The 113,916-nt window shown below is 50.2% G+C and overlaps 34 protein-coding genes across 34 annotated transcripts; 19 read left to right on the top strand and 15 right to left on the bottom strand.

Annotated features, from left to right (window-relative positions):
- Nucleotides 1-8,714: 8,714 nt before the first annotated feature.
- Nucleotides 8,715-10,187, bottom strand: E0L32_010352 (uncharacterized protein; the record flags this gene model as incomplete). The annotated part of the gene is made up of 3 exons (XM_031132960.1): nt 8,715-9,309; nt 9,432-9,959; nt 10,012-10,187. The coding sequence occupies 3 exons, from the start codon at nt 10,185-10,187 to the stop codon at nt 8,715-8,717; spliced, it is 1,299 nt and encodes a 432-aa protein (XP_030989732.1).
- Nucleotides 10,188-10,469: 282 nt separating this feature from the next.
- On the bottom strand, nt 10,470-11,555 carry E0L32_010351 (uncharacterized protein; the record flags this gene model as incomplete). The annotated part of the gene is made up of 4 exons (XM_031132959.1): nt 10,470-10,498; nt 10,541-11,007; nt 11,070-11,212; nt 11,265-11,555. 4 exons carry the CDS (start codon nt 11,553-11,555, stop codon nt 10,470-10,472), a joined length of 930 nt encoding a protein of 309 aa, XP_030989731.1.
- A 2,854-nt stretch (nt 11,556-14,409) lies between these two features.
- Nucleotides 14,410-16,357, top strand: E0L32_010350 (uncharacterized protein; the record flags this gene model as incomplete). The annotated part of the gene is made up of 6 exons (XM_031132958.1): nt 14,410-14,565; nt 14,629-14,699; nt 14,761-14,874; nt 14,926-15,020; nt 15,098-15,828; nt 15,875-16,357. 6 exons carry the CDS (start codon nt 14,410-14,412, stop codon nt 16,355-16,357), a joined length of 1,650 nt encoding a protein of 549 aa, XP_030989730.1.
- A 564-nt stretch (nt 16,358-16,921) lies between these two features.
- On the bottom strand, nt 16,922-21,359 carry E0L32_010349 (uncharacterized protein; the record flags this gene model as incomplete). The annotated part of the gene is made up of 3 exons (XM_031132957.1): nt 16,922-19,182; nt 19,317-19,458; nt 20,490-21,359. 3 exons carry the CDS (start codon nt 21,357-21,359, stop codon nt 16,922-16,924), a joined length of 3,273 nt encoding a protein of 1,090 aa, XP_030989729.1.
- Nucleotides 21,360-22,032: 673 nt separating this feature from the next.
- E0L32_010348 (uncharacterized protein) lies at nt 22,033-23,027 on the bottom strand (the record flags this gene model as incomplete). Its single annotated transcript, XM_031132956.1, has 3 exons — nt 22,033-22,357; nt 22,435-22,525; nt 22,595-23,027. 3 exons carry the CDS (start codon nt 23,025-23,027, stop codon nt 22,033-22,035), a joined length of 849 nt encoding a protein of 282 aa, XP_030989728.1.
- A 749-nt stretch (nt 23,028-23,776) lies between these two features.
- E0L32_010347 (uncharacterized protein) lies at nt 23,777-26,570 on the top strand (the record flags this gene model as incomplete). The annotated part of the gene is made up of 3 exons (XM_031132955.1): nt 23,777-23,951; nt 25,038-26,192; nt 26,266-26,570. The coding sequence occupies 3 exons, from the start codon at nt 23,777-23,779 to the stop codon at nt 26,568-26,570; spliced, it is 1,635 nt and encodes a 544-aa protein (XP_030989727.1).
- A 1,831-nt stretch (nt 26,571-28,401) lies between these two features.
- Nucleotides 28,402-30,312, top strand: E0L32_010346 (uncharacterized protein; the record flags this gene model as incomplete). The annotated part of the gene is made up of 1 exon (XM_031132954.1): nt 28,402-30,312. The coding sequence occupies one exon, from the start codon at nt 28,402-28,404 to the stop codon at nt 30,310-30,312; it is 1,911 nt and encodes a 636-aa protein (XP_030989726.1).
- A 1,044-nt stretch (nt 30,313-31,356) lies between these two features.
- On the top strand, nt 31,357-32,768 carry E0L32_010345 (uncharacterized protein; the record flags this gene model as incomplete). The annotated part of the gene is made up of 4 exons (XM_031132953.1): nt 31,357-32,051; nt 32,110-32,221; nt 32,296-32,382; nt 32,466-32,768. The coding sequence occupies 4 exons, from the start codon at nt 31,357-31,359 to the stop codon at nt 32,766-32,768; spliced, it is 1,197 nt and encodes a 398-aa protein (XP_030989725.1).
- Nucleotides 32,769-38,634: 5,866 nt separating this feature from the next.
- Nucleotides 38,635-41,747, top strand: E0L32_010344 (uncharacterized protein; the record flags this gene model as incomplete). Its single annotated transcript, XM_031132952.1, has 3 exons — nt 38,635-38,933; nt 39,726-39,878; nt 40,157-41,747. 3 exons carry the CDS (start codon nt 38,635-38,637, stop codon nt 41,745-41,747), a joined length of 2,043 nt encoding a protein of 680 aa, XP_030989724.1.
- Nucleotides 41,748-42,831: 1,084 nt separating this feature from the next.
- Nucleotides 42,832-43,803, bottom strand: E0L32_010343 (uncharacterized protein; the record flags this gene model as incomplete). The annotated part of the gene is made up of 2 exons (XM_031132950.1): nt 42,832-43,130; nt 43,413-43,803. The coding sequence occupies 2 exons, from the start codon at nt 43,801-43,803 to the stop codon at nt 42,832-42,834; spliced, it is 690 nt and encodes a 229-aa protein (XP_030989723.1).
- Nucleotides 43,804-44,349: 546 nt separating this feature from the next.
- Nucleotides 44,350-46,473, bottom strand: E0L32_010342 (uncharacterized protein; the record flags this gene model as incomplete). The annotated part of the gene is made up of 2 exons (XM_031132949.1): nt 44,350-46,356; nt 46,465-46,473. 2 exons carry the CDS (start codon nt 46,471-46,473, stop codon nt 44,350-44,352), a joined length of 2,016 nt encoding a protein of 671 aa, XP_030989722.1.
- Nucleotides 46,474-48,416: 1,943 nt separating this feature from the next.
- On the top strand, nt 48,417-50,093 carry E0L32_010341 (uncharacterized protein; the record flags this gene model as incomplete). The annotated part of the gene is made up of 1 exon (XM_031132948.1): nt 48,417-50,093. One exon carries the CDS (start codon nt 48,417-48,419, stop codon nt 50,091-50,093), a length of 1,677 nt encoding a protein of 558 aa, XP_030989721.1.
- Nucleotides 50,094-51,051: 958 nt separating this feature from the next.
- E0L32_010340 (uncharacterized protein) lies at nt 51,052-52,377 on the top strand (the record flags this gene model as incomplete). Its single annotated transcript, XM_031132947.1, has 1 exon — nt 51,052-52,377. The coding sequence occupies one exon, from the start codon at nt 51,052-51,054 to the stop codon at nt 52,375-52,377; it is 1,326 nt and encodes a 441-aa protein (XP_030989720.1).
- A 180-nt stretch (nt 52,378-52,557) lies between these two features.
- E0L32_010339 (uncharacterized protein) lies at nt 52,558-53,028 on the bottom strand (the record flags this gene model as incomplete). The annotated part of the gene is made up of 1 exon (XM_031132946.1): nt 52,558-53,028. The coding sequence occupies one exon, from the start codon at nt 53,026-53,028 to the stop codon at nt 52,558-52,560; it is 471 nt and encodes a 156-aa protein (XP_030989719.1).
- Nucleotides 53,029-53,607: 579 nt separating this feature from the next.
- On the top strand, nt 53,608-54,171 carry E0L32_010338 (uncharacterized protein; the record flags this gene model as incomplete). The annotated part of the gene is made up of 3 exons (XM_031132945.1): nt 53,608-53,793; nt 53,861-54,008; nt 54,077-54,171. 3 exons carry the CDS (start codon nt 53,608-53,610, stop codon nt 54,169-54,171), a joined length of 429 nt encoding a protein of 142 aa, XP_030989718.1.
- A 1,334-nt stretch (nt 54,172-55,505) lies between these two features.
- E0L32_010337 (uncharacterized protein) lies at nt 55,506-55,907 on the top strand (the record flags this gene model as incomplete). Its single annotated transcript, XM_031132944.1, has 1 exon — nt 55,506-55,907. The coding sequence occupies one exon, from the start codon at nt 55,506-55,508 to the stop codon at nt 55,905-55,907; it is 402 nt and encodes a 133-aa protein (XP_030989717.1).
- A 409-nt stretch (nt 55,908-56,316) lies between these two features.
- Nucleotides 56,317-58,482, bottom strand: E0L32_010336 (uncharacterized protein; the record flags this gene model as incomplete). Its single annotated transcript, XM_031132943.1, has 4 exons — nt 56,317-57,838; nt 57,902-57,993; nt 58,080-58,291; nt 58,368-58,482. The coding sequence occupies 4 exons, from the start codon at nt 58,480-58,482 to the stop codon at nt 56,317-56,319; spliced, it is 1,941 nt and encodes a 646-aa protein (XP_030989716.1).
- A 790-nt stretch (nt 58,483-59,272) lies between these two features.
- On the bottom strand, nt 59,273-61,468 carry E0L32_010335 (uncharacterized protein; the record flags this gene model as incomplete). The annotated part of the gene is made up of 5 exons (XM_031132942.1): nt 59,273-60,322; nt 60,398-60,526; nt 60,764-60,853; nt 60,915-61,127; nt 61,214-61,468. 5 exons carry the CDS (start codon nt 61,466-61,468, stop codon nt 59,273-59,275), a joined length of 1,737 nt encoding a protein of 578 aa, XP_030989715.1.
- Nucleotides 61,469-61,932: 464 nt separating this feature from the next.
- On the top strand, nt 61,933-62,325 carry E0L32_010334 (uncharacterized protein; the record flags this gene model as incomplete). Its single annotated transcript, XM_031132941.1, has 1 exon — nt 61,933-62,325. The coding sequence occupies one exon, from the start codon at nt 61,933-61,935 to the stop codon at nt 62,323-62,325; it is 393 nt and encodes a 130-aa protein (XP_030989714.1).
- A 1,407-nt stretch (nt 62,326-63,732) lies between these two features.
- On the top strand, nt 63,733-64,575 carry E0L32_010333 (uncharacterized protein; the record flags this gene model as incomplete). The annotated part of the gene is made up of 1 exon (XM_031132939.1): nt 63,733-64,575. One exon carries the CDS (start codon nt 63,733-63,735, stop codon nt 64,573-64,575), a length of 843 nt encoding a protein of 280 aa, XP_030989713.1.
- Nucleotides 64,576-67,424: 2,849 nt separating this feature from the next.
- On the top strand, nt 67,425-67,742 carry E0L32_010332 (uncharacterized protein; the record flags this gene model as incomplete). The annotated part of the gene is made up of 1 exon (XM_031132938.1): nt 67,425-67,742. One exon carries the CDS (start codon nt 67,425-67,427, stop codon nt 67,740-67,742), a length of 318 nt encoding a protein of 105 aa, XP_030989712.1.
- A 2,419-nt stretch (nt 67,743-70,161) lies between these two features.
- On the top strand, nt 70,162-72,205 carry E0L32_010331 (uncharacterized protein; the record flags this gene model as incomplete). The annotated part of the gene is made up of 5 exons (XM_031132937.1): nt 70,162-70,726; nt 70,784-70,906; nt 70,977-71,238; nt 71,295-71,448; nt 71,576-72,205. 5 exons carry the CDS (start codon nt 70,162-70,164, stop codon nt 72,203-72,205), a joined length of 1,734 nt encoding a protein of 577 aa, XP_030989711.1.
- Nucleotides 72,206-74,559: 2,354 nt separating this feature from the next.
- Nucleotides 74,560-77,861, top strand: E0L32_010330 (uncharacterized protein; the record flags this gene model as incomplete). The annotated part of the gene is made up of 5 exons (XM_031132936.1): nt 74,560-75,653; nt 75,716-75,883; nt 75,954-76,137; nt 76,200-77,423; nt 77,514-77,861. The coding sequence occupies 5 exons, from the start codon at nt 74,560-74,562 to the stop codon at nt 77,859-77,861; spliced, it is 3,018 nt and encodes a 1,005-aa protein (XP_030989710.1).
- An 827-nt stretch (nt 77,862-78,688) lies between these two features.
- Nucleotides 78,689-79,952, top strand: E0L32_010329 (uncharacterized protein; the record flags this gene model as incomplete). The annotated part of the gene is made up of 2 exons (XM_031132935.1): nt 78,689-78,971; nt 79,042-79,952. The coding sequence occupies 2 exons, from the start codon at nt 78,689-78,691 to the stop codon at nt 79,950-79,952; spliced, it is 1,194 nt and encodes a 397-aa protein (XP_030989709.1).
- Nucleotides 79,953-79,981: 29 nt separating this feature from the next.
- On the bottom strand, nt 79,982-81,459 carry E0L32_010328 (uncharacterized protein; the record flags this gene model as incomplete). The annotated part of the gene is made up of 2 exons (XM_031132934.1): nt 79,982-81,212; nt 81,275-81,459. 2 exons carry the CDS (start codon nt 81,457-81,459, stop codon nt 79,982-79,984), a joined length of 1,416 nt encoding a protein of 471 aa, XP_030989708.1.
- Nucleotides 81,460-81,948: 489 nt separating this feature from the next.
- E0L32_010327 (uncharacterized protein) lies at nt 81,949-83,115 on the top strand (the record flags this gene model as incomplete). Its single annotated transcript, XM_031132933.1, has 2 exons — nt 81,949-82,719; nt 82,780-83,115. 2 exons carry the CDS (start codon nt 81,949-81,951, stop codon nt 83,113-83,115), a joined length of 1,107 nt encoding a protein of 368 aa, XP_030989707.1.
- Nucleotides 83,116-83,298: 183 nt separating this feature from the next.
- On the bottom strand, nt 83,299-83,748 carry E0L32_010326 (uncharacterized protein; the record flags this gene model as incomplete). The annotated part of the gene is made up of 1 exon (XM_031132932.1): nt 83,299-83,748. The coding sequence occupies one exon, from the start codon at nt 83,746-83,748 to the stop codon at nt 83,299-83,301; it is 450 nt and encodes a 149-aa protein (XP_030989706.1).
- A 2,967-nt stretch (nt 83,749-86,715) lies between these two features.
- E0L32_010325 (uncharacterized protein) lies at nt 86,716-88,984 on the top strand (the record flags this gene model as incomplete). The annotated part of the gene is made up of 2 exons (XM_031132931.1): nt 86,716-86,791; nt 86,847-88,984. 2 exons carry the CDS (start codon nt 86,716-86,718, stop codon nt 88,982-88,984), a joined length of 2,214 nt encoding a protein of 737 aa, XP_030989705.1.
- Nucleotides 88,985-90,877: 1,893 nt separating this feature from the next.
- E0L32_010324 (uncharacterized protein) lies at nt 90,878-94,434 on the bottom strand (the record flags this gene model as incomplete). Its single annotated transcript, XM_031132930.1, has 5 exons — nt 90,878-91,980; nt 92,047-92,609; nt 92,673-93,823; nt 93,881-94,257; nt 94,305-94,434. The coding sequence occupies 5 exons, from the start codon at nt 94,432-94,434 to the stop codon at nt 90,878-90,880; spliced, it is 3,324 nt and encodes a 1,107-aa protein (XP_030989704.1).
- An 863-nt stretch (nt 94,435-95,297) lies between these two features.
- Nucleotides 95,298-95,678, bottom strand: E0L32_010323 (uncharacterized protein; the record flags this gene model as incomplete). The annotated part of the gene is made up of 1 exon (XM_031132928.1): nt 95,298-95,678. One exon carries the CDS (start codon nt 95,676-95,678, stop codon nt 95,298-95,300), a length of 381 nt encoding a protein of 126 aa, XP_030989703.1.
- A 1,700-nt stretch (nt 95,679-97,378) lies between these two features.
- Nucleotides 97,379-98,672, top strand: E0L32_010322 (uncharacterized protein; the record flags this gene model as incomplete). Its single annotated transcript, XM_031132927.1, has 2 exons — nt 97,379-97,466; nt 97,522-98,672. 2 exons carry the CDS (start codon nt 97,379-97,381, stop codon nt 98,670-98,672), a joined length of 1,239 nt encoding a protein of 412 aa, XP_030989702.1.
- A 961-nt stretch (nt 98,673-99,633) lies between these two features.
- E0L32_010321 (uncharacterized protein) lies at nt 99,634-100,880 on the bottom strand (the record flags this gene model as incomplete). The annotated part of the gene is made up of 4 exons (XM_031132926.1): nt 99,634-100,211; nt 100,289-100,503; nt 100,581-100,633; nt 100,698-100,880. The coding sequence occupies 4 exons, from the start codon at nt 100,878-100,880 to the stop codon at nt 99,634-99,636; spliced, it is 1,029 nt and encodes a 342-aa protein (XP_030989701.1).
- Nucleotides 100,881-101,430: 550 nt separating this feature from the next.
- Nucleotides 101,431-103,054, top strand: E0L32_010320 (uncharacterized protein; the record flags this gene model as incomplete). Its single annotated transcript, XM_031132925.1, has 2 exons — nt 101,431-101,498; nt 101,581-103,054. 2 exons carry the CDS (start codon nt 101,431-101,433, stop codon nt 103,052-103,054), a joined length of 1,542 nt encoding a protein of 513 aa, XP_030989700.1.
- Nucleotides 103,055-103,480: 426 nt separating this feature from the next.
- On the bottom strand, nt 103,481-104,442 carry E0L32_010319 (uncharacterized protein; the record flags this gene model as incomplete). The annotated part of the gene is made up of 3 exons (XM_031132924.1): nt 103,481-103,881; nt 103,966-104,245; nt 104,320-104,442. The coding sequence occupies 3 exons, from the start codon at nt 104,440-104,442 to the stop codon at nt 103,481-103,483; spliced, it is 804 nt and encodes a 267-aa protein (XP_030989699.1).
- Between the last annotated feature and the right edge of the window lie 9,474 nt (nt 104,443-113,916).

Below are 113,916 nucleotides of genomic sequence, written 5' to 3'. Positions count from 1 at the left end.
TTATATTTATTATATATCTTTTAACTATATTATATTAATAGTATAACTTAACTTATATCTAATAGATATATTAAAGTAAAATAAAATAAATAGATAGATAATTATTATTATAGATTAATTAAGTATAGTCCTCTAATTATAAAGGCTCTTAAGTCTAATAGCTACTAACTATCTCTAATATAGGTTTAAGATCTAGAATCAGTCCTAGACTTTTAAACCTCTTAACTATAGTTAAGGTCTAGAATTAGTTCTAGACTTTTTAATCTCTTAACTATAATTTAGCTAGACTTCTATAGCTAGTTAATAAGTTAACTTATCTAGATATCTATATATATAAGTTTATAAGTCTAAATATATAAGCTATTTAATAATAATAGATATAATTAAATTATTATAATAAATAGTCTCTTAATAATAAGTAATCTACTCTATAAGCTTTAATATAATAATAATATACTTTAAGGCTATTATTAAGAGGTTATCTTAAATATATATAAAATAGTCTATTCTTTTATTATTCTCTTAAGTCTATCTCTTATACTTATCTATATTAAGACTCTTAAATATATTCTTTATTAAATAACCCTATCTATATATATATGTACTTATATAATATTAATATATATATTTAAGACTATTAAAGAGATACTATTCTTTCTTATTCTTATAATATCTAATAAGAAGAATAGATAACTCTTTAATAAAATTAAGAAGTTTATCTTTTCTAAGCTTAATCTAGATAAACTATATAAAGCTATTAAAGAAATTAATAATATTAATAACTATAGTCTTTTAAGCTTTAGATATAGTCTATTAAAGATTATTAATATTATAAAGCTACATAAGAGTCTAGTTATTCTTAAAAAGATATAATCTAATAATCTAAATCTTAACTATCTCTTTAATATTAAGAAATACTAGCTATAGCTAGAATATCTAAGAAAGATAGTTAAGTATTTTTAGAGAAGAAAGAAGGAATAGGACTGATATTATACTGTATATATATATAGTTTTACTATATTAATAGTTATTCTAATAGGGTTATAAATTAAATAGAGTTAATAGAAGCTATTTAAATAACTTAGATATAAGATTCTAATTAATTAATTAATCTAATATTATAGATTTATATTATAGTTATAAACCCTCTAAGAGGGATAATTATTATTATAGATTAATTAAATATAGTCCTCTAATTATAAAGGCTTTTAAGTCTAATAGTTATTAATTATCTTTAATATAGGTTTAAGACCTAGAATTAGTTCTAGACTTTTAAATCTCTTAATTATAGTTAAGGCCTAGAATTAATCTTAGATTTTTTAATCTTTTAACTATAATTCAGCCTATAATTAATTAATAAGTCTACTTATTTAAATATCTATATATATAAGTTTATAAGCTTAGATATATAAGTTATCTATTTAATAATAATAGATATAACTAAATTATTATAATAAATAGTCTCTTTATAATAAGTAATCTATTCTATAAGCTCTAATATAATAATAATATACTTTAAGGCTATTATTAAGAGGTTATCTTAAATATATATAAAATAATCTATTCTCTTATTACTCTCTTAAGTCTATCTCTTATACTTATCTATATTAAGACTCTTAAGTATATTCTCTATTAAATAACCCTATCTATATATATATATACTTATATAATACTAATATATATATCTAAAGCTAAAGAGATATTATTCTTTCTTATTTCTATAATATCTAATAAGAAGAATAGATAACTCTTTAATAAAGTTAATAAATTTATCTTTTTTAAGTCTAATCTAAATAAACTATATAGAGTTATTAGAAAAATTAATAATATTAATAATTATAATCTTCTAGGCTTTAAATATAGTTTATTAAAGATTATTAATATTATAAAACTATTTAAAAGCTTGATTATTCTTAAAAAGATATAATTTAATAATCTAAATCTTAACTATCTCTTTAATATTAAGAAATACTAGCTATAGTTAGAATATCTAAGGAAGATAGTTAAGTATCTTTAGAGAAGAAAGGAGGAATAGGACTAATAGTGGTTTTATTATATTAATAGTTATTCTAGTAGGGTTATAAATTAAATAGAGTTAATAGAAGCCATTTAAATAACTTATATATAAGATTCTAATTAATTAATTAATTTAATACTATAGATTTATACTATAGTTATAAACCCTCTAAGAGGGATAATCTAATATATATATTTATATATATATATATATATATATATATATATATATATATATACTTATATAAAATCAATCTATATATTTAAAGAGATATTAATCTTTCTTATCTCTATAATATCTAATAAGAAAAATAGATAGCTCTTTAATAAAGTTAAAGAGTTTATCTTCTTTAAATCTAATTTAAATAAACTATATAAAGTTATTAAGAATTATCTATACTAATAATTATAGTCTTCTAGACTTTAGATATAACTTATTAAAGAATATCAATATTATAAAGCTACTTAAAAGTCTAATTATTCTTAAAGAGATATAATCTAATAATTTAAATCTTAATTATCTCTTTAATATTAAGAAATACTAACTATAGCTAGAATATCTAAGAAAGATAGTTAAATATCTTTAGAGAAGAAAGAAGAAATAGAACTAATATTATATTATATATATATATAGTTTTACTATATTAATAGTTATTTTAATAAGATTATAAATTAAATAGAGTTAATAAAAGCTATTTAAATAACTTATATATAAGATTCTAATTAATTAATTAATCTATATTAATATTATATATAGAATTATACTATAGTTATAAACTCTTTAAGAGTATTATTTTAAAGTATTATTTTATTTATAATTTATTAGAATATTTTATTTTAAGTTTTTAAACTAATATAAAAAAATCTAAAATAATTAATTAATTAAAAGAATTTATTTTTATAATTCTTTTTTTAATTACTTTAGTTAGTCTCTAGTTAGTCTTAGTTAGTCTTAGTTAGTTTATCCTTTAACTAAGATTAATTTAATTACCTCTTAATTAGTCTAACTCTTAACTAAGACTAAATTAGTCTTAGTTAGTCAGACTAAGACTAAAGACTAAAGACTAATCTTATAACCCTACTTAGGTTATATTAAGAAGTAGAAACCTTTAAAAACCTCTAAATATATTATACTTAGTATATATATAGATATATATAGAGTTAAAGTAATACTATATTCTTATTATTTTAAGAATAACTTAGTATACTATATAATAAAGATTATATCTTAATATAGTAATTATATTTATTAAGACTATTCTTTTAATAATATTAATATAGCTTCTTCTTATAAGTATTGCTATATTTTCTTATTTTATTCTATATTAATTTTCTTAGTATCTTATATATTATCTAAGTAATAAAAAAACTCTAAGAAGAAAATATTTATATTATAAATCTATATTAAAGCATAATAGAAAGAACTTATAAGAGATATAATAAAAGAGGCTAAAGGACAGCCTAAGAGAGTAGTTACTAGTAAAAAGGCCCTTTAATAGTATAAAGTAGAGAAGATATATTAAGAGTAAAGAGTCTATATAGTAAGATCTCTAGTCTATTATATAATAGTTAGGATTAGGTTTAGAAGAAAGGATATAAAATAGAAGTAGGAAAGTAGAAATTTAGAAAGAGAAGGATAGAGTTTAGTTATTCTTAAATATTACTACTTAATTAGTATACCTATATTATATCTTCTCTATTAATACTTATTATTCTATCTATCTTACTAATACTTCTAATATTTTAAACTCTCTATATAACCCTTTATTAAAGAGATAGACTAATAAGATTAGTAATAGTCTCTATAAATCTATAATAGTTATACTATATCTTAATAATACTAAGTATTACCTATAAGAGATAAGAATCCTATTCTTATAATCTCTCTTCTTATTAAAAGAGAGCTATCTAATAGTATAGTAATTATATAATAGATTTAAAACCTCTTATAATAACTATCTCTTAATAATATCTTAAGTTTATTATTAGTTAATAATATAGCTATAATATCTCTTAATCTTATATCTAATCTATTCCCTCTTAAAGAGTTTATAACTATAGTATAATTCTATAGTATTAAATTGATTAATTAATTAGAATCTTATATATAAGTCATTTAAGTAGCTTTTATCAACTTTATTTAATTTATAACCCTATTAGAATAACTATTAATATAATAAAACTATATATATACTAGTTCTATTCCTCCTTTCTTCTCTAAAGATATTTAACTATCTTTCTTAGATATTCTAATTATAGCTAGTATTTCTTAATATTAAAGAGATAATTAAGATTTAGATTATTAGATTATATCTCTTTAAAGATAATTAGACTCTTAAGTAGCTTTATAATATTAATAGTCTTTAATAAACTATATCTAAAGCCTAAATAATTATAGTTATTAATATTATTAATTTCTCTAGTAGTCTTATATAGTTTATCTAGATTAGACTTAGAAAAGATAAACTCTTTTACTTTATTAAAAAGCTATCTATTCTTCTTATTAGATATTATAAATATAAGAAAGATTAATATCTCTTTAATAGTCTTAGATATATAGATTAATTTTATATTAGATTATTTAATAGAGAAGAGGCTTAGAAGTCTTAATAGAGAATATACTTAAGAATCTTAATATAGATAAGTATAAGAGATAGACTTAAGAGAGCTAATAATAAAAGAATATATTATTTTATATATATTTAAGATAAACTCTTAATAATAATCTTAAAGTATATTATTATTATATTAAAGCTTATAAAATAGATTACTTATTATTAAAAAACTATTTATTATAATAATTTAATTATATCTATTATTAAATAAATAACTTATATATCTAGACTTATAAACTTATATATATAGATATTTAAATAAGTTAACTTATTAATTAGCTATAAGCTAAACTATAATTAAAAGACTAAAAAGTCTAGATCTAATTCTAGATCTTAAATTATAATTAAGAGATTTAAAAGTCTAGAACTAATTCTAGATCTTAAATCTATATTAAAGATAATTATTAAACTTAAGAGTCTTTATAACTAGAGAACTATATTTAATTAATCTATAATAATAATTATATTCTTATTATTAGAAACTATTATAATATCTTTAGAATATAAATATTAAAATTTATTATATCTTTTTTAATTATATTATATTAATAGTATAACTTAACTTATATTTAATAGATATATTAAAAATAAATAAAATAGATAGATATTATTATTATAAATCTTTTAAGAGGTTATATTAATAATATAACTTAGCTTTCTCTCTTAAAGGATTTATAACTATAATATAATTCTATAGTATTAGATTAAGTAATTAATTAGAATCTTATATATAAATTATTTAAATAGCTTCTATTAACTTTATTTAATTTATAATCTTATTAGAATAATTATTAATATAATAAAACTACTATTAGTTTTATTTCTTCTTTCTTTTCTAAAGATACTTAACTATCTTTCTTAAATACTCTAATTATAGTTAGTATTTATTAATATAGAAGAGCTAGTTAAGATTTAGATTATTAAATATCTTTTTACTAAAAATATATAGGCTTTTAAGTAGCTTTATTATATTAATAATCTATAGAAACCTATATTTAAAGACTAGAAGACTATAGATATTAATAATACTTAATTAATCTATAATAATAATTATATTCTTATTATTAAATATTATTATAATATCTTTAGAATATAAATATTATATTTATTATATCTCTTTTAACTATATTATATTAATAATATAACTTAGCTTATATCTAATAGATAGATTAAAAATAAATAAAATAAATAAATATAACTTAGCTTTTCTCTCTTAAAGGGTTTATAACTATAGTATAAATCTATAATATTAGATTAATCAATTAATTAAAACCTTATATATAAGTTATTTAAGTAGCTTCTATTAACTTTATTTAATTTATAACCCTACTAGAATAACTATTAATATAGTAAAACTATATATATATATAGTATAGCATCAATTCTATTTCTTCTTTCTTCTCTAAAGATACTTAATTATCTTTCTTAGATAATCTAACTATAGTTAGTATTTCTTAATATTAAAGAGTTAATTAAGATTTAGATTATTAAATTCTATATCTATAAGAATAATTATATTCTTAAATAACTCTATAATATTAATAGTCTTTAATAAGCTGTATTTAAATCTTAAAAGACTATAGTTATTAATATAATTAATTATCTTAATAATTTTATATACTTTATCTAGATTAGGCTTAAAGAAGATAAACTTCTTAACTTTACTAAAGAGTTATCTATTCTTCTTATTAGATATTATAGAAATAAGAAAGAATAATATCTCTTTAATAGTCTTAGATATATATATTAATATTATATAAGTATATATAGATATAGATATATATATTAGATTATTTAATAGAAAATATAATTAAGAGTCTTAATATAGATAAGTATAAGAGATAGACTTAAGAAAGTAAAAGAATAGATTATTTTATATATATTTAAGATAACCTCTTAGTAATAGTCTTAAAGTATATTATTATTATATTAAGGCTTATAGAGTAGATTACTTATTATTAAGAGACTATTTATTATAATAATTCAGTTATATCTATTATTAAGTAGATAACTTATATATCTAAACTTCTAAACTTATATATATAGATATCTAGATAAATTAACTTATTAGCTAGCTATAGACTAAATTATAATTAAGAGATTAAAAAGTCTAGAACTAATTTTAGACCTTAATTATAATTAAGAGGTTTAAAAGTCTAAAACTAATTCTAGGTTTTAAATCTATATTAAAGATAGTTAATAGTTATTAGACTTAAGGATCTTTATAATTAGAGAATTATACTTAATTAATCTATAATAATAATTATATTCTTATTATTAGATATTATTATAATATCTTTAGAATATAGATATTATATTTATTATATCTCTTTTAATTATATTATATTAATAATATAACTTAACTTATATCTAATAGATATATTAAAAATAAATAAAATAGATAGATAACTTAGCTTTTATTTAATAGATAGACTAAAAAATAACTTATAGATAGATAAATAGACTATTAATATATATTAATATCTATCTATCTATTTATCTATTTTATTTATTTTTAGTATATCTATTAAATATAAGTTAAGTTATATTATTAATATAATATAATTAAAAGAGATATAATAAATATAATATCTATATTCTAAAGATATTATAATAATACTTAATAATAAAAATATAATTATTATTATAGATTAATTAAATATAATTTATTAATTATAAAGATCTTTAAGTTTAATAACTATCTTTAATATAGATTTAAGACCTAGAATTAATCCTAGACTTTTAAATCTCTTAATTATAATTAAGATCTAGAATTAGTTCTAAACTTTTTAACCTCTTAACTATAATTTAGCCTATAACTAGTTAATAAGTTAACTTATTTAGATATCTATATATATAAGTTTATAAGTTTAAATATATAAGTTATTTAATAATAATAGATATAATTAAATTATTATAATAAATAATCTCTTAATAATAAGTAATCTATTCTATAAGTTATAATATTATACTTTAAGACTATTATTAAAAGACTATCTTAAATATATATAAAATAGTTTATTCTTCTATTACTAACTCTTTTAAGTCTATCTCTTATACTTATCTATATTAAAACTCTTAAGTATATTCTCTATTAAGACTTCTAAGCTTCTTCTCTATTAAATGATCTAATATCTATATATATATATATACTTATATAAAATCAATCTATATATCTAAGATTAAAGAGATATTAATCTTTCTTATCTTTATAATATCTAATAAAAAGAATAAATAGCTCTTTAATAAAGTTAAAGAATTTATCTTTTCTAAGCCTAATCTAGATAAACTATATAAGACTACTAAAGAAATTAATAATATTAATAACTATAACCTTCTAGACTTTAGATATAGTCTATTAAAGACTATTAATATTATAGAGCTACTTAAGAGTCTAATAATTCTTAAAAAGATATAATCTAATAACTTAAATCTTAACTATCTCTTTAATATTAAGAAATATTAATTATAACTAGAATATCTAAGAAAGATAGTTAAGTATCTTTAGAGAAGAAAGAAGGAATAGAACTAGTGCTATACTATATAGTAGTTTTACTATATTAATAGTTATTTTAATAAGATTATAAATTAAATAAAGTTAATAGAAGCTACTTAAATAACTTATATATAAGGTTCTAATTAATTAATCAATCTAATACTATAGAATCATACTATAGTTATAAACCCTCTAAGAGAGATATATATTAATATATATCTCTCTTTTATAATTAAAATTAATATTAATATCTCTTTTATCTATCTATCTATCTATCTATTTTGTTTATTTTATAATTAAAATTAATATTAACTATAAGAACATCCTCCCCTCTCTCTATTTATCTAGATATTAGGACACCTCTTAATCTATACTAGTCATCTAGCTAACTAATAGTAAGATTGATCAAGTGTTTAAGAAGTCTCTAAGCCTGGACATAATATAGAGAGGCTGATAAGCTTGTTAAACCAGGCATGCATCTAGAGCAGGCGGAGTAAAGATAAGTCTGGCTTGTTTTAATTCACTGCTAATCTGATAGATTCCCTTAAATCTAGGTCCGGCAGACGGCACACAGACAGCCAGGAATGTTACAGCTCTGTATGGCCATCATGTAGCGTCTCGTACTGATCATGCATACCCGCTTCAGCATAGTAATCGCCACAGTATGTCACGCTCTTCCTCGACCACGCCCAAAAAGCGGCCCCCTCTGCAGGCCCATATATTTGATCACCCAGAACTACAAGCCTGATATCTTCTTTAACCATATTGTCTTCCCCCTCCTCAACAGGGACGGGATCAGTCTCTCTCTTACAGATGCTTGTCATGTCTCGCACAGCTTCATGTATCACATCGAGAAATTCGGGTGTGTCGGCCGCCTCTCCGGCCACTAGAACTGTGAATGGCTTCTCAAGATGACACTCGGGGGGTTGCGCTGGGTATCGTTTGACAGGGGAGACGAGCCGCGCTTTGATGTCGCCCCACAACCGAGGAAATGTTTCAAAGAGGTAGTTGAAGTCATACTTGGCAGATTTGGTTGCGTGCTGCCTGACAAGAGAGACGAGATGATCCTTTAGAGTACTCCAGAACTGGGCTGGCGATGTTTCCCGGTCTTTCTGGGCGAGACCATAGCGAGGGTCTATTGATGAGAGATGATTCTCCCATGAGTTGGCAAAGTAGCATTTGCTGGTTTGAAAAGCCGTGTACAGTGAGTGGTTGGTGAAGCTTTTCAAAAGGGGCGGGCCAAAAGCATTAGCATTCAGCCTTAGTGCTTCCTCCATCCGTTTGGTCGGATGCTTCCAACTCACCTAATGTACAACACAGGACCGCCATAGGCCGCCTCCCCTTCGACCTCCATCCAATGACCCGCACAAAAGTGCTTTTTGCATAACCATTGACCCTCGCTTGCGAATGCAGTATTGACCTCGCTGAGATAGATTTGTTCGTTACTCCAATGATCTTGGGGGCTGAGTCCTGCGAGCCGGAGGGCGTCGTTTACCACACTGTCAGACGCCACCTGGTTGTCCCAAGCTGCCACCCAGGGAATAGTCACTCCGACCGACTCGATCGAGACACCGAGAGACTCCTCTGAGGCGGCCTTGAGCGCCTGAATCATTTCGGCCAGGATGCGATTGTTGTTAGAGGGGACGAGACCTAGGCCTCGAATAAGTGTGCGAAGCACGGCTAGCCAATGGCCGACCAATCCCACGAAGGAAAGCCAGTGAGGAGTTAGAGGCGCCTCAATCAGCCTCTCCAAAAGGCGTGTGTATATTTCACTCCCACAGATACTGGTAATGGTTACGGTTGTGCCATTTTCGAAGCGGGCAACAGAGGTGCTGAGGCGATGTTAGAGGGCACATCGATATGGGCGGAGGAGGGAATACATACCCGTATGACTGGCCTAGATGGAATCCAATGAAGGGTCCGGACGTTCCGTTGAATGAGGACCTGGATGAAGAGGTCTTGTGCCCGTGGGCTTGTGAGATGAATGATGCACCGGCGAGGAGTGTGATGAGCAAGAAGAGACTGCGTAGCTTCGAGGTAGATGTAAGCGAGTTATACATGATGGTATTTAGCTAAAACTCAAGGGGAGGGGGGATTTTGATGATTCTCCTTGCCGTTCTGCCACTCAGTCTGGTGGTTTTGTGGTCTAGGTGGCAGATGGTCCAAAATGGCGTCGAATCTTAGTTGCCTAGAGCCCGCCAAGCACAGGGGCCTACGGCCTCGGGCCGATGATCTGCACTCCGCACATTGCCTGCTCCGATCCGCACCTGACGACAGCCGTAGTGCGATCACACTTATTGCCGGAGTTCCAACATATAATAAACTTAAATTCATTAAGAACACTAGCTCTGTCTAAACTGATCCTCGTAGTCTATAGCCCATTCAGTATTCTTTGCAATTATCATCCTCTTACTGTCTTGGCTTTGAAGGCTGTTTTGATCACGATCCGGCATCGGTTCTATCTCCTGTCCAGTCCTGGGCCGCTCGCCCGTCTCGATAGCGACGTTATACTGCGTCTTATCCCACCTTAGCTCCGGGAGGGGACGCTGCGCCTTCTCCTCGAGCTCAAAAGTCCCCAACCCAGAGAACCGCTGCTGCTTCTTCTGCTTGGCGCTCTGGCCCGACCTTGCAGTGAAGCTGCGGTCATGTCCCGAGCTCGACGCTCTGGATCCCTTTGGCGTCGGTATTGGGCCCGGACCCCCATATCCTGTATTGAGAGCAGACATGAAGGGACGCAGACAAGGTGTGGTTGTGGCGATGATGGCATAGCATATTTCGATTTGGGTACAGACAACTGCCAGTACACCGTCGAGTGACGGATCCGGGCTGGCGAGAGCTGAACTCAAATAATTCAGGCGCATGATGGATGGTGCGACAACTCTGAGAAGCCAGGCGTGAGTATCAGCATAGATTGCAGTGTTAACCATGCTGGTGTCACTTACCCAAGGCGGAGAGCAAATGCAAGCAATACAACGGCCTTTTTGCCCGGCGAGACAAAAAGACCATGGGCCATGTGCAGGGCAATGGCGAAGAGGCCAAGCTCGGTGAGAACATCGAATGCAGTGATGGCTTGCCATCTCGTATACTATGTGATGTATTAGCACGAGTGCACACTACACACAGAACGAGATACTTACCAAGCCTTCGCAACGCTCGCCAGCGTACAACCATGGATGTTGCATGTTGCACCGTAGTGCCAACATGAATATGGATGTAATAGCAAACAGTGACGAGGTGATGAGAACCGCTTGGGAAGATCTGACGTGAGTTCGGTCTGGAGACAAGCGCAGAAACAGGCAAGCACCAGCACATTTGGTGACACACATAGTGATGATGTAGAAAAAGTCGCTAACATAGGCATACTGCTGACGGTCAGCAGTGCGGAAACCAGAGAAGGACTTGAAATAACAGTGCAAACCTTCTGCCATTGCGCATTATCGTACGCGGACAGTTCCAGTGCCGTCTTCCCAAACCCCCTCGATACTTGTCCAAACACCAACCCGGCTTGGGCCAGAGCGAAGACCTGCTACTTGTTTTAGTATGGCGGGAGACGGGACGCGAGGCCCTTTGTGGAGGCGGGCTTGGTATTGCTGACCATCGACAGGAAGGACAAGACATCATCCTTGGCAAAGTCTGCCCTGAACTGGTAACGTATGAACAAGCGGATAAGCAGGGAGACGATGGCAAACACCAAGGCCAGAGCAGTGGCAATGAGTACGACGCCGCTCTGGTTCGTTGGCGAGATGTGGGTGAAAGGAGGCGACTGGCCTGGGTACAAGCCACCCGCGTCGGTCGAGCTGCCGTCCATTTTTTTCCTCGGCGCCTGTAGGCGTTGTATGTTGTTGATAGTGCTCGCCGCCCTACACTCCTGTCTGATAGAGAATCAACCGCAACAAAGACAGGGTCCAATAGCCTTTACACCTCGGGGCCTGAACGATACTGAGGTGCTGCAGTGAATAATATATCAAATGGTGGCGGCCGATCCTGCCTCCTGCATCCTGCCTCCTGCCATTCCTGCGTCTGCCCAGTTCCGCTCCCGACATTGGGCAGGCGGAGCCGTGGCCACTCGATGTGAGAAAAGCAACCTAGACAACTTCACCCGAGACAGCCCTGCTGGGTATGATCCGGATGGGTTGGTCATTGATCATCCACACATCGGTCCCCTCGAGGAAGATCCCGCGTATCACAGCAGAGGCGGAGGGGTCCATCAACTGAAGAGAGTCTTTGCCTAGCGAGGGCTGGAAAGTGTGCATGGCTGTGTGACAATGCGCGGGTGCCAAAGGCCGGTCTGCCTGTTCACCGCCCAGGTCTTCTTCGTTGGTTTACGGCAGGAAAAAGCAAAATGCGAGACACCATGATGCACCTCTCGGGCCATTTGGGAGGGAAGAGATGAATAGGAGCGGTGGGTGCAAATATTGCAAAGCAGCGTGCTCACGGTGCAGTATATTTCACGAATGTGACTGTGCAACGGGGGAAATTCTCACCGAACCATTCTTCACGTTGCATACACGACGAACTCGCTCACCTTCATCTATTTAGTATGAGTCCAGGGCACGCCGGATGAGTGAGACAGCTCGTGGGGACAAATAGCAGATTGCTTCCAAATATGGCTGACTAAATGGGTTCTCCGTTCCTCCATAGAAAGGAGGGCTGAAGCTTCATCGCCTTACATCCTTGCAGAGTTCATCCCTCCCCCCCACCACCGTCGATCAACAACAGATAACGGCCGCTACCTCGAACTGGCTAGGCCCAGACGGTCACTGAGCGTGATGGGTTAGCCGGTCACAAGCTCGTGGTTTTAACGGACCGCCATGTTGCTCTTACGAGGTTTCTCCTTGCTGGCCACTTTCTCTTACCCAATACCTCACGGCTCGCCTTTTGCCACTTCGAACTATGGGCTAGGCATGTCCCATCTGTTCGTCATCCAGGTCGTGTTGGTCTCGGAAGCAAGCTATGCTTCTCGCAAGGTGAATCAGATCAATGATTGCTGGCCAAAAGCATGTTTCTTCTCGGCAGACTCTGCTGTCTCTCCGACCCGCCTTATCCCTGTCCCAACGACACTGTCCAATCACGACCGCCGCAAGACTGCAAGCCAGCCCCAGCGCTAGCAACGACATGCCGCGTCTTGGAGCGGCAAGGGATAATAATCGGCCATGGCGGTTGGGCGGCCACTGGTCCAAATCCACGGTTTCGCCCGTAGATCCCGCGCAGGGCGGGTCGCGTTCCTTGGTGGGGGCTGGTCTGTGACTCTTTGTGAATACCCCAAGGGAGCTGAATGCTCAGACACCTATGGCTCAAGGCTCTCCTTGGAAGGGAAAAGCATTCCTGGCTCCATCTTATGCAAGACGGTCTCATTTCCACCTGGCACTCGACATTTGTGGCGTAGTCGCTGCCTCTGCCTTTTTGCCAGGAGATACGATGCCCTGAACCCACCGTGTCCTGTCTACCTACTTCGTAGCATGTTTTCCTGTTATTTCCCACGTTGCTTGTTTCCACGAAAAGCGGGAATGAGCCGTCGGTTCTGCTTCTGTGTCTTTCGATCATGTCTTGCAAAAGTGCTCTCGCCTTTCTTCTTTGTCTGACATCCCGCGTCCTCTCGGTCCCCTGGCCGCGCCTTCGGGTTTCTACGATACCCGGTGTCATATCTCACTTCCGGACGTAGGCCCCTTGATAGACACGGATCCCTCTTGATCCAAGCAGACACCGTCATTATTATGGCACTCATATCGCAAGCCACACATTGAGGATCATCACCCACTACCGCCTGCAAAGCCGTCAATACTTTGCCAAGGGATAAGGAGCCCGAGGTCCACCAGGAGGGTCGTCCCCAATCACAGACCAAGGTTGCAAATCAGAGACCAGTCCTCCATTGGATCTGGGATTTCCTACTTGCAGTAGGCCAAGTTGCCCCGTCCAGGATCCCGTGGGTGTGTTAGATTGTCCCAGAACAAAGTTCCATGGCGCTGGTCCTGTCTCTTGGGTCTCATATTGCGTCGTCCCTGAGCCTCGCCATGACACGGGCCCTTTGAAGGTCAGGAACAGCATCCAAAAATTCCACGCTGCTACCCGTGAGTCAAGAGCGTGTCTAACCCACCTCGTCCCGAGCCTTCATTTTTCTTGCTCCTGATTTCCCTTCCCAGTGTCAATTTCTCTCGTTTCTATTCTTGATCAATAGCTGTGTCATCTTTCCTCGTTCTCACGCTCTTCAACACCAACAAAGATATCGGTAATAACCAGTCAATTCGAGACCTAACATAGGAGAGACTTTGATCATTCACCGCCATGTCAAGGAGTGGGAGTAAAGACATGGTCATTGGGGCCACCAATAGTCAGGATCACCTCGAAGAGGGCTTCGAGCTCAAGGACATGTCCAAGCTCGGCGGCACCCAAGCCGACGAGCACGACATGCGAATGCTGGGGAGGACTCAGGTGCTCAATGTATGCTCTCTCATCGTCCCTGAATGGATAACAGCAGAATGCTAATGAATAAAACAACACCAGCGAAACTTCCGTTTCATTTCCACGTTGGGATTTGCGTGTACTCTGATGAGTACCTGGGAAATCTCACTGATGTAAGTCCATCACAGTCCCATGATACTCGCAAGAGTCGCTCTGACTCGATGCATCTGCCAGGACCAACATATTTGGGCTCGCCAACGGCGGTCCTGCAGGCCTAGTCTGGGGCTATCTTTTCGTATGGCTCGGCTACATGATGGTCTTTGCCTCGATCGCCGAAATGGCCTCCATGTAAGCATGCCATACTTCTGAAATTCCTACAGAACGGTACCTTTACTCAAGCCGGCGAAAAAGGGCTCCCACTTCCGGTGGCCAGTACCACTGGATCTCGGAATTCGCCCCCAGAGGGTCACAGCGCTTCATCAGTTACATCGTTGGTAAGCCTCCCCTGTATCTCACAGAATGTATCATCTGGCCATATCGCTAACCATTCCGAAAATTAAACACAAACCAGGCTGGATCTCCGTCCTGGGCTGGCAAGTGGGCCTCGCCTCTCTCGCCTTCCTCGCTGGGACCATGATCCAGGGCCTCCTCGTTCTCAACCTCGGCGACAGCTACGTGTTCGAGGCCTGGCACGGCACCCTGCTCGTCATCGCCATCACGGCCTTTTGCATCGTCTTCAACACCGTGCTCGCCAAGCGTCTGCCCATGGTGGAGGGCATGGTCCTGATTGTCCACATCCTCGGCTTCTTCGCCGTTCTCGTCCCGCTCTGGACCTTGGCGCCCCGGAACTCAGCCCGCGTGGTCTTCACCGAGTTCCTGAACCTTGGCGAGTGGTCCACCATGGGCCTCGCCTTCATGGTGGGGCTTCTGTCGCCTGTCTACACGCTCATCGGCGCCGACTCGGCGGTGCATATGTCCGAGGAGATCAAGGACGCGTCCATCGTGCTACCCCGGGCCATCATGTGGGCCGCGGGAGTCAACGGGACCATGGGCTGGATCATGGTGATTACCTTCTGCTTCACCATGGGCGACGTGCTCGACATCATCGACAGTCCCACGGGCTACCCTTTCATCCAGGCTTTCTTCAATGTGACGCAGAGCCACGCCGGCACGTCCATCATGACGGCCATCCTCATCGTCAACGTCACATCGGCGTGCATCAGTACCGTGGCCACCGTATCGCGGCAGACGTGGTCCTTCGCGCGCGACAAGGGTCTGCCATTCTCGTCCTTTATTAGCAACGTGCGTCCCCAGCCCTTCTCCTCCGAGCTGCAGACAAGGTAAATAGAAAGAGATGAAGTATACTAACTGCCTACGAAACATCAAGATCAAACCAGGCTGGAATATTCCCCTCAACGCCGTCGTCCTCACCTTCGTTATTTCGGTCCTCCTCTCCCTCATCAACATCGGCTCCACCGTCGCCTTCAACGCCATCGGCTCCCTTGCCATCTCGGCGCTGCTGGGAACCTACATCATCTCTTTCGTCTGCCTCGTCCTGCGCCGACTTCGAAAGGGCTCGTCTTCCCTGCCGCACCGCCGTTGGTCCCTGGGCCCCTGGGGTCTGTGGGTCAACCTGGCCGCCGTCATGTACCTCCTCGTCGTCTGGGTCTTCATCTTCTTCCCCGCTCACGCATCCGTCACGCTCGAGACGATGAACTGGAACGCCGTAATATTCGGTGGCACTATGATCTTTGCCGTCGTGTACTACCTCGTGTGGGGGAGGAAGTTTTACACCTCGCCCGTCGAGCTGGTGCGCAGGCACGAGGACTGAGGACGGGTGGATGGAAAGGCCCGAACGGATTGAATAGGTTGGCGTAGGTTGGAAAGGCAAACCCTAGATATCCTTACTAGTAGTGATTTAGTGTTCAAGAAGGGAGGCAGTGTTGATTGCGACCATTGGCTGACTGTACTTCATCACTTTGTGTGTACATTTACTTCTCAAATCCGGTACGCTCGATTGCATAGATTCATAGGGTAGGTCTGCTTCAAAACTCACTTGTATTGAAGAATTTTGCTATCTAGTCAGGTCGCTGGTCAATCCTCTCGAGTTGGTACTCTTGGTACTCTGGCCTTGACCGGAAACCGTTCGTTACCCCTTAAACCACGACTTCAGCCTCCGGACGGAACCCTTGGGACCCGTGGTTCCTGAAGACGAACTTTGTACCTTGGCAACATTTCTTGAAACATGCGAATGGTCCATCCCAGCCCTGGAAGAAGCAGGCTGTGTCTTCGCCACCTCTGGTCGGGGCGTGTTTTCTTTTGACACCGACACCGAATCGTCAAGTCCATTCCTTCCTCCGCCATCATCATCTGTCGGTTGGGACGGACCTAATTCCTAGTAGCACTGCGCAACCCCTTCGCCCGCCGGCAATGCAACTTCGTACTCGAGCGGCAGCTTTACGCCCCTGCCCGCGTTGAGCGTTACGTCCCAGGTGATCTCGCCGCCCTTCTTCAGTATCGCAGTGGCCCTGCCCCACTCCTTGTGGTCCTTGCCCTCCTTGGCCGGTGCGCCGGTCACGACGCCCTTTGCGCCGGCGCTCGCGACGCCCGACGGCTGCAGAATCTCGATGCGCAGCTTGTCGTCCTCGCTGACGGGCACCTGGTCCAGCACGGTGAGCGAGACAGGCTTGCCCGCCGAGGCGCGCGTGTTCTCAAGCGTCAGGCAGCGGGTGTACACACTGCTGTCCTCCTTGGAAAACAGGCCCGACTGGGACCTCTTGACGTCGGGCTTGGGATAGACGACGCGGATGGCCGGGTCGATGCCCAGGCTCATGGTGAACGAGTCACCGGCGCTACAGCGCGGCAGGGTGGCGCGGCCCATGAATGAGCCGTCGAGCGTCAGTCCCGCGGCGCCCTTGAGCAGTGTCAGCTTGGAGGTGTTGCGCAGGCGCGCCTTGAGGAAGGCAACGGGCTTATGCTTGGCGACGACGGTGTGGCTGAAAGCGACGCCCGAGAAGGCGATGCGGGCCACGCGCTGCTTGGAGGCTGTGGGGCCGGGAGCGAGAGTCTTGACACCCGGGAGGTCGTATGTTGTGGTCAGACCAGTCTCTTCAAACGAAGAGTCTTGGAAGTCGAGGAAGTCTTGATCCGGCTCAGGAACCATAGTCGCACCGTCGTCAGCCAGTCCAAAGCTCGAAGTCGACAGCTCCTCTGACTCGGTCGCGGCGGACTCGCGTGCCAATACCTTAGCCTTCCTTGCGATGGGGACGGAGGATGACAGCCGCAGTCGAGCGTCGGTGTTGTTTGACGACCCAAACGGGCCACCGCCGCCTGAGTTGTTGGGCGCGCCAAAGAGAGCGGCGCTGCGAGGCTGTGCAAACACTGACCCGCCTGGTCCGGGCTGGCCGGCGGGGAGAGCGCCGAAGGCGTTCTGGGATGCTGCAGGTGCTGCAGGAGCAGGAGCAGGAGGCGGAGGCGGAGGCGGGAAGGCGTTGGTTGAGAATAACCCGCCGACCGCATTTGGAGGCACGGAGTCAACACCGAAAAGCTGATGCCGCGGCTTTTGATATGCCGCCGAGTTCGTCCCGTGTTGCTGTTGTAGCCATCCCTGCTTGGACGCGACCTCTTCTCGGCTGTTGAGAATCAAGTCGCGACCTTGACCCCTCGCAAGCTTGACGCGCCACGGTGCGAGCGTGGGTATGGCATCCTCGAGACCAGAGAAGGTGGTCTGGCTCGTAGACAAGGTGACCTTGCAGCTGGACCATGTCTCCGAGGTTGCGTTGGTCAGCTTGGCGTCGAAGCACAAGGTGGCAGTGTTCGAAGTTGTGGAGAGGGACAGGTCGTACGACGGAGACCAAAAGGCCGATACCGTAACGTACGTCAAGGACAGGTCGCAAGTGAGGTCGACTTCGCTCGCGTCGCCTGGAGGCGAGGTGGGATCGTTTTCGGGCACTGCCTTGACCAGATCCGTGGCGCTGGCGATCGACGTGCGGCGTGAGGACCCAGGTGTGAAGCTGGTAGCCTCGAGCGTGATCCGAACGGTGAAGCAGTTCTTTGGCCAGAACTGTTCGCGCTCTTTGCGAATACGAGCCTTCTCCTTTGCTTTCTCGGCCTCGCGTCGCCTCTCCTTGACCTTCTCTTTCTCCTTGGACTTTCTGGCCTTGGCCTTGACCTTGGCGATCTTCTGCTGCTCCTTGGCTTTCAGCTTGAGCAAGCGAGACTGTTCCTTGACCAGGTCAGCGATCTCGCGGCCTAGCTGCCGCTCGCGGACGGTGCCATCCATGTGGTCCTCGAACACCTTCTCTCGCTCTCTCCTGTAGTCCTCGATGTTGTCGGCGACCTGCACATTCTTCCTCTTGTCGATCGTGTTGCCGTACGAGTCGAGGAATTTGAGGCGTTTCTCGGCGCTAGCTACCAGTTCTCTGGCGCGTTTCTCGCAGTCGAGCAGATCGGTGAGCTTGTCCTGCACGGCCTTGAGTTCTGCGCCGTCCTCTAGTTCGTCATCGTCGTCGTCTTCATCGTCGTCGTCGGAGGAGTTGTCGGAGTCAGAGTCGGGGTAGATCTCTTGGAAGATGTCGCGGTTGGGGAGCGATTCTACCGCAATGTCGGTGATGGTGGCAGAACCGGTTCCTTCGACCTTGATCGAGTTCTCGTCGACTGTCGGTGTTAGACCGACGATGGTGATCTGGTTCGTTCCCGGCTGCAAAGGGAAACGTATTAGCGGTCGCCAAAGGAGAGCAGAGGTTCGGCACAAATTTTACCTTGAGAGCAACACTCTTGATGTCGCGAACAATCTGGGCCCTCGTGGGGAATAGAGTCACAGAGCGCGTCTGCAGCTTGCGAACATGGAACTCCTGCTTGTGAGTCTCCATCGTCGTCGTCGTCGTCGTCGTCGTCGTCGTCGTCGTCGTCGTCGTCGTCGTCGTCTGGGTGCTAGTCAGGGCACAGCTGGGACGGAACTCGGCGCAGCAGGCGTTTCACAGAGTGCGAGAGTGCGAGAAGGGATGTTTTGCAGAACCGGAGAGGGGTTTGACTGGGGTAAAATGATCAAGTCTTGATTGAAATAAGAGGTAGCCAGCTGCTAGATAACTAGGCACTTATCTAGCTAGGAGGGGGGCGCAGCTGAACTTATGGCGATGGCGTGTTTGTGAGCTGCGCCGGCTGCCTTGCCTGGTGCCTGTTAACAAGTCGCTTGGCACAGAAGCTTGTGACGAGGACCTGGGATCTACGGAGTAATTGTTGGATTCTACTAGGTACTCCGTAGGTGAAATGGGCGCTATCACAAGCCACCAGTTTCATCCATGGATGTGGGCGGCCTCCAATAACGACCCAGGCCCGAGAGGGGAGAAGAAAAGGAAGAGCTGAAGTCTGACCACGTTGTCTCTCGTTGACGATTTTGGGTTGCGAGTGCGGGGAAGCAGCGGGATGGAACGCGTTTCCACTGGAGCTCCCTCGCCAGTTTTGGCCCTTTGCACTCCAGCCCTTCAGGCTAGCTGGCGCCCAAAGGGACCCTAGCGCGGGATGACGCAGGGGCCAGGGCAGGCAGCTCCAGGCATCCACCAAGGCCGAATTGGATTGGATGGGCATCTCTCTCAGGCACCTTCGACTCCACTGTTCCAGGCTTACAGAGCAAGAGGCCGTAGGCTCGCGATTCGACAGGGGGCCGTGATCAGACACGCACTCAAGTGTCCCGATATCAAGTTGGAAATACCTACATGCCTACAGAAAACAACCTAGATGTAGGGTGTTGCATTGTATCCAGCTTAGAGAGAGATATAGGATCGCCGCTATTTGCGTGCACTTCCATCTTATCATTATGGATGTCTTGTATCCATAACTAATGTACTTTACTACCCTGAACCCTCAAGGACTCCTCACGCCATCCTTTTCCGGATGATGAACATGAAATGAACCCTTTATTCCTTTCCCACCCGCCATGAAAGAACCATGCATCTCGTCCTTACATAATCCTCGAGTGCATCATCCTCCGCAGCATCAGGGCTAACCATGAGCTGCGCCACCCTCAGAAATTCACCGACTTCTTCGAGCCCTCCCAGCTGGCTCAGCTCGTCCGCCTCTACCTCGAAATACTCGCGGTTGCCACAAACAAAGATGGGCCTGTTGCTTCGTGCTGTGTCTTGCCTGTACACCTCCAAGAATGCTCTCAGAGTAGCATCCTCCCATCCCGACACACTATCCCAGTCCCGATCCTCCTCCGGAAGCCAGTCTCGTCTGGCTGTTTGTAGCTGATCCGGGTCCACGGCGACATAGATGGTAGCGAGTTCAGTATCCCAAATATTCATGAAGAGGTTCAGAGCATTGAACTGGTAGAAATGGATTGACCCCTCGGGTCCCTTGGGCCGGGGACCAGGCCACTGCACACCAACGGAGCGTAACAGCTTACGAGGCTCGTATAGGCGGGCTGACCTCGTCCCAGGCTTTCGACACTCCTGCTGCCATCCATTCTCAAAGATCACCAGGTCGTGTAAGGCATCAATCGGATGACGGAGCCCTCGCAGGTCCAGGGCCTCTGCTGGCTGCTTCGCATTGTAGGAGGCGATGGCGATGGCGGAGGACCGACGACAGGTGACCAGCAAGGTTGATAACGCCGAGAAATGTGTATTTCTAGTGCCGGTCTCCGAGGGCGGCGCTCTATAGTGGAGATGATATCTGATCTTGGAGATTCCTCCCCGCGACCCATCTTCGTTCTGGTGCAGCGTCTGGCAACCCAGCCGGGCGTGGATCGCGCCTCGCGCCGGATTGGGTATCGATTTCTCCCAGATGAGGTCCTGTAGCTCCAGTGGTAATTGGGGAAACAGGAGAAATTGCTCCATGCCGATTCACCTGGTCGGCTATTCCATTCTGTGCTCGGAGGGTTCCTTCTTTCAAAAGAAGGAGGGATCCAAGAAGGCTTTCGGGGGGACAGAACGAATGTTGGTTCCAAATTGTCTGTCGGTGTGGGGCCAGATGGCAACGTGGTCGGCCTCAACTTCAACGCCTGCCTATCACTGCCTGTGGGTATGGAATTATTGACTGTACCACTAAATCCAGCAACTGCAATGCTGGACCATCCTAGCACACCTGATGGAAGATGGTCAAGGAGGGAAGCGTTAGGCATCAATGATTTGGCGGCCCAGAACAACACACACCAGGGGAACAATGTTCTTCGTTTGGGAACGAGTCACAGTACAGCATCGTCTACGCTTAGACACAAAGGATGGTCAAGACTTCTGAGGTTTATCATCGAGTATGAATCCTCTGGAATGATGCATATTTCTGGAACTTGACAGATCGCGAGCCGAAATGGTCCCTCTTACTTCATACTGAGCTTCTAATGTGAGTATCATGGAGTCTGTTGCCACTACTGCCGCACCGGGACTATACACATCTCGGAACCTCACCTGGGTTATGGATGCCAAACAGCTTCTAGAGAGCCAAGCTCATGAAACTATCTTCCTTGTTTGAGCGAGTATCTAGCGATCACCCGTCCTGAACCTTCCACGCCCGTCAAAAGAACGCAAAGGCCCGAACCTCGATACTCTGGCGCGGGATACCAGATCCGGCCTCGCCCAGATCAAATGAGCAGTGGGGCACCGCCAGGCTCTGGCCCTTTTCCGAGTCGAAGGCGTTGAAAATGGCGATCTCTGAGTCCAGTTGGTCGGGGATGTAGTACCATTTGTGGTTCGGGTTATGGTAGACTTGGAACACTTCGTTGGCGACAGTGGGGAAAACCTCATCAACCTTGAAGAGGTCCTTGTCTGGGTCGACGCTCTTGGGGTCGAGGAATGCGAGGGGGAAGTCTCGGCATGGCCCCGCAAGTGGCTTCCAAACGCTGCGATCAAGGCGAATTCTTGGTGAGCATCCACCATGCCACGCACGATCTGACTCCGGAGGCCTGATTGGACTCACTTGATAACCTGGTACTTGCGGCTCAGCATCGCGTCCTTCTCGTCACCAAAGTATCGGTCGACTCTGGAGCCGAGCTCTCCCGTGGTGTAATCTTGCGTTCACTTCGGTAAACTGAACACCCGGTACGAATGTGGCCGAAGCGTTCGCCAGGGAAACTTACCAATATGTGCCGATAGCGAGGGCTGGTGATCGTCGACATTCTCCTCGTCCGAGTTTCGCTTGGGGAATGAGGGTGAGCGCTTTCGCAGCATCCAGTCGAAGATGGTAACATCCTGGGCGCCGAGGGCGCGGCACACGCTCTTGTGTAGCTCGGGGAGATAGACACGCTCGATCCAGTCATCGTCGTCAAAGTCTGAGGGCTTCATACCGCCGCTGTTATCGATCGTCGCGATGGCCATGCCGTTCTGATCATACGTCAGTCCCGAGCTACGCAGGTTGTGGATCCGGATCCCGTGGACGGGCTCGATGGTGAAGTTGTTCTGCGGAAAGCCGGCGGGTGCGGCATAGTGGAGAATATAGGGTTTCTCCCCCGGGTTTCGGTCCTCGCCGCGCTTTACGTATCGGATAGTGGCTGTGATGCTGTTTGTAGACATGGTGAATGCAATCAATTGTTCAAGATCGAGGGCAAGGGCAAGAACAAATCACTACCAAACAGGACAGGTGATCCAGGGTCAATGAGTGGGAGTCGAACGTTCTTGTTGAGTTTGCTACTTCATATCCAATGAATTCCCGGTGTCTCATCTGGTCCTTCTTTAGCCACCTGCCTGACAAGTTGATGTGAAAGAGAGCATAATCGGCCTCGGCCTAGACAATATCAACCCGTCCTACTAACTTGGCGACCGTGCTCCGCGGATATTTTCATGTGAAGGGGCCAATAGAAGGTCGAGTCCAGAAGTGTGCGCAGTTTTGAGTTATTATCGGGATGCATTGTCGAGAGATGTGCATATGCAACCATTATGCTGCCCAACGAACGTTGAGATACTGTTGTGGAGTAAGGCTTGGCAACTCACCGCAAGGTAGCACTCGATGCGCTTTGTCTACTCAAGCAGAATCAAGAGCCGAGACAAGGCCAAAACACCTGCGTGGTTTTGAGCACATTTCATTGCGTCAAGTTGTGCCATGGAAGAACGTGCTCAAATGCAACCCCTTTGCTCGCTTGTCGCGGCAATGAAGTACCCTGGTGAGGGCTTTCCTGCGGGTATAAATATTCGTGAGCCAACACCGAAGATCTCGACACGGGGTTCACAATCAGAGAAAACGTCCATAGTACAACCCATCCTGTCATCACTTGAAACTTTGTGAGAGAAAATTCACTTATCATCAAACGCTTCAACTCAGCAACATGCAGGAGACCGTCCAGCCCTGGAAGAGCGTCTGGCCCGCTCCCGCCGGCACCGCCGACCAGGCTGCCTCCATCCCACAGGACCTGTCCAAGGAAGAGATGACCAACCAGCGCTCCTTCGGTAGCCATGCCTCCAACACCAAAGGACGCATCGTTCACATCAAGAAGACTGCTTGTGCGTGTTCCCTTGGCCGCAGGAGGCCTGATGACACTGTGTTACTCACCAGTCCCACCATTTAGAGGTCGTTTCCCCGGAGAGCGCGTTGGCCTCCCTTCAAGACATACATTCCTGTCGACATGGTTGTACAGTGAGAAGTGAAGATGGCAGAGAGGCAATGCAGGATTGGGGTGACATTGATTATTCTAGGTACCTAGTGCACGATATTGAGAATAAAAAGCCCGGGGCTTGACCCTTGAAGGCCCGCAAACCGAAATTGCCCAAAATATTGATATGCCTTTCTGTCTCTACCAATTTCACCTGCTGATTTATGTTGGTCCGCAGAGGGTGGCTTCGAAGCTTTACCTGTTCGACTACCATTCATTTGGGGGTAAAACCTACCAGATTCTCAGATTTCTCCAATGTTCTGTTCATTGGCGGGCAGATTCGTCGATACGAACACTCAAGTTCATTTACCAATGAAGATTGAAACCCCCCTCTTCAGCCCTGTAGCGGCCGCAGCAGTGCTTTCACCGGGCTCGTCCGAAGCCACCCCCGGAATGTTGATTCGAAGGACCCCAAGACAACGCATCAAATTAGTATTTTGTCCAATTAACCCGTTCCAACAACCTTTTCACTGCCAACTAGCAGCGTTGCAGTATGCACCCCAAGGGAAAAAGGCCCGTTGTAAGCCGCATGTGGCAGGATCGACAACCCGGCAGACTGACTGATGTCAGCCAGGGGTGTCTCTCTGGGGCATGATCGGAGAGTGATTGGCCAACTGTAACTCGTTTCTACGGCTTACGGAGTATGCTGCAGAAGGCTAAACTAATTTCTCACCTAGGACTGGGGCCCTCGGGCGGGCTTTGACAGGTCCCCGTATCCGCCAGTAAAAAACCTGCCGGGATGAACTGCTCACTCCCTTGATGGTCTCGATCCCGTTTGACCGCTCTTGTCAAGATCAGTCAAGAAGAGAGGAACCGGCCTAGACAATCAAATGCAATGTGTTGGGGGGTTATATCTTGGTCTTCTGCTTTTAGGCGAGTTGACTTCCTTGAGTACGTTCCAATGCGGAATATTAGAGATACCGGCCCGTGAGCACAGTGCTGTCCGAGATGTCTCAAGAATGGCTCCAGCAACAGCAACAAGAGGCCGGCCGGATGCAGGTCTCGTCGTCAAATTCTACAGAGAGCTCGACTGGCTCAATCATGAACAGCTCGGACGTTTCCTACAAGAGGGACAATGGATTCTCTACTGAGAAAGAGCTCGTGCCGCTCCCAGAAAAGGAGGTCGTGCCGGTCCCAGAGAAGGAAGTCGCCCTCTCGTCGTTGCCAGAAACCTGCAGCTCCAGCGCCGACCCATCTTCGGCCGCCCAGAAGGAGGTTGTTGAGCAGCCAGAAGCCCGTGCATCGCGCTATTGGAGCCGGAGCAGGAGAAGGTGCTTTATACTGGCCGGGCTTTCCGTCCTGCTGCTTGCCCTCGCCCTCGGCTTAGGTCTGGGCCTGGGGCTCGCCGCCAAGAGGAGGCGATCAGGGGCTCCAGAGCCCAGATTGCATGCCCTATCAAGGGTATCGGCGACTAATTGGACCGACCCTGGGGGCTTCGACCACCAGGCGGTCTTCTACCAGGGCCCCTCCAAGGCGATCCTGCTCTCGCTCTGGGACTCGCAGAACGAGACCTGGTCCGCGGCCGTCAACGTGAGCCGCATTGCCGCCAACATGTCGGGCAACCCGGCCATCGCCATCGACATCCTGCCCGGCACCGCCTTGGCCGCCGCCTCGTTGTCCCTGGGCGACTACTTTGAGCTCAACATCTACTACCAGTCCTCGCAGATGTTCCTCTACGAGCTCTACACGCACGACCCACTCGGCGGCGCCTGGACCCTGGGCTCGCCGACGTGGGCCGTGCCGACGCTCAACGGTTCCGGGCTGGCGGCGTACCACAAGCCGTGCGGGCCGCCTGTCCCGGGCGTCTGCACGGTCGACAACACGACCATGTATGTGGTGTATCAGGACGACGACCCCAAGCGCAAGTCGAGCTCCGAGCACCCAGTCCGCATGCTCAACCGGACCGGGTACAGCTGGCACCGCGGTTTCGAGATTGTGCTGCCCGGTGAGCCCGTGGGCGGCACGGACGTGGCGGCCGTGCCGGTGGCGACCAGCAAGAACGGATCTGCGGGGCTCGCGTTCATGTTTGACAGCGCGCAGGATTCGGTGAGGCTTTTACAGGCACAGGGGCTGGGGAAGAATTGGACCCAAGGTAAGTAAGATGAGGACTCTCGACCATCCTGGTCTGGTTGGATCGGGGACCGACTGACTGGTATTGGACCAAGACACTATTGTCAATGACGTTCCGACGGACCCGCCGCCGCGGATTGCAGCCATGTCTTATGGCGAGTTTGCCTTCACCGAGACGCTCGTGGGCGTGTTGGACAAGGCCGGGGCGATTGCGACATATGTGTCCGGCAAGAAGCAGGACCTCGACCTCGGTGCATTGGCGAACCAGAAGTTCTCTGCTCTGTCGCTAGGCCTCAACATGAGGGCGTTTGGCATCGTTGACGACAACATTGCCGAGTTTAGCTTTACGAGTCGGAACCCGACCGCCTGGTCGCTTGTTGGAAATGTGCTACCTGGATGACCCTTTTCGGGCACAATATTCATCTAAAGGGAAAAAGGGAGAAGTGTGCGACGCGACGGATGATACGAATCGTCTGGTTAGGCTTGCTTTCTCCATTTCGGCCAATCCTTCTGGTGGATTTCCAACCCGACGTCCAGGCTGGAGAGCGAGCTCCAGGCAGGAGCCTTCGCCAGAGGCGGCGGATACTTACGTCGACGGTGTATCACAGTCTTGGAGGCTCATCTTGGCTTGCCGCCGAGTGGCATTTTCGCAAAGCATTGGATTGCTGGTGTCGTAGACTGAATGGCACATGCGGCTCCGATGCAAGCTCGGAGAAGCGAGCGCACACCTGGAAAATGGTTGTTGGAGGTCCGAAGGAGAGAAAAGCGACAATAAAAAGAACCTGACGACCGACTGGAGTCTCAAGTCGACTCGGACGAGGACATGACGCAAGAGGTGCGCAGGCCGGACATGGCCCCTTCGACATTCACGGAGGCCGGCTTGTGTGAGACATGCGTGGGCCGCTGTGGGAAGACTCGACAAGTACTGTACTAGAGCATGGGCTTCGGTCGCCATCGGGAATAATAAAACCTACCGACTCAAGGTAGGTATGCATTCGATCAATTGATCTGCCATTTCCGAGTGGCTACGCAGCCAACGCAAGTCTTCGGACCGACACTGGATTGACCGCCTGAATCACCATGAGAGAGCATTAAGGCGCCTCGTCCGGCCAAGCCCTGTTGAACTCCAGGATCTGAAAAAAGCACTCGAGAGAGAGACAGAGAGGCAGGCATAGGCTGGAAATACTGGTAGCTTCTGTTGTGTATGTAAAGTATTTCGTAATCGGAACCGGAACAGAGTGTTCGTAATTACCTAGCATGTTGGCGACATCGGTGGCCGATCATCATCATCAGCGGGCGGGGTTGGTGCCCTTTCAGGGAATGGCCTGGCAGCCTGGGAGACATAGCGCGGAGAGCAGCCAGGTTTAGGGCGCCTAGTGGGTTTTCTATAGTGGAGTGAGGTCCCATCCACGGACAGGCTTGGGGGTTTGGACGGCGGCGATGGCGGTTAGATCCCCATTAGTTACATTATCTTATCAGATCCACGGGTACGGGCATTGGCGCCACGGGAGGGTCGCCAGTATGTCCGGAGAGACGGTAAGACAGGATTGGATTGAGCCCAGCATCCGAGGTGAGGTACTTCAATCGTCCAAGTAACTAGGTACTTGTAGTTACGCCCAAGTCATGGGTCAGTCATGCCATGTCATGGGTCCTGGAACGATTGAGTACCTACGGTGGACTACTTGTACTTTTGCTCGGCTTGTCGCATCATCCGACACCAACACTCCACCACAGCCACCACCGCCCACGCCCACGCCCGCGAGCAAGTTCCATCAGACATCTACCTACCACAGTCGTTTCGTACAAGTAAATACTCCTGCTCTTCTCCGGGGCTGCCTGTCTCGGGCTCCCACACTAGCCCCCACACCTCCTGTGCCGCTTTAACCTGTCGTCTCTCTTCTTTCACTCGCCCTGACCTGTCCCCAGCCGATCGAGGGTCGTTCAGCCAGCCAGCCAGGAAATCAGCAAGCCAGCAGCCGAAGCAAGCCATGCCATGTGTCTGCCTCCAAATAGCAGGGAAGGAAGGGTTCAATCTGCTTCCTTTTGTTTCACCCTGCAGCCTGGTAATACACCCGCATAAGCAAACACACTCAACCGTCCTCTCGATCTCGAGAGACAGGCACGCCACCCCGAGACGCACCTCTCGCTCTTCGCTCACTCCAGCGGGAAGAACAGTCTTTTGTTCAACTAACCTTTGCCACCCTTGTTCTTGCCCCATGTCAACCTAAATAATGGGCTCCTCAGGCGAGGATCCGCCCCTTGTGAGCGACACACCGGCACACCACGTCTGGGCCACTCCCCATCACACCACCACCGCCACTCCCGCCGAGGACGACGACAACAACGAGCGCAACCCGCTACTTGGGCCCCGACAACATGGCGACGATGCCGGGAACGGCGCCGCCGATGGCGACGGCGGCAGCTGCCATAGCCCCAAGAACCCTTACGCCGGGGCCGGCCTGCTCGGCGACAAGTCTCCCGGCGTAGCCCGCATCGAGGCCATCTCGGCCCAGCTTACCCAGCGCGAGCGCATCGCCCTCTTCTTTGGCATCTTCCTCGTCGGCTATGCCTACGGCCTTGACTCTCAAGTCCGCTCTGCCTACCAGCCCTACGCCACCTCGAGCTACTCTCTGCACTCGTACCAGGCCACCATCAACGTCCTGCGCGGCGTCGTGGCCGCCGCCTCCCAGCCCACCGCCGCCAAGGTCGCCGACGTCTTTGGCCGCCTCGAGGTCATGGTCGTGGCCACGCTCCTGTACGTCCTGGGCACCGCCATCGAGGCCTCGGCCACCTCGGTCGAGGCCTTCTGCGCCGGCGCCCTGCTGTACCAGGTCGGCTATACCTGCGTCGTCCTGCTCGTCGAGGTCCTCATCGCCGACATCTCATCGATGCGCGCCCGCGTCTTCTTCAGCTACATCCCCGCCGTCCCGTTCCTCATCAATACCTGGATCAGCGGCAACATCACGGCCGCCGTGCTGCGCTATACGAGCTGGCGCTGGGGCATCGGCATGTGGTGCATCATCTACTCTGTCTCGTCCCTGCCCTTGCTCGTGACGCTCTATTCGATCGGCGAGCGGGCCCGCCGGTCGGGCGTGCTCGACGAGCACCGCAGCCCTCTCGAGATGCTCGGCCTGCGCAAGCTGAGCAAGCAGCTCTTCCACCAGCTCGACATCGTGGGCCTCTCCATCGTGGTCGCCGCCTTCGCCCTCGTGCTCGCGCCCCTCACCATCGCCGGCGGCGTCGACCTCGACCACTGGCGCAGCCCCTCCATCGTCGTGCCGCTTGCCGTCGGCCTCGTCTGCGTGCCCGTCTTCGTGACCTGGGAGCGCCGGGGCGCGCGCTTCCCGCTCGTGCCCTTCCACCTGCTCAGGGACAGAGGGGTCTGGGGCGCGCTCGCCGTGCGCAGCCTGCTGAACTTGGCCTGGTACGTCCAGGGCAACTACCTCTACACAGTCCTCGTCGTCGCCTTTGACTTCCCCATCGAGACGGCGACGCGCATCGTCTCCTTCTTCTCCTTTTTCGGCGTCGCATCGGGCGTCATCGTGGGCATGGTCATCTACAAGACCCGCCGGCTCAAGAACATCATCGTCGGGGGCACCTGTCTCTTCATGGTCTCCTTCCTCATCCTGATTCGGTACACGGGCGGCGCCGACTCGGCCTCGCGTGCCGGCATGGTCGGGGGCCAGGTGCTCATCGGCCTGGCCGGCGGCCTGTTCGCCTACCCGACGCAGGCCTCGATCCAGGCCTCGGCCACGCGTGAGCACGTCGCCGTGCTGACGGGCCTGTACCTGTCCTTCTACAACATCGGCAGCGCCCTGGGCACGTGCCTGTCGGGCGCCATCTGGACGCAGACCCTGTACGGCCAGCTGCGCGACAACCTCGCCTTCCAGCCCAACGAGACGCTCGCGCGCGCCGTCTACGACAACCCCTTCGACGTCGTCCCTGGCTTCCCCGTCGGGACCGAGGTCAGGGCGGCCATCATCTCTTCGTACCAGAACGTGCAGCGGCTGCTGTGCGTCGCCGGGTTGTGTCTGTGCGTGCCCATGATTGGGTTCGCGCTGGTTCTGCGGAACCCGAGGCTGTCGGAGGAGGAGATCCAGAGCTTTGAGCAGGAGGTTGATGTCATCCGCGAGTGTGCATGAATTCGAGATGAGCATAGCGGCTTGTCCTTGGAGACGACGCCGGACGAAGTGCGTTCCTGGGCTCAGAGGCCGCAGCAATGACAGTATTGGATTTGGGTTTGGATTCGGGGAGGCATGAACCATGACCGAAATGAGCATGCTTGAGGTTTTTGTTTCAATGTGTTTCATATTTTCTTTCGAATCTCTATTTGTTCCCATAGCAAGCGATCTCAACGCATACTTCTGTTTTCTTACCATCGCATCTTTGCAACAGAGACCATAGACATAGTCAGGCATTTTCATCACGATAGATTTGAGAGCCGCTTGATTCCGGACGAGCCGCATTGGGGATGTCGGGGATGTCTCTGAAGCTTCAGGGAAAGCATCACCTAGAGGGTGTTCCTTCACCTTTGGCAGCCAAAAAGCATACCATTCGCGCGCATGCAGTTGACGTGAGACATACAAGTATGTACCTAGATCAATTACATACCTAGGTAGGCAGTCACGGTCGCGGGCGGGCGTGTAGCATTGCTCCATCCGTCATGTCTGCAATGTCGCCCGGGCCGAGTGCAGGATCTGATAACAAAACCTAGCGCGAGCGAGTCCTGGGCTTCCCGAGTCGGCGGGATTTTTGTTTTATCTGATCCATCTGCCAAGCGCTCTAGGGGATCAAACCACACACAAAATCCTCACTGTGAGAAAAAGAGAAAGTGGTCCCACTGCGAGAGAAAATGGGGAACCGCGGGCCTCGTGAGTCGTGAGACACGCACACTCTAGCCGAAGTCGGCCGGCGTTCGACACCACGTTATTTCAGGGCTTCCCGACGTGCTTCTTTTTGAATCTAGAGGTTCTCGTTTGAGAGGACAAGAGACTACTGCATTCACCAAGACTTGTTAGGAGGCCCCCCTTTCACCGTCATCTACAAGTCGGCAAGTCCCACCACAGGTGTGAAGAAGCCCCTTGTCCGGATCTTCGCCGCTTCTAAACAGCGGCACCTCCAGCACACAGCCAGCCAGCCAGCCAGCCAGCCAGCCAAGCCAGAGAGAGGCATTGCCGCCACCCAAGATGCCCGACCTCTTCGCCTTGCCCGTCTTCTTCATCACCTTCCGCGAGGCCCTCGAGACCGCCATCATTGTCTCCGTCCTTCTCGCCTTCCTCAAGCAGACGCTCGCCGACCGCCCTGCCTCGGACGACGATGACTCGGGCGCCCAGCAGCAGCAGCGCCGGCACCTCTACCGCAAGATGGTGCGGCAGGTCTGGCTCGGCACCGCCTCGGGCCTGCTGGTCTGCGTCGTTCTCGGCGGCCTCCTCATCACCGTCTTCCACGAGGTCGAGCTGCCGGACGGCGCCGAGGACGTCTGGGAGGGCGTCTTCAGCCTCATCGCCAGCGTCATCATCACCCTCGTCGGCGCCGTGCTCCTGCGCGTGAGCAAGCTGCAGGACAAGTGGACCGCCAAGCTCGCCGCCGTCATGAGCGCCAAGGACCGCCCTGCCGTAGCCCGGGGGACGGGCGGCGCGTGGGCGCAGATGCGCAGCCGGATGGCCTACGCGAGCGAGAAGTACGCCCTGTTCGTCCTGCCCTTCGTCACGGTCCTGCGCGAGGGGTTCGAGGGCGTGGTATTCATCGCGGGTGTGGGCATGGCCTTCCCGCCTAGCTCGATACCGCTGGCGGCTCTGGCGGGGCTGGTCGCCGGGTCGGCTCTTGGGTTCTTGATCTACGAGTACGGGCTTTCTTCCGATTTCCTTTGCCAGACGAGCGGGTGCGTGTGTGGTGGGTGACCGTGTATGCTGACATGAAACTCTCCCCCGCAAAAACAGGAGCTCCAACTTCGCGCCCATCCAGTACTTCCTCGTCTTCTCGACCTGCTTCCTCTACCTCGTCGCCGCCGGCCTCTTTTCCAAGGGTGTGTGGCACCTCGAGGCCAGCCAGGTACGCCCCTCGGTCCCCCCTTCTTCCACCCCACTCTCGAGATGAGACAATGTGTGTGAACTGATATCTCTCAGTGGAATATGATCGTCGGCGGCGACGCTGCAGAACTCGGCTCCGGACCGGGCTCGTACGACATCGACCGCAGCGTCTGGCACGTTAACGTAAGCGACCTTTCACACTCTCTCTCCTCGCCGTCGTTTGTTTGCTCTGTTGTTCACTGACCTAAATCTGTGTCGTTCTGCAGTGCTGTAATCCAGACATCAACGGCGGCGGCGCCTGGGGTGTCTTCAACGCCCTCTTGGGCTGGCAGAACTCGGCCACCATCGGCTCCGTCGTGTCCTACAACCTCTACTGGGTCGTCGTCGCGGCCGGTTTCCTATGCATGATCTACAACGAGCGCACGGGTCAGTGGCCCACGGCGGCGGTGCTCGGAGGTGGCAAGAACAACAAGACCCTAGGGGTGAAGGACTCGATTGCCGCCAGCGGTGACGACGCGTATGCCGATCGGGTGCGCGAGCCGCTGCTGGCGGGTGGCCGGGATGACTGATGGGATGATCCTCGAATGCTTATTGTCTAGGGCTTCTTGATGTAGACATGTGCAATGTTAGATGGAACATATGGACATCTGGAACTTCTGTTGCTTCTATCGAGACAGCATTCAGCAGACTCATGCCCAGTCGATGCATCTAAGTGGCTCACTCATGACACCTAGAACTCTCTCAATCACTCAGATTAGGATGGCCGCTGGTCACAGGCTCGGACAACTTCTTGATGTCAATGCACCCTTACCCGGATGTGCCTTGCGCTGAAGGCCGGAAAGCTTTCCAGGGATCGGAGCGATGACGGTAGAGATTGCCAAGTCCGAGCCGCAAGGCATACCACCAGCCTCGGAATCATCACCCGCTTCTGACGCCTTTTGACACGCCTATCCGGTTATCACTGATGCCTCCAGCTTTGTTATCCTGCCTGATGCTTTGTAGAACAATCCAGTAGAATGTTGATCCATTGATGCATGTGGCCGGCCAGGCCGGGGAGAGAGGCGGCCGGCCAGCCGCTCCCCGCCCCGCCTCGCATTCCCTCGCGATTCACACCAGCGACTCATCCAGCCCCAAGCAAGCTCCCCAGGCGCCCAGCGTAGCTCCGATGCCAGCGATCCCTGCAGCACATTGCAGCACATTGGGGGCAGTCCACTCCCTCCCCATCACATCGTAACAGCTATGGTATGCGCGCCTCTCTATCGGGGCGGTGTCCCGGCGGTGAGAAAACAGCAAATGTGGCACAGTGGGCCCCCCTCTCCTCTTCCCCTCCCGGAGCCCTGAAGGGGGGACGGAGAGGCAGGCGCACCGCCGACTACCTAGGTACCTATTCATTTCAAACACAGTTCACGTCAATGTTTCGCTATGAGACAAGCAAACCATGTTCGGCGATCGGCTCAGGTGATGCCAGCCTGATGCAATTGAATGCGTTGAGTGACCCGGTCCCGAGACCAGGTGGCGTTTAGCTTGCGCCTCCTCCGGCACCGTCAAGGCTTAGGCGGTCGCTCATGACGCGCGCGCGTGTGCCCGCCCGTGGCGATGCGGGATTGCATGTGCAATGTGTGCGCTCTAGGGGGCCAGTGTGCGGCACTGTACGGACGGGGAAGAGGAGGGGGAGCGCGCAAATTCTCAAGGGCCCAGTGCCGAGTATGGAGTACTTGCCTGCTTGCGATTTCCTCGGGGGGTAAATCCCAATGCGTGCGCGGTGCGTCCGGTAAAAGGGCCGGGTCCGCTGGCGTTACTGGCACGAGGTATTTCTTGGATACGGTCCGGTCGAACAAAATAGTCTAGATACAAGTAGATGGAGCATGGCACCGAAGCCCGTTAGGCTTTGCAGCCGGCCCAGATTTCGTGCGATTGTCTGGGAAAGCCTGCCCGACGGTCTACGGAGGCAAGCACCTCTCCTCTCCACATAATGCCGCCTCCAGGACGGAATGAGCACGAACCCAGCTGTCTTCCCGAGTCACTGTCTTCATTGTAGACCTAGATGTTGTTAGTTCACATGTTGCGCAAACATGTTTCGCGCTGCGCATACCAAGAGTAAAAATAGGATTGTTCTTTTTGGGAGTGCTGCACTGTGTCACCATTTGGCGCGGCCCCACTGAGGTTCTGCTTTTTACACCAAGGGAATAAATGGAAAGGGGGCCGGGGATGGTCAATGATCGCCCTGGAAGGTATCAGCGTGTCCGTTGGCTGAAATGCCAAGGCCAGCGTCATGTTGGGATGGCACGCCAGGAGGCGTCTGATTGTCCCTTCGCTTCTCGGGCTTCACGGAACACGAACAGGGGTTTCGTGGTTCGTCTCGGGATCCCGATGCACCAGCGAATGCGCGGGAGGGGGGCAGAATGCATGCTGTGCATGGAGAGGGTATGCTCGTCGCTCGCGAAGGAGACAAACGGCAGATTGTACAGAGATGACTGCACAGGAAGCTTGTTAGACTTGGACTTGGCTGTTTCTCTGTCTCATATTCTTTCAGAAGGTCGAGCACAGGGGGGACCTCGAGAGCAAAAATGGGTGCTTTTGGTGGGCTGCGAGCCCCCGTCACTCCAGACGCGGCAGTCGGTGAAGGCGACTGTGAGCAACCGCTGGAAATTTCTCGGGATCCCGGGTACTTAGGACAGGGCCGGTGCGCTGATGTGCGCGCTGGGCATAGGGGGAAAGTGTTCGGCGGTGCCTCAGGTTGAGGGCAGGGTTTGATTAGAGATAAATTGCCAGGTGTTTTTGAGCCGGCAAGCCGGGGCTGAAAAAGTGTCGTCAGATTGCCACGGAGGTCCTGGGCATGGCCCGGAAGCAGATTTGTGAAGATGCGTGGTGTGGCCGCCTTGCCTTTCTCGGACTGGGACAGATCATGGTGTCGGACCTAGCAAACCCGTCGCTGGTGAGAGGACGAGAGGCGTGGTCCTGCCAAGGCAGGGTGCAGCCGGAGCTTACGACCCACTGGGCTTTCCAAGATGCCGCCGACATGATGCTCTTTCTTTCCTGAAGGGCCCGGTGAGCTGGGGTGCGGTTGTACGTGCGAAAGACCCGTTCCTCGCACGAAGGGGTGCCATTCAGGCTGTATCTACCACTATCCGTAGAGACACAGGGACGGCGGTCGAGGTCGAGTGGAGGAAGCCTGTCTGACGTGTACGGGCAAGACTCGGAGGTGCGTGTACGAAGCGAAGCATGTAGCCGTCGACGGATGATGGGCGAGGACAAGATCCGGTTGAGCTGGGATCCAAGGCCAGTGAATGCCCTCGTCTCTCCAGCTCGAGATGCCAGCAGCTGGCAAGCTGTGGCTCCACCCGCACCCGGACGCGTCGCAAATGAGGTGATCAGGGCCCGGGACGAGCCACACTCGGTGGTTTCCTTTCTTTCCCCTCTCGCCCTCGTCTCTCTCTCTCTCTCTCTCTCTCTCTCTCTCTCTCTCTCTCTCTCTCTCTCCCCCCAAGAGTGTCATGGTCGAGCAGCGTGCGAATTGGAGCATTTGGTACGACACACAAGATCGGATGGAGATTGGTAGACTAGAAATTGAGAGAAGAGATTCGGCCTCGTCCACTAAACTTGAGAGGAAAAGTTCCACTGAGATAACTAACTACAGGCACCCCAGGTAGGTACAGAGGCAGGTACGAAGTAAGGTAGGCACTGGAAGTGCTAATTCTGGTTTGTGGCAGGGCAGGCGCGCTCAACGTGCATGTGCGCGTGCCTGCTGTCTGCGCGTGCCTGCCCCTACTAGGTAAGTAAGGTGCCAACTTGTGATGGCCTGGGATTGGACTCGAGATACGAGACGAAAGAAGCAAGGATCAATGCATGCACCCATTTCCTGTCACAAAGCGAGAGAAACAAGGAGGAAAGGGTCTTGAAAAAAACGATCCATGCTTGCGTCCTTGTATGGTGACAACACTTGAATCGGACTCGGGCAGGCAGTCAACCTCCACTGGCAGTTGGCTCAAGTTCCGGCTGGTGGCAGCATTGAAACGCTGCGCTGCGCTGCGATGCCATGCATGCATGCACTGCCCTAGGCCGTACGAGCTTCAGCCTACAGCAGCTGCCGCCGCCGCCGGGGATCTTCGAGACTCTGATTTTCTGAAGTAACTACCTACCTACCTAGTGTAGGGAAGAGGTAGGTCACCACCGCCTGTCGCGACCCCAGAACGGCGACGACTTGGCTAACTATGGGCTAGGCAGTGCATGCATCATTGTCCTTGTCATCACCACCATCAGTCGGGCCCAACCTTGTTTTGCGGCGTTCAATCGAGCCCACCCCAGGGGTTATAAATACATCGCCGACTCGAGCTGCGACCAGGTTGGCCAGGATCCGAGGCGATGAGAGGAGGATGTGATACCGCTTTTAGCAAATCTCGTGGTGTTTCTGGACCAGTGCTTACGGGGCTGGTGCTGCGTGTCGCAACGGGGCAGACGGACGGGTAGGGCAAGGGGAACGAACGAACGAACGAACGAACTCTTCAACTGTCTTTCTGGGACCCCCATTTTTTCCTTCCTCGTTCCATCTTTTGCGCCGAACCAGTGCGGCCGCCAGGCTACATGTACTGGCCATTTTCGTGCCATCGCCCTCCCTCTCCCGAGGGTGGACCAAATTGGCTGCCGGGTCTCGGCTCCGCCATCGGCTCACACACTGCCCTCGGGGCTGGCGCAAAACCTGGGCCATTCTAGCTCATGACCACCACGACCCATTGCCTAAAACGAGCACGCACCGCGGTACATCGGGATGGCCTGGGTACCTGTAGGTTGTTGAGGCCTGGTGCATGCATGTCTAGGAGATTGCTGTGATCCAAAATTCAAAGGGAGGACGTCTGGTTTCTTGAATTATCTTTTTTTTTTTTTTTTACAAATGGGGGAGAGAAGAGAGAGAGACAGGGAGAGAGAGAGAGAGAGAGAGCACAACCAAGCCTTGGTCTCGTGTGCTGTGGCAGCCTGACGGCAGCTGAACACTGCCGGCACTCCTGTTGGTTTTTTTCTGGCCGCCCGTGCAGGCGGACGGGGGGCGTCACGGGCGCAGGTTCTGCGGCGTGCCTTGCCTTAGGTACCTGTGCCCGCCCTCTGGAGCAGCTTCTGTAAGTAGGTAAGGTAGGTAGCTGGAGGTACTTGTAGTCAGTTAGGCAGAACCTGGGCGCAATCGACAGACCCAAGCTCGGCCAGAAAACAAAGAGGGTATCAAAGGGCCAGAATTTATCTGCTGCCCATGGCCATGGGTTGTGAAGTGAGGCCAAGAGCGAGCGTCCACTTCCACGGGTGAGATGCCGGGACTGTTGAGATGGGACACGGGGTATGGTAGCTCCAGGTAGGTACCATTTTCCCACCCTGGACAGCCTGTCAGCCAGTGTCAGGACGGGCGGTGCGCAGAAGACGCCTCAGGACGCAACACCCCACTTTTTATTTTCATTTCGCCCAGGTCGGATCTCCCTCGACCCCCGGCATCCTGACCCGATCCGTCCGTTTCTGCCAGTCTCGTCCTGGAGCGAGCGCCTTGTCCTGTGCGTGTTTCCCTTCTGTGGCCGTTGCCTCCCCCCCCATCACGTTTTCCTCGATCCGTCTCTTTCCATCTCGGTCAGTCGGCAAGCCAGTTGGTCAGCCCTGGTGAATTATTGTGAAGCAAAGGAGGCAATAAGGGACAAAGAAAATAACAAGAGAGCAAGGTTAGGTACCTAGTTCAGGGCCAGCCAGCCAGCCAGCCAGCCAGCCAGACCACAGCCGGTCGGGCGCCTTGACCAGCAGCCCGTCTACGGCCACCCGTCTGCCTGACCAGGAGGTCGCCCGCCCGCCGCGCCCGCCACCACCGCCCGTCCTCCCTCTCGCTCACACACGCACGCAGCAGCGCACGCACACCCTCAATCAATCAATCTCCTGTGTGCGGTACCTGTCGCACGCGCGCCGCTGGAGCTGCTGAGTCCCGCGCCCCAGATTTTCCTCACTTCCCCTTCTCGTCTCTTCCACCCAGAGTCGACTTTCCCTCCTGCTCTGCCGCCGCCTCCGTGTCGCCGCCGCCTGATTTTTCCCATCTCGCCCCCCCCATCCCTCGTTTACCGGCTCTGCCCTTCCCTTTTTTTACTCCGTGGTCCGCCCTCCCCATTCTGGCCTTCGGCTCTTCCCTTTCGACTTCTCTTCCTTTCTCCTCTCCTCTGGATTCCTCCCCCCTCATCACCGGCACACACCCGCACTCTCACACACATTCACCTCACCAACGCCCGAGATTTCTTTCATCACCGGCGTCACCACGACAAGCCGCATCGCGTCCGCCCAGACACGCGACCATCTGCTTCATAACCAGCTACCGCCTTCCGGTCCTGCATTATTCCCTTCCGGCACATCTAGGAAACTCCACTACCACTGTCTTGTGTTGACTCTCCACCGATTGCGCCCTCTTTTTTTCTTCCCACCATGTCCACGGCCGTCCGAGCGACTGCCCTGCGCGCAGGTGGCGCCTGTGTGCGCTGCCGCAAGGGCAAGACCAAATGCGTCTACGAAAACGGACGCGCACCTTGCAAAAACTGCGCCAAGGGCATGCACGAATGCTATCTGCCCTCCGAGTCGATGGGCCATGGCGGCCACGGCATCTCGCCGGCGCGCCTCCCCCAGCGCGCACGAGAGTCCCTTCCCTCTGAGGGTCGCCCAGTCGCCACAGACAGACCGGTTCAGCCCGCCCCGGTTTCGCGTCACGCCGCGACCTCGAGCGAAAAGTGAGTCCCTCCTCTCCCCGTCTTCTATTTCATTCGCATGGCCATCCATCTCCCCTCTCCCTCCTCTCCCTCCTCTCCCCTTCATCATTCCCACCAAAACAGTCATTTTTTTTTTGGCAGTTTTTTTCCCGCATGAATCGGGTTGGGGTGACTGGTTCGGAGCTTGTTGGCTGGCCGTGTGGCCGGGGCCTTGGCTACACTGTGCGCCCTCGGGCATCGCGGAACAGGTGTCAAATCTGGTTTGGCACCTTGTCCCTCGACGGCCACCCACCGACCACGACGAGGGTGATCTGTGGGCATGGGCTCTTGGCCTTTTCTACCCTTTCGTCGTCTGCCCAGAGCGAGCAGCGGCGGCAGCAGTCAACCGGTCGAGGGAGCCTCAGTCTCAAGTCGCAAGTCGCAAGCCGCATGCACCGTGGCTTCGCGACAGAAAACTCTGGCTGGTCCTTCGCCGCGTGTCGATCCCAGCGGGCTCGTCCCAGCTCCGGAGCTTGTCACAGCCACCCCAAAATGCTCCACCCTTCACCTCCGAAACTCTACCTTCCCCCCCGTCCATCCCGAATCCCATACCATTGCCCAAACGGCCCACTCCACTCCTTCAACCCATTCTCCTTCTACCCTGTGCACGGTCCAAACACCCGTGTGCCAATCCTATCGTTTGCTTGCAAAAAGCCAAAAAGCCGTCAACATTGCCCGAATGAATTTGGCCTATGCGTGTTACACGCCTGCAGATCCTCCGGGCCTCGTGTCGCCCTGACTGGAGAATCCGTCGACTAACAAGCAGCGCTACAGGCTCACTCCCGAGTTGATGGCCGAGTGCGAGCGGGTCATTTCCAAGACGCTGCCCGCCTGCGTCGCCTTCCACAAGCCGTCATTCCTGCAACAGCTGAAGAGCACCACCATGGACCCGACCATGGTCCATGCCCTTCTCACCACCGCCGCTCGGTAAGTTTCATTGTTTTCTAAACCTTGTTTTTGTTCCCTGCTCTCTGGTTGTCTCTACTCGCTCGTTATGCGCCCATGGTGCCTGGGAATCAATCCTGCCATTTCAAGGGCCTCGGCCTTTCGTCGGCCACGGCTCCACTTGTTGTACCGCAGAGTTGCAGCATTCCGGCTGCCACGTGATCGCCGAGAAACTTCCGATTCCCGCCGTTCTCGCCCCTAGCTCCGGACGTTACTTTTTGGTTGTCACTGCAGCTTACTGACATTGGTCGATTCTGCAGGCACTCGCCTGTTATGATTCGTCGCTATGGCGGCCACGGAGGTGGCACGGCAGCAGCTGAGCATTTTGCGCTCAAGACGATCAATCTCATCATGCAGTCGCTCGACCACCCGAGCCTTGCCGACATCCAGGCCCTGTGCCTGCTTGTCATTCATGAGTGGGGCTGTCGCAACGCTGTCCGGGCCTACATCTACCTCGGCCAAGCTGCTCGCATGGCCCAGATGTACAACATTGTGCAGCAGAGCCATGCCGCTGCCGACCCGGAGCAGTTCCTCAAGCAGGAGTCGTTCCGCCGCACTCTGTGGCTCATCTACATTCTCGACTGCTTCCTGACCAGCAGCCCCGGCCGCCACCCGGCTCTGTCCTCGCACGATGTCAATGACGTGGCCCTTCCTTGCCAGGACATGAACTACCATTTCGGGAGCCCCGTCTACGTTCGCACTCTCAGCGGCACCACGCCCAGCAACGCCCCGGACCCCACCATGGCGCCGGCCGACGTTGGCGAGTTTGGCCATATTGTCCTGGCCACCAGGGCCTGGCGCAACGTGGTCGAGATGATGACCACTACGACCATTGACACCTTTTCCGAGGAGCAGTGCGTCGAGCTGGAGCGCGACATCGAGGCCATCAGCCAGTCACTGCCCATGCACTTTGCCGAGAAGCCTGGCCAGGTCAGCCTGCACATCACCATGGGGAGTGGCTTCACTTATGCCATGATCCATTGTCTCCTGCACTGCGCCACCATCTTTGTCAACCGCCGGCGCATTCTGCAGCAGGTTACAACCGAGGGGTTCAACGTCGAGGCTTGGCGCGTCTCGTCGCACACGTACATGGTAGATCGCATCTTCAGCGCCTCCCACAACATCATCTCGATGCTCATTGCTCTCGAGAACGGTGCTGATAAGGACAGCCTGTTGTGCTTCCCCATCTTCATGCTCTTTGCGGCATTCACGGCTGGCTCCACCGTGGCCTATCTGTACCTGAAGGGACTCGCCCCGCCCAACGCCACCGAGACTGCTTCGCACATCGTGCGCGACAGCCTGCGGCTCATGCATGACGGCGCCGAGTCCTGGCCTCTGGTGGTCCCGTGGAACCGCCACCTCTCTGTCATGGCCAAGGTCCTTCGGGACGTGAACTCGCGCGACGATCGCTCGGCCTCCCATGACGAGAACAAGGCCCCTCGGCAGGACTCGCCCTACGTTAGGGACGATGTCGCGTCGCAGCCCGACACCAACCCTGATGCCATGGACTACGAGCAGCAATCTCAGGCTCGCAACTCGCAGGAGCCGGCTCCCAAGCCCGAGAACCGCGACAGCGAGCCGCCCGTCCAGCGGCGCCCGGGCATCGCCACCATCAATGGCGGCTCTGCCGGCGCATCGACCCCGGCCACCAGCAGCCCACCTCCTGTCAACCCCGCCGCCAAGGTTGAATCGCCCGAGCCTCAGTCCAGCCATTCGGCGGCCGGTGCCCCAGCACCGAACCACCAGAATGGACCTACCGTCGAGATCACGGCCAAGGAGCTCTGCAATGCGTTTGAGCGTCAGCTCCTGGAGCTCGACGACCTGGCGGCATTCATGGGCGGCGGTGTGTAAGTGACCTCAATGTCTTCACCCAGCAGGTTCCTACGCCCCTTGGCGCGCGCAGGATACTGAGATCGGAAAGCAGTGCTCCGACTTGAAGGCTTTTCCATTTCAGGGGCTGGATACGAGCGCACCTTTGTCTCCGCGAGGATTACGACCACTATGTCTGGGAGTGGAAAGACGGCGGAAAGTGTGTGATGTACCGTGTACGGTGTACGGATAATATTGGGTTGCGAGAGCTTTGCGGGTTCTGGATGCGGGAGTCTGGAGTGGGCGAGGGGTGGAGGTCGCTCATATGCAAACCTCTCACCTTGCGAAACTACGTCCGAGGTTCGGATCATAGACAATCAGCCCTTGCTGATGGCGTTGCTGGTCTTTCACTGGTCTTGCAGACGTTTGTCTGCTTTCGTCTTTGTATTGGTCAGACGGCTGGGGATGGTTATTCATGTGTGTGTTGTGTTTGTCTTTTGTTGTCTGTCTTTTGAAAAAGATCTCGACTAAATCGGTCAGAGCTGTCTGTTTTTGCTTTTTGATGTGTTGTTTTCTCTTTGGTTTCCTTGATGACTGTCGGCGTTGTTCTCTTCGCGACTCGAGAAGCACTTGGGAACTGTGTCTCGCTTCTTCCCACAAACGGTGTATCGATCAAATTCCCAAAGCATTGCTCCTGATGTCGCGCGGAAAGAAAAAAGAATGAGACGACTGGTGCAGGAGAGATTGGCCATCTGAGCATGTTCCTCCTTGCCTTCACGACGGGCTAGCATCCCTAGCTCTTTGTTTCGCGCTGCTTTTGAATTCATTTTCTGTGTTGTACAGATCCAAGATAAAGCATGTAACTTTAGCTTTCAGAGGAGGGGAGAATGAGCAGCGTCACGATATGACCATGGTTACCACGCTACGAGTTCTTCTAGTCGAGTTCCCTAGTCACCGATCAGTGGTTGTGAATATTGCGTGTCAGCCAGTTCACGAATCAAGGCTTGAGTAATATGTGTGTGACATCTAACTGACGGTAGGATCTTTCTTGTCTTCTATTCCCTACCACCTCTTCCCATATCCCTTTCCACCTTCTCTCCCCCCCCGCCTATCTTCTTCTCTCCCTCTACATCTCAACACCGTGGAACCAGTCGTTCTCGCCGTGCTCCTTGACGACGCGGTAGACGTTGACGATCTTGCGCTTGGCCCCGCCCCAGACCTTCTCGGTCCACTCGGTCTGGGTCAGCTTGCCCATAGCGACCGGATCGAGTTCAGATGCGTCCTGGGCGAACTCATGGATGGTGAGCCACTGCGGCGGGGTAGGCGGGAGAGAGCTGTCGCCGTCGACGGGCAGGCCCTTGAAGGCGCGTGACTGGGCGTTTGAGCGGGCGTACGCGAGCTTGAAGCGCGTCGTGCGGAGGTAGCCTGGGTATTGGGACAGCTGAGGGCAGTGCTACGCGGGAAGAAAAGGAGAGGACGGTAGGGTCAGCGGAGGGTTTGGAAAAGGGGGGGGGGGGGGCTTGGTTGGTTGGTCGGGATCGCTTGCCTCTTGGCGGTACCACTTGTCTACCTCCTCAGGGGTCATGTCATCTCCAGGGTCCATCTGTACGGTGATGATTGTCTTGGTGAGTCCTGGAGATGGTCTCGTCAGCCGCCCCGATGACCGTAGGGTAGCACTGACAGTCTGTGCGTGGCAAAGCAACTCACCTTTGCCCTTCCTCGCCTGATCCCACACCATGACCAGGTTGTAATACCCGACGTCCACGTCCATCAGGTCGTAGCACAGCCCGCTACCGGGGAGGACATCGCTGTGCACGCGGATCTTGCGGAAACGATCGCTCAGCAGAAACGCCAGGTCGTCCATGGGATACAAGGCCAGGAAAGGCATCTGCGGCGCGGTCCCGTCGGTCTTGTCCCTGTCGACATGGAAGTGCCGCCTGGCCGAGTCGATGCCGCCCGTGGTTAGGATCTCGGCGATGTGGTCGTCGTCATACCACCTGAAGTAGGTGTCTTCGTCGACTATGTCTGGGCGGGAGATGCGCGACTGGACGTAGAGGATGCCCTTGCCGGAGAGGTCCTTTGGGGGAAGTGCGGCCATGGCTCTTCGTCTGTGTGGGGAGTGGTGCGTGGGTAGCTCACTCAAGGGTGATGACATTCGACACATTCGACGTGTCGAAACTAGGCGACCTTGCCTTCGTGTGATGCCTGTGTTGTTGTCACTATCCATCAGTTGCTGGATGTTATGCTGCGGCGAGATCCAACTCACCTCGTGGGCGGGCCGGTTCCACATGCAAACATGCAACGCAACGCAGTACAGTGACTCACGTTCTTGTCATAGAACAATCTTAGGGAAACTCTTCAATGCATGGCATGCGCCTCATAGTCTGGGGTTCTACGGGGAAAAGCATCATCCGGCCTCGCACTAGTCCCGCGTCCGGATATTATTTCCCTGCCCCACGTCCTTCGGCCCGGGCCCCGTCCCTTTCGGAGATTCACGACCCGCCCGCAGCTAATTACAGCCTGACTGGAGCCCAGAATCTGGAAAGGCATCACGCTCATGTAATTGCGACAGGCTCGATATGGTGAAGGGTTCGTAACGTATTGGCAAACAAGACAAAAAAGCAATTGCATTCATGATACCACCTTAATAAGGTGGTGGAGGAGCTTGCATCTGCTGATAATCAAAGTCAATCTCGGGCGAGCTGAGATACGAAAACTGGAACTCGCTTCCGCCACCAGCAGAGCTGTCCTCGCCCGTGCCCTTACCTCCCGCTGCCCCGGTGTTGATGTATTCCCAGGTCGCAGGGGTGCGGAAGAAGTTGGGCATGTCGTAGTCAAAGAGATTGTGGAACTGGCTGTCCAGCTGAGTATACGAGGCGTCGATGTTGGGGTATGCCTCGGATAGCTGGGCTTGGAATTCTGTGTTGTTTTCGTTCTCGGCCGGTTGTTCAATCTGTGGGACTGAAGCGACCGAAATAGATGGCATGACGAAGCCGTCCACGTCTTGGTCCTCGTTGGCTTGCTGTGGCTGCTCTACCGGCTGGGGCGTGCCGTTCATGGTAGCCAGGACCATGGCAGCGGAATGTTCGCGTGGAGGCTCGACGTTCTCTGCTATCTGCTTCGTACCCGAGCGGGCCAAGAGCTCCAGAAGCTGCTTGGCAAGTTTCAAGATGTTCCTCACGTAGGGGAAGCGCTTATGGAGCGCCTCCAGCGCCTGACAGCACAGCTCGAGATCCTTGTAAGCCCTCTCGAAATCGCGCTGGTTCTCCCGCAGGGCTTGGTATATCATCGTCGTAGACATGGCCATCGCGTAGGGGACCAGCGGGAGCGGAGGCAAGGCTTCGTGCCCACCACAGGAGATGATCTCGAGGATGCGGTCTGCAGACGCGAGTCGCCGGTTGTAGGGGATGGAGCCCGGCCCGCTGTACTTGCAGGACAGCATGGCCGCTATGTGGTACCACAGCTCGAGGTACGCTCGATGAGACTTGTGAAAGCTATGGAAGGTGGTGCCATATGTGACGTCGGCTAGCGTTGGGAAGTCGTCGCTGTTGTCCTCCCTGGCCACGGACGTTGCCTTGTACACCCGTGTGGCCTGCGCCATGAGGTCGCCGAGGACGAGCGATATTGCCATGATCTCCGTCTTGTAGTGGCCAGGTTTTGGGGTCGTACGGTCGATCCCGATGTCGGCGTCGTCGATCATGAACGGCGCCGCGCCCATAATGGGCTTGTTGAGACGGTCAAAGTTGCGCAGGGTCCACCACAGCAGGTCGCACTGCTCCTGGTCCGGGTTGCCGGGGATGTTCCAGTGGATGGACATTGTCCAGCCTTCGGAGATGGCCTGAGACAGGTAGCTGTACGCGCGGTCGACGCCGCTGTTGCCGTTGTTGCTCAGAGACATGAGGGCGAGGACTCGGATTCGGGTTACCCTGTCGGGTTCGAGTTCTGCTTTCATCGCCGCATCGAGACCGGACAGAATCCGAGACGCGAACTTGAGGGGTTCGAGCACGGGTCCATCCTCGCTGAGTCGAAGGAAAGGAGCCGCATGTTTCGTCTTGCAAGTCACAAGACAAATCGCGCGGACTAGGTACGGTGAAGCCTGCCCGTTGCTGTAATCGCGGAAGGCAGTGGGCCCGTCGACGAGAGCGATGAGGTCATCCAGCAGTGAGTTGTAAATCGGCAAAAGCGCATCGGTTGTGGCACGGGGCAGCTCTAGGAATGCCCCGGCCTCCTCGAGGTACCGGCGGTGGCTCTCAGTGAGCTTGGGAACATGACGCCGCTTGTATCGCCTGTACCAGTTCAACTTGCGCTGTGATCGTTGCACCGTCGCGTGGCAGTGGTGGTCCGTCAAGGGACTCTCTTGGGAACCCAGATGTGTAGGGCAATCTTGCTGTGATTCCGCAGGGTCGCGAGGCTTGGCAAGATCTTCCAGCACAGACTCTGGGTTATAGGCACTCACACGGCCGGGAACTGGGCTAGACTCTCTAGTGTGTGTCTCTGCAACTTGAATTGTGGCTAGGCGCCTGGCCTTTTCCGGCCTCTCGCTGCCGTTGGCCTTTGCGCCATTCTGGGCGTCTTCGATGTGATAGCACCTCTTCTTGCGAGCACGACAAGTTTGGCAGGGTGAGAAGACGGCGAAGCGGTTCAATGTTAGCTAAAGGGCCGTCGGTCAAGCTGTGTGGGGTTGACGAGTTGATCGCCAGGGGAACTTATCTTGTGATGTTCGCTTGCGACTGGATGGTGCATCAGACGACTGCCATACGAATTGCATGGATACTGGTTTCGGATCTCTGGATCAGATCAGTGGGTCAGGGTCAGAGGTCAGATCCCGTCGGGGTGCTGGCATTGTGCCGCTGGTGAACGCGCGCCCTGGAGCTGGATCTGGATCTGGGTGATTCAATGTGCAGTTAGTTCCTCACGCGTTGGCTTTGCTTGACTGTGTTACTCGCATCTCGAGGCGAGTGATTGCATTCTTGCCAAATGGAGGGCGGTGGTCCCACGTATGTAGAGAGTTGTTGGTCGGCAGGACTCCTTTTTCGGAGCATCGATTCGACGAGAGTGTGGAGATGGACCTCTGAGCCGACCCAAAGCCGGTAAGCCTCCGCTGCTGGATGAGGGGCTTGCTCTGGAGATCAACACGAACCTAGCAACTTCTCCGCATAGGCTCGGTGCTGATCAGTGCCGGTCAAGGGCAAGTGGGCAAGTGGGCAGGTCTGGGGGCGTATTAAATACCTACAAGCGATCGTACTAGTTTGTACGTACTGGTACAATGCGCCGTTGGGGCCCTTCTCCGCATCCATGTATCCTGCACGGAAATGGGCACATGGCACCTTGTCGGACGGATATGTTACGTAGCAGGCACACATTTGTCCGCCCAAGACTCCTCTTTGGTCTTCAACGTCGCCAGGAGTCAAGATTCAAAGGCAAAGGGTTGGCTCAATGCTTGAAGTCAAGCTTATTGCTTGGCATCTCAACTTCTCTCCATTGCCGCCCACAGTCCCGGCGCTGCGACGAACATGGAGTCTTGTTCGCGAGCGAATTGCATCCAAATGGGCTACGGCACAGCAGACAAACGGTGCGAACTTGGCAAACCTGTTCATTTCCTGGCGCACCGACGTGGTGGGAATGCGGCCATGTCACATCCTCACACCCCAGATCGTTCTTCCATGAAATAGCAAAAGGCCCGAAAGAGGAGGGACGTCCAAATACTGCCCACGATGTACATGGCTTGGAGCAATCCATGTCGTTCTCCAACTGGGGGACCCGTCTCCCAGTCATACATGGAGGATCGACGCCCTGCCTGATCACTCCGCATGCATATCACGAGGGCTGAACCGAATCGCGTCGCTGGTGCAGGCGCGTTACATTGGCAAATTATGGGCTCGGCCATAGAACATGCTCCCCGATTCTGAGTGATAGACCCAATGATCATGCAAGGACCACCTGCCAACGCGAATAATCATTCAAATGCCGTGCAGACTTACCCCGAGACATGACCCGAGGCGACATAGAGCGTGCGATGCCGGCGAAGCGACATACGAGCAATCCACCTTTTCGGGCGCTTATAAGCTGTGTAGTCAGGTCAGTTTTCCGTCTTCAGCCAAGCCATACACGGACTAGGGGTCACACTCGGTACTTGCCCCATGGGGGTCAGTCAACGCCTCCCATACTTGTTGGTTGGAAGATGCAGTCGACGAATCAACAGGGGGGCTAAACTCTTGTAGGGAGGTGTGGGTGGTCCCCCCGTGGGGAGAAACGGCCCCAACATCACCTCACACTCGCACATTGGCCTTGATTGTCTTAATACCACCTGAGGGGGCATGCGGGAGGTTGGATCCCCTTCCAGTCACTCACGCCGGTTACCCCAGCTAGCAAAGTCAGACACCTATCAGCCCTCGGGACGATTGGCGGGCGAAGTATTGACCTGTGGGCTCATGCTCCATGCCCCCTTCCGACCAGGATTCGGCCTAGGACGCCGTGCCACAGTTGGGCGTGGAGGTCAGGGGTCGCTGACACCACGACGTTCTCGAGTGCAACAACCAGGTTCTCGAGAAGGTTAAATATCTCTGTGCCTCCTCCACACTCGATGCTACGGCGATCAAGCACTCCATTCTCTATCGACTCCAGTTGTGTCGATTTGCAGTGGCCAGGAAACACGTTCCTGGATCGATTTCGATTGTTTCTCCTTGGGCTTTTGCCACTTCCCCAGAAACGATGGCGGCTCCATTGTCAACCGACAACAAGGACGGATCTCGACATGTGGAGGACCACGACGGTCCAGCTGGCGATGTGAACGATATTCAGGCTGCCAAGGACTGGAATCGTCTGAAGGAAGATGCTACTCTGGCTACCCAGGATGAGCACAATACGAGCTTTCTTGAGGGTTGCAGGCGGTACCCCAAGGCTGCAGCCTGGTCTTGCCTCGTCACCATGTGTATCATCATGGACGGCTACGACCAGGCTCTCATCAGCGGCTTTTTCGCCTTCCCGGCCTTCACCAAACATTACGGTCACGAACTGCGCGACCACCCGGGGAGGTACGTCATGTACGGCCCGTGGCAGATGGCCCTCGGCTTTGCTGCGCCTGTCGGTAACATGTTCGGTATTTATCTGAACGGTTGGCTGGTTGACAAAATGGGTCACAAGAAGGCGCTCCACGTGGGCCTGTTCATCATTTGCGGTCTCATCTTCATCCAGTTCTTCGCCAAGAATGTCGAGACGCTGTTCGTTGGTCAAATCCTCCTTGGTGTTCCCTGGGGTATATTCGCCACCCTGGCACCTTCTTTCGCTTCTGAAGTCGCGCCCTTGGTTCTGCGAAGCTACCTCGAGACCTGGGTTGTGACCTGCTGGGGCATCGGACAGTTCTTCTCCTACGCGGTGCTCTTCACCCTCAACACCAACCTGAGCGAGTGGGCTTACCGCATCCCCTTTGCTGTCCAATGGGTCTGGCCAGTCGCCATCCTACCCTTTGCCCTCTTCGTCCCCGAGTCACCTTGGTGGCTGGTGCGCAAGGGTAGGATTGAACAGGCCGAGAAGTCGGTCATGAGGCTCACCTCGGCCCCTACCAAGGAGATACAGAGAGAGAATGCAAAGAAAGCCGTCGCCCTGATGATCGAGACCAACAAGCTCGAGCAGGACTTGGACGATGACATTTCGTGGACGGCCTGCTTCAAGGGCACTGATTTGCGCCGGACCGAGATCTCTGCTTTCACCTGGGCATCCCAAGTTCTGACCGGCTTTGTCATTCAAGGCTATTCGACTTTCTTTTTCCAACAGGCCGGTCTGAGCCCCAATGACTCGTTCAAGATGACCCTGGGAGTCGGCGGTGTGCATCTGCTCGGCAACCTCCTCTCTATGACCTTGACTGGTAACTATGGCCGACGAACGCTGTGGCTCTGGGGGTGTGCTGTCGAGGCGGTCTTGATGTTTGCCATGGGCTTCGTGGCCATCCCCAAGCAGAGCACCGCCTTTGGCTTCGCAACCTCTGCGCTGTACATCCTTTGGTTCGGCATCTGGTGTCTTACCCTTGGTCCGCTCCCTTACATCATCAACGGCGAGGTGTCTGCTACGCGACTTCGTACCAAGACTATCGCTGTATCCCGCGCCGCCTATCAGGTGCTTGGTATCATCAACAGCATTGTCACTCCTTACCTGCTTAACCCTGAGTATGCCAACTTGAAAGGCAAGGTTGCGCTGATCACGGCTAGTTTTACTGTTGTCACCTTCATCTGGGCTTGGTTCCGTCTTCCCGAGACCGGTGGAAGGACGTACGAGGAGTTGGACATTCTCTTCAACGAGAAGGGTCTGAAGGCTAGACAGTTCCGCCACGTTGTCATTCATCGTGAGGGCGATACTATTAGGGTCGAGGGCCCGCACAACACACCCAACTAGACTGCGTCCATGAACAGCATCCTGAAGCTTGGGAAGACATTGACCAGGATTTCATATGTCTAAGATCGTGACAACTAAGCTGGGACTAACCATGTTCATCGGAGGCACATTTGGTCTAGGTTCTATAGACTGTTTCCCAACCTTCGGGATTTGGCTTGTTCATAACAAATGATATCATTTTCTCCGATGAGTCCGATCTTTGTTCAATATTTTCGTTCAAGGTGTCTAGTCCGTAAACCTACTCTGTACGCAACACCTAATATATAGGCTTCTAAAGGCACGCCTTTATCAGATGATATCGATACCCATTCCAGTGAAGACCAATTGATTATCAAGTTGTGCTAACAGGATGCTGACGGGGGTCGCCTCTTTCCTACATAGCTACACCTATGAACAGTACATACCAGCAAATCCGTGATGTTTGGTTGGTGGAGAGTTGGGGGCTACAGCAAAGCTTGCCGACCCAAAATAGGTAATCCCAACCGCAATTTCTCCACGAATTCTGATCATCTTGATTTATCACAATGAGACCCTAAACTCTGTTTGGGTCGGGGTTCTCTTATCGTTTTCTGCCCCTCCATCATCAAGGGTTGTACGGCCAACGATCGGCGCCGCGTATGCATGTTCGACGCCTTCGTTATGGAATAACGTCGCAGAAGGTTGCCGAACCTCCCAGCAATGGCTTATCATTTGACGATGTGAATGTATTAAGAGGCGGACTCCATTCTTATCCCCCACTAATGATGCGAATGCGGCAGGAGAGCTCCGTCATTGTCGGAGTACCGCGGCACTTCGCCCCCGATGCCGGTGGCGATAGTGATGGGAACATATACATATAAGCAGACACCCAGGATTTGCTGCTGAAAGAGCTGCAGAACCACTCGCCCTCACTCCTTGCATTCTCAGCGCAGTCCCCCTTACTTGCTCCCCCTCCCCCAATCCAAGACAATCTACCATCATGTCTGAACAGGCTGTCAAGCGCTATGTCATTGTTGGCATGGGCGTGCGCTCCGCCTTCTACTATCAGGCCATCATCCAGAAGCACAAGGACGTGGCCAAGCTCGTCGGCATCTGTGATACGAACCAGACGCGCATGAACGCCGCCAACGACCGCATCGAGGAGCTCGGCGGCGAGCGTGTGCCCACGTACAAGGCCGAGGACTTTGACAAGATGGTCCAGGAGCAAAAGGCCGATGTTGTCATCGTCACCACCATTGACAAGTTCCACCATACATACTGCATCCGTGCCATGGAGCTCGGCTGCGACGCCATTACCGAGAAACCCATGACCATCGACGAAGAGAAGCTGCAGGCCATGATCGACGCTGAGAAGCGCACGGGCAAGCAGATCCGGGTGCTCTTTAACTACCGCTATGCGCCGCATCACACGAAGGTCCGCGAGCTTATCGCGTCGGGCCTCATCGGCGACATTTCGACGGTGCACATGGACTGGATCCTTGACTGCGCGCACGGCTCCGACTTTATGCGCCGCTGGCACCGCGAAAAGGCCAACAGCGGTGGCATTCAGATGCACAAGTCGATTCACCACTTCGACCTCGTGCACTTTTGGCTCGGCACGGAGCCCGAGATGGTCTACTGCCTCGGTGGGCTCAAATTCTACGGCAGGGAGAACGCCATCAAGCGCGGTGAGAAGAACCTCGGCGAGCGGTACCTGGGCAATGAGGATGCCAAGGACGACCCCTTTGCCATCCACATCGACAAGAACGCGCAGCTCAAGAAGCTCTACCTCGAGGCCGAGCACGAGGATGGGTACATCCGCGACCGTAACTGCTTCGCCGACGGCATCACCATCGAGGACACGCTGTCCATGATCATTAAGTACAAGGACGGCGCGGTCATGACCTACAACACGTACGCCTTCGCCCCCTGGGAGGGCTACAGGTGTACATTCAACGGCACCAAGGGCCGTATTGAGATCAATGTGACCGAAGGTGGCTACTCTGCTGGGGGGGAGGCGGTGACTAAACATGGTCTGACAGATCTGGAGAAGAACTACATTCAGGGCGGTGTTGAGCAGACGACCATTGTAGTGTACCCTCTGTGGGACAAGCCCTACGTCGTGGACGTTGTCAAGGGCGAGGGTGGCCACGGTGGAGGTGACCCCGTGCTGCTGGAAGACGTCCTCGTCGGGGCCAAGAAGGATGACTTCAAGCGCGCGGCGTTCATCAGAGACGGTGGCAATGCAGTGCTTGTAGCTTGCGGTGCGAATAAGTCCATGGCTACAGGACTGCCCGTGAATGTGCAAGAACTTGTCAAATGGTAAAACTGGTGTCATTCTTATTCATCATGCATGGCTGGACTACGGGAGATTGAGATAGATAGATCGTAATAGATGATACTACTTGGATAATTCTCCATGAAAGCAATGTACTTGCGCTCATTCCCGACCGCATGAATATGAAGTGACACTAGAGAGTGTACATATTAAAATCTCCCCGAATACCTAGCGGTTCGCCATCAACCTCTCGAAGCTACAACTGAGCAACTCAATCACGTTACCCCAAGGATCCGCGGCGTAAATAGCCTTGTTGCCGCTATGCAAGTCAACATCGTCCCCAATCTTCCTGCCGCCTGCCTTGACGATGGCTTCGCACATTTCCGTCGGGTTGCGAATTGTGACACAATAGTGGAAAAGACCGCCCTTGAAGTAGTCCCGTTCAAAGTTGTTGTTGTCATCGGCGCCGGACCGGGGCGCCATAAACTGAAAGAGCTCTATGCCGCATCCATTCCCGGTGGTAAGATAGGCGACTTTCACGCTCTGTAAGCTGGCTGGGTAGATCTTGAAGATGCTGGCATCTGGGCTGGCCGCGCGTTCTGTGAACGAAGCGGGACGGACTTCGACGAAGCCGAGGATCTCCGTGTAGAACTTGATGGCTGCCTCGAGATCTGGTACCGAGATGGCGATGTGATTCATGGGCTGGTTGTGACCGGAGAGGACTTAGAGCTTGCTTCGTTTCGGTAGATCTTGCCATCTATGTGAGGGGATGATCTTACCGGAGACATGGTGGATCGCAGAGTTGGGGATGTTTATTTCTCACTATCATTGAATGCTTGCTTACTGAATAAATGTCAACTTCAGGAAAGCCGTTTCAAGAGTACTCCAGGTTGGAACCTCATCTCGCAGTCCGCGTTTCTGTCCAGACGGAAGAGGGGAATTACAGACTGTAATGCTCCAGGCTCACGACTCGGACCCGCCGCACCAAGTCCTGTTGTAATCGAGGAGTCGGTAGTTCTGTTAGCGCCGGCTACCCCACAACATGCCCGGTTGACTTTTCCGACAAGTCGTCAGCTCAACGGAGCGTGTTAGGCGGGAAACGTCACCAGTGTTTGGCACACCCCTTCGGTCACGAGAGGAGCCGGCGCAATGATGTGCCCGCTGAGCCTCGTTCAGAATCACTGACATAAAACTCCACTCGACCCTGCCACGGGTGACACCAGTCTTGTTGGGCTGGACTGAACTGCAGTGGCCTCTGAAACAACCAAGATAATCATCATGTCTAGCGCCCCGGCCCTCAAAGGACCTGCCCCTAAGCCGGGCAGATATGTCAAGATCTCCATCTTCCTCAGAAAGCTGCCGCACATAACCGATGAATATTTTCACGCCTACTGGGCCAACAATCACATTATCCCCGCCTTGGCGAATAAGCTTTTTGTAGAGAAAGTCCGAAGGTACAACCAGGTCAGTAGCCCCCCCCCCGGAATACTTTACACGGCGCGGCTCGAGAGCTCAAACAAGTCCATCATAGCACCACATAACCCCGGAATTGCGGGAGCAGATCCAAGCAACGGGTGTTCCGGCCCTGGACTATGATGGAGTTGCGGAGGTTTGGGTTGACAGCCTGGAAGACTGGAAGGCTATCTCACAGGACAAAGACTTTATCAAGGCCATTCTCCGTAAGTCGAATACTGCACGTGGAACCGCCTTCTGTACAGGTGATATTGCTGAGACAACTTGTTTCTAGCCGACGAGGACCACTTTCTGCTGAAGCCCAATACCTTTCAGATAGGTTATGACAACCTTGTTATCGGTGATGAGTGGCAACCGAAGGTCGCGTAGATGCATTGGATTCATTGGGAGAGAGGTCAGGTTTTCACGGGAACTAATGCGACCGGTTTTATTATTCTAAGTCTACTATGAATGGGAAATCGAGTAATCTGGACCGCTGGCAAACTCAACCGTTGAATGGGAGGAAAATCGAATGAGTATAAGCCAAGCAGCGAGCTCACGAATCCGCAAACCAACGGTGCCGTAGTAGCGACGAGACCGGTTCCCTATGTGCCGGATCGTAACAAAGCGTCTTTCGAAGAAGCTCCAATATTTGTTCTGTCTCTCCTTTCTTGATACCGGCAGGCTTGTTTCTGAGGAACGCGAGCTCAAGCTGTTCAAGTATATCATCGTGGTCTTGCTCGCTGTCTATTCCCGGATCATGCCCATGCCCTGCGTGCACGATCCATTCAGGAAGAGGTCCGATGATCTGCGACATCTGTGAGAAGTGCTCGTCTCTGATCTCTTCCTCAAAGTACTCGCCTTCCATATCGGAGATCTGAAACAGTGGTTGACCTGTGAGCAACTCAAAGGCAATACAGTCAAAGCTCCATATGTCGACTCCAGCGCCTTGTTGAAGACTGAGCAGGGCCTCTGGAGATTTGAATGCAATCGGGATGAATGAAGACTGGGCAAGTTGGCTGGTGAGGAATGCTGAGGCATGCAATCCGGGAGTACATGTCTAGTTCTTGTCGGGAGTTGATTGTCTTGGGACATGCCTTGTTGATCTTGATCGCGACATAGGGACTCGCTGAATTTCCAAGTAGAATGTTAGTGAGTAATACTTTGTCTTAAAAAGATCTGGTGTCGGCAAACCTCATATCAGCGGCTAGCCACACCGTTGAGAAGGATCCGTAACCTAGTTTGCGGATGATGGCATAGCGATTGTGCAGCACATCTCCAAGATGAACTGGATGATAGCCGCCAGGGCGAAATTCCTCTCCCCACTCGCATGCCGTACCGGTTGGTCGAAATCGGCACTTGAGTCGACCTGTTGAAGTCTCCTTTGGGCTCCTGAGGATATGAGCGGAGAAATATAAATAGTCAACACAACAAAGCCCTTCTGTTTTTGTGTTCTCAGCACATATGATTTAGTTTCGGTCAAACTGGTCGTAGTGCTCTACTCTCTATCAGTATAGACTCAGCTTGTATGTTGGTGTGTGATCATGTTTGGCAACAGCCATATAGAGTTTGAACAGACCACCGAATTGAACTCAGTCACAGCATGCGTACCTTCCTCCATCACCCTATAGTGCAATCAATAACATCAGCGTCCTTGAGGACCCTTTAATTGTACACATCGTCAACTCAAACAAGCCCCCACCCGGAGCTGACCTTCAACCACAATGTCTGCCCCTCAAGCCAGCGGCACCTCGGCCCCCGACCAGGCCTACGAGGAGTACATACATAAGCGCATATCAGACTACGCGAGAATCACCTGGCCTTACGCTCCACCCGGCTTCTGCGCTGGCACCATCCTGAACATGCCGCGGCAGGGTGACCCCGTCGGACCCCACATCCTCGTGGCATACTGCCTCCACCCCAGCATTGCCTGGGAAGACATAAAACGAGTTCCGGCTCTGACGTATGAGCTCTGGTTGGAGGAGGAGCAGATGAAGGAAGAGGAGCGGAGGAGCGAGGAGGAGAAAGCGAGGTGGAGAGCGAGAAGGAAGAGGAGAGAGCAGCGGGAGAGGAAGAGGGAGAGAGAGCGCAGGGAGAGTGGAGTGCGGAACAAGAGACACAAATGAGTAAGTCGTTGCAAATGGAGAGAGTGGCAGAAGAGGTATGAGAGGACAGTCAAGGAGGGGTTCTTGTGTTCAAGTGTCTCGTACTGACGGATGGACCATCAGACTTTCATCGGCTACATTGCACGTCACCCACAGAGCGGACTATCAGAATTCTGTCTTATCGATCAGGCGAGTTGGAGTAGGAATGCATTGGCTTGGTGTCAAACGCAAACATCATACCGCCGCTGAGTTGGAGATGGTGTGCACCCATTATTGTAGCTTTTAATTCCACGGACAACACGGACAGCACGGATCAAACCTCAGAGAATGCTACATTGTGATATTGAACATGGTATTAGGCTAGAATGCAAAGAGGTTCGGTGTCCGTATATGAAATCTGGGTCCAGCAACAGAGATTCGAGCCATTACATTACTTTAGCAAGTCTTGAGACCCTTCGCCTTTCTCCTTGCCATCGCCGGCACCCCCGCCGCCAACAGCCTTGGCCAAGTCGGCGATCATCCTCTTCAGCTCCTCCATCTCGGCCCTGAGCTTCCGCACCTCGAGCACCGCCGGCTCCTCCTCGACGTTGCTCTTGGCGCTCTCGACCTTTTTGTCCCACCCTTCCCCTTCAAAGTCGACCTCGTCGCGCATCTGCTCCCACTCCTCGATCGTGTCGTCGTCGTCCTCGCCACGGCTGCGGTTCCCCCGAATCTCAATGGCCGTGCGCTTTTCAAAGTAGGCCGCCACCAGCAGCAGCGGCGAGTAGATGATGGCCATGACCACGTCGTTGATGCGCTCGTACAGCTTCTTGTTCATCCACCACTCGAGCGGCAGCGCCAAGAAGAACACCTCGATCAGATTGAAGGGCGGGATGAAGACGTTCTCGTCGGGCGCGCGGACAAACTGCATCGTCTTTTGCGAGAAGAGCGCGAGGTACTCGTCGTCGGCGTTGCCGTAGATGTCCTCGTACGATGAGTTGTACAGCGCGATGAGGATGTTGAGGAGGATGACCATGACGATAAAGGTAAAGATGTAGTAGAGGATGATGCCAAACGGAGGACCGAAGTTCTCAAAGCCGCTGAAGTCGGGGCTCTGCATGAGGGCGTTGGCCATGGACTGCAGGATGAAGGTGAAGTCGCCCAAAACAAAGTCTTTGGCGTAGTCGAGTCCGATAAACGACTGGAGGAAGCCAATGCACACGACGAGCAGGAGGGCAAAGAAGATGACCGACTCCTTCATCATGACCTTGAGGACCACGAGCATGGCGCCAAAGAAGCGAAAGCTGTCCAGATACAAGAGCAGGCGTGTCCAGAACAAGGGTGCAGTGCAGGCGAGGAAGCTGTAGCTGAGCTCATTGAACATCTCTCTCGAGCCCCTGTCGCCCTCGGGCGACTTGGGCTTGGAAAAGGCGACGAAGCGCATGGCCAAGCTGACCATCAGCAGGGAGTACAAGACACCATTGAATGCATTCCAGAAGCCGAGGATGTGGTATCCGGCCTTCCAGACCTTGGCAAACTCGTCAAAGAGGAAGCCAAAGGTGAAGGCATAGAGCAATCCCTCAACAAAGTCCAGGTCGCCATCTCGATTGATGGTGTTGATTGCTCCGGTAAACAGCGCAAGGTAGATGAGCGAGATGAGCATCTGTGCGGCATTCTGGTACATGGGAGCGCGCATCCTGTCAGGGTCGAGGTGGGCGATGAAGGAGGTGTTGTCGCGATCCTTGTAGTCGACAAAGTTGGACGGGTCGTTCTCGTCCTGGACCAGCCAGCCCTTCCACAGGTACGTGATACACTTCTGATATCCCGAGGAGCCAATGACGCGGAGCGCATGCAAGTCGACCGCCATCTCGATGACGTTGACGGGCGGAGTCTCCTCGTTGTCGATGACAATGGAGTACCGCTTCAGTAGGACCTGGTGCATTAAGTAGGCGGTGTCTTCCTCATTCTCGATGCTGTCCAGCACAAGTCAGCCATCACCACATTATGCATGGGATTAGTGGTGGATTGAAGCTCACATCCCCTTGGCGATGACCTCGCAGGCGGTACCACGGACTTGGTGGAGCTCGGCATCCCACAGCTCCTCGATGGCCTGGTGCTTGAACCAGCGCTTGTTCACGAGCAAGCAATAAACCTGGGGGGGGAGGATCAGAAACCTTGTCCTATCGCGGATCTCGCTCCACCCGGTGTTCATACCACGCAGGCCTGGTATTCCGAGCCCCCAGCCTCTTTGGCGGCCTGTATGACCTTCTTGGTGATCACCCTGCTGTGCGCCTTGGTGACTTGGGATTCCTCCATCTCGCAGGGCACGCAGGCCTCGATCAGGTGATGCAGGCGCAGGGCGACCTTGCTGACCTCTTTCGCGGGGATGGCGGACTCGATGGCATCGTTGGCATAGGTGGGCAGCACTGCGGGAAAGGGTAGTTGGTGGCTAGCTCCCGCGCGTTGGGCCAGTTTTGAGAGACGGAGAGCAACGAGACTTACGTCGTCTGCGAGAGTCATTCCACCAGTGGCCATGTTGATGGCTGCGTCGCCTCTCAAAGCCGAGGAGACGCCTCCAGTCGAGCCAGTCCGAGGACATTGCGTTGCTGACGCTCATCGTGATCCGGGCAGTTCGGTTCGGCGCTGGCTGCGGGGTTGCTCTGAGCTTGGGTCTGTCGTGTCTTCCTTCTCGAAGGCCTGGTGGATTGAAGCCGCCCAATTCAGGGACAAAATGAAGTCAATTGACTTTCAAAATCCCTTCTACCGCTTCAGACCAGCAAAGAAGCCCAGAAGCGACACAGGAAGGGAGGGGAATACGTCAACTCCCTTCGCTGAGTATCCTCAGAGCGAAACACATAAACCAAGTTTGGGCTGCATGCAGCAGTGGGAGCAGGGGAGCCAAACAAGGAAATGGAGGTGGGAGCTTTGAGCTTCCTGGTGGTGACGTCGGGCTCAGTGGGTGGGCCCTGCCGAAACGCGCTATTCCTGGCCGAGAGCGGTTTTCAGCTTGCTTGGAGCGTGAGTTAGTGGAGTGCAGGCATCATGTGAAGACTGGATTTCAGTGGCTAGGGACGAAGGGCTCGAGACGGGACATCGATGTCCTACCCACTGTCCGAGTACAACGATTGACGTGATTGACATTCTTTGATATTCATAGGTACCTATCTCGTCAAAGACTTCCAAATAACCAGCAGCACATCCACCGAGGTGCCAGTTCCAGACATCGCGACACGCCCATGGACGCTGGCAAACTCGTTCCAGAATCATTGATCGCCGAACCATTGGGCGAAATCCAACGGATCAGCGCAAGCAGTTCTTTGGGGTATCAACCGCCCAATCTTGCCGGCCTGTTAGCGCGCGCGACACGGGGCCAAAACACGTAAAGCACCCGTTGCGGTAACACGCACTCAGTGTTGCGGTCGCGCAGCAGCGGCCTTTTCCTTCTGTGCCTGCCTCTGCAGCTCCCTCTCCGCCTCGAGCTCCTCCTCGCGACGGAAGGCCGCCTCGTCCTCGAGATCCTCGTCGCTCATGCCCATGCCCAGCCGCTCGCGGCGCCGGATGGCATCGTGGATCGTCTCCTCGTCGGCCACCTCGCGCACGTCGGCGTCGTGGGCGACGTCAAACTTGCGGCCGAGGAACTCGGGCCCGATAAAGGTCAGGAGCAGGACGTAGGCGTACACGCAGCCCATAAAGATGCAGATGACCTTGCCGTACTCGTAGCGCTTGGTGCCCGACGCCGTCGGGGGCAGCGGGAAGCGGTCGCCGATGGTGGACTCGATGGTCGACGAGGCCGACGACACGAGGTTGCCGAGCTGGTACGAGGTGCCGACGACAAAGGTGCGGAAGGCGCCGGGAGACAGCTCCATGAGGTGGATGGGGATGACGCCCCACGCGCCCTGGACGCAGAACTGCTCGAAGAAGGCGGCGGCGATGACGGCGTTGCTCGAGGTGAAGGTGTACGGGTACAGGAGGGCGCCGCCGATGACGCACATGACCATGATGCTCAGGCGCCGGCCAAAGATCTGGCTGCAGAAGCCGACGACCGTGCCGCCGAGCATGGCGCCCAGGTTGGCACAGACCTGGGTGACGGTGACGCGGTTGGGCGAGAACTCGAACTGGTTCTCGAGCATGGTCGGGTAGAGGTCCTGGGAGCCATGCGAGGCAAAGTTGAAGCCGGCCATGAGCAGGACGAGGTAGGTGAGCAGGAGCCAGTGGCGGCGCAGCGCGACCTTGCCCTCGCGCAGGAAGACCTTGGACACGCTGGGCCCGCTGGTCTTGGCGGTGCGGCGCACCGACGCGTGCTGCTTGTAGATCTTGGTCTCGGGCAGCATCAGACGCCAGAGGATGATGAGGACTGGTGGGCAGGCGCCGAACCAGAAGAGCGGGCGCCAGCCGTGCGAGGTGGTGTTGACGAGGCCGCGGGCGAAGGCGGTGGCGAGGAGGTAGCCGAAGGCATACTAATGGGGACGGAACTGTGGTCAGAGGTGTGGAATCTCAAGTAAGGAGAACGCAGAGGGCTCGATTGAACTTACACCTTGTTGCAGGATACCGCTCATCAAACCACGGGCCTCCGACGGGAGATCCTCAAGGGCAGTAGCGGCAGCATTGCCGTACAGACCGCCCATGGCCACGCCGAACAGCGCCCGGCAGGCCAGAAATTGCTGGTAGGTGTTGCAGAACCCGGTACCCTAGCCATGGGAGGCATCGCGTTAGCGTCGATCCGCCAAGACGGTTGATTGATGAAGTGGCCTCGTGTGTCATCCGATCCTCTTGTCTCTCCTCACACCCATGTGGGTGTGGGTGATTTGGAGGGTGGGTGAAGGAGAATGGGCACCACTTGCGTGTGCCAAGTCGTCGCTTTGAAAGACAAGCTTCGCCAAGCAGACTTGGGTCCGCACCGCGGAGAGAAGAGCACCACCAACGTCATTGGCGTTGAATGCCAAGCCATCAAACCACCTCATGATCGAAACCCAGTTGGCGTAGTATTTCTGATTTTGCGTGCCCAAGCGCTCTTATTTCGGCAAAAAGGGCAAGAGAAGACAGACTTACCAGCTCCAGAATGATGAACAGGACGTTGTTCAGGATGAACGGCCACTTGCGGCCGTACCGATCGGCCGCGATACCAAAGAGGATCGAGCCGACGGAGCGGAACATGAGCACGAGGGTGATGCCCCAGGTAATGTCAGTGTTTGTCTTGCCGAACTGCTTGGCCAAACTGGAAACGGTGAGAGACACGGTGAAAAAATCGAAGGCGTCCCAGGTCTGTTGACGGTGCATGCCAGCGGGTTAGTGGACTTGCAATCACTTGGTGTCTGTCTGTCTCCCTCTTGGAAGCCGAGTCTGCTTACCCAGGCAAAGAATGCGACGCCGAAAAAGGCCCACTGCATGCGATTGAGCATCCCCAGCAGCTTGAACGGGTTGGGCGTCTTGTTCATGGGCGGCTTGAGGGAGCTCAGTCGGGTGCCGAGGTACTGCCCGACGGTCATGTTAGCATGCGGCGGCACCTGCTGCTCTTCGGCCGCGGCGCCGTTGTTGAGGACGCCATTATCGGCGCCGTTGTTGTGGGGATGATGGCCGTGCTCGACCTTCTCTACGTCGGTCATCTTGGACAAATGGACGTGGTAGTTAATTGGTGATCAGATGGGCGCGTGTCTGCTAGCCTTCCAGATCGGCAGAAGCGTGCGTCCCTTTTTGACGATGTGCCTCGATATGTTTGCGAGGGAGGGGGTGAGAAAGGAAGGGGAACTGGAAGGTGACTCGAGATGAGATGGGGGTCGGGCTTATAAGAACAGGACGTGCCAACCTGGGGCCCCAGATGGTCTGGAGGTGTAGAACAGGGTGGATTAGTCTGAGGAGAGATGTGGGATGTGGGATGTGGGTATTCAGTAGGTAGGTAGTGATTGAGCGTGAGTGTCCACGCGCGCGTGAGGGTGGGTATGTGCGTGTGTGTATGTGTGTGTGTGGATGCCCGTCAAACCTCGACAGACCTTGAGCGGGCGATGACGCCTTTTACAATCGGTAGCCGGAGGTGGCAGCAAGACAAGTCACCTCCTTCAGACTCTTCACAATGCGGGGTTTGGAGATAGGACTACAGCAGGAAGCGGCAAGTGTAGATGATGATCGTCAAAGCCGGTACAAGAGTCTCAGAGCTAGGAAAGCCATGCACACCACACCTGCCCACACATCAGAATCCCGATCGGACACAACTGGTCCTTTTAAGCACACTCCTGATGGCAGCGCACGCAGTCCGTGTCTTGAGGACATCATGAATTTCGTAGCACCCACCAGCATTGGAACCCGCCGTGGGGCTGGCCAACCAGGATGCCGTGATCCCGTCGCTCGCCCGATTTATCTCGGCCGGCCCATGCAACCACGCTCAACGAGGCCTGACGTCAAGGACGAGCCTAGCACCAATGCAGCGACCGAACAAGGGGACACGCAGAGACGAGGTTCTTTTTGAAGAACCTCCAAAGCTAACGTTGTGCTAGCGGTGGCGGCCTCGAACCCTAACTACCAGGTAAGATGATACCTAATGAGCCTGGAGATCCTCCCCCGCAGGGCCACATGGGCGCCGGCCGGGTCTCGGCGTCCCCAAGCCAGGTCGATCAGCGCAACGTCGTTACTATTTGACTCTTGAGTTTGATCTCGCTGTACAAAAGGCATAAGCGTCTTCAGGTAAAAGAACCAGCGCTCTGCTCGACGGCCGCCACGAATATCAATCGTGCGGTCGCGCAGCAGGTCATCAGGCCACACCATTGCAAGCCCTCGAGGCGCGAGGCTTCGAACCATCCCGCTAACGATGCCTTAGCTCTCTCGCCGTCGCCTAAAAAACGTGCTACAGGGCGTGCGTTAGCCGTCGTTACATCGGACGACGCGCGGGAGCAATGCTCGGCAACCGTGCTTGGCATGCTGCGCCGAGCCATGTCAAATTGCTTGAATTACAGATCCTTCCCTTACCCAGCCAACACCGGGCTGATGAGAGAGAGCAACACTGGCACCAGGACTTACCTACTGCTGCCCGCGCGGACCAGAGTGAGGGCCTTTTCCCCTAGCTTAGCCGTCTTGATAGCGGTGGACTTGACGCCAAATCCCGATGGTGTTTAAATCTTTCGGAGCATCCCGCTGAAACCATCTCAGTGCAGCAGCTCATCATGAATGTGGAAAAGAGGCATTGGGGCCATTCAATCCGAGACCTAGAATTGCGCTTTGAAGACACTACTCAGGAACTGTTTCCCGAAGTTCGTACGATTCTCGGAGCAGGACGGCCAGCGCATCATGCGATCTGTCATGCTTTTCTTTGTGTCTTCGCCATCACGGGTCCGGGGTCAGTTTTGCGGCCCACAATTGTGCAGCTCCGGTCGCCCGTGTGCCGAGTCACTGCCGAAAGCCTCTCTCGGCCCTCAATCCGCATCTTGCAAGTCCTCGGGACTGCTAATTGCGCATCGTGAGGATCTTCTTTGTTTTTTTTTTTTTTTTTTTTTTTTAATAAGCTGCAATATGTCTTTGGAGTCCCAGTGATCTTTGGTCCTCTCAAGATGCACATCGGGCCCAATGGAGTGGCCCTGGCCATGAATTGCCAGAGATTGTGTGATCCCATTTCTTTTTTTTTTTTTTTTCCTTTTTCCCTTTCGGAACTTGATTGAACAGCCAGGGACGAATAGTCAAGTTGCAATTTCAGGCTAGATCCCTAAATATAGACGTGATGTGTTTCGATCTTCTGCCAAGTGTTGCCTACAGCAGTGGCGGTGAAGCGAGAATCCTTCGGTGAATGCTGTGGGCTTTGCTCGAAGCAGTCGTGGAAATCTTTCAATCTCATGCCTACACGGTTTCACATTCATGAAATTACACTACAGCCTTAGAGGGCAGCATGGCCAGAAGACTCTCAACTGGAGGCCAGGCGCCGGTGAGGATTGAGACCTGCATGCAGGTCGAGCGGGTCCAGACTCACGATGGAGCGCCGTGCTACTCGGCCTGGAAATCAACACGGCCCTACGGCTCCGACGAAGACCACACAACGAGCCGGTCGCCATGGGGCCTGCAGGTCTACGACACCAGGCCCGGGTGCGACGGGGACCATTCACGCCTGAAGGAGCTGGCCCTGAGGCTGCACGAGGACACGTGGGACGCGCGCGGCGCCGAGGGCCGCGACGAGCCGGACCGCGTTGACCTGTACGCTCTGCCCATGCCGTCGTCGGCGACGGATGAGGAGCGCGCCGAGAAGTGCAAGGCGCACTACCTCACCGAGAGGAAGGCGCGCAACGCCCGCGGCGTGCGTGGCGCGAGCCACTACATCCCTCCTGTTCGACGCTATAGTGGGTGGAAGCACGTCATTCTGACCATCGCCAAGGCTGAAGAAGACTGGGATAAGGGCGAAGGTGGCTTCCTGCTCGTCCAGTGGCAGACATCGACGGGCTGCCACAAGGGCTACGAGAGCTGGAGCCGGGAGGCTAGACAACATCAGTGCCTGTCGCGTGCGGCTTACTTGGATGGGGGGGAGGATGGCCTGGGCGGTACGCTGAGAAAGCTGAGGGAGGGTATTGAGGGCTTCCTGATTCATCATTGGCATCCGGGATACGAGGATGAGCCGGAGGCAGAGGACGGGTACAGGGTCGTATACTGCAGGTGTGAGGAGTTTTGCCATCCAAAATTAGCAAATGATAGTTCTGCTGCAACAGACAAGGGAGGTCAGCAAGAAGAGTTGCCTCTGTAGCCAGTTGACCTTGACCATGGATTCATCCTCAGGGCGTCTGCTTTACGTGTACCCGAGCCTGCTTTCTCAAGCGGGGCTGACTGCCTGAGGGTGCTCCCGAGTTGCTCTAGTGTTTACACCCGGCTTTGCGTTTTCCCACTGTTTACTTTCATCAGCCAGTTTTGTTGGGAAGATGCCGGCTAATACTGGTCAGAGTTGAATAAGAGCCACCAGGAGCATCCCTCGCTCAGTAAACCACCTTCTGCTATATTTTGTTAAAATATGCGTTGGCGATTTAGACGTGTAGCGAGAGTAATAAACCGGAAATCAAGAGAGACTTTCTGCGTCTTGTGTTGATGGGTATGAGGCTTGGTCGATCTTGAAGCACTGATTTATCAAAATGGGCTCATCTCCAGAGTTGGGACAAGCGGCTTGACGGTGTTGGAACCTGCATTTCTCTATCTGCTCAACATATCTGATGTGCTATGAGCCTCCATATGAATGGAACACTTGCCAGACACTCACTAGCCGAATGTCCCGGAAGCTGACAGAGACCGGAGAGACGAGGCTAGAAGACGTTGGACGGAGCCCCAGGAACCATTGTACCAAGTTACCTACCTAGGTATATAAGTGATCTTCATAAGGCTTGGCACGCGAGCACCGTTGACATGTACAAGTACTAGTCCATTATCCCCATCGCGGGTTGGCCTGCCTTGCGAAGAGTCCACTTGTGGATTCGCCCTCTTCTTTAGGGTGCTGGTGGATGGTCTGCTTTTGGCGTCGCTGTCCAATCAAAGCGGTCCCAGCAACGAGACAAGTGGCAAGCCAATTCAGGTACTGGAGAGGTGAGCACATGATCACTGAAATAATTGAATGTAGTGTCTTCCCTGGAGGGTTTGAAGCCCCAGCTGGAATTACTTGCTCCATGCTGTTTGATAGCGACACCGGATCGGATTTGGCCTTTGGTGTGTTTGCTTATCAGCAGGGCCAGAGACGATAAGTGGCTCCAGCTGTCCGAGCTCAAGTCTGGTGCACGCTGCCCAAGGCTTGGAGCCCGGATATGGATCAACGCACGTGTTGGCGGTAGACTCAAAGTTCCAACCAGGCGAAAAGGAAGACGTCCACCCCGCGGGCAACACATCATCACTCCGGACCGCTTGACCCAGCAACAGCTGATCGAGGACAGGAACGGGGGCAACAAATATGCTGGCCGGCATGTTTTCAGGGTGTTCCGCGGAGAGTGGGCGCCCCAATTGCCCACTAAAGGTGCCCTAAAGGCGCCCTACGGGCCCTCTGAATCGTGGAGAGAGTGGAGTTTCAGCGAATGGAGTCTGGGGAAGCGGGGCAGGCCTCGCTTAGTGGCATTTACAGTGACCCACTCACTATTGTTTCTCGACGGTCGGTCGGCCTACTTGCCGACCACCACCAGGAGCGAGGGGATGCTCAATCAATCAATTGATCCAACGCGAAAGAAAGGGGAACTCGGGCACCGCCGTGGACACCAGGGCAAAGAAGAGAGGAGGCAGGAATGCATATGCAAGGCTGAGCGACGAGTGACCAACCAGCTCGAGCGCCGACTATGGACTGGCCTCGATGCGACACGCGCCATTTTACTCGCGACGCTCTGCTTCTACCTACCTAGGTAGTTATTGCCCGCACAGCCCTCCCTTCCCCTCATTGCGCTGGCCCCTCCAGGTCTTGGGATCTCTGCTACCCAAATGAGACGAGAAGCCAATGCCAACGGATGATCTGGACTGTTTGTGACGTCGAGGGTGTGCCTGTGATTGGGTGTCGTGGCAGCGATGTAACCTGGTAACCCCGCTTTCTGGAGAGATTTTGAGGGACAAGGGGCGCACGCCAGCAGGGGGGGCCAATTGCCCATTGCCAGCAGCGAGAGGAGTGAGCCAAGAAGATGGATGGATTTGCATTCGTGGGAAGGACAAGAGGGCGCGCGTCTGTGGCCAGGCAGGGGTCGATCAAGTCTGCCCTAGTCTAGTCCGAAGCTGTCTAAGGATTTTTGGTCTATGCCGTTTTTGCCAGCACTGGGTGAGGTAACTACAGGATTCGATGTACTTGTAATGGAGGGGAGGGAGGGGACAGTGTCGCAAGCGAAAACAGCGAGCACAGCGACCCCAGGCAGGCATGTGGCAGAGGGAGAGGGAGAGGGAGAGGGAGAGGGAGAATGGAAGCGAGACGGGAGATGATCATGGCCAATGCTCCTGCTGCTGCGAACGAGTCACCTCCCATGCCGACCCTCCCAAGGAGCTGAGCAAGATCCTGCTCAACCCAATCACTGTCTTGCCCGCACCATCCTTTTGCGTTGACTCCCCGGATTCCTGGTCCAGGGCCTTGCCGCCGTTTAAAAGGAAGCACAGCTCCCGCTCCTCCCCTCCCATCAGCATCATTCCTGTCGCATCATCCTCAAATTGTTACACATTTGGAGAGAGCTCATTTCTATACTATTTTCCTACTCGGGTCTCAGGGGCATTTTGCATCGAATAGACGGCAGCATCGACAGGATCAGAGGGTAATACTCCATCCGCAACCTCTCAAAACACCAGACAAGCAACGCAACTGTCAATAGGGTACGTACAACTGCCGCCAGATCCCAGCCGCGAGTCATCGCCACCTCGCTCGCACACCCCCTCACCACAGCTTGCATAATCCAGCTGGCCCAATTCCCGCAGACTCTCTCATCCATCCCTCCTCACTCAATTCATCACCAACACAACCACAACAACTTGCGGCATCCTTAGTTTGTGTTGAAACTGACTTTTTATTTCCGCCATCAGAACAGACAATTCAATAAATTACCCCGTCACCAAATACTAGCCCTTTTCTTACCCACAACCACCAAAACACCACCCAAAATGCCCGTCCGCATCCCCCGCGCAGGCCGAACCGAGCTTCTCTCCTTCAGCATCGCCGGCGTCGGTGCCTTTGCCCCCTTCTACATGATCCTCCCTGGCGCCGACCAGCGCCTGGCCAAGCAGACGGCAAAATGGGCCCCTCGCTGGGAGCGTAACATCAACTACTTTAGTCCGGCCGCCGAGCGCGGTATCCAGAGGGTCACGCCGCGCGTCGAGCGCACCGTCAAGAGGGTCGACCAGCGCCTGCCCCTCGAGAAGGTGGCCAAGAGGGTCGATACCAACATCAAGAAGAGCATCGACCGCATCTCCCCCGCATGAGCCGTTGGTGTGATAGGGTTTGATGATTGATACGACGGATCAGGGGGTTCTTGATGTTTGTTGTTTTTGCTTTGCACCCCCATGCATAACCTCGGTACCTACCTGCAATGCATGACAGCAGTGAATGTCTGCTCGTCATCACACTCGTGCCGTACTCTTGTCATTGAGGACTTGGAACCTGTATCTACCTAGTTGCTCGTTGTTCTCACGCAACGCAATTGATTTTCCAGAGTCTATCGCTAGTACTTGGCAACATCGACATAGTCTACAATAAGATCTATCTTTTGATGACCACCTCTTTGCGCGAAAGCCATCCTCACCTGTGCTTCCGTCGACCTGGTCTCATCATCCCTTCTAATACTGGCCCCAAGGCTCACCCAATTGCCTCAGAGTATGAACCATAATTGCCGGTCTGACAGAAAACATGCCATACATCTCCGCACCTCGACTCACCTCCCCCTCCTCATCCCTCCCATCCACTGAACCACCCGAAACAGCGGCTGGGGGGCGAAGCCTCTTTGCCTCGCAACCCCAGCGCGACACGCCACCCAACTCACCCTCGCATCCTACCCCTCATTCTCGTCCCGTGACCTGCTACCTTGCTTCTTCTCACTTCCGATCCCAGGAATGTGCTCACTTTGGATCTGGTTCCACCCTAGCAAGCCTGGCTACTCATGCATAGAGCCCAATAGGTCAGCCATACAGACACCAGGAGCCATTCCACAATCTGGCTGACTGGCACATCGGATGATGGATGACAAGCCTCCTCTTCTCTCGGACGGGCGTGAGTAGATGTAGCGGCTCACATTTATGTGAATTGCCACTCGACTCCTGGCACCAACAAAGCAGATTTGTATCCCTTTTATGATATATTAAAATATGTCACAGTTCGTCACTTTTCTCCTTTGTCTGGCGACTGGCATTTCCTTTAATTGTGCGATGCCTGTGTTTATCTCATCCAACATGCATCCCAAGTTTGCCACCACACCGGGTTTAGTTCACATATACTAGATCGATCTGCCGCACCAGACTCATGCCAGAGCTCAAAGAAGTCAGTATTGAAATAAAATCTGTTAAAAAATGGGCGAAACGATTCTGGAATCCTGCAACGATCGATAAATAACTGAATGAGAATTGCCTATAACGCAGGATGTCAAACACGATGAATGCACTGTGCTGTCATGCCCTTCGAGAGATAGACCGGCCCGAGTCGCCATCTCTCAAAGGCATGTAGCTCTTCCCAAACTATGTCCGCGAGGTTTGAGCCTAGGGTTCTTAGCACTCTATGACGGTAGACCCTTGACTTGAGGCTCCTCTTACCCTGCTCAATTAAAGGAAGGCAAAATCTAGTGCCCTTGTCTTCATTTCTTATATCTTCTTCACCATGAAATAACTCTAGACACCTAGGTGTTCTTCCTCTTTAAGCTCGTATCTCTCCCATGGTGAGGAATTTCAGATCCATATACTATGCATCTAACCTGGAAGTGTCCATGCTGAGGACGGCCCTCTGAGAAGATTGCCCCCTTAGCTATGAGTTGACCAGTCTCCCCACGGCGCATAAGAGCACCCATGACTACGAGTTTTGCTTGTTCGCTATCTCGATATCTCTTCTAGAATGTGTTTCTTGTTCCACCTGACAGCAGAGGGGCAAAACTGTCTGCTATGGCTGGATATAGAGCCCGGTGGATATGACGATGCCTCTCAGTATCAGTGCAAATGCCTAAAGTGTGTACTAGGCTAGAAACATGCCCATAGACTATACATACTAGTTTGTTGGAAACTAGAAACAAATATATTTAAAAACAGCTGTCCCATTCCGGTCTCTCACTTCATTGCATCCTCATATCAACCACGTCCGGCAGCGCACATCTGTGCTCATTGACCTGAAGGAAGAACGATGCTAAGGATCGGTATACCCCATCTGAAGCAGCGTACAGTGATAACAACAAGACCTATAGGCAATTAAGACGTTCTATTTTGAGAAACTGCTCCCTTGTACCATGGGACGTTCAGGGTAGCACCGCCTGCGCTGCCGGCTAATGTGACAGCGTGCCATCCCAGGACCCAATCCTCCGGGTGCTCCCTCGAAACACTCCGCATTGGGGCGGGCATAGGTCTCGCGGCGCCGGTACGAATCATAGATTAATCTCATTTTGTCATATCTACTTCCTTTAGCAGACGAACCTCGCTTACAGCACGCGTTCTCCGAAGACCCGGCTAGACGAATTCTCTCGCCCCTGCATACCAGGTTACACTGCACATTCCCTATGATGGCCATGTTATATCCTATCCCCTATAAGTTCAATGGAATGTCTAAGATGGTCTTGGCGACATTCTCCACGAGCACACCATAGCATAGTCATCTCACCTCATCTAGGTAGGATCTGGCCTTCAAGAAGATCATCAAACAATCATTCAAATGGCATCCTCCAAGGCTTGCATCGCAAACCTCTTGTTAGGCGCCGTCCCGGCCCTGGCCAAGCTAAACTGCCCCCTCTACGGCCTGGACTACCCAACGCCCACATCCCTCCTGTCCGCCCCGGGCGTTCAGGCCGCGGCCGCCGCCCTCGACACCGTCTTCCCGCAGTACATCGACAACGCGACGGGCAACCTGTCCGTCGGCGCTGAGCACTTTTCCTACTCGGTCGAGGTGTTCGCCGCCTCTGAGGACAAGCCCCTGTGGTCGCACTACTGGACGGCGCCGAACCTGCCGGAGCTCAACTCGACGGGCGTGAGTAAAGTCGACGGCGACACGGTGTACCGCCTGGGCAGCGTGACCAAGGTGTACACGGTACTGGCGTTCCTGGCCGAGGTTGGCGACAGTAGCTGGAACGAGCCCATCACCAAGTATGTGCCCGAGCTGCGGGCCATGGCGGACGAGGCCCGGGTCAACGGGGCGACGAGCCACTCGATCTTGACAACGGACTGGGATGCCATTACTATCGGCGCGCTGGCGAGCCAGATGTCGGGGCTGACGAGGGACTGTGAGACTATCCGCTCTGAGCTGTTGATGAGAAGGCCATAGCTAATGAGCGAGACAGACGCGTTGCTGGGCGAGCTCACACAGCAGGCCACAGTGACGAATCTCACGTATGTCGGCTTCCCTCCGATCCCGCAGGCCGAAGTGCCGCCTTGCGGTAACTATTTCATCTGCAACAGATCGCGTGAGTGGATCAGAGACTCCAAGTGGGAGAGACCGACTGACTGGTTGACCATGAACTCCTTGGCGGGTAGAGTTCTTTGAAGGTCTCAAGCGGACGCCGCCCTCGTTTGCGCCTTTCGTCACTCCGACCTACTCGGATGTAGGCTACGCCATCCTCGCCTATGCTCTGGAGGAGATGGCGGGCAAGAGTTTCCAGTCGATTGTCGAAAACAGGATCATCAAACCATTGAATCTGACTCACACATTCTACAAGACACCCAATGATTCCCTGGGCATCATCCCTGGCAACAGGTACATGACTAATTGGGCTTTTGACATGGGCAACGAGTCGCCGTGAGTTCATCCACGAAAAGGAGTCCAGAAAACCCAGTGCTCACATCTATCTGCAGAACTGGGAACATGTATGCTTCAGCATCGGACCTCAGCACACTCGGCAGGGCCATCCTTAGGTCGTCATTGCTCCCCGAGGCACTGACAAGGCGATGGCTTAAGCCAGCAATACTAAGCTCTGATCCCAAGTCGGCCGTGGGCATTCCTTGGGGGGTGAGACAGCTTGACTTGCCTTCAAGTGCGTGCGTCCATCCCATATATCAAAAAAAGAGTCCCTGCCGTACTAACATGGAGGCCTTCCCAAGACTCGACCTACCAATTTGCAACGACATTCAACAAGGCGGGTAGCCTGGGGAAGTACAGCACAGTTCTGGCTGTGATTCCCGACTTCGGCATCGGCTTCTCGATCATAGCAGCTGGAGACATGCCGAGCGGTCTCACGATGGGGTTGGCCGACACGTTGTCGAGTACCTACCTTCCGACAATGCAGTACACCGCGCGCGAGCAGGCCAACAGGACCTATTGTGGTAGCTACGCTAGTTCCAGCAGAACTCTCAACTCGTCACTGAGCATCGGCGTGGATCGCCAGAAGCCTGGCCTCGGCCTTAACCACTGGTTCAGTAACGGAACAGACATGTTGAGACTTTCTGTCGCCATCGGACAGAATGTGTCGAGCGATTACTGGGAGCATATGGAACCCAGCGTGAGGCTGTATCCGACGGGTCGCTGGGATGCCATGCCGGATGGGGGTAAGAGGGTAGCGTTCAAGGCTGTTTTTGAGGACTTGAGCGGGCCCAACGTGACACGGCCGTTCAGCACCGACTGCTCGACGTGGGTGTATGTAAGCGGGGTCATGTACGGCTCCAAGCCGCTCGACCTCTTCATCTTCCATATGGATGCGGCAGGTAACGTAACGAGCGTGGAGAACGCGGCCTTGCGGAATAGGCTGGACAAGGTAGAATCATCCTAACGGGGAATGATACTTGCATGAGCATGAGATGGTCAGATCCAGTGTACCTATCGCCGAGTGATCGAGAGGACGAGAGAGATCGTGTGTGCGAGGTGTGCCTCCGGGATAGCCGATCTGCCCGGGGGGCCCATCCTGAATCGAAGATGTAGTTGAGGGCAGAGCCGCAAGTACATCGAGACATCCACAGCACCGACGACACCCCGTTGTTGTCCACAAGAGCGGTGGGACTGGACATGGCGGTAAGGATGATCACACCGTTGTTCGGCGCCACATTGGCCACTAGGTCGCCAGACGAGGCGGGCGGAGGCTCCGCAGAGCTGCAGGTGGGCTGGTGCTAGGACCCTATGCGTGGAGGGACTCTCACCACCATTGGAGGATGCAGAAGTGCCGCAGGGCGAACAGGAGCAAAGACTGGTGGCCCATCAGCCTGGCGACACGCCTTGGCAAATGCACGGCAGGGAAAGCCACGCCAGCCTGGTCCTGTGGTGAGTCGAGTGGGGGGGTGTGCCCAAGCCGTGGGTGCCGTCTCGCTCCCGAGGATTCTTGGTAACTCGTGCTATTCGCTGTGTCTGGGCCTGATAAGCAAACAAAGCCTAGCCTGATGAGCACTGGATATTAGCAACTATCTTTGCTTCTGCAGAGCTAGAAGAAAAGGGCATCTATTGACCCTACAGAGAATCTGTGAGGGAGGAAACCCAAGTTTGCTGCCTCAAGCGCCTGGGTACCACTTCCAGTCAGATGGGCCGCCTAAAGGCGAGGTTTAGCGTGGTTTCCGGCGTATCGCGACGCTGAAGTTAGGTACGATGGTTCCAAAATTCATCCAATCCAGAAGGGCGAACAGCGGGATGACCAAACTGGAGGCCACCTAGGCAACTAGTGTGCGCCTCACAAAGCGCCTAAATACAGTGACCTTGAGTGATTCATTCACGTGGAGCCACTGGACTACGGAGCAGTCTCAGGTCACAAAGACAACCCTTTCGAGATGCACAACTGCGGGAAGAGGATTCTGTGGCATGCAACACAAGGTGAAACCCATGACAGAGGGAAAATCCCACAAAAATGCTTCTTCTCACAGGGAGGGGGGGGAGAGAGCTGGCTATGTGGAGAGAAGTACGGAGTCGATCGATTCCTTAGACATAAATCCATGGATGTTGGCCACCGGTGCCGGCCTTGTTGGCCGTCCAAGGCAGCCATCGACATGATCTGCCTAGAAGAGTAAATCATCCCCTTCTCGTGTCAGACTTGGCTCTCCTCCGCGACTAATAAGCAGTGAGTATGTATCTTTTGCCTACTGCTGCCTGTGGGCTCATGATTGTCCTTCTGGCGTGACCATACAAGACCATCGCCGCATCTATTTGTCTAAGTGCTACCAGTTCTGCAATCTTGCCTGTCTTCCAGCTTACTTGATCTACTCTGTCTGACCTTTCGTGATTTCGTCTTCCCTTCCAGCTCCGGTACATACAAAGCCCGGCTGTCAGGACTGCCTTGGCTTCATCTTTTGCGCGAACCTCTCCCCTCTTCCATGCATGCTTGATGAACAGTTGACGGAACTCGACTGACCTGAACCTTTTTCTCGCGCATGAGTGCCTGCATGTGTATGCTTAACCTACTTTACCCACAAAGACCTAGATCACGATACCTGATCTCTGTCAGGCGTCCTTCTTGCTCACCGACTTTGGTTTGATCAGGGTTTTGCAGAACACATCATCTTGCATCTTGCATCTCGCATACGACGACGACCACACCAAATCCGGCAAATTTCAACCTCAATCCCCTCCAGCCAGCCATCATCCAGCCAGCAGCTCGCCAGCTCGCCCCAGATCCGGTTGTGCAAGTAGCATTCAACATCAAACATTCTACACTGCATCCCGCCCTTCTTGAACGATTGGACCTATTTCGTCGGGCCCTTGGCGCAACCGCCTTGCAGATTCCGGCCGGAGCTACCTACAGGCACACGTCTTGACTAAACGACTGGCACCACATCTCCATCCACCCACTGCATTGCTCGCGCTCGCGTTCGCATCACCACTCCCTCATCGCACATTGTGCATCGGAGCATCAATCATTTCTGACTGCCGAAGTTACGGTTCAACAAAAACCTCCAAACCCCACATTGCATTCGGGCACTGGGTTTCCCTCAACCTTTACAAACATTTCTGCACAGCTGGCTTCGTTTCTTCTCTTCATTGTGGGAATCGCGGGTTGAAGTAAGCATCCTTTCAACAGTCACTTCTGACCGGAACTGCCCACACTGCGCTGTAAGAGGTGGAACACATTCTCAGCATTGAGCGTCGGGTCGCAATTCTCTCAGTGCACAACGAGGAATAACACAGCGCCATCAGACTGTGTGTAGGATGGATTCTCAGGATTCATCTGTCCATGTGGTCACCATCCGCGAGAGCAAGCCACCAGACAGCGCCATGGGCGACGAGGTGCAGCTGACATCCGAGCCACCAGCCCCGGCCAGCCACTCGAACCAGGAGTCTGCTGCGCCGACCGAGAAGGATGCCTCTCACGAGAAGCCAAGGAAATGCTCCAGCAAGAACCGATCCAAGAAGGGGAGGAAGCCGAGCAAGTCCGCGACTGCCGAAGCCGAGACAGCTGACTCTTCCGCCCAGGAGTCTGCTGCCGAATCCTCCTCTGAGTCGGATCTGAGTGATTCAGAGGACGGGAACGAAGTCGTTGACAAGAAGCAGGCCAGCAAGAAGCAGCACTGCCGCCAGCAAAAGACCAAGAAGAAGACCAAGGCGAAGAAGGCCAAGCAGCTCACGATCCAGAGCAATGCATCCTCCTCGGACAGCGAATCGAGCTCTTCTGACTCTGACGACAACAGCGACTCGTCGACGACCAAGCCCAAGGGCTCAAAGCCGCTGATGGCAAAACTTATCGAAGAGCTGCAACAGACCAGGCTGCAACAAGCCAGGCTGCACCAGGACACCCAGATGCACCAGTATGGCAATAGAATGGGCCTTCCCGGTGACAATAACATGATCATCGATCCCTTGCGCTACCAACCTCCTCCCCCAAGCAATATCGCCGCCGATAGGAACAGGATCCACAGGGGCATCCCGGGCGGAGGACTGGACGGCACCGGGCTGAACAACTATCTGCTGACCGGCAACCTGAACCATGGCCAAAAGGCAAAGAAGCCCAAGGTCAAGACGCCCAAGACGGCGAGGCTCGAGTTCAAGCGCGTGGACCAGGTCTGGGACAACACCATCCACAACTACAAACTGCAGGACACGGCTGAGGGCGCCAACGACACCCAGTACGACGAGTACGTGTTCCACGTCCGGCGTACCTTTGACTGGGAAGGCAAATATAAGCAGACCCTGATCGACATCAAGAGTAAGCTGCTGCGCGAGTGCCTGCAGGACGTCATGGGCAATATCAAGGGCGTCAGCTTGGTCGAGGACACTCCGAAGCTGGACCCGAACCTGCTGTTCCTGTGAGTTTCATCAGTTGATCGAGAGCCGATCAATAAATGCTGACTATCGTATCTCACAACAGATACCTTGAAGATCTCCGAAAGCACCTGAAGGATCTTAAGAAGATCAAGATTTCTGGCGGTGACAAGCACAGCCGCAAGAAGGAGCAGAAGCGCATTGACACCAAGCGTCAGCATCTCAAGGTTCTTGTCAAGTACATTGACAAGGACTATGATACTGTCAAGAATAGGTGAGCGATCTTCTCGGGCTGCTGTCCTCCCTCGCTTCGTTGATGGTTTCTGACTTCCCCTCTCGTCCAGTCTCTATCCTATGCTGGAGAATGGTCTGATCACATTTGATCTACTCTGGGCCCTGTGGAAGCCCAACACGCTGGTGTACACAACCACCTATGGCTGCCAAGACCAACCTCGAGTTTTCAAGGCAGAGGTTGCCGAGAAGCACTACAGCATAATGAAGGGCGAGTATTACTACATCGAGGGCAAGGTCAGTGCTCATTCACCCTGTGACCTAAATCATGCCAACGTACTGACGTGAGAACCGAACAGTATTTCGAGTATGACGGCAAGCAGTTCGGCTACGGCGGAATTTGTGAGGAAATTGCCGACTTCCGCGGCGCCAGAAAGATCACCAGTCTCAGCTGCTACCCGTTCAAGTACCACAAGCAGGAATCGCAGCTGCGCCAGAAGCTGATCAGCCGCGGCAAGAAGTTTGTGACCCTCAGTGGTGTTCACTACAAGTCGCACCACGGCATGGCTTACTTCAAGAAGAAGAAGGCTGTCGTCAAAGTCAATATCAATGGCCGCGTCATGGTGGACCCAAGCATCCACCGTCGCATCAACCCCAACTATCTCATCTCGCACGTTCGTCCTAAGGACCACGATATCTTGTCTGAAGATGAAGACTCGGGTGGCGAGGGCGGCTGTTGCGGAGCCGATAGCTCCGACAACGGAGGAGGCTGTGACAGCGATGGCGAAGGCGAGGGTGGATGTGGCAAGGGAGTCAAGTTTGTCACCAAGGTCATCAAGGATCGCAAGGGCCGGGTGCAGATGATCAGCATGCCCAAGTTTGACAGTGACAACGAGAAGGGCGAGAAACTAGATGAGGTTCCAGCCAAGGACGAGAAGACTGAGAAGGACGAGGCCGGTTCATCTCGCAAGGCTGCAGACAAGGCCAAGGCCGAAGAGGGAGACGATGCCAAGAAGCCCGTTCCCGAATTCACCGACGAGGAGTATCTGATTGCTTCTCCTGTCGTCCTGGGCTTTGCCTTTGCTGAGAAGCTCTGGCTCGAGTTCACTGTCTCTGGAATTAACGAGATTCAGTGGAACGAGCATGCGTACGAGTCGCTGGTCCTCGAATCCAAGACCAAGGACATCGTCAAGGCCCTGGTCGAGTCGCACAAATACCACGCGGCTGAGAGCATTGACGACGTGATCCAAGGCAAGGGCAAGGGTCTTGTTGCTGTCCTGCACGGCCCTCCCGGCACAGGCAAAACTTTGACGGCCGAGGGCATCAGCGAGCTGCTCAAGTGCCCGCTGTACATGGTGTCCGCCGGCGAGTTAGGCACCGACTCTCGCTACCTCGAGACCGAACTGCAGAAGATTCTTGACATCTGCCACGCCTGGGGTGCGATCCTACTCCTTGACGAGGCGGATGTCTTCCTCGAGAAGCGCAACATGCACGACATTCACCGTAACGCTCTAGTCAGCATATTCCTCCGTCAGTTGGAGTACTTTCAGGGCATTCTCTTCCTCACCACCAACCGTGTCGAGGTAATATCCCCCCCCCCCCCCCATTTCCTGGTGATCAACCAGCCGGCTGGTGATACCAAAAAGAAAATCACTGACATGTACCTCACCTAGACCTTTGACGACGCCTTCCAGTCCCGCATTCACATCGCCCTGCGCTACGACTCGCTGGACCAGCGCGCCAAGAAGGCCATCTTCAAGATCTTCATCGAGCGGGTGCGCGTCCTCGAGAAGGTTGCCCTTATGCCCTTTACTGAGGGCGACTACGACGCCCTGGCCCGCCACGACCTCAACGGCCGGCAGATCAAGAACACGGTGCGCACGGCGCAGGCGCTCGCCGTCAACAAGGGCGAGCCGCTGTCCATGACACACATCCGCCAGGTGCTCGAGGTGCAGATGTCGTTCGACCGCGACCTCAAGGGCGGGCCGGGCTTCTCGGACGCGATGCGGAGCTACTTTTGAGTGTGAACAGCAGACCCAATTTGTGCGCATGCTTCCTTCAATGGGGCATGTGTGTGGGGGAAACTATACGTTGTACGGCTTTGGTGTTTGCCAGTTTTGCGATCTTGGGTTCGACGACGTTATTCTGTAGGCCGTTCACGTCCATTTATTTCCTTTGTTGATGCCTTATCCTTCCAATGTTGTCTTGCGATCCCTCTGGTTCAGACGTCTCCATAGCTCACGGTGACGAGAGGGGAATCTCAGATTGGAATGTCACAATGATGAACTCTTCGGGGCGAAGCAGGTAGCATGACAAGTTTTTTTTTTGGTAACGCGTAGGCATTTATTTGGTCAAAGTAGGACCTCACGATAATAATGACACTTTCTCCTATATTCCGGCAATAGAGATCGGAAGACTGATGCAGATCCTGTGATGCAGTCGATGGCTCGCTAAGAACCCGATTGTGGGAGCTTATTATTGACGACCAAATCGGCAAGTCAAATGGCCACCACAGCACATGCGGCAGCATGATCTGCCAAGCCAAGTCATGTTAGAGTCCCGGAAAACGGAAAACAATCTCCCTCTGATGGAGACCCGCGTCCGCCATAGTGGGTCCTGGACGGGACGAGAGATGGCGTGTGTCGGTGATAGCTACCCGGTACTGCGAAGGAGCTCTAACAGTGATGCCACAGGTTCGATCACGTTTCATCTATACTGGCAGGTAGATATCTGTGGGCGAGCTAGTATTCTCAATCTGTAAAGACGACTTCTGCTCATTGCACGCCTCCGTTGCCTGTCCATCATCATCAGCGTTGACACATACCTCTCGCACACTCAACTGATAAGCATGCCAGACCGGAAATACGGCCTCGTCTTTGGCGCCTCCGGCGTGAGCGGTTGGGCTTACGTCAATGAGATCCTCAACGACTATCCCAAGAAAGGCATCTGGTCCGGCGTCTACGCCCACACAAACCGGCCCCTGAGCCTCGAGCAGTCCTACTGGCCCAAAGACGACAGGCTCTCCATCGTCTCGGGCATCGACCTGCTCAAGGGCAGCCAGGAGGACCTCGAAAATGCCATCAGGTCAGGCATGCCCGACATTGCCAAGGTCACGCACGTGTTCTATGTCGGTATGCAACACAAAGCACCTTGTACATTTCTTTTGAACAAAGAAGGTTTCTAACTTGAGAGAGCATGTAGCATATAAAGCCGGGACGGACGTCGACAAGGAACAAGATGAGAATGTCGACATGCTCAAGCGCACCGTGACGGCCGTCGATCGCCTCTCCCCGTCCCTCGAGTTCGTGGTCCTCCAGACGGGCGCCAAGCACTACGGCTGCCACCTCCTCACCAACAAGCCCGCCAGCATCAGGCCGCCTCTCAAGGAGACTGACCCGCCCCTGCCGTCGCCCTTTGGCGAGAAGCTCTTCTACCTGCCCCAGCTCCGGTGGCTGGCCGACTTCTCCAGGGGCAAGAAGTGGGGCTGGGCCGACCCCCGGCCGGACATCATCGTCGGCTTCGTGCCCAACCAAAACTTCTACTCCCTCGGCACCGCCCTAGGCATCTACCTCTCCCTCCGGCGTGAGATCGACGGTGAGGGCGCAGAGTGCCCTTTCCCAGGCGCGCAGGCGAGCTGGGAGGCCCTGTCCAACGACTCGAGCGCCGACATGATTGCGCGACAGACGCTGCATGTGAGCCTCACGCCGCCGTGGAGCCAGCGCCAGGGCGAGGCCTTCAACGTCGCCGATATGCGCACGCCGCTATGCTGGCGCGACAAGTGGCCCATCCTATGCTCCTACTTTGGGCTCAAGGGTGTCAAGCTGCCGCAGGACGACCCCGTCGAGGTGCGCGCGTACATCAGGGAGCATATCGACACTTGGAACAAGATGGAGGAGAAATACGGCCTGCAGAGCGGGCACGCCGATAACCCGCGCATCTTCCCCGGCTTCGAGTACTTCTTGCTCACGCAGTTTGACTTTGACAGGCAGTACGACATGAGCAAGATGTATGGCCAGGCTGGGTTCAAGGAGGAGAGGGGCCCCTTGCAGTCGTGGGGTGGCGTGTGGGACCGGATGAGGAAGGCCAAGATCATTCCGAGTGAGTTCTCGTGAGAGGACATAGAATGATGCGGCACTATCGATCAAGATTCTGGTGCTTCTTTTGCTGCAGCTTGCGATGTGGGTTTGGCGGCTAGCCGGCTTTTCAAGAAGCCATTGAAGCTCTCGAAAGTGGGAAAGTCATGTCCCTCCAGCCATCTGCATACCACAACAGCCTCGGCCAACCCGATTCGTAGCGTTATAGAGAAGCCAAAGGTGCACGTTACAGAAACGCCACAAGCACCTTGTATAATAGTCTCTCCACGCTGTTTCCTTCTCCTCCAGGCCCTGCCCCAGACCTTCTCCCGTGCCCGTCCAATGCCTTGGAGCCGTGGCTTGTCCCAGGTCCATGACGCGAGATCTAGTGATTGCATCAGGGAGTCGATGTTGGTTGCCAGCATCCCTGCTTCACCGGGCTTGGAAGTAACGACATCCATCTCAACAGTCTGTGGCAAGATTTTCCGCCAAGGGACCGCTTGCATGCCTCTTGCAACATGCTCCGCAGGCCGCATCGGTGCAAAGCTCCACGCGATGGCCCAGCGACGAGTTTTGTTTCCCTGGATGAACTCGGTCACGGCATAGTTATCGATACCCTCCTTTCGGAGTCTTTCAACAAGAACTTCCAGACTCGAAACCTTGCCGAGCATGGAAGTATACCACTGTACTCTGTCTCGCAGTTGGAGTGATTCCGTTAGGATCCGTCCAACAAAGGCGACTTCTCCGCCTTCACAGACCATTTCTACTGGTGCGCCAGTGCAGGCTGAGTAGGGAGGTCTCGACTTTTTCTTGGCCAAAGTCCACAGCTCCTCTTCAGACTCGTAGAAGGGAGGGTTTGTCATGACAAAGCCGACTTGTGTCGAGTCTGCTATTACATCCACGCAAACGAGAGGGTCCGTCTTTTTGCGAGCTACTACAGTGATACGCGACTCGAGGTGGTTCAGCTTGACGTTCTTGGCAGCATATGATAAGCTCTTCTCATCGATGTCGGTGCTGATAAAAGACCAAGGTCTTTGAGCACATCCAAGCAGAGAGTAGATGCAGCTCGCTCCAGTGCCGATGTCGATGCCACATAGTCCTCGACCAGGTTGATCGTACGATGTCGTGTCCATGAGATCCTTGAGCCACAGGATGTAATTGTGGCGATTGGGGACGGGTGGACAGAGCCTATCAGCCGGCAGCTCAATGCGCAGGTCGAAGTTGACATCCAGCAGTGTCTTGGTCAACTGCATCACCGCAGCCGGGTCTGTAAAGTCAAGCTGTCCCTTAGCCTTGATGCTATAGGCGATTGCGATGGTCAGCCAGATTGCCGTGGTTGGGACAACGAAATACCGACTCACAATGCAGCAAAGTCGGGTCTGCGCCGAGCCAGGTCACGGAAGTCCGGCTCGGTCTGAAATAGTTCGCGGTAGTAGGCATCTCCTTTCTCTCGACGAGTCTTCTGTGGGCCGTCGGCAGAATGCTTTGCGGGAGCTTCACCGAGCTGGGGCTCATCGCCGGACATCTTGCGTTTGCTCCCGGTCATGGTCTTTGGACGGGAATGGCAGAGGCCACCATGCCGATCATGTTTCTCGTGCCCAAGCTCGCAAGGAATTTTTCGATGTCCTAGAACAAAAGGCTATCTCATCAATCGTTATATCAGATCGTCGAATCAAGCATTTGTGAAGAGAGAGAGCAGTGTCAAGTCTCTCAATCTGCTGCTTTTTTCTTCCTTTTTTTGAGATAGGTTGGAATGGCGCGAGCACACTGATATGCATGCTGGTGGCACCCATCACGCCCCACTAAAATCTGGTCCTTAGGACAATTCTCGACTCAATGGTGAGTAGACGCACTTTTCCCACTTACCTTAACTTCCCACCCTTCCACAAACACGCCCCTTTGCCGCCTACAGCAGTCCGGGCTATCTTTCACAAATAGCGACCTCAATTGACCGCTTTTACGTGACATCTACGACCCGCTTCTGCTCCGAGTGCTCCTCGTCCGGCCCGCCGGCGCAAATCCTCCCGCCCCAGCCATGTCCGACCAGCAGCCTCCCTCTCGCTTCGCTCCCCAGAACCAGACCACACACGAGCGACTGTCAACGAACACCGTCGGCCTTGTAGCTCTTTCCGACTTTCGCAAGCGGAGAGCTGAGGTACTCGAGCAACAAGAGCGCGAGGCACGGAACAACCAGCTGCCCTCCTCCGCCTCGAACACACCCACGCAAGACCGCTCACGGACGGGGACGCCAAATGTCGCCAGCGACACGAGCGATGCCGAGCGACAGATCAAGAAGAAGAAGCAGAAGAAGCCCAAGGGAGTAGGCAACAAGCTGTCATTTGCAGGAGACGAGGACGAGGACGACGGCGAGGAGCTGGGTCCTGCAGTCACCAAGAAAGCGAAAGACAAGGACGGGGGCAAAACGGATGACAAGAGCAAGAAGATGGCGGGAAAGCTGGTTGCCAACAGTGCCGTCGGCGTTGTGCCGCGGGCACTGACGAAAGCAGCGCTGCGAAAGGAGGCGGCAGAGCGGGAAGCCTTGCGCAAGGAGTTCCTGGTCCTCCAGGCTGCTGTCAAGGCTACAGAGATCGCCATACCATTTGTCTTTTACGATGGAACCAACATACCTGGCGGGATGGTGCGTGTCAAGAAAGGGGATTTTATCTGGGTGTTCCTCGACAAGAGCCGCAAGGTCGGCGCGGAGCTGCAGGTCGGCGGGGAGAAAAGCGCAAATGCCCGGCGTGATTGGGCCCGCGTCGGTGTTGACGACCTGATGCTGGTCCGGGGCACCCTGATCATTCCACACGTGAGCTTACATTCGACCCTACTCCGCACAGTGCAAAACGAGACTGACAATGATTTGTAGCATTACGAGTTTTATTTCTTCATCATGAACAAGACCATGGGTCCTGGCAACCACCGGTTGTTTGACTACAGCGCCGAGGCGGCGCCGACGCCCACGGAAGACGGCCCTGCCGAAACGGCGTCTGCTCTGTCATCCAAAGTGACCCAAACCGATATCCGGCTTCTCGAGGGAGCGTCTGATGACCCGACCATGACCAAGGTGGTGGACCGCCGTTGGTACGAACACAACAAGCACATCTACCCAGCCAGTGTCTGGCAAGAGTTCGACCCCGAGAAGAACTATGAAAACCAGATCCGACGTGATCAAGGAGGCAACGCTTTCTTCTTCTCCAAATGATCTGCGTATCGAGCTCATGTGAATACATCACACTGATCTCGCACAACATCATTCTGGACTGTGCATCGTCTGTAGCGCGCGGGTATGTTTGTGTGCGAGACGGTCCGGTCGGGACAGACCATCTCTCGAGTAGGCCTTTGTCCCTTGGGCGAACGATGCCACTTGCACAAGATGCCGTGTCCATCAGCCAAACAATGTTCTCGCTATCAAGATGGAGACCCCGAGAAGGATCCATCCGGGCCAGAAGAGCAACAGGAGGAACATATTGCCGCCGGGCCCCAGGATGGTAGCGATGAATTCGAAGACGACCTTTCTCCGGAGCTGCTTGACAGCATTGCTGTTCCACAACGTGTTGACGGACTGGGAAACGAGGTTGAGCGTTGCCATAGCGAATAGTCTAAGTATCCAGGCGCTCTGGACAGCCAGTATCGCGCATATCGGCGAGAGGTAGAGGTATGTTCTGAAGATGGCGGACGCGAGAGACTGAGCGATTTCTGCGACCAAGAGGTCGTCGATACCCAACTGTTGCTTGAGATCGAGTCTCGCAAACGATCGAGAGGGGAGGGCAATATAGATGGGGACATGCTGTGGAGCCATCCCTCGCTCGACGGTGGATCCCGAAAACACTTCCATGGCAGCGAATCTTCCAGCAACTCGACGTGCTGTTTACCCAGTGTGCTGGACCTCAAAAGACCTTTGTCTCTGGGGAACCCCCAGATCAAAGAGAGAGAAGACTCAGTAAGGGGGTCCATATCCGTGGCCGACGCGACCGGCCGTGTCTCTTTTTGTAGTGTTAGCCCTCGAGCGCTTGAGCAGCGTTGAGCCGCCTCTGGCGCCGTCGCGTCGACATCGCGATATGCCGCCGGGTTTGGCTCGGTGGGGCTGGGAAGCTTGGATCCCACTCTTTCCGAGTGCCTGACCGTTGCAGAACGAACTATTGGCTACAGTTACCCAGATCTGCCTCTCATCTCATACACCTTTTCGCTTTGTCGATGACCAATATGCGACCAGTCAGTAGGCACCTGCCACGGCCCCGTGAATCAGGAGCGGCGTTGGGAACGGCCATGGGATTGTGCGGGAGCGGCCCACGTGTGGGCAATGCCGTTCACTGCCTGGCCCATTCGCGAGTCGAGCCGGCCTTCCAAGGAGGCCGTCTGAAACTCTGATGAGAGCGAGTGCGGGTGGAACAAGATGCGGTGGTGTGCTTGGCTTGGTCTCGCCAGGCTCTTGTCTGGTGGCGTTTTCCGGGGCTTCCAACCACGGAGCCAAGTCGGAGTGGGAACGTGCATTGGCCCTCGGCGTGATTGGCTGGTGAGGTCCACGACCCGTCTGCTCTTACACGAATCCGACAACACTTGCATGTCCAAGGTGGGAATACTTATGCAGGACCGCACCGCTGTAGCCGCCGGCATGTAGACATGGAGACGAAAGCAGGTTGCCAACCAGTTCGCTCCCGGGTCCGTCCGGAGGCCCTTGAAATGGCTTTTCGCCCGGGTGACTCGGCACACATGCAGCTGTCCAACACGAATTCGAGGATGTTCACGATCTCGCCAATCGCTCAACTGGCCAACGCTCGAGGTTATTTCATGATTAGACGCATACGGCGCATAGAGCCACGGTAGATCTCTCAAAGTTCAAAAGATCTCAAGCCAGCCGTGGTCTGCTCAGCAGACGTATTGGAATTCAATAACGCATCTGGATCACCGAGCCATCTTCTAGAGTTGCTATTGCGGATCTTGGCTAGTGCATCATTCTCATCGTTTGAAATCGGGTTGCCTCACCAACTATACGTACACGTACACTTCAAGGAAGCAAAATTGACTGCGACAGACCTCACAGATGCCTGAGCAGTTTTCGTCGTGCCTCGATAGCCACAGCCTTGATTACATGACGACCTTAGATTACACAGAAGTGTTCGCTGCCAGTTTCTGATCTTCAATTATGTTCTGCTTGTGTGCTCTCGAGCTCTTTGCCATGCCTCATGCCCTTTGAAACGAAAATTTCCAGGCAGCCCGTCCCGGCAACTACGACTTTGATAAAGCACGACATGGTCAAGCTGTCTGTTGCAGCCTTCTTTGAACAACCACACTCGCAGAAATATCAGCAGCAAATTCAGAGCCGCGTGGTCGGCCGGTAGATATGCAAAAAACCCACTGCCAGCCTATGTTCTGGATAATGGGCCCTCAGAACAAAGGGCCGGTCCCAGTACGGTACCACCGGAGACCGAGCCAAAAGCCATTGGCGAGGGAGTTGTCTTTGTTCTCCACGCACAGACACAAGGTCAGCCACAGCCCCTTACTTACACATGACGCGTCTTACGATCTGGATGTCAATATTGTTGGTGTCGTTGCAGAGCGTCTTTCCGGGGGTAGAGTTTCGGCGCCAGGCAAATAGCATGGGCTATCGTCAGCCAAAAACGTTCAAGAGTAGTTGTTGTCGATCATAATAAGAACAAAGGTGTACTTGATGTCATTTAGTCTCCAAAGCATTTAGTCACCAGAACCTCATCCTAGTGATTGTGTTTGCTTGCCTATCTTGTGTCAGAAACTGTGTCAAATACATCTGGGGTCTCTTGGTTCAGATGTCACACCTCGGTCGGGCAACCACTTGAACCTTGGATTGGTTGTAAGCTTCTACCACCAGGATTTGGGCTTTCAGTGTGGCATTTATTCACTGAGCTAAATTCCGACACATTGGGACGTAGACCTCGCTCGAATTCGATTGCAAATACACAAGAACCAAAGAGGCTGTCTAACACACACAATTTCTCCTCGCAACAATTCAATCACTGTCTAGGAGAGATGGCAGCGTACTCCCAAGTTAACGACCCAAACGGACTTTGGGAAACATGAGCCGTGGCACTGACAGTCACCCTACGAGATTGTAGCAAACAGAGCCAGTACCTTGATTCACCGACTAACATTATCTTTACCGAAATCTGTTGCAAGACTAGTTCCTGGTCACTGTTGAAAGTGTGTGTAACATCCCCTGACTGAACTGAATTCATCCTTTCAGGTTCAGAGAATATTCTACTTGCCTGAGTGATGATGATAGCCATCAGTGAATATGAGGCACCGGAGCCAATGGTCATTGAGAATGCTACACTGCGATCTAGATCAGGGCACACGTTGCAAAGAATGGCCATCTTTGTGCATACAGGCAACTCTTTGTCTTCGAGACTCCAAGTACAACCAGAATGAATATCGCGCCACCTTATTCAACAACAGTGCCTTTGTTATTGTATGTTACGGACATTGCATCGTTGGTTTCCCTGCTTCACTAAAGAGCCCCCTCTCAGGGAATGGGTGAAGACATGTTGTTTCCTCTTCGTCAATTCAAGAACCAACTTTGCTTTGTTAACCTGGAGAGTCTATCCTGAAACCCATATATATATCGTCCATCGCATTTACTGATCCCTGTTTCATCTTATTATGATCACCGCACCTGTGCAACTGGGCTCATCCGGCTTCTTTCTTGCCACAGCGCGCCTTCAAAACACGGCACACTTCCCAAACACATCGCATAATTCCAGGATCTTGTCTCTCTGATCAACCCCCCAGCCATATCCTCGAGGCAGAGAATGCAAGATCAGGGGCAGTCATGCCTCTCTCACTGGTAGCATTCTACCACCTGCTCGATGACGACAAGGAGAAGCGAGCTTTCTGGATGGTTCTTCGTCAGTAAAGCCTCTATGCCCCTCAAGACGACTTGTCAAAGCTTACACTCAATAGATGCATTCCGCATTGCAACCGAGAAAAACTTGCCCAGGGAATCTGCTCTGGGCATTATTCCAGCCGACGCCGACGAAGATGTTGTCCAATTTATCCTGAACACTCTCCCTCCAGGCAGCCCTCACCAGATTCGGAACGCAATCTTCACATGGGAGATTGAATATGGCCTCGATGTCTACCTGCAGAGCGGAGATCCTCTCACATATCTTTCCATGTCCGTTCCAGCTTCAGGCACGGCTTCAGTCACAGCTGCCGACATCAAGAACATGGATTGGTGGGTGCGACAATTGGCACGCAACAATGAACCCTACACAGCAATGCTCAAGACGTATGATCAGGCGATGGAGGTGAAGAAGGCATATCAGGAGATCAACAATGCCGAGAACCCCGTTGATGGCGGATACTATCCTGATACGCCCGAAGGCGAACTTCGACTGATTGAGGCATTGTATATCACCATCATCGACTATACTGAGCTGCATGAGACTGCCCAACAGGCCGAGGATAGGCGACGATGGGAAGCATTCCAGGCTCAATATGGTCCAAAGACGGGTGCGTGGTCGCAAAATCAGAGCGATGACGAGAAAAAGGACATCGCCGGCAAAGGCAAGGGAAAGGCGTCCAAGGTCTCGGGCGGCAAAGGCAAGGGAAAAACCAAGAAGAAGAGCGACTATAAAGGATTCCAACCACCAAAGACGCCACCTGCCGTCGCAGCGAGTCAGAGACTGTCTCCAATCGAGATCGAGATGCTTTGCTGGGAGATGCTCCGGGCGATTAAAGATGCCCAGGAGGGCCGTTGCTATTTGGAAGACTGGACTAACGACTGGGACTATAGCCATTATCCAAGCTTCCGGGCTCGTTTCATGGCCGTACTTGACGTCCTGCGGAAGCACAAAACCTTGGTCAAGAACCTCACCAATTCTCTTTGGAAGCGCCGACTTGCCGCCGCCCCCGAGAAGGAGGCCCACCGTAAGGAGGCCAACAAGGGCCAGAATGAAGAGCGAAATCTCCAGGTGAAGCTGGCAAACGCTGCTATGAAGGGCAACGCCGATGATACGACACTTCTCAAGGCAACGAATACTATTGTGGCTGGTCGGCTCCAGAAGAGAATCCATGATGAGGATGCTGCGGGTGACGATGATCAACAGCTCCGCAAGCGAGCAAAAGTCGATAAATCAAGGACAGTGACGCGTGTTGCGACCAAGGTTGAGGCCGCTCGCCGGGATGCTGCTGCTCGTCCTGGGGTGCAGTCAGCCAACGCAGCGAGCTCTGCTGCTCATCAGCGGTCCCGCGGTGCTTTGTCTACCGTTCCACCTCCTCATCAGCCCGGCCCTGCCGCCCCGTCCACCGCAGCTGCCTTGGTGCGACAAGATTACCCGTCGCATGAGGGTTCTTACGAAAACCCAGCACCCGAGACCAAGCCAGATGTCTCTGGTCTGCCCAACTATCATGACTGCTTGCCCGCGCCGCCAGCTCAGTATATGCATCAGCGCTTCCCGCACACTCCGACTCGGAACTTTCAGTCTTTTCTCCCCCCAATATCGCAAGCTTCCGACTTGGCACCGCTTTCAGCAGCGCTTCCTCCACTACATCCTGCATTGCACCACGGGCCCTGGACAGTTCAACCTCGAACCCCAGGACCGGCGCGATACGGGGATATGTCTGTTATGAACCAACATCCACAGTCCTTGAGCTATGTCTCACCCGCTGAGATGACATTTTCTTCACCCAGTAACATGGGCGGTGGTCCACCAGGACACCTTGTGGATCCTCGATTGATGGGTTCCCAGTCGACTCCGCCACCCTATCCGCAGCTTTCACCGAATGTTTACCAGCCGCAAATGGGTCCGATGCTTTCTAGGCAGGGATATGGCATGCCGACCAACCAGCCATTATATTACAACCAGGGTTCTCAGTCCTCGATGCATCCAACCGCCCCTCGCCCTGCACCCACACAGGTCCAGGTGTACGATGGCACGTCACCGCCTGACAGCCTGGGCCTTGGCATTCCAAGGCCATCTGCTGTTCCCTTGAGTACTCCGCAAGGGCCGAACCAGAGCAGCGGACCTCAGTCTGTGGGCAACCTACAGACACATTCTGATCCTTGGAAAGGAAAGATAGAGGACTATTCTTCTTGAGGCCGGCTTTAAATTGCGGGACTTCAAGCTTACTTGGCTATCGACGGTCTCGGTGAGAATATGATAACTTCGTGTCGGTATTCACTGGACTTGTGCATTTTCTTTTGGGATTAGATAGACTGAAATGGGATTTTCTCACACCATTTGTGAGTGCAGCCTGATCAGACTTGTGAATATCTGGAAAATGACACATGAACAAATCCTGTACTATGTGCTTTGATCGAATCGATTTGTGCTTTAGGTCTTCCTGATATCAAAGTGCTTCCCACTCTCTATCTTGAATGACCGCTTTTCCACTTTACCCGTCGGAGTCTTGTCGATAGACTGCACGATCTCGATGACGGACGGTACTTGAAAGCGTGCCATCCTACTGAGAGACCACTTCCAAAGTCCTTCCTCATCGATCGAGCTCCCTGCACGAATTTGTACGGCAACCTTTAGCTCTTCTTCGGTTCCCGCCCCAGCTGTCAACGAAGTTGACCATCCCTCGCCTATTTGCAGCCTGTGAACCCCATACAAATCTTCGGTCTCAAGCGTGGCTCAAATTAGAAAAGGACGTCCCGAAAAGCAATCAGTAACTTCTTACATGATTGAAGGATCTATCAAACTTGGAACAAACATCAAAGTGTTTCCTATAGGACCAGATCAATGTCTATACAAGCTCGGCCAACTCTATAGATGGTAGAGCTATTTCTAGAGAATAGAACAAGCCAGAAGGCTGATACAGCCAATAACAGCCAAGATCACATTAAAGCCAAAATAGCTATAGCAGTTAATAGGGTCTGAGGATTTCAGATTTAGAAGATTAGTTATAGCCAATAGGGAATCATAACAACAACTAACAGTACAGCATTTTTACCAACACCCTAGGTCTACTGCCTAGGCCTTAAATCCTATAACCCAACCTATCACCAACAACCACTATACTAAATATCTCTAGGCATTTAGGATCTTTCTATAGGATTTAGCATATACAGTCAACCAATATAGATCCTATAGGTCTTAGCCCGAGGCTTTTATTCCACTTTAGCACTAGTGAATCCAAACCAGATATAAAACATATTGTCTAAGCCCTCTTGACTTAATAGGTGTATGTCACACAGTGTCTTATAAGCAACTAGAAGATCTGCTTCCCTTCGCTCTAAAGCACAAACCGTTTATACCTAAATGCTTAAATGGTTTTCAATCAATCCTTTTTCAAGAATGTCGCCCGGGGTTATCTATTGTTCATCATCCTGATTCCTGTAAATCAGGTCTGCTCGCCGTTGTGCGCAGTTTCCGCAGTGAAGTCTGGGGGTGGGTAACAGGTAATATGGCACATTGCCTTGCCATACAGAGCGAATGTAGCCTCGAGCATCACATCGAGATCTTACAGTGCAGAAGATATAGACGGAGACACCTCTAGGATAGACGTTGGAGGATGGACTCTAATCTCACGTATCGAGAGCTCCTTTCTAGCCTTGCTATCTTCTACCGAACACTGGGAAACTGCCGAGGTTGATTGGTGTTATAGAGGCCAAAAGTCAGTATTTCGTTAAGGCTTCACAAGAAATCCGTGATTCATTGGTGCTGACATTGCCTGCATGTAGATTAGGGTTGCTCATCGCTAGATGGGCCCTCCTCAAGATAGGAGACTTAGCATCTCGGAGCAAGAGATACATTGTTAACATTGAGGTAGCTTCTGACGAACTACCGTCTACTATCCGGGCCCTTACTTAAATGGACAACTAGCAGAAGCCAGGTGGGTAAATAATTACATCATAATTCAATCCCTTCAGCGGATTTAAAGCTAATTGATTAGTTAACTTGTAGAGAAGATCTGCTTGATAGACAAGGGTCATAATGTGGTAATCAATCATTCTGTTCATAGGAGGAATTCAGAGTCCTTCTAGGCTAGGGTCTGAGGAGTCTTAACATGAGGTATAGGTCCCCAATTTTCTGTTCTTCCTCCACAATGAGTGCCTTTCCAGCACTCTGCTTAGAGATCTGCTCTAGGGTACCATATAGTGCTGATTTGAATAGTTCTGTCCTTGTAGATAGGAGTGAAGGTATATCAATGTCTTCAGGATTTGAAATGATCAAGTATTGCATCTGAATCTCGTCAGTAGGAACCAGACCGGCTTTCTTCCGTAGCCTTTGCACCCTGCTGATCATTTCTCGTGCTACACCTTCCTGTACAAGCTCTGGGTGCAATGAAATATCAAGGAGAACCACCATTTCATTGGTGAAAGCAGCTTCCCATTGAGTGGCTTGCGTGAGACCAGCTGTATCGGCACCAAGGACCCGCACGATAGTCAAATCGTTCTCGTCGAGTTCTATGCCGGCGATTTCTATCTTTTTGTTGTGCACATAGTCCTTCAACTGGTCCTGGGTCAGATCTGGGAGAGCCTTGCGGACCACTTGAACGTTCTTCTTCAACTTCTTGCCAAGGGTTGGCCAGTCGACGCGCGCCTCCAGGAGGATGTTATACTGTTGTTCATCACTTGATAACACAACATTCCTGACGTTCAGTTCTTCTTCTATGTATGTCTTGAGCGATTCGATATCCGACAGGACGTGGTGATCTGCAATGACCACAAGAGTAAGAAGAGGCGTCTTGAGGGGGAGGTTACTTCGCTCTCGGGCCGTTCGCGCCGCCTGGATCGCCTTCTGCATGGCCGCGACCCTGCGTTCGACAACTTCATCAAACAGAGCTTCCTGGACGGCCGGGAAAGGAAGGAAGTGCACACTTCGCGAGTCCGGGAACTGGGTGATAGCACTGCCAAGATGCGGCTTCAGAAGGCCGTATATATGCTCGGTGAGAAAGGGCGTGAAGGGCGCTAGGGCGCGGATGATGGTGAAGAGGACTTGGAACAATGTGTTAATGGCTCTGAAGTTGTCATCAAGTCCCAGGCCCGCAGTTCCCTTCAGTCTTTTTCGATTGAAGCGAATGTACCAATTGGTCAAATTGCCGATCACATTGAGCAATCTCGGCACAACGGTGTAGAGACGGTAGCCTTATCAGGATTTGACACATGTTAGTGAGGGCCGTGCATGCAAAAAACGAAAAGGGCTGCCCTTACCAAGCATTTCCTGGTCCATGAATCGCAAGAGACTCTGGCAGTCTGCAAGAATCCATCGATCCATAGTGTTATCAAGTCGATCAGCTTCGATAGAAAGCTCAGCGATGAAATCATTGCCAGTGACCTTCTTATAAAGCGTGGCCTGTTCTGAGAAAAAGCGATAACTGTTCCAGAGCGGAAGCAGAACTCGAGATATTGCCTCTCTCACCCCAGCCTCCTGGAAACGGACGGATTCTGCCCGAACAACCGGGGAGTTGATGAGGAAGAGGCGCAAGGCATCGGCGCCGAATTGCTTCAGGATCTCATTGGGGTCTGGGTAATTTTTCAGCCGCTTCGACATCTTCTTTCCGTCCTCAGCGAGGACAATGCCATTGACGATGCAGTTCTTGAACGGAGATTTGTGGAAGAGCTTGTTGCCGAGCACTGTGAGCGTGTAGAACCAACCACGGGTTTGGTCAAGTCCCTCGGCAATGAAGTCTGCTGGAAACAGATCTTCGTGGAAACGACTCGCATTCTCAAATGGGAAATGTCTCGATGCGTAGGGCATGCTTCCAGATTCAAACCTGCATCATGTCCTATGTTAGTGGGAAACGAGTGGCGGGTGGGAGCAAGATGATGATTATTACCAGCAATCGAAAATCTCATCGATTCGTCGAAGAACGCCCTTGCCCTGTTTGGATGGAATGGTGATCGAGTCAATTTTGTCTCGATGGAGGTCATCCAATGGACCATCGAAGCCACTCAGCTCCCTCAACTCGGCAACGTTCCCCACACAGACCACTTCCTCGTAGTCTTCGCTGGCCCAGATCGGAATCGGCGTTCCCCAATAACGGTTCCGTGATACGTTCCAATCGTGCGCATTCGCCACCCAGTTGGCAAAGCGCTTCTCTTTGACAACGCTGGGCACCCAATTGGTGGACTCGAGATTCTGCAGCATCTCTGGGATCGAGTCTGTCACTCGAATGAACCACGACGAGACAGCCTTTCGTATCAGCTGTGTATCTGATCTCCAGCAGAACTTATCAGTATGCATCGTTTGACTCTCCACTATGAGGCGGCCTGTAGCCCTGAGATCGCGAAGAATTGCTTTGTCGGCGGTCTTGACATGTTGGCCTGCGTAATCGGGAACCTCTGATGTGAAACAGCCCTTGTCATCAACAGGGCAAGGTGGCAATCGTTCGGGGCCGATGAGACCGGTAGCGACAGCAGCGTCGTAGTCTTCCTGACCAAAAGCCGGAGCCTGGTGGACGAGGCCAGTGCCCTCGCCAGCTTCGACGTAATCTGCGCCAATGACGCGAAAACAGTCGGCAAAGTTGCTCGTGAAGTAGTTGAATAACGGTGCGTATTTCCAGCCAATCATATCCCTGCCTTGAACCTTCTTCACGATCTTAAACTTGGCTTTCGCGGGGTTTTTGTACAACATGGACAGACCTGTCTCGAGGAGGATGTACCGTCGGCCGGACTGTTCATCGAGAATGATGGCGTACTCAAACTCGGGATGAACAGCCACGAAGAGGTTCGAGGGCAGTGTCCAAGGTGTAGTAGTATAGGTAAGAAGGGATGTATTCTCAGAGTCGTCCACTCCTGTAAGAGGGAATGAGACAAGGATGGCGGGATCCTGAGTGAGCTTCTCATTCTGCTTCGACTCCATGTGGCTCAGTGGGGTACAGAGAGCAGTTGAATAGGGCATGATCTGGTAGGCTCGGTAGACATCCCCCTGGTCGAAGAGCTGTTTGAACACCCACCAACACGACTCCATGAACCTGGCATCCATAGACTGAGCAGATAAGTCAGCTGCATGATCGCTTATAGTCTTGTCAGGTATTCAGCATACCTTGTAGTCATTATCAAAGTCGATCCAACGGCCCAGCCGGTCAATGGTCTGCCTCCACTCCTGAGCGTACCGCATCACCACTGCTCGACACTCTGCATTGTACTTTTCGATCCCGAGGCGCTCGACAGCATCTCGGCCGGAGATTCCAAGCTTCTTGTCAATTTCAAACTCGATAGGGAGGCCATGAGTGTCCCAGCCGAACCGTCGAATGACATGGTGGCCTTTCATTGACCAGTAGCGAGGAATGATGTCTTTGATGGTGGAAGCGAGCAGGTGGCCATAATGAGGCAGACCTAAGGGCGCATTAGATATCAAGGGGCACGTTTGAGAGTTAGGGAAACGGTACCGGTCGCTAGGCTCGCCGAGACGAATGTTAGCTAACTAACTGCCTTAGTTTAATTTCAGGTTAAGGACTCGGACTGACCAAAGGGTGGCCCATCGTAGAAATTGAAATGCGGCCCTCGCTGGGTCAGTCGGAGCTGGGTCTGGAAGGCGTCGATCTCGCGCCAAAAGGCCAAGACATCCTCTTCTGCCTTTGGGAAGTTGATACTCATCCTTTCTACTTCTCCGTGGGCTCTGTTGTCGTGCTGGCAAGAGTCAAGGTCGTCCTTGGTGACTTCGGGATGTGGGAGTCAACCCGGGAGCAAACCAAAAAAAAAAGTGTGTGGTCGGGGTGTTGTTGGAACGAGTGGGAGGAGGGGCACCGAGGGGTAGCAATTTTGACGCCCCAGGCTACTTAGAGATTTCTCTTTTGCCAGTGTGCCTTTGGCGGATATTCTCAGTTCTGTGCCCGGTACGTCGATGATACCTTGGGATTCGCGGTTGGATGGAACACAAGTCAATAGGACATACTTTCCCTACCTTTCTTCACTCATACACTGAAACTCGGTTGATTTTCAGAATTGGTACTTTTGCTCTATTGTTGTCTGTCTGGAAATCAGCGCGGCGGCCATATTGATAGACTATTGGCCCGGGCGAGATCCATCTCGGTGAGTCTTACTGGTAGTACCTGATCACCATTCTTCACACATCAGTTGAAAGCATACTAACATTGCCGTGTTCTAGTCTGCTGTCTGGATATCTATCATCATTGCCTTCCTTCTCCTCCTTAACACCATGGCCATTGACGTTTACGGCGAGGCCGAGTTCTGTTTTGCTTCGATCAAGCTTATTGCCATCGTCGGCCTACCTATACTATCCTTCATCATCATCGTCGATGGCGGGCCAACCCATGATCGCCTTGGTTTTAAATTCTGGAATAGCCCAGGAGGTGCGTAGACCTCTTCTTCATCGCCTAGGCTTGGGCATAAACGAGACTAACCAAGCATTGACAGCGATAAACGAGCTAGGTCCCGCTACTGGAGCGACAGGCTGGTTTCTTGGGCTCTTCTCGGGACTCGTTTATGCAGCATTCACCTTATTTGGAAAGCATCTGGAAAGCATTTTCAACAGCACCCGCCATCTCGCAGAGTGTGTTAAACCGGTAAGCCAGGCTCACGCTATAAGCAGGTTCGTCCAAATCGCCTCCCATTGCGCTGTTCTTGCCTCCCCTCATGATCCAGCAGCTATCCAATCCGACCTTGCGGGCAGGCACGTGGTCTTGCCACAGCGCCTGCGCAGTATGCAAGATCTGGTTCCTGGCGACCAGCAGATCAGCGCCGGCGTACTCGATCATGTACTCAAAGCTGTGAAGGTCTGGCTTATATGACCCGATGTGCTCGGCCATGTAGACAGCGTCAAAGTTGATCCCATTGATGGGGACCCATAAGTGTTCCAGAGAACGAGTCTGCGTCCACATTGGAAAGCACTATGAGCTTGGATCGGTTCCTAAGCTTCTTCAAAGGCTCCACGGTATCAGCAAACGCCGGCCACTGGCCTACGCTTGCTCCAAATGTAGCTTGCTCGCTGTCTGTCGCGCTGACGCCTAGATGCTCGGCTATCTTCTTGTAGACAAGGCCGAGAAGCGGTGCGTACTTCATGCCTGGGTGGGCCTGTTGCAATTCTCCCTCGTATTTGGTATAGAGCCCGAGGAGGCCAGGCTTGTTATCCTTGAAATGGTTATCACCAGACAAGACAGCAGACAATACAGAGGCCGGAGCGATGTGTAAATCCCATTTTCCCCAGTCAAGCAGGGTGGCATACACGTCATATCACAGGGCTGCAAATGATGTAAGTGATGGTGGGGGTTCTTTCTGGGCAGCCATGGCTGGAAAACAGTCCGGTTTGAAGAAACAAGCGTGTAGGATTTTGACACGAGATTGAGATAGGTCTCGCCAGTCATATTGGCGCCTGCTACCTGTTCCTTTAGCACTATCTCCATCAAGGGCAGAATGGTGACGCAAATTCATCAATGCATACCTTCATGTGGCCACCCAATTACCTAAAATTGATGGATGTTTAGCATCTTCTATTACTAGATGGTCATGCATCATTTATCTCCCTGACAAGGCTTGCACCAAGGTAACATCAAGCCAGGAGGTCCAGCTATAGTCATCCTCATTTCCACTAAAGATTGCATGCAATAGCCCAAGCACCTGCCTTACTTCGAAGGCAAGGTCGACTGGATAGTGTATTGAACAAAGTGCTTCTCTAAATTGTTACGGGAACAGTTCGGTAACTTTATGTTTGCAAACGACCTGGAGACTGGCTCGCACGCCATGCGCCGCCGCATGCCCAAACCCATACCCATGATGAAGAGTCCAGCCTTTGTCTACTTGCATTCATCCTGAAACCTGGATTCTCTGGCAAGTATTGAGACCTAATCCGGGCAGTCGAACGCGTAGCCAGAGCCAAGCTCTGCCATATCCTAAGGTTTGATGCCAGCCCCGCCCCAAAGATGACCGGGCGCAATTGAACAAAGAAAGCTCTTCCGGTCAGCATCTGCTTTCATTAACACTGTCCATCCGCCCATAGCTAAGTGGCCCCACACACCCTCCTTTCCTGAAGGCGCTTGCTCGATTCATTGTTCCACATTGTGAGGAGTAATACGAAGTTACTTGAAGCCGCTGGCTATCAAAGGTCTGAAAGGCAGGCAGGGAGGGTATGTATGTGGTTTGCCAAAACCCTAGACGAACAGACTGGCCTTAAAAGTTCTTTGTAACAGGCAATAGTTTGACCCCCTATTCTTGTCTGTTTCCCCATGCCGCGCTGCTTTCAGTATCTGAACAAAGCACCTGGAAACAAGATGGTGTTGAGGCTCGATGGTTCTTTCATTCAGATCCCAAACTATAAAGTCGATGGCTTTGAGCCACCGGTTTTGTTGATAGCTTTTCTCCCACAGGGATCGGACTCATACTCCGTCCAATGCGGCATTTGTGTTCAGAGTCCATCAAGCTATATAAACCCGACAGGCTATGCACGACGTGCCAGCATATAACACCAAGCATCTTCGATACGGACCAAGCGTCTAAAAGCATCACAAGAGTGGCTACCCTACGACGTTCTATCTCTCACTTTATATATATATAAAACTACATATCTGGAAACCCGGACAACAAGATGAGTCAGGCTGGAACTGTACTCGACGCACTCTACCAGGGGCTGTCTCAGGATGACGGGGCGCAGGACTATTTTCTAAGGGTTCTAGGTAAGATCGACATTCGTTTCTCTGAGCTGCTGAGCCGTTGCTAATCCGCACGCAGATACAGTGTTGGTTTGCATAAACGATGGGCGGCCTGTGACAGTAGAATCCTTGAGAGACGAGTTCGGTCTGGATCAACCCATGGTGCCTGGGATCCTTGCCCACATCCCCAAGCCCCAGCCGACCAATGCATCGTTTCTTATCCAAGATCACATCCTAAGCGCCTTTATGATTAGGGAGCTAAAGGCCTGGCGATTGAATGCACACAGATACTGCCGTATCAATCTCACCGAAAATCGCGGCGAGGATTGGTGGCAAGAAGAGTTGAGCATCACGGTCCAAGATGAGCCTCACCCGGACAAGTTTCCAGCCCGAATCGACAACATACACGACGCGATGCAGCTGGAGCAAGAGCTCCAGGGCCTCGTAAATGTGGTTCCTCCAAACCAAGCCAGCGGCTTTCCCGAGAGTCCTCAGGAGCAGCGAAAACTCGTCCGCCGACTGTACGCAGCCTTTGTCAAAAACCCCTCGCCTCCTATCAACAGGTTCTGCACACTCATTATTGAGCTGCTCTGTTGGAAGCTGTTGTACGCAATCAAAGAAGCCCAGGAAGGGACGCCTGGTCTTATCAAATGGCACGGTCATCAGGCGAGTCGAGATTGGAACTACAACACCGATTTCGCGTCCTTCCAAGACCGCTTTAACCATGTTGAATACAGTCTCGGAGAATCGAAAGCCATGTGTAAAAACCTCGCACAGAATTCCTGGATTCAAAGAATAGCTGCAGACCCGGCGGCTGAGCTTAAACGCAAGAAAATCAATATGACCGGCAACGCCAAAAAGTCAGTTCAACTACAAAAGGCAAAGGAAATTGGCGGTGGAGAGGATAACGATGGCGATGACAGTAATAATGAGGACTCTGGCGGCGGCGGAGGGCCAGGCGGAGGGCCCGGCGGCGGGCCTGGCGGCGGAGGTTCTGGGGGCGGCGGAGGGCCAGGAGGGCCCGGCGGCGGAGGTTCTGGGGGCGGCGGAGGGCCAGGAGGGCCTGGCGGTGGAGGTTCTGGGGGCGGCGGAGGGCCAGGAGGAGGGCCAGGCAGAGTGCAACCTAAGGGTCGTGGCGGCGGTGGCCGTGGCGGAGGGGGCGCTAAGGACCGTGGGAAGACCCGTGCCTCGGCCCTGGCTGGTTCCGGCCAGGGACGGGGCTCCGGCTAGACACCCCCCGAGAAAGGCGGCGACGCTGGCAACAGCACGAAGAGTGATAGCAGGGGGAAGCGTCAAACGACAGCGGAAAGGCCCGCGACCAGAACACCGGCCGAAGCACAGGAGCTCCAAGCATCTGCACCGCCCGAAACGCGGAGCTGAACGCGGGCGGAGCAACTGGGCCAGACCACCGACGTTCTGTGCAGCACCTAAGGTCTGCCACGTACGCACCAGCCGGTGCCGTATTCCCAAGCACCGATCCAGCATGGCACGAGTGGCCTATTTGCCTACCTACTCCCCTACTTCCACGGACCGGCTCCATCCTATTAACCGGGGCCTGTGCAGTTGCAAACCGCCCGGGTGGCTATAGGCATCCCGCCTGCACTATAGCCATATCAAGCAGGACCACAACGGTCTGGGGAATCGATACGCCAACTGGTCAGTAACCGACGCCAGCCAGTCAGAGATGAACAGCATGGCAGCATTGCAGGAAGCAGTTCAGTCCACACCCACTATCAGAACATCAAGAAGTCTATCCAGATGAACCATTCAACTGGCTATCTCGAATCCTGAGCCTATTTCGGTCCGAAGAGATCGCGGGGACCGGAAACCTTTGTCTTCTTTTGATCTTGTGTTTTTTCTTTCTCGCACATTCGATGGTTGACAGTTAGTTTTAGTCCGATATATAGCACTGCGCAGTTTGACCTGGCCTTCAGAATTTAGAGAGATGATTTCGTACAACTAGGGGTGAACATTGGATTAGTAGCAGTCAGGCCGATTGGTCATGTACATCGAGCATAATACTTTTACTTTACAGTATGAAATTACAAGTTACTTCGTGACCTGGATCTTGGTTCTCTCTCAGCGTTCACCACCCCCCACGATGTGAGGGATGCTGATTGGAACCTGGCCCAAGACCCAAGCAAGACTTGAACAGCCGCCCGCTCAACCTCAGATGCAGATCCGGTCTTGATCACCAGTTTCTGCGCCCGCCTCGCCCGCGCCCACCACCAAAGCCGCTCCTGCCAGCACCGCCCTGCTGATCGTAGCCGCCGTAACCCTGGCCGGCGCCTCCGCCGAACCCGGCTCCTCCAAAGTTCTGGTTCTGGCCGCCCTGGGCCGCTTGAGCACCGCCTGCGTTCTGCATGCCCGAGAACATGGCCGACATGGCCGACGCATCCATCTGGCTAGGGTCCATGCCCGACGCCATCATCTGCTGCATCATGGCCTGCATTTCTGGCGGCATGCCCTCCATCCCGGGCATGGGGGGCATGCTGCCGCCGGCCGAGGCGCCAGAAGCGGCACCGGCGGCGGTGGCGCCCGACATGCCCGGCATACTCATGCTCGGCATGCCCCCCATCATCATCATGTTGTTGATCTCCTCCATCATCTTCTTGTTGTTTTGGTTGATGGTGTCCTGGTTGTACTCGCCCCGCAGGGTGTCTTGCTTGGAGGCGTACAGAGCCCACGTGAACTCGTCGAAACCGTAGTTGAAGTAGTCACTCAGGTCGGTTCCCGGTTTCCGCCACGGCTTGTCGTTGTCCGGGAGATCTAGAACAGAGCAGGCGGACGATGTCAGTGTCAGTGCCAGCGCGATGTGCGTGGTCGGGGCGCCACCGCCAACGTACCTTCGTCAATGTTGACTTGAGTGATTGGCTTGCCCGTGCCCTTGTGTATGGGTATGGCATTAATGTCGACCTGTGATGTAGAGATGGGCGCCGATTCGGCACCTGTCGCATCCTTGGCCTGGTCTTGCCTTACGGGAGCGGCGGCAGCTTTGACCTGGGCGTCGGTGCCAGTCGTCCTCTGTGGAATATTCCGTATCTCGCTGTATTTTGATTGCCTGGCACCGGGTGAGCATTGCACTCCAGGAAGCCAGTGGATCGGAAACAGGGGCAAGCCCGAGGGCAGGAAACCTACGTTGGGGGCGCAGCCTTGGTGCCGTCCTTCCTCTCGGTAATAATATCGATCTCCTGCGGTTCATTGTCAGCGCGCGTGTGCAGCCTTCTCGAGCAGTCGCGGAGCAGAAACACGAACCGAGTCGTCCTCGTCCTCGTCCATTGCGCCGCCCTCATCTTCTTCTTCACCCTCCTCCAGATCGTCCTGCTCTTCGGGCTTCGAGTCGGCGGGCGCGTCTGCATTGGCAGTGGGCGCTGGAGGGCCGGAGGGCTCTGAAGGCTCCTCGGGCGCGTAGAAATCGTCTTCCTCGTCGATGTCCATGCTGTCGTTCTTAGGGGGAAGAATGGTCTGGGGTCTAGTCGCTTTCGTTCCGCGTGTAATTGAGTGTTTTAGAAGTATTATTATCACCCCCGTCGCATTCGAAGCTCTGAGGTTGCGGTGCTGCTTCTGGTTCTGGGCAATTGCGAAATCGACGGGCAAACACACGGGCTGACCAGGCTGCATGTGGTGTGGTGCATGGGGACTACAGCGGTGGGCGATAAGCGATAAGATAAGCGACCTGGAGCCTCAATTGGAGTCAGTCGGATCTCGAAAAGACTTGAAGCGGCGCGGCGCCAGGCCATAGCTTCAGCGCTCCACCGGCTTAAGCAAGGTTCTTTGTGAGCTCAGGTCCACTGATTTCTTTGTGATCGCGACCAGTTTGGCGCGGGCTCCCAAACGCCAAAAAAAACAATACATAAAGAAAGACCCTCTTTGCAGCAACCATTCGCCCACCTCCCCATCCACCGCCTCCTCGCATTACTCACCCCGTCTCTGTTTGCGACAATCGAATTCGACCTTGGCCTCCCTCTAGTTACTCTGCACTGCAGTCATGGCCTTGGCACGCTCCGCCAGCGGCCCTGGCGGTCTCAGCATCAACACGGGCGCTGCCAACCTCTTGTTCGTCATTGACCCTCCCCATCCCTCTCCTTCAGCTTTGATCGCAGGACACTTGCTAACTCTATGACTTTGCTCCCTGCAGTGGCAGTAGCACGAGCCAAGCCCCAACCGCCGGAGGTCTCTTCGGTGGTGGCGCGCAGAGCAACCAGCCAGCACCGGCGGGTGGACTATTCGGGACGACAGCACCATCGCAACCTGCCCAGACCGGAGGCTCTTTGTTCGGCAACGCGCCCGCATCCGGGCAGACACAACAAAGCGGCGCGCAACCGCAAACGTCCAGTCTGTTCGGCTCCACCGCCGCTGCATCCCAACCGCAGGCGAGCGGTGGTGGCTTGTTTGGAACGGCATCGACGGCCCAGGCCAAGCCAGCTGGTGGCCTCTTTGGATCGGCCGCCACCACCACTTCGCAACCCCAGCAATCAGGAGGCTTGTTTGGAACTGCAGCCACCAGCGCCCAGCCGCAAACCACCGGCGGTCTCTTTGGCACCTCAGCGCAGCAGCAACAGCAGCAACAGCAACCGCAACAAAGCACAGGAGGACTGTTTGGTGGCTCGCTGGGCACGAGCAGTCTGTTCGGTAAGCCTCAGCAGCCGCAGCTGCAACAGCAACAGGCGCCCTCCCTCGGCGGTGGCTTGTTTGGCCAATCCAAACCTGCTGGCACATCCCTCCTGTATGTACCAACCTTGATGCGCAACACCAAGACACACGCACCCTTACTGACCATGTTTGATCTCAGCGGTGGCTCGACGATGGGAGCGTCCTCTATTGGCCCCGGTCTCACAATGGGCCAGTCAACCAATTCACAACAGCAAGTTGTCCCCGGCGTGAGGATAGACGTAAGCAATATCAAGCCAACGACGCGATTCAACGACCTCCAAGAAGAACTGCAACAGAGGATCACTCTGCTCGACAACTTCATTCAGGGCTGCATACAGCAGAAGAACCAAGTGGATGCGTTCATGCCCGCCCATGGCGAGCAGCTGGAGGCCATTCCCACCGACGTCAAGTTTGTCGCCCGCAAGTATGACGGTGTGGCCAACGCCCTCGCCTCCGACGCTCAGACTATCGACGGTCTGCGCGAGCTTGTCAAGGTCGATGCCGATCACGCTAGGATGAGCTTCAAGGCTGTCGAGAACCTAAAACTCCCGGCGCAGTACCACACCTCGGGCCTGTGGTCCGCGCGGCAGCAGCAGCAGGATGCTACGAACCCCGGCCAGAGCGGCGGTGACAGCTCAGATGTCATCAACTTCTTCTCCAAGACGTCGGACGAGATGGACGAGCAGCTCAAGAAGTTCACGAGTAACCTGAGCGAGATCGAGATGCACATGCACGGCGTCCAGTCAAACTTGCTGGAGACGCTGCAGAGGGTGTCGTCGCAGTCCACCAACGGTGCGCAGGCAGGCGCGGACAGCAGGGTGGCCGAGCTGGCAGCCGTGCTGAGGGACTTTGAAGAGAGCATCCTCAAGGTTGCGGGTGTGATTGGTGGCGCGCGGGAGGAGATGACCGAGCTGCAGCTCGGAGCGTTCATGGGCAACAGCTCAAATGGCTTGCGCTGAGAAAGCTGAACCCAGAGATCCTTGAGGTGTCAGTGGTCAACGGTCAACTGCTTGGGTACCGGTACGGAGTTCGTGGATCATTAGGCGGAGATGGATGGCCAGCTCGTGAATGCATGGCCCAGATGAGGCTTCAGGCGACATGGGCCGACGTGCGACGTGTGGAATCACAATAGGCAAGGAGGGCACGAGATTCTGAAAGTAATAGCAATGATATGATCTGCCCGTGCAATAGAAAAGGACACCAGAACAGCTCTCTGGAGCCTTGGGCTATGGTATCTAGTGTGACAAAAACCCAGTAAACTCCAAGGAAGGTAGGCTACCGATGAAGCACCAAAACTCCGTTTGTTATGCAACAACCCCCAGTCGACGTGGGAGGATCTCTTTCCGACGGCGAAGCGTACGCGCTCGCAAGGCTTATGCGTCTCGTTAGAAGGCATCCTCGCCATCCCCGCCGTCGTCACCAAAGTCATCATCATTCTCGCCATCCTCAAAGTAGTTCTCGGCGTCGTAATCGCCACCCTCCTGGTCTTCGTCCGAGTACTGTTCGTCCACGTCGTCTCCATAATCGCCTTCGTCTTCGATGAGATCCAGCTCGGCATTGTCCTCACCCTCGGCCAGATCCTCGAATCGACCCAGCTGGTCCAGCGCCTTTTGCGCGTTGTCGGCGACATCTGATGCCTTGGGCTGGTTGAATATCTCTTCGGCTGTGCGCAGGGAGGTGTTGTCTGCGAGCGCGAGCACCTTGCGCCGCTTGTTGGGGCGGCCCCTCCGGCCGGAATCTTCCCCTTCGAGGGTTGCTTTCAGTTCGGGAGGGAAGAGTTCCACGCCTTTGCGGAACTGTCAGCATGCTGTTACGATGAATGGAATTCCCGAGCATTCTGGGAAGGGTGTATGCAATCCGATCTACGTACTGAAAGGCCTCGCTAACAAGTCGGGCAGCGTCCTCTCGGGCTTCTCGAAACGGTTCGAGTATAGTGGCACCGCCACGAATGGATCGATCGTCGCTTTGTTCTGGACCCCATATCGCTGGTTGATTTGGTCCTGGCCATATGCCCTTGTGGCCTCGGCGCGTGATGTTTGCGTATGCGTGTAGAGAGGACTGGCGTGGACTTGCTCGCGCACGAGGAGGTAGCATTCGACGATGTGGCTCTCCTTCTTGGAGAGCGCCGTAGCGACGGGGACCTTGTAGTCCTGCGGATTCAGAAGACTGTTAGCTTCGGAGGTGGCCCGACTGGGAACTCGGCGACAAGCCGCAGAGGCCATACAGGAAACAGCTCGACGGGTCTGCCGTCTGATTTGATGTTGGGATCGAGGTTCTCGGCCCAAGGCGCATTGGCCATGCCGCCTCGGCGCCCTCCTCGGCCCCCTCGCCCGCCGCCACGAGACATGGCGCAATGTCCCTAAGCGCTCCGAGACTATATGAACGAAATTGCACAGATCTGATGTCAAGCGTAGCGAGGGTTGTTGGAGAAGCAGCTCAGAGTGCGAGGAGCCCACGCGAGACTCGATGACAGAATGCGCTGTCGTTGATGGAAGAGATGGAAATTTTTGGCGGGGCTTATGAGTCCAGCGCACAATCAGTGACGGCTTCGTTGACTCTATCGGACACTTCCAAGTGTGATGTGGGGTCCACTAGAGCCTCAAAGATCCATGGGGATACAGGGGGCTTGGTCAGTGGTCACAGTGGGGCGTCAGGGTCTCGGTCTGACCGTCTGAGGCTGATTACTGTGAGGTCTGGCTGCGCGACCCACCCAAAAATAGCTCTTAATACCCTTAATTTCGCCGATGGCTCCGGCTCCTCTCTTTTCTCTCTAGGCCACAAAAAACCACTATTTTGACCCTACCTTTATTAGGCGTTTTTCATAGTCCCTCGAGCCGGAAATATCTCGTCTTTTATATCAGGATCTCCTCTCTTATAATCTCCTCAGCAAGCCGGGTTTTTTCTCATTATTTTACAGTCTTATATAATTAAGATCTATCTGCTTCTCCTTTATGAGCTGAAGTTGAGTTCATCTAATTCTTATAGTATCTAAGCTATATTGAGCTGTCTGCTTGAAGTTGTTGGTGATAGATATGATTTTATTATTACTGAATTCTATAGATTAGGAGCTTTCTAATGACCCTCTTTTTACTGTGCCTTAATAGGATCTATAAGGATAAGATGTTAGTACTTAGAGAAGACTTAGAGTATCTAGCTAATATAGATAAGATATAGTCTTATTAGCTAAAGATAGATTAGATATACTAAGATACTCTATAATATACTTATAATATTTCCTATATATTTAATATTATTAGATATAATATAGTAGAAAAGATATATCTTAATAAGCCTTAATAGATATTAGATAGTGCTATATAATATGATATTATTATTATATCTCTCTATATCTATATATTAATTAATATAACTATATAGTAAAGTATAAGAAGATAGTTAGAATAGTTAAGATATAGTACTATATAGTACTGCCTATAGAGAAGAATAGAAAAGCTAAATATCTTATATTATTATTAATATTACTAATATATTTTAATTATCTTATATATATTACTAGAAGTTACCTAGAGTGTTTCTAACTAGCTATAGATTAGCTAGATATAAGAATATAGAGAAAGTATATTAAAGAGTATAGTATAAACCTATATACTAACTATATATATTTCTTAAGATTAATATATAGTAAGCTAAGTTATTAGTAAGTATTATAGCTATATAGCCTAATATATAGTTATTAGAGAAGAACATTCTAGTTTTCTTAAAGATTAAAAAACTAAAGAGTAAGTAAGAAATAAGTAGTAAAAAACATATAATAAAAGAAAAAAGATAGTAGTTATAGAATATATTAGTATTATTTAGTTAGATATAATAAGTAAAGAAAGTAGTAGATAGCTTCTAGCTCCTCTAATCCTAATAGTTATTATCTAAGACTATTAAATCTAAAAAGCCTGATAATCTTCTGCTTCTTCCTTAATCCTAATAAAGTAGAATATTAGTAGGGCTAGACTTCTCTACCTATAGATCTTAGTAGGTCTATTACTAATATCTCTATCTTCTAAGTCTTTAGGACTAATTTCTATAAGCTATAAGAACTAGGCCTTCTTTCTTATATATCTATATATCAGAACTTACTCTCTTAAACTCTAAATCACTATAGCTAAGTTCTAGTGATTGGTAGGAGAGCTCTAGAGGGAGGGAGTTAGGGTTCTTCTATCTTATCTGCCTTTTAGAATAACTTATCCTCTTCTCTCTCTCTAGATATAGATTTAGAAATCTTATAAGCTTACTGTTCTTTATAATAATTCTTATTCTAGCTATAATATATCTAATTAACTATATAGTCTTATTTTCTTTAGTTCTAGACTTTTATATCTAGCCTATTAAAGTTCTCTTTTCTCCTTCTATTTAATATATATACTATCTCTAGTAGGTTATATTAAATTATCCTAACTTACCTCTAATCTCTAAAATAGACTAAGATTAATCTACTTAGAAGTTATCATCCTACTATTTAATTCCTAGTATAGATAAAGAACCTTTTAACTATAATAAAGTTGTTCTTCTTATATCTAACTTTACTAGGCTTACTCTTTAGAGTTTATCTATTTAGACTAAGTCTACTTCTTATTCTTAGACCCTAACTTTTAAGATCCCTACTACTCTTAGGTTGATTCCCTCTAGTCTGTCTACTTAATAAGATTTATCTTCTTTACTATCCCCTACCTATATCTATACTCTATCTTCACCTTAAAGAGTTATAAGACCCTCTTAAACTATAGGTGATTTTAAGTAGAAGTTCTTAGATAATAGTTATTTAACTGCTTAAGAATATCTAGATAATATTAAAGCTTATATCCTTTTTATTAGTCTTCCTAATAAGAAAGATTATAAGAAATACTCTTATATTATTTTCTATAATAGACTTATTAAGAATGCTATTACTTAATTTTATATTAAGCTAAGCTCTAAGAAGAAATCCTCTTTTATAAAGATAAGTATAGTATTTCTTAAATAGTTTCTAAAGCTAGATACTAAAGATCTTAATTATAAGATCCTCTCTATAGTAAATAATTTTAAGTAATATAATAGAGAGCCTATCTCTAACTACTTAGAGTAAGTAATTACACTCTTATTAAGAATCTTAAAGTATAAAGTTAGTAACCTTCTATATAATAAATTACTAAGCTAAATCTTAGACAGTAAAAATAGCTATAATATTAAGGCCTATATTAAAGACTATCTAATTATTAAAGGTCTTATAGTAGATAACTATATATCCTTTAAATATAAATATACTTTTAAAGATATATATAATAATATCTAGAGATATCTCTTTAGTTATAATAGAATTCCTATCTATAAGAATAATATTTTCACTATAGAAATTAAGTCTACCCTAGTAGATCTCTACTTAAGCATTAAAAATCTAGTTAAAGAGATATATAAAGACTATAACAAGCAGTAAAAATTCAACTCTAATCTTATTAGTATGGTTTATATAGTTAAGATCTCTAGTAATTCCTATAGAGAAAACTAAGGCTAAAATACTTCTTAATAAGCCCTCTATAATCCTAATACTCCTATATCTAATAATTCTAGAAGATCGTCCTACTCTTCTTAGGATGCTTATAGCTTATATAGTAGATTATATATTTAGTATTAGAGCTATAGAGAATTTAGATATATAAAAAATCAGTATATAAATTCTATTAAGCTCTTCTAAGAGGAGTAAGAGAATCTATATCTTTAGTATATCTAGTAAAACAATCTTAATTACTAGCAGCCTTAAATAACTTAGAAGACTTAGTGTCATGAAACCAACCGCCTTTACCACAGTACACCACCCCGGGCGGTCAGGAAGATAAGATAGGCAGAAAACGTACAGACCTCAAGATCGCTATCTAAGCTAGTGATCCCTCACTATAGATCACTACGCTCTATAGTAAGGACTTATAAAGGATTATTATAATCTAAAGTGATCTATTGTCTATATATATAGATAAATGTCTACCCTTAGATACCTACTCTAGATAGCTCTCTAGTATTTAAAGTATCTTATTTAATAAAGCACCTTTAAGTAAAGCTATCTTAGCTATGATTAAGTCAATCACTATTACTCAGCAATATCTATTACTTACTACTTATATAAATCCATACACCTCTAGTCCTATAAAGTAGTCTTATCTCTTAGGATTAAGGATTGTTATATATTAAATACTCTTATTTAGTTAGTAGACCGCACCCTAAGTAATACTTACAGAAACTATATCAGGATCTCAATCTGCTAATAACACACCCTTATTTATGATGGAACAAGCTAGTGCTGAAATCCAATGACTCTCTGCTCTAGTACAGGCCTTATAGGTAGGAGGTACCTAGAGTGTGAAGTATGAAGTTCCACTAATATATAGAGGAAGTAAGGAAGGTCTCTAAGGATTCCTTACTTAGTATAGAGGATATCTTATGAAGTATAAACCTAACTTTCTCTACCTAGATGATTAGATACTCTTTATAGCAACTTAGCTTGAAGGAGAAGCCCTTACCTGGTTTAAACCTATATAGAGGAATTACTTAGAATATCTAAAGAATAATAGAGACCCTAAGGCTTAAGCCATCTTTATAAGAGATTTTATTATATTTAAGAAAGCTATTAAGACAGCTTTTAGAGATCTAGATAAGAAATAAACAGCAGAATAATAGCTGATAGCACTCTAATAAATAGGATCTATATCTAGCTATACTATTAGATTTAGATAGGCTTTAAGTTCTCTTAAATAGAAAGATAAACCTCTAATAGTTATGTTTTACACTAAGCTAAAGGCAGAAGTTAAGGATAAACTTATTAAAATAGACTGATTTAAGGAGTTTATATAGTATATTATAATTACAGTCTAGATTAACAACTAACTTTATAAATAATAGATAGAATATAAGAGATAATAACTATAGATATATCACCTAAGGACCCCTAACTAAGAAAGAAAAATAGTATGAATAAAAGGCACTACAGCCTAAGGATCTATATAGTATATAGGACCTATAGAACTTAATACTATAAAATAGAATGACGATAAGATCTATTATAACTATAGTAAGAAGGGACACTTTACCTGTAACTACTGATAGAAAAAGTAAGGAAAAGTACCTAAGCCTATATAATAAGTAAGTATAGCTTAGAAGGCTAACTATAATAGTAAGCACTAGATAATATGCTATAATAATACTTATCTAGTATATATCTAAGGCAAGAAGGCCTTAGGATGGTTTCTAAAAGTTATAGGACAACTAAGGATTATTACTATAAGAAAAAGGGGGTCACTTAAGAAAGAACTACTTAGGCTAAAGAAATAGAATAATATCCTACTAGGAATAAATAGGATTAGGTCTAGAGATAACTTAGATAAAGGACCTAAATTTATATAGGATAGAGATATATACTTAGTAACTATAGAGGATAACAGTAAGTAAATATAGGTATAGCTTAAAGAAAAAGAAGACTAGAGGGAAAATCTATTCACTTCTCTACTAGAAAGTAATGATGAGAAATATAGATAAATAATAGCTACTTAATAATAACCAGCCTTAAGCAGAGAATAGATGGTTATTATACTCCTAGGAATAACTTCTTACTAAGTAGTAGTAGGAGGAAGAAGAGAGGTTGTATAAGATCAGAAGGATCTATAACTATATTATAAGAATGAATAACATAACTAGATTTTATAGTCTGTATGTATATTTAATAAATGCTTAAGACATCTAGTAAAGAAACTAAAGTACTAATTTATGCCTAGGCGGTAGAAAGAATTCCTACTATATATATATTTAGAAGAAGACCTAGAGTATTAGAAGATTTTCTACTAAGATATAATAAAGAGGTATACCGCCCTATAGATAAGACTTAACTATCTAGTTAACTATATACTTAGATAGAGAGCAATAATTGATTATACTATAGTAATATATAAAATTTACTGACTTAGGAAACTAGAGTTGTAGTATTAACAGTAGGAATTATAAGAAGAAGCTAGGAAAGAGTAAGTATATCTTTAATATAGTTAGATATAGCGGTAGATATAGAGGGTAAGAGAAAGCACCCCTAACATCCTAACACTTACTTAGGGTGAGATATTCATCCTAAAGGAATAAGTGAAAACAGGATGACTAGTATATGTAGAGTATATAAAGCAACCCTATAAAGAAACCGCTGGCTAGTCTGTACTAAAAAATAATGAGTACTGTTATTAGAGAGCTAAATAAATAGTAAAAAGATAAAGGATCTAAGAGTGACCTTTAACCTATCACTATTTATAGTAAAAATATAGCTTAGAGGATATAAGACTACTATACTGATAGACAGTAGAGCTTAGGAAAACTTTATATTACTATAGATAGTAAATGAACTTAATATATTATAGGCTTATAAAAAAGACTCTTATAAATTATATATAGTAGAAGGGAAACCAGTTTAGTATGATAGAGAAATTATTAATTAAGAGATATTATAAATCTCTATTATAGTTAACTCTAAGAAAATACTAATTACTTTAGATATCACTAATATAATAGGATATAATATAATATTAGGACTACTATAGCTATAGAAATATAATCCTATTATTAATTGATTTACTGGCTAGCTAATCTAGATAATAAGATCTAGTTAGAAACAATTAGAGAAGAACTCAGCCTCTATAGCTCCTTAGAAATAGGATGTATGTAAGTTATATACCTATAGAGTATTGCTATACCTAAAGAAGGATATATCTAAAGGGATTATAATAATACTAGAAGAATATCACTAGTATAATAAATTGTTCTAAAAAGAACTAGAGATAGGATTACTACTACATTTATACTATAACTATAAGATACCTCTTAAACTAGAGATATAGCTAAAATTCTAGAAGATCTATAGACTAAATGAATTACAGCTAAGTAAGCTAAAGAAATACCTTAAGGAAAACCTTAGAAAGAGATATATTTAATCATTATAATTACTAATAGGATATCCTATCCTCTAGGTACCTAAGAAGAATAGTAAATAGAGAATATGTATTAACTATCAATAACTTAATAATATTATGATTAAGAATAGATATCTATTACTATTAATTACTAAACTCTATAATAGGTTATATAGTGCTAACTAGTTCACTATACTAAACCTACTAGGTGCCTACAACCTTATATATATTAAGGAGGGAGATAAGTGGAAAATAGCCTTTTATACCTGTCTAGGATATTATAAGTATCTTATAATACCCTTCAGCCTTATAAATACACCTGCCTTATTCTAAAATATAATTAATAATATACTATAGAAGTATCTAGATAACTTTATTATTGTCTATCTTAATAACATCCTAATTTACTCTAAAATCTTAGAGCAATATCAAAAGCATGTCTATTAGATGCTGTAAGCCCTATAGGACGTAAACTTATTAATTAACCTAGACAAGAGTCAGTTTTATATCTAGGAGATGGTTTACCTTAGATATTTAATTAAATCTAGATAAGTCTAGATAGACCTAGTAAAACTAGAGGCAGTCAAGAACTAGCCTATACTGATAAATATTAAGGAAGTGTAATCCTTTCTTAGATTCACTAACTACTATTAAAGGTATCTAAAAGATTATAGAGAACTAACAATCCTCTTAACTAACCTTATAAAGAAAGATACTAAGTTTAAATAGACATCTAAGTACTAAGCAGTATTTAATTAAGTTAAAAGGAATATACTTAAGAAACCAGTCATATAAATAGCTGACCCTAATCGACTATATAAGTTAGAAACAGATATATCTAACTACACCCTTAGAGGATAACTTAGATAATATAATAATAATAGGAAACTCTATCTAGTAGTATATTTTTTAAAAAAGCTATATAGACTAGAACTCAACTATTAAATCTATAATAAGAAACTTATAGTAATTATTAAGTGTTTTAAAGAATAGAGACTATACCTAAGTAGCATATAATACCTAATTATAATGTTTACTGACTATAAGAATCTAATATACTTTACTATATTAAAAGAACTTAATAAGAGATAAACATAATAAGCTAAATTTCTTTTAGAATTTAACTTTAAAATCATATACTAAAAAGGATCTAAAAATAGTAGAGCAGACATACTTAGCTAAAGGCTAGACTATAAACAGAAGATACCTATAGAAATATAAGCTATCCTATAGATACAAACTGACAGAAGCATAGGAGGTGTTCCTTAATAGATTGCACTCACCAAACTCATCATACTACTAGACATAGTAAAAGAATAAGAGATCTACTAGTAGTATGATAACAATCCCTACATTAAGGAAAAACCACCTAAGAGATTATTAGTTAGATATAATAGACAACTCTACATACCTCTAGTGCTAAGAGAAAAGTATGTATAAGAAATACATAAGGCTAAAGCTTATAGGTATAAAGGAATTATATAGACTAAGGTAAGAGTCTAAGAAATATATGACTTCTCTAGACTTAATAGAATAGTCAGAAAGATATAGAAATCATACTATAAATATAATAGTAATAAGACATTAAGATATCTATCTTATAGGGAACTATAGCCTATCTCTATACTAGAGCAACTCTAATATTTAGTGGTTATAGACTTTATTATTAAACTACTAAAGTCTAAAGACCTAACTATTAGAATAGAGTATAATAGTATTTTAATAATATTAGAGTGACTTACTAAGTATGTATATTTCCTTCTATTTAATAAGTTATATATAATAGAACAACTTATATTTACATTTCTATAAACAGTAATAGCTAACTATAGGATGCTATATAAGATTATTATAGATTAAGAACTAATATACATATTAAAATTCTATACATCCTTAATAGGATAACTTAGAGCTAATAAAAAACTGTCTATAGCCTACTACCTATAAACTAATAGACAGACAGAACGTCTAAATTAGATATTAGAAGTATATCTATATAACTATATTAACTATAACTAAGATAATTAGATAGAGTTATTACTACTTATATAATTTGTATATAATAGTGCCCCTACTAAAATAATAAAGGTTTTACTATTCTTTATTAACTATAGCTAAAACCTAGAAGCATACTGACAACTATAAGATAAGATTAATATAGAATCCATCATTCTTAAGGTAGAACACCTTAAGAAGCTATATATATCCTTAAAAACAGAACTTAAGTTTATCTAAGAATAAGTCCACTATTACTACAATAGAAAAAGGATAAAGGGACTATCTTTCTTAGAGGGAGATATAGTCTATCTATTATAAAAAAACATTACTATAAAACGACCTAGTGATAAATTAGACTATAAGAAACTAGAACCCTTTAAAATTAAATAGAGAATCTTAATATCTAACTATAAGCTATTATTACTAGAAACAATATGAATTCACCTAATTTTTTATATTTCCCTACTAGAACCAGCCTCTCTAGAAGTATGGCTAGAGGAACCAGTAGAAGTAGAAGCAGAAGAAGAAGAGTATGAAGTTAAATAAATACTTAAGCAGAGAATATTAGATAGAAAGTACCTAGTTAAGTAGAAAGGCTATAACGCTATAGAAAACATCTAGAAACCTATTAAGAATCTAATATATTGTTAGTAGAAGCTTTAATAGTTCTACTAGTAAAGTCAGCGCCTGAAAACAGTTGATGACCGTCTAAACTAAAGGCGCTCTAATCAATAGAGAAGGGGTCGACCTCTAGAGAACAAGCATCCTCAGTAACACATACATCCTTCTTCTCTAGCTCCTCTAGAGATTATATCCTATAGCAGAATAAGTCCGCCCTATAATCCTTTAAAAACTGCTTCTGTCTATATAGATAAGACAAGTAGTTTAGTATTGTCTAT

Source organism: Thyridium curvatum, assembly GCF_004353045.1.
Source record: "Thyridium curvatum strain D216 chromosome Unknown NODE_82_length_186253_cov_79.185288, whole genome shotgun sequence".
Lineage (NCBI taxonomy): Eukaryota > Fungi > Ascomycota > Sordariomycetes > Thyridiales > Thyridiaceae > Thyridium > Thyridium curvatum.
The sequence above is the reverse complement of the archived record's forward strand: the minus strand, read 5'-3'. Positions and strand labels throughout refer to the sequence as shown.